At 42.7% G+C, this 126,687-nt stretch overlaps 3 protein-coding genes across 9 annotated transcripts; 1 reads left to right on the top strand and 2 right to left on the bottom strand.

Annotated features, from left to right (window-relative positions):
- Positions 1 to 12,427: 12,427 nt before the first annotated feature.
- On the bottom strand, positions 12,428 to 107,642 carry LOC134659652 (leucine-rich repeat serine/threonine-protein kinase 1). The gene is made up of 83 exons (XM_063515328.1): positions 107,520 to 107,642; positions 105,598 to 105,757; positions 104,891 to 105,061; positions 104,738 to 104,816; positions 104,422 to 104,565; positions 104,106 to 104,249; positions 103,463 to 103,578; positions 101,966 to 102,125; positions 98,518 to 98,628; positions 95,485 to 95,643; positions 92,856 to 92,958; positions 92,302 to 92,465; positions 90,695 to 90,855; positions 90,295 to 90,441; positions 90,136 to 90,261; positions 89,501 to 89,645; positions 88,501 to 88,725; positions 88,214 to 88,309; positions 88,045 to 88,140; positions 87,876 to 87,971; positions 87,707 to 87,802; positions 87,370 to 87,459; positions 86,785 to 86,933; positions 85,364 to 85,543; positions 84,562 to 84,652; positions 81,177 to 81,347; positions 79,932 to 80,030; positions 78,796 to 78,937; positions 77,823 to 78,025; positions 76,153 to 76,227; positions 75,214 to 75,359; positions 73,690 to 73,797; positions 72,442 to 72,511; positions 70,576 to 70,692; positions 69,764 to 69,842; positions 68,250 to 68,374; positions 67,986 to 68,073; positions 67,367 to 67,489; positions 58,152 to 58,798; positions 57,916 to 57,999; positions 57,562 to 57,645; positions 57,326 to 57,409; positions 57,090 to 57,173; positions 56,854 to 56,937; positions 55,552 to 55,722; positions 54,513 to 54,609; positions 53,967 to 54,077; positions 53,446 to 53,564; positions 49,945 to 50,062; positions 48,299 to 48,531; positions 48,021 to 48,143; positions 47,743 to 47,865; positions 47,465 to 47,587; positions 47,187 to 47,309; positions 46,909 to 47,031; positions 44,740 to 44,918; positions 43,399 to 43,528; positions 43,067 to 43,361; positions 42,792 to 43,000; positions 42,404 to 42,682; positions 42,072 to 42,366; positions 41,644 to 42,005; positions 41,399 to 41,560; positions 39,894 to 39,993; positions 38,817 to 38,932; positions 38,011 to 38,107; positions 36,814 to 36,983; positions 34,981 to 35,175; positions 33,527 to 33,694; positions 32,134 to 32,274; positions 30,760 to 30,862; positions 27,483 to 27,592; positions 26,569 to 26,691; positions 24,690 to 24,876; positions 22,896 to 23,009; positions 21,722 to 21,812; positions 20,334 to 20,462; positions 17,822 to 17,950; positions 16,875 to 17,026; positions 16,194 to 16,327; positions 14,697 to 14,816; positions 13,537 to 13,644; positions 12,428 to 12,536 (listed from the first exon to the last, which is right to left on the bottom strand). Exons 1-83 carry the CDS (start codon positions 107,632 to 107,634, stop codon positions 12,462 to 12,464), a joined length of 11,874 nt encoding a protein of 3,957 aa, XP_063371398.1. The 5' UTR covers positions 107,635 to 107,642; the 3' UTR covers positions 12,428 to 12,461.
- LOC134659595 (uncharacterized) lies at positions 53,347 to 55,826 on the bottom strand. Of its 7 annotated transcripts, none has more exons than XR_010097819.1 (3): positions 54,513 to 55,792; positions 53,967 to 54,048; positions 53,405 to 53,564 (listed from the first exon to the last, which is right to left on the bottom strand). XR_010097819.1 is itself a non-coding variant. In XM_063515268.1 (3 exons), exons 1-3 carry the CDS (start codon positions 55,771 to 55,773, stop codon positions 54,038 to 54,040), a joined length of 330 nt encoding a protein of 109 aa, XP_063371338.1. In that variant the 5' UTR covers positions 55,774 to 55,791; the 3' UTR covers positions 53,406 to 54,037. The 7 variants fall into 7 exon arrangements, 6 of the variants coding, with proteins under 6 accessions (XP_063371333.1, XP_063371336.1, XP_063371334.1 ...); XM_063515268.1 differs by having other exon boundaries at positions 53,406 to 54,048; positions 54,513 to 54,609; positions 55,552 to 55,791; XM_063515263.1 differs by having other exon boundaries at positions 53,347 to 53,564; positions 53,967 to 55,795.
- Positions 59,941 to 65,139, top strand: LOC134659850 (uncharacterized). Its single transcript, XM_063515558.1, has one exon. It carries the CDS (start codon positions 59,959 to 59,961, stop codon positions 65,137 to 65,139), a length of 5,181 nt encoding a protein of 1,726 aa, XP_063371628.1. The 5' UTR covers positions 59,941 to 59,958.
- Positions 107,643 to 126,687: the final 19,045 nt, after the last annotated feature.

Raw genomic sequence — 126,687 nt, forward strand, 5'->3', positions numbered from 1 at the left:
ATTTTTTTACACTAGTGCTAAAAAGTAATCTGATTGATACATTTTAAATAAATGAGTATTATGCGAGACCCGCTTATAAATGACCCACCTGAACAACGCGCGATTGGGCATAAAGGAGTATTATTCGAGACCCAATAGTATTACTTGAACAACGCGCGACAGAATGAAGCTGACGTTCGTACAATACACTTTATACACTTAATATAAATGTAATTAATTAGATATATATCAATATAATGAAATAACAAAAGATTCATGTTTTTTTACATATAGCTGGTCAACCAAATCTTGTCAGTAAAATAAAGGCGCGAAATTCAAATTTTCTATGGGACGATATCCTTTCGCGCCTACATTTTTCAAATTTGCCGCCTTTTTCTACTGTCAAGATCTGGTTGACCATTATTATGTTCTGAAAATTAATTTTATTAATTTTAATAATACAATTTCTCTTCAATTGGCATAATGCTGACAACAGTGACAACAGAATCCACATTGAAAAAAATGGCAATTAAAAGTAAAACTTTTTTTATTCCCTTCCCGCCTTTTTTATTCAACATTTAAAGTGATTTATGTTTGTAAGTAATTGCCAAGAAAGCATAAGTTATTAAATAAAAATGAGTGATTCAGACGATTTTGGAGTTAATTTAACGCCACCAGATATCAAAGCAAAGGCATCCGTTGTAAGTGACAGGGCTATAACCGCGAAAATCGAATTTTGCAAATTGCGGGCATTTTTCTCTGTCACTCTAATTACGCCTGCATTGGAGTAATAGAGAAAGATCCCCGCAATTTGCGAATTTCGGTTTTGGCGGTAGCCCCTCAGTATATTTCCGGAAAAATCGAAAGCTCGGTACTCGTGCAAAATGACATACTTCTCGCACTTATATCGAAAACTACTATTTTTTGCCATTTTTTATATTGTGATCTTTTTTGCCACTTTTGTGTTATTTGTACTCAAATTCACGAGCTCTTTCGATCCTAATGAGATAAAATACCTCAATTCATGCTCAATTCACTCTTATCGTGCCTTCTAAAAATTTACGATACAAGTTGCATTGCAATAACTATAAAAAAGCGGCCAAGTGCGAGTCGGACTCGCCCATGAAGGGTTCCGTATTTAGGCGATTTAAGACGTATAAAAAAAAACTACTTACTAGATCTCGTTCAAACTAATTTTCGGTGGAAGTTTACATGGTAATGTACATCATATATTTTTTTTAGTTTTATCATTCTCTTATTTTAGAAGTTACAGGGGGGGGGACACACATTTTACCACTTTGGAAGTGTCTCTCGCGCAAACTATTCAGTTTAGAAAAAAGCGGCCAAGTGCGAGTCGGACTCGCCCATGAAGGGTTCCGTATTTAGGCGATTTATGACGTATTAAAAAAAAACTACTTGCTAGATCTGGTTCAAACCAATTTTTGGTGGAAGTTTACATGGTAATGTACATCATATATTTTTTTTAGTTTTATCATTCTCTTATTTTAGAAGTGACAGGGGGGGGACACACATTTTACCACTTTGGAAGTGTCTCTCGCGCAAACTATTCAGTTTAGAAAAAAATGATATTAGAAACCTCAATATCATTTTTGAAGACCTATCCATAGATACCCCACACGTATGGGTTTGATGAAAAAAAAAATTTTGAGTTTCAGTTCGAAGTATGGGGAACCCCAAAAATTTATTGTTTTTTTTTCTATTTTTGTGTGAAAATCTTAATGCGGTTCACAGAATACATCTACTTACCAAGTTTCAACAGTATAGTTCTTATAGTTTCGGAGAAAAGTGGCTGTGACATACGGACGGACAGACAGACGGACAGACAGACAGACAGACATGACGAATCTATAAGGGTTCCGTTTTTTGCCATTTGGCTACGGAACCCTAAAAAATGATATTAGAAACCTCAATATCATTTTTGAAGACCTATCCATAGATACCCCACACGTATGGGTTTGATAAAAAAAAAATTTTTGAGTTTCAGTTCGAAGTATGGGGAACCCCAAAAATTTATTGTTTTTTTTCTATTTTTGTGTGAAAATCTTAATGCGGTTCACATAATACATCTACTTACCAAGTTTCAACAGTATAGTTCTTATAGTTTCGGAGAAAAGTGGCTGTGACATACGGACGGACAGACAGACGGACAGACGGACAGACGGACAGACGGACAGACGGACAGACAGACAGACATGACGAATCTATAAGGGTTCCGTTTTTTGCCATTTGGCTACGGAACCCTAAAAAAAGTAACTGATTTGACTAGTACGAAAATACCCTATTGTAACAATACGATGCGACGTTGTCGAGTTAAACTGGACTCGCTTCGCAGTAACTCATAGCAGTTTGGCAACGTCGCGTCGTGCTTTTATTTTTAAGCAACAGATTTGTACATGATTTGTACGATCTTAGTACCTATACATACACAGATATGTTTTCATAACGTTCCTTTTCAACTTCTCCCATGGCAAAACCCGTACCTATCAAACCTGAAATTATTATACAAAAGCATTTAATGTTTGTTTTAATAAACTTTTTCTGTTATAATTAGAATAAATCTATCTAATTTTGCGTATATTGACCAGGCAGGTGTTTGTATCACTAATTATGTGACCTATAAGTATAGACAGACAACAGCGTGCACAGAAACGTCAAAAACGGCATCAAGTAATGATTATTGCTATTTTAAAATTAGTCCCCTACTTCAGGGTAATGTTATACGCCTGTTCCTTAAAAAAGCTGAGGGCCTACCGCGAACCACGTTCGACGTGTTGCCTCCCTGTCACACTTACGTACGAATTTACAAGTGCGACAGAGAGGCAACACGTCGAACGTGGTTCGCGGTAGGCCCTCAGAAATGGACACTGAGGCATAATTATCATTATTTTGGAATTTAAGTACTATATAATATTATTTGTAGTCTTTTGGAATATCATATTTTATTTGAACTAATAATATTGTATAATAATAAATCATAAAAGCTCTATTTAGGGACAAGAAAGAACTTTCAACGGCAACACTAAAAATAAACTGTCAAATAGTCAAGTCGCCACAAAGCGGCACCGCTTTGCTTTGTTTCTGTTTATACAAACTTATTAATTTCATATTATAGCTTCATTTGAACTATAGTACAAGTACGTGAATAGAATACCTAGACGTGTCTTGCTTGGTGCAGTTGCGTAGGTATGCTAAAAGGAAAGTTGGAAGACCGATGTGGCGCTTTAAAGACTGTGCTAAGCGTGACATGTGCCCAAAATGTGGGAGGTCGTGCCGCTCACGCATCGGCCTCCACAATCACCAAACCCGTTGTCTAAACAGCAATGCATAAATCGTCTGCAATAGACGAAAAGACCTGTGATGATGACGTGAATTGCCGATGTAGTAACGGAACACTACTAATGGTAAAACCTACATATTAATCTGACAGTGTCTACTGTTTGCCAATAAATGATAAAATTGATAAAAAATTAACACTTCAGGTAAGTTTGTTTTGAATACAAAGGTTAATTAAATAATTTATCACCACACCAACTGGTAAAGGCCCCCTTGATTGTTCAAATACTAATGAGAAAATTGCATTTATGATTTATCCCACATGTGGGGCAAAGTAATCAGATCTAAATTTTGAGTTTCCTTATGTTAGCTGGTAGAATTTACTTTTAAATGATGATTTTGAATTATAAATTCTTTATAATGTTCATGTGGATTTGATTTTTTTGGTATTTTATAGTTGGTATTTTCCCTGCATTGGCATGGTGATAAATTCTGTGTTTCATTAGGTGGCAATGTTTGTTTAACCCTCGTGCCTTGAATTCTCACAACGCTCAAGATTCCACTTCTCGAACCACTCGCTACGCTCATAGTTCAAATCTTCTGCTTGCCCTGGAATCAACATTAGCATGAGCGGTTAAACAACTGCTTTGCCCCCTTGCCCACTAATAACTATTGTCAAGTTTTATTTTAACCCCCCATGCTAATATTGATACCCGAGCAAGCAAAAGATTCCAAAGTATTTAGAGTTAGAGCAAGAAAGAAGAAAGGTACGTCATAATTTCAAAGATGTTTGACATTTAAAATAACACATGTACTGCGCAGGCGATCAATATCGCTGCATACTTTTCTTGGTCTAAATCTATACAATGGTTAGTGTTTGCAAACAGACTCCAATGTGAAGGCAATGTGTATTAAACTTTATTGTGATATTATTACATTTTATATATAAAAAATATGTTTCTGATTTCAGGACCCAGCCTCTAGCCACTAGAAGTTACAATGTATGCAACAAGAGAGTGAAGATGAAATAGTCAATGCATCTCTGTACAGTCGCCATCAGATATATCGGAACGGCCAAGGTGTTCACAATATCTGAACACGCACTCTAACGCCCTGACAATAGAGGCGTGTTCAGATATTTGTGAGCGCCTTGGCCGCTCCGATATATCTGATGGCGACTGTACCACAAGTAAAATATTTTGAGTGGAAGATGGTTGAGATTGATTCCTGTTTCAACGGACAGACACATGCTATGAAGATTCTCTTAAAAATAATAAAATACAATTAATAAATTCAATGTTTAACATGATAGTGACTTTATTTTGTCTACCCACTAACAACCAATTTGTTCAATGCTGGCGGGCAATGGCGGTAAACTTAAATATTTGATGTGGTATGAAGCTAAATGTTTTGAACATAATAGCAAGCCACTAAAAAGTTTTAATCCTAGATTAGCCATTAAACTGTGGCTACCAGTCTGATTTGTTAATTGTTATATAAGTACAGTCAGCGTCATATAGTAGGTAGCATCCAAAGTATTCAAATAGTTCGGTACACCATATTATTTGTATGGCGTACTGAACTATTTGAATACTTTGGATGCGACCTACTATACGACGCTGACTGTACTTAATTTAAATATATATAAATTGTATATTATTTCTACGGCCTCCTAGCTAGTCAGTAGTGACAGTGACCCTGCTCTGCTATGTGCTATGAAGTAGGAGGTCCTGGGTTCAAATCCTCATAGGACATTTATTTGTTTTTTAAATTAAATTAAAATTAAATTAAATTAAATTTATTTAAGACCAACAAAGGATCAATTTCGTTAGTGACACATTTAATCTTACAACTAATGTTAGTAGGTACACACACACAAACTTATTAACTAACTACATTAATCATTATATTTACATATTTATTTATTTATTTATGCACATATGGAGTGCACCACAGTGGTTCAGGTAGGCCCCATCAAACCTGCCTGCATACATGGCTAGGATGCTGTTGGTGCTGTTCCTCACCCTGCATAACAATGAAGTGGCTCTTTTGCGCATAATGGCAGCAAAACTATCTACGCGCGCCTCCGCAAACATTGTTGACGCGCTGCAGTAGCGAGGAAGCCCCATCAGCACCCTAAATGCATTATTGTACTGTACACGCAGGGCACTGTACTGCCTTTGCGTGTAGTTCACCCACAGGCTGCTTTAATTGTGTGTGTATATATTAATGGTCTATATCTATTCCCATCTGTCCACACCTCTTGTATGGCGGCGGGGACAAATGGGCCACCACCATGGGACACCATATTAATACACTTTTAGGGGGATCCGAACCTAGGACTTCCAGCTTTGATATGATCATAAAATATAAGATATGTATGTATTTACATTTACATATTGTATTATTGCTCTCATACATATAGGGATATTTTTTTAAATGTCGGATGTCTCTTCTCTTTTGAGCATGAATAGAAGCAGGGGATAACTGACAGAACGGGATAGTCTTATGTATCTTTCAGTAGGAGTAGCAGCGAAAGCGCTATTATTGTTTGTCCTTGTCACAGTCTCACATCTTGTTTTATTCCCCACCGTAAATTGACCACCGTGATTGGTCGAATTCATTTGTTGCCCACCATAACAAATAAATTCGACCAATCATAGCGGCGCAATGCGACGCTATGATTGGTCGAATTTACATGTTTTGTCCCTCACGGAGGCACGCGTACACCACTTCTATAGGATGCTACCTTCTATGCTTTTGAGCAAGTTTTTGTCACCTGCCCTGCTATTCAAACTACTCAAGAATTTACAATGTTTTGTTACCAAGTAGGTCGATTAGTGTAAGACTGTCCTAAAATATATGTATAGCTATATGAGGACAATTTTGTAATGCGTAAGGTTAAGTAAATTAATATACAAACAGCAACACTCCTAACTGTACATCGGTACAGTTAACACTTAACAGTGTGGCTGATGATACCATGTAGGTTTAATATATTTTAATTATTATCACGTTTCTAAGAAAAATAGTACATTATTGTCGAGGTTCGGAAGTAGCTACTTGCAAGCTGAGGATTCGTTTTAAACGGACGACCTTGGGAGTCCGTTTAATTGAATCCGAAGCCAGCAAGTAGCCTTCCAGCCGAGTCATATATAGTGCTTTTCTCAAAAATGGTGCAAGAGATATTTTACAGAAGCAACGTTCTAATTTTCACAGAGAAAAGTAAAACCATTAAAAAGATTTGCTTGCCGCCTTTAAAAAAAATAGAAGTGTATTTTTCTGCTGAAAATACGCCAACGTATTTGAGACACCTAAATAGTCGCGGTACCAACATTATATTAATAATAAGTGCTGATCATCTGTTCGGCTGTTTAATGGACCTATGCCTTCATTTGATATGGCCATTTAAAGTTTTAAAAAGTTTGGAACTCGTTTAATAATGGAATTTGTATGCAACATTGCAGTCCCGAAATCGATACAGCAATGTTTTTAACTTTTTAATTTTTAGAATGACCATAAACTACACACTTCGCGACCTATTTTTTAACCGGCAACGTCGACTTTGCCGTCCATTTTTGAGAAAAATTATATTATTTATTACTTAATAATGTTGATATGTTGTCTGTGATATGATCATAAAGTATGAGGATTTACTACAGTGACATCTATTGATAGTCTTTCTCAAACAATCGAGCTATTTAGTGTGTTACAACGGCAAGAAACTAACTGTTTAGTAATGCGATAGATGGCGCTTAGAATAGTTCATGCCATTATTTATTTATTTTTTTCTGCGTCGATTTACTATGTGTAAATGGATGTTTTAAAAGGTTTTTGTTGTAATATGCTAAATAAATTAGAACTATACATGTTAATTTAAAAATTGGCAAGATTTGAAATAACACTAATATATATTTAGGCCCAATGGTGCTCTGAGTGACATCTCTTGGATTTTTGTGGAACTAAGCGAGGCTTGTATGGGCCGATTACTCTATACTATACTTACTTTATGGTTCAGACTATTAATTTCAGTGTCTACATCTAGCATCAAGTAGCGGAACTATCAGTACTGCTACTTGTCAATAGATGTAGCACCGACCGGAAAGTCTTATCTCAACAGTATAAGACTTTCCGGTCGGTGCTACATCTATTGTCAAGTAGCAGTACTGAGAGTTCCGCTACTCGATGCTAGATGCTAATAGTCTTTTTGGTACTACAACTGATGTATGGAGTGAGCACTCTATGTATTTTTTTCTCTATGCCAGTGGTAACTACTGAGAATTTATTTCCCACCTTTTACCGATTTTTTTTCCCAGTAGTTACCAAGTGGTAAAGTTTATTAAAAAAATATAAATGTCAAGATCGCTTACCTTCTTTCTAATGCTAAAAAACGAAATATATAAATATGGTTCACTATGGGCTATGGCTATGAACTTGTGGTGGTAATTAGTGAGTTTTGCTTGACACCTGACGATATATGCAAAGTATGTATGTATAAACTCTTTATTGTACAAAAACACAAATTTATGGCACAGGATGGCAAAGTTTTTGTATACTAGGATTAAGTAACTAGTACAAAGAGTATAGATAGAGTAATAAACATATAAATATAGTAAAGCAAAGGTGTATTATTTATTGTAAATAGAAATATATACTGGAACACACCCATTCGGGCCTTTGTCAGTAGAAAAAGGCGCGAAATTCAATTACCTATGTACTTAATTTTGACTTCATCATCTAACGATCCTTAATGTCTTAACAATATCAATATATCTAAATAAAAATGATATTCCGCAAATAGCAAATTAAAAACGAAATATATTATTTGCTAATCCGTCGAGTGGACGAAGACTAGAACATGGACGGAATCTAGCGTACCTAATTGACCCTATATAAGTCTCACGCTCATACATTTTGTAAAGTGACCCTTAACCTTTTGGACGCCAATGACCGATATATCCGCACCGTAGGTTCAACGCCAAAGACCGATTAATCGGTCACAGACCACAGAGCAACATAGACCTACGTGCATAATTATGTATACAGTTCAACTTCAGTTTTGACACTTCGATGACGTGGCGTCAGCGTGACAGCTTTTGTGTTTGACACGGCGTCGAAAAGGTTAATAAGACAAGGGGCACTTAAGCTTTGGATTCCTCCGAAAACGGTGCCGTCATATGACGGCCGTCATATAGCGGCCGCAAAAGACGGCCGTCTTTACGGTGGCGACATGTGGAAAGTACCACGGCGTCATAACACACCGTCATCCACCAAGGTCAAAGCGGCAAATTTGAAAAATGTAGGCGCGATGGGATAACGCCCATAGAAAATTTTAATTTCGCGCCTTATCCTACTGACAAGATTTGCTTGATCATCTATAATTTACTTGGAGGATAAAATATCATCAGAAGAGGAAAATAATCGTAGTACGGAATCATTTATTCAAATCTCGTGTCATTTATTCAAAATGGCGTCACCGCTATCTAATAAAACGTTCACGAAACTATCGACAAGGTCATGACGGCCGTCATCTCGTTACGTTGACAATCAACGTAACGTAACGCCGTCTAGGAAACCGCGCCATCTTGTTTACATAGACAACGTTCTAGTGACGTTAGTCAACGCTATATAGCGGCCGTAATATGACGGCACCGTTTTCGGAGGAATCCAAAGCTTTATCACCACGATTTATATACTTTCAATTATGCGTAATTTTTGACTTGTAAACATAAGTACAGTCAAAGAATTTTATTTCCAACCCACTTCGTAGTAGTTGGTATGTACCTTGTCACAGTGACAATCAATATTTATTTATTTATTTCACATTTTAAATCGGGCAACAAGGCCCATATTATATTACAAATACCTTACAGACTAACATATATAGGTATATGCATAAAAACTAAAAAGTAAAAGTAAATTCTTTATTTGCATTAAATGTGATTAACAGTAGGTCTTATTGTAATTATAAGTATGACACATTTAGCCGTATATAGCATGCAAAAATATGTACAAATACATCTTAATTAAATCTATTTACATTTCATGCAATCTTTTAATCAGTCAACAACAGTGATAACAAATAAAATGATAAAATAATAATAATAAAATGAAAATGTCATTTTAGCTAGTGTGGAAGTCAAAATATTCTTTAATATTGTAAAAATTATTATCTAGTAGCCAGTTAAACAATGTACTTTTAGCTACCTGTAGCAAAGCGACAATATCGCGGAGTGAGCCACGCCTGGTTAGACCAAGAAAACTTTGCAACGATTTTGATAAACTATAATTTCATAGAAGTCATTTACGTTTAAAATAACACTTGTACTGCGTGTACTATCAAAATCGTTGCATTATCTTGGTTAGACCAATAATATATGTGAATTGGGAGTTTTCAATAAAATTCAAGTTAATTTCAAATATTTATTAGTGTCTTTGGTATTTCATAATCATATAATATCTTAACGCGTGGACAATAATTTACAATTAATTACTTAACATCTAAGCAGTCAAAAATATCAGGCAAATGCATTTCACAAATAAATTAAAATATAAACACCTTTTATATTAATCACAAAAATAAAACACAACTCGTGTGAAAATCACAAATAAAAATATATCATAAGATTTATAAGACATAATCGTCGCATGGGGCATAGCCCTATGGCTATCTAGTATTTGAGTAAGTAAACACAGCAAAAACCGGCCAAGTGCGAGTCGGACTCGCGGACGAAAAAAATGCAAAAAGATCAAGTTTGTTGTATGGGAGCCCCACTTAAATATTTATTTTATTCTGCTTTTAGTATTTGTTGTTATAGCGGCAACAGTAATACATCATCTGTGAAAATTTCAACTGTTCTAGCTATCACGGTTCATGAGATACAGCCTGGTGACAGACAGAGGGACAGTTTGTGGCTTGGTAATAGGGTCCCATTTTAATTCTTCGGGTACGGAACCCTAAAGGCCTAAAAAGAACATAATTGTGTAGGTACCAAGGCGAACTTATCCCTAAGAGGGATCTCTTCCAGTTATCCCATACCTAACGGAATAATAACTCCACTGGGGTTGTTTGCTAATAATTGTACTCATACATAATGACAGAAGGTAGACCCAGAAATTTAAGAGCCAACAGGAGCTAAGATTAAAATATTTTAGGTAAATATACCCGTCTCGCTAACGGAAGCGGCTCCTAAAACTAGTGCGATAAGGACAAGGCGAAAAATCCTGCGTAAAAATATCAAAAATCGAGGTTTCTGTTTCCTCCTCCAAAACTTAACCAATCGTAACCAAATTTGGAAATCTAAATGATTATGACATTATCTGTGTCGGACCGTTTTGCTTTTTTGACTAATTGATGTCAGTTTTGAATAGCACGCCTCTCATTGCGGCATAGTCAATTAGGCCATTTTGGCCATTTTTGAAGGGCTCTAGCGCCATAAAAAACAAAAATATCAAAAAAAGCAAAACGGTCCGACACAGATATTGACAATATTAATCTGTGTTGAAAAAATCATTGCTCTAGCTTCAAAACCCACGGAGGAAACAGTCGAGTACGTTTGTATGGAGAAATGACCACTCCTGTTGGCTCTTAAGAAAGCTCTGTAACAATATTACAACCTCTACGCAAATATACACCGTGTTTTTTTTTTATTTCCGTTAATTTCAAGGGTGCATTCCTGAGCTGAAATCAAGTAACTTTCTCAAAGACACCGATATTGCAATTAACTCCATTTCGGAAATAATCAATAATTTATTTTTTTCCTATAAGGCCTCTATAAGCGTGTACACTTGCCTTAGGGCCGGTTTACATACTGATTAGTGTTTAGAATGAGTTCATACATTTGCTACTAAACTTAAGTGCAATCTCGGTCGATGTTCGAAATGACATTGATATGTCACAGATTTCAATTGTTTGGTTGAGATAAATGTAATGCCCGTGTTACAACAACGCTATAAGCTACATTTCAAAACTTCAAACTTTAAAAAAAAATGCAAAAAAAAATTTTTTTCTTTGAAAATTAACTATGCCATTTAGTTCTCTTAAACGTACTTAACCATACCCCGAAGTTAACGGAATTCAATAAAAACACGGTGTATAGAGTAAAAGTCCACAATAATTAATTATAACACGGAAAATCCTTAAAGTCACTAATGAGATTTGTAAAATAGGTTTGTTCTAATAAAACGTTTGAATAACGTCACATTTACGCATTTAATGCTTCAAGGCATTCATCAATTCATTCAACAATTTGCAATAATTTTCTAAACGACATAATAAGTTGACGGAATTTATCATTAACCCCTTTGAACGCCAATAGTATTATCATACAGAACGGCCACGCACCGCCCCGCCCCGACTCGCATTACCTCGCCCCGCGACATGAATCTGACGGACTTCTGGCGTGCCCTCAGTAAAGCGACTTACCCACACATACACAATGACGCGTGTACAGACAGACGTGCCGCGCACACATATAAACGCAAATGATGTTTTACGTATGGCGTGTCCGCCCTGTGATATTGGGCTGGAGCCGCGGGTTAGTAAGATCGTCGATCATCATCGAAGGATCATCACTTAAATACCAGTACATTCATAGATTCAACTTAAAATAAGTAAAGGTCATGTTAAGAACTTTAATAGCGAACTATAATGTGTGTATTTTCTATCGCTGATGGAAATTTGATAACAATGTGTATTTTCTGTCGCTAATGGAAATTTCTTAGTTGACGTATTTCGCGGTCAAACGGTTAACCATTAACCCTTTGACCGCCAAAGACGTCTACAGACGGACAACGTAAGGTCATAGGGCGGACACGCCATACATCAAAAATCATTTGCGTTTATATGTGTGCGCGGCACGTCTGTATGTACACGCGTCATTGTGTATGTGTGTGTAAGTCGCTGTACTGAGAGCACGCCAGAAGTTCGCCAGATTCATGTCGCGAAGCGAGCACGGGGCGAGGTAATTTAGATAGAGTGATTCAAGAGGAAGGTTTATGTATAATTTGTTAATCCGTGCGAAGCCGGGGCGGGTCGCTAGTTGTATATAATAGCCGTAGCGTTTAAAGGGTTAATATTATTTTAGACTCATTTACATTTAACACTAACCCATCAACGTAACAGCGTACCTACATCCATTGCCCGCCATATGGTGTGCGAGTTAGCCGTGTATACACGTCGGACGTGTTTAGTCGGGCAGCCAGTGGCCGGCGCGCCAGAGGAGGCAGTGCGGCCCGCTGTACGAGGTACTCGATGTGTTAGGCTGACAAAAAATATATATAGATCATACAATATACAATAATGTGAAGCGCTGGTGGCCTAGCGGTAAGAGCGTGCGACTTTCAATCCGGAGGTCGCGGGTTCAAACCCCGGCTCGTACCAATACCAATGAGTTTTTCGGAACTTATGTACGAAATATATACATGGAATTTCTCACAGGGATATTTTATATATTAAAGATAAAGCTACAAAGCCCACCAGTGGTCAAGGCCGGATGTATTTAGCAATCCGGGCTAACCCCTTGAACCCCTTGGCCACCGCGCCACGGCGGAACCCGTCCCAATTTCTCGACCATATGCAATCTTACTAAGACTAGCCCGAAAAAGAAGAACAACCGGCCAAGTGCGAGTCGGACTCGCGTTCCAAAGGTTCCGTGCATTAAGTTCGACTGCACGTTTCTAATAGGTTTTCCTGTCATCTATAGGTAAATAACTATTTTGTGTATTTTTTTCAAAATTTTAGACCCAGTAGTTTTGGAGATAAGGGGGGGGATTGTCATTTTTTGCCTATTTTCTTGAATAACTGCTAAATTATTTATCCTAAAATTATAAAAAAATATACTTGAGATTCTTACAATGACCTCTTTCATTTGATATAGTTTGAAAAACTTAATTTTTTGATTTTCTCATTTACCCCCCAAAAATGGCCTCCATATTTAAAATTCATTTATTTACGTTACACGTCCATCTTTGGGTCACAAACTTACATATGTGTGCCAAATTTCATCTTAATTGGTCCAGTAATTTCGGAGAAAATAGGCTGTGACAGACGGACAGACAGGCAGAAACACGAGTGATCCTATAAGGTTTCAGTTTTTTCCTTTTGAGGTACGGAACCCTAAAAAAGAAGGCGTTAGCCCGGATTGCTAAAGACGCCGGTTCGAATCCGGATTTCACAGCTCGCTCACCTTTCAGTCTGTAAAAATAAATCAGATAAAGTGGGCCCCTATTTCCTGGGCCCCATGTTCTAGTATGTTTAGTTACCTGTTGCGGCGCATAGCGGTGCAGCAGGGGCCGGTAGCCCGCGCCCAGCGTGGCCAGCATGGCGGCCTGCGAGCCGCGGCCCGGGTACAGCGGCACTATCGACGTCACCTGCCAACACACACATGTCACGATGGAAACTTTACAACAAGTCACACGCACAACTTCTATTCATATTCATTTCTTTTGGTCACGTTTTCTTTAGTGTATGTATCTTAATTCAGTTTTTTGATGGAAACTTTACTAATTTTGTATAGAAAATTTTGCTTTATAAAGCAGAAAAGTAAAAAACTCGGACAAGTGCGAGTCGGACTCGCCCACCGAGGGTTCCGTAGTTTTTCGTATGTGTTGTTATAGCGGCGACAGAAATACATCACCTGTGAAAATTTCAACTATCTATAGCTATCACGGTTCATGAGATACTGAACGTGACATTATTATTAAGGGAATAAGAGCGTGTCAAGGTAATTTTGAACACCTCGCCCGCTTAGCAACTTCTGCTGCTGACTGTATGAGCCGTTATCTTTTTGTACGCCACGCCTATAGTGCGCAGCGCGGCGTGTCATTGTGAACCTTATCGGAATGCTGGAAGGTTGACGTTGGTCTGTAGCCGCGCGCGTCTGTGGTGGTGGAAGGGTTAACAAACACGTACCACAAAACAGATACAATACAGAAATCAATCTACATACAAAGTGCGCTCGAGCAACGCACACATAGACACTGCTCACGGACACGATATCTCGGACCGGTTGGGACCAGTGCGAGCGCGAGTGTCAACCGCTTGAGACACGCGTCTGTGAACTTTTTTGTGCAATAATGGAGAAACAAAAAAAGTTATTATAACTGTTCAGTGGACGGTTGTTTAAATTCAACATTAAACAGTGTATTGTCGTTTTTTTAAGCTACCAGTGGTTTCAGAGAGGTAAATAGGTATCTGCTTGTATTTCGATGGTTCGTTTTAAGGTTTAACGTTAAAGAGAACAGTTAGGTAGGTAGGTATGCACCCCGCCCCGGCCACTACTAGATACGAGTGCCACTATCACGATAGTTTTTTGTGCATAAATCATAGTTGACAACCCTAGAGCGACCGCCGAGCGTAGGTATGAAAAGTGAAGTACATACATGTGATTGACTTCTGTACTGTATCTATTTTGTGCACGTACGCTTTCCTCGTAGGGCCGGAACACGGCGAGCGGGCGCAGGCTGGCGCACGCGCACACGATCAGGACGCCCCACGCCGTGCCCACGTACAGGGAGCCTCCCAGCGCCGTCAGCGCCGTCACCTGACACACAAGCACCATCACAGACGGTTGATGTAAGTATATCATTTATTATACAGGGTGTTGCCTGTAACACGAGCAAATAATTAAAACATGTGTTATACTCCTCAAACTATAAAACTTTTGTTAAACAACTTTTAAATATTATGATTCCTTTAGACTTCCTCTTTTTCATACAAAATAAATATTGCCTTCAATGTACGCTGACATCAGTGTTTGACGACATCACGCTTTAAACATGACAAAATTTGCAATGCATTGCGTCTTAGAATTAACTTTAAACTGTAATAAAAATCTACTGAAATAAAGTTACTGAACAAATGTTGGTCAGTTTGAGGAGTACAGCCTACAGATTAATTTATTGTTCTTGTTACAGGAAACACCCTGTATAATAAGTGACACGACATAGTGATACTGAAATATTTATTTAACATCTTGTAACTTACCTATGTTGAACAAATAAATCTTTGAATCTTTGTTAAAATATGAACTGAATACAACTGAAACTAATTACAATTAAAATAAACTAAAGCTAAAAATTAAAAATACCTATCAAAATTTTGTCCAATTGGTAGGGTGCCCATCACGCAGGCAGCGTCCGCGACGAGTCACAACACGCACCGCGCTAGTTGTGTGCATGTACATTGGGGTATGTGCTTCGGCGGAAATATTGCGAATGGCGACTCCCTTCCCGGTGTTCCCCGAAGCTTTAGGGCTGATTTAGACGGCGCGCTAACTCGCGTGCGAGTTTAGTTACATTGCGGACTGTTGGTCCAATTCAACCGACCGATCAAAACCCGCAATGTAATGAAACTCGCATCGTCTAAATCAGGGGTCTCCAACCTTTTTTACCTGAGGGCCATATTGGTTGCTGCTGTTAGGGCTGAACATCTGGAGCCTGGCTCCCGTGGGCCGGATTGGAACGCTTCGCGGGCTGGATTTGACCCCCGCGGGCCGGGGTTTGGAGAGCCCTGGTCTAAATGAGCCGTAAAGGCTTGGCCAAACACACAGCGCGACGCAGCGCCGCGTGATGCCGACGCGATGCCTGTTCAAACAGGGCGAGCGCGGTTGCGCTCTCAACACGCCCTCATCGCGCGCGCGAACGCGGCGCGGCCGCGCGCCACCGCTCGCTGCCTAACGTCCGATCCGACTGATGTGACCCAGCGCGACGCGGCGGGCCGCCGCGTCCGCGCGGCGCGGGGCGCGACAGAAGCGGGGCGTGATACCGGCGGGACGCAGTCTGTTTGACGTCGGTAACCTGTTAGCATGTGCCGCGGTCGCGCGGCGCGGATGCGGCGCTGCGTCGCGCTGTGTGTTTGGCCAAGCCTTTAATCAACCAAGCTTCGAGCAAACCGGCACATGGTAATGAGGAGGACTCACCCGGCCGAGTTCCTCGCCAGGCCGCGAGTCCAGCGCGAGCGACTGCAAGCTCTCGCTGCACGGCACGAGCTTGCTGCAGTCCAGCCGGGCGGTCTGCTGCCGGCTGCGGACCGACCACTGGTACACGCACACTCCTGAAATGTACATGCATTTGTACCCGGATCCCTTTTATTAGAGGAGAAAACACCATACATCATTAAATAAAGGATTAAAACATGGAAAACAGGCATAGCTTAGGTAAATCACACTCCTACGCCGTAATGGCGGTCGATCCACACTGACAGTCAGGGCCGCGCCAATCGTAGTCTTCCCATCGACACCGACCGTATAGGGCTGCACTCGAGCAAACCACATAATCGGTTATCACTTTGTTTTACATACTTGTTGAAAATGTAACTTTTCAGGATTTTCGTAAGGTTATCCTATAGATAGGTTAGGTTAGGTTTGTGATATGGACGGCCGCTGGCGAGGTTGCAGAAGAGTACTACGGCGTTCCTGACGCCGTATAGCAGCGAGGCAAAGTCAAAAAAGTCAAAGTCAAAAATATCTTTATTCATGTAGGCCTAGCAACAAGCACTTATGATTACTTAGGCGGCAACAGAGGGGTTTTAGTGGGTAAACATTTATTTCAGGACAAGTCCCATATTATAATAAGGGTTATTGAATATTGTTGGTACTCACCCGGCTCCGAATAGAGGGCAACATAGGGCTCCTCGGGGCTGGCGGCCAGGAGCGCCACGCGCGGGGTCGCCGGCAGGGGCTCGGCGCCGCACACACCGGAAGCGGACACCGCGTATGTATACAGACCGGACCCGCCCGCCCAGATCTCGAACCTGTACACATTACGTTATACTGATAATGTACAGTCACCTGCAACAGTATGTTAAACAACGAAGGCTGCAAAAATATCTGACACGATCTTAATTAATTTTACTTTTTAACAAGTTCGCACGTTCGCAGTCCCATCCTCGTCGCCAATTATGTATTATATATTGAAATAAAGAGTCTAAATAAATTAATTAGCTTTCATTCAACATACTTGTTGAAGTGAAAACTTCTTTAGCGGCGCTGGGCACTTTTTGAGGTGGGGAAAAAATGATAAACTCGAGACAGCGTAAGGCGATCACGTGACCGTAAGGGGCGTAAGGTTTGGATGACCACTCATAATTTAAATGGCATTTAAATCAATAAAGAAAAACTCAATGTTATTTGACATTTATGTTGCGGACTCCTTTTCAAGACTCTTTACCTATGTTCAAAATAAACATGTCAATGAAAAAGTGTGATCTTATTTGAGAATGATAATAATATATACTAAATAAATAGAATACCTCCGCTAAACGTATGTATCGTGTCACCGGGCGTCGGTAACATAGTGAGGTGAGTTTTCACTTCTATCGGCACTCCCGGAGTGCAACCGTTGTTGCTTGTTTTTACAGTTAGGTTACAATGACAGTCGGCGTAGTCTATGTCACAGAGCAATAGGACGTTCTGTTCCTCGCAGTTTCTGCGTGTTAAAAATTAAATTTAGTATGGGCAGTGAGCACGAACCCGCCCTCCGCCTCCGCCCCCGCCCCCGCCACCCCCCGCTCCGAGCGAGGAACCTGCAAGTGTTATACTACACTCACCCTTGTGGTGAGGGCACGGCGGCCAGACAGCACAACTCACTAGCGGTGCCCAACTCAGTGAGCACGAACCCGCCCTCCGCCTCCGCCCCCGCCCCCGCCACCTCCCGCTCCGAGCGGACGAGGAATAACCTGCAATTCCACCAGTATCAGCGTCGCTGCTAAACTTTCGTAGTTCTAGATATTCAAGGACTAATAAAAATTTCAATGACTAATTTTTTGTTCTCATCTTGTACCATACGTATTCTGGCAAATAAAGAAATTCTATTCTATTCTAAAATATAAGAAGCCTTTCAGGTTTATACATAACATACATACATACATAACATACATATTGCATACTGTGCAAGTGGATCGCTAGCTTTTTGTCCGGCAGACGCATACGAGCTGTAGTAGACGGAAGCTGCTCCGATAGCATGGGCATTAACGCTGGCGTCCCGCAAGGTTCTGTGCTATCCCCAACGCTGTTCTTGCTGCACATCAATGACATGTTGTCTATCGACGACATTCATTGCTATGCGGACGACAGTACTGGGGATGCCTTTTACACAGGCCGTGCCAACATCCCTCGTTCTGTGGTGCTTGAGAGTCGTGAAAAGCTTGTGTCGGACACTGAGAACACTCTATCCAGAGTTTCGGTGTGGGGTCGGGACAATTTAGTCCGATTCAACCCCACCAAGACACAAGTTTGCGCCTTCACCGCTAAGAAAACCCCATTTACTGTGGTCCCACAGTTCCAAGGCACAGCCCTTACCATGTCAGGGAGTATTGGGATCCTTGGTGTCGACATCTCCAGTGACGTCCAATTCCGTAGCCACCTGGAAGGTAAGGCTAAGCTGGCATCGAAAAAACTCGGTGTGCTCAATAAAGCGAGGCGATCCTTTACTCCGGGGCAAAGACTGCTGCTTTATAAATCGCAAGTCAGACCCCATATGGAGTACTGCTGTCACCTTTGGGCAGGAGCACCTGGATGCCAGCTTGGACCCTTCGACTCAATCCAAAGGCGCGCTGTACGAATCGTCGATGATCCCAAACTCACAAGCGGTATTGAACCTTTAAGTCTGAGGAGAGACCTTGCCTCCTTATGTGTGTTCTACCGCTTGTACAATGGGCTGTGCTCTGAAGAATTGTTTGACATGATGCCAACGGCAGCTTTCTATCACCGCACCGCTCGCCATCGGCAGGGTGCTCATCCACACACCCTAGAACCTAAATGGTCGCGTACTGTGCGGTTTAAGAGGAATTTCCTCCCGCGGACGCTCCGGCTGTGGAATGAGCTCCCTTCCGAGGTTTTCCCGAGGGTCTACGATATGAGGTTCTTCAAAAAAGGAGTGTACAGGTTTTTAAAAAAAAGGTCGGCAACGCGCATGTAACACCTCTGGAGTTGCAGGCGTCCATAGGCTACGGTGACTGCTTACCATCAGGCGGCCCGTATGCTTGTTTGCCACCTATGTGGTATAAAAAAAAAAAAAAAAATAAATAGAAATAACTCGTTAGTGTCCATATTTGCTATTTGCGACACGTACGACGAGTCTGGCCCAGTGGGTAGTGACACTGCATGTGAAGCCGATGGTCCCGGTCCTGGGTTCAAATCCCGGTAAGGGCATTTATTTGTGTGATGAGCACAGATATTTGTTCCCGACTCCGAGTCTTGGATGTTTTCTATGTATTTCTATATCATATTTATCGTTGTCTGATCTGAGTACACAAGCCTTCTTGACCTTACCGTGAGATTTAGTAAAATTTTGTAAGAATGTCCCTATAATATGTAGTTATTTATTTATTACTCTCAATTTCACGTTGCCATAGAGAAAAAAATACATAGAGTGCTCACTCCATACATCAGTTTTAGTACCAAAAAGACTATTAGCATCTAGCATCGAATAGCGGAACTATCAGTACTGCTACTTGACAATAGATGTAGCACCGACCGGAAAGTCTTATGCTGTTGAGATAAGACTTTCCGGTCGGTGCTACATCTATTGTCAAGTAGCAGTACTGATAGTTCCGCTACTCGATGCTAGATGTAGACACTGAAATTAATAGTCTGAACTGATGTATGGAGTGAGCACTCTTGTCTTACTTATTTCTCTATGACGTTACAGAGATATATATTTTCTTGTATAAATATACAACAAAACCGCTCTTAACTAAATAGTATAAGCAGTCTTGAATGAGAATAAATCAATTGCGGCATAGAGAAATATAGTAAGACAAGAGTGCTCACTCCATACATCAGTTTTGGTACCAAAAAGACTATTATTTTCAATGTCGACATCTAGCATCGAGTAGCGGAATTGTCAGTACCGCTACATCTATTGTCAAGTAGCAGTAGTGATAATTCCGCTACTCGATGCTAGATGTCGACACTGTGGAGTGGAGTGAGCACTCTATGTATTTTTTTCTCTATGATTACGGGTAATTTCATGTGGTGGTTGCAAATCTACCTATATGTAGACACCCATCAAGTAGGTGATCTCCTATAAACGAGTGTTAGCGGAGGCTGTGTGTGTACCTGCCGCACTGCAGCGCCAGCGCCACCCGCCGCAGCTGCGGCAGCGGCTGCAGCGCGGTCACGGCGCTCGGCCCGCCGCCCACAGACTCCTGCACCTTGCCCGTCCACAGGAGAGAGCACGTAGATGACCTGACACACGAGATCACGTCAAATAGGTAAATCAACTTTTTCTTGGCACTCGTTGCCATGGTTACGTTCTCCTGGGTCACTCTTTAAAACCTGATTTTTAGGCATTTAAATTCACCAAACACGCTTTTTTGTGATATTCATAAACCCTTTCCATTGAGGGTCGTCTACCAAGCGTGTCAGAAGAAGGTGGTGTATATGTCTTCTAACAAACTATGCTACTATTGTCTCTTGGCTGACCGGACAGAATAACAACAAGAAATAGTTGATTCACCCAAATGGAATAGGGAGTATTACTGCAATGTTTCGCCGCCAGAGTGCAGCACTAGCGCCTTCCGTAAAACATAGACGACTGGTCTGGCCTAGTGGATAGTGACCCTGCCTGTGAAAAGTCGCGGTCCTGGGTTCGAATCCCGGTAAGGGCATTTATTTGTGTGATGAGCACATATATTTATTTGTTCCTGAGTCTTGGGTATTTTCTATGTAATTTTGTATTTATATATTATATACATCGTTCTCTGAGTACCCACAACACAAGCCTTCTTGAGCTTACTGTGGGACTTGGTCAATCTGTGTAAGAATGTATTTATTTATAGAGTAACTGTTTTTGACAAGTTTTCACAGATAATAAAATATGACATTGAGATATCAAGGCGGTTTGTTTACAAAGGGCCTACCGGAAAACGCGAAATCGAAACTCAGCTATCTGCCTCTTTATCGCTCGAATATGCAAGAGTGACAGAGAGAAGTGAGGGGTGCGTGCATGAACTATAGGGGGCAGCACAAGAGCCGTTACTTATATTTTTATCTCGAGGCGTAAATGTGGAATGTATGCTTCCGATGTAGCCCACAAGATGGCAGAACCTCCTATGCACAAGAAAACGTACGAGCACGCTAGATGGCAGCACTTGTTTTGGCAATGTACATGTTTATGCCACTAGATGGCAGACCCTCACCGCGCACGGTCCCTATACCATAGAGAAATATAATAAGACAAGAGTGCTCACTCCATACTACACTATACACTATACACTATAGACTATTCATTTCAGTGTCTACATCTAGCATCGAGTAGCGGAACTATCAGTACTGCTACTTGACAATAGATGTAGCACCGACCGGAAAGTCTTATGCTGTTGAGGTAAGACTTTCCGGTCGGTGCTACATCTATTGTCAAGTAGCAGTACTAATAGTCTTTTTGGTTCTAAAACTATGTATGGAGTGAGCACTCTATGTATTTTTTTCTCTATGCCTATACTCACGAGTAGACGGAGACCCGGCCGGTGCTGTCCCCGGCCCACACGGCGGCGCCGACGCGGCACAGCGCAGTCACCGTCACCGGGACATCGCCGTCTGTTAACCATTCAAATCATTTATGCAAATACTTGTAAAAAATTAGGAACGCAAGTTTCCGTTTCGGTTTTAGTTTCGGCATAGAGAAAAAAATACATAGAGTGCTCACTCCATACATCAGTTTTAGTACCAGAAAGACTATTAGCATCTAGTATCGAGTAGCGGAACTATCAGTACTGCTACTTGACAATAGATGTAGCACCGACCGGAAAGTCTTATGCTGTTGAGATAAGACGTAGACACTGAAATTAATAGTCTGAACTAATGTATGGAGTGAGCACTCTTGTCTTACTTATTTCTCTATGGTTTCGGAAAGTTTGGCGCCAAAACTGAAACTCAACCGGACTCCGATTTTGGCCGAAACTCTGCCGAAAACGAAACCAAATGTTTGGTCGGCCACTAGTCATCTGAGAGTGAGATATATTAACAAGTTTCCATAGGCTACCGTGACGCTTACCATCAGGCGGGCGTATGCTTGTTTGCCACCAACGTGGTATAAAAAAAGATTTTATTACATAACCGGACTTTTACCTACTTTTTTTAAAATTTATTTACTCAATAAAAATTACACAGCAATATTCATTACACATATTTTTTCGCCAAACTGCATGACAGTTTGTTGTGCGTATGGTTGCTTCACTGGATTAACCGAAAATTGACCTAAATGAAGGTCTCTATTGTTTTCCAAATCGTTTTAAGTCATAATGTATTGTTTGTCCACATTTTTGTTAGTCATAATTCATTTGGTTCAGAAACGCGTCACTTTTCAGGATTGCCATAAAACAAACCTAACTTAACCCATCTTATAGGATAACCTGACGAAAATCCTGAAAAGGGGCTGTTCATAAATTACATCATCTATTTTTGACCCCCCCCTAATATCATCCAAAAATCATGCTTCGAATGCCCCCGTTTCCTCCTACGTCATGCTACCATCATCCGATGTCCAGACCTCCCCCCCCCCAATTTGAAATGATCTAATTTATGAATAGTTTCAGTTTTATGACTAATGATAATATGACAAACAATACATTATGACTTAAAACTTCATGGGTATCAAAGGGGGGCACCTAATTGACTAACCTGGCGGAACTCGAATAGCGTGTTGTTGCGTGATGTGGTGCTCCGTGCAGAGCAGAGTGTGTAACCGCTCGGGCTCCCCGCCGCACCACACCTCCCACCCGGGGGCACCCTCGTCTGCAACAGGGATGTAACGGATGTGGTTTTATCGGAACCGAAAGCGGAACCAGATGTTTTAAATTTAGTTTACCGGAACCAGAAACGGAATCGGAACCAGAACCGGAGCCTGACTAATGTGAGTCAGTACCTACTGTCAGTAGGTACACATTACACAACACAACATACGAATAGGTACTTTAAATTCAACAACACGAATAAATCAAAACATCTAATTACTGCAGCACGTGGCAAGCGGGGCTATGAGTGAATGACCGGTTTGTTTGTTTGTTTTTGATGTACGCCGCTCATGTCCCGCTGCCGCGCCAAGCATTGACATCCGATATAACATCCGTTTCAAAAGTAACGGAACCGGAACAGAAACGGATGTGTACCGAATACCAAACGGAAGTTCCGACTTAACGGAAACGGAAACGGAGCTCCGTAACATCCCTGGTCTGCAACATATCCACTTGTTAAAACACGCCTGCTGTGTGTATTATCACTTTGATGGATAACGAATAGGGAGTATTACTTCAATGTTCTGCCGCCAGAGTGCAGCACTAGCGCCTTTCGTAAACCATAGAGTAACTTATATATTGTACCTTAAACTGTTTTTGACAAGTTTTCACAGACAACAAAATATGACATTAATACATTAAGGCGGTTTGTTTATTTACGACTTTTTCGACTGAAAGTCACCGAGGGTCGAGCAAGCCGCGAAAGCGTAGGTGTTCCGAAGGGTCGCAAATTCAAAATTTGGAATGCCAAATTTTGAACCATCTAATGAGATGGTCGTCAATTACAAAATAAATCATAAATCATTTATTTTTCGTGATAAACTAGTTAAACATACAAAAGTAACATGATAAAGGTTATAAATTCATAATTACATATTGTTTACCACGAAATGGGATCGCCTCAGCATAATGCTGACCCGAGAGTCGGCGCTGATCTTTCGGCGAGTCCATTTATTGTGGGCCACGATCGCAATTACCAATGTTCTTTATTAGAGAATTAGCTAAATTGGACATTCCATGGCGTAAGAATTGAACAACCAATTTAGCTAGGACCCTAAGGGTCAGACGCACCAAACTGTTAATCATCATTAAGGTGTCCGCTAAATTTTATTGTATGGAAAGTTTCATAGTAAACCGCCGCGGCGCCCCGGGTGACGTTGATCAATCTGTCAAGTGCGGATGGTGCAACTGGCACTAAATGGGTTAACAATCACGTAGCGTGACTGAGGGGCTACCGCGAAAACCGAATATTGCAAATTGCGGGGATCTTTCTCTTTTACTCCAATGAAGGCGTAATTAGAGTCATCATTTTCCTCGCGTTGTCCCGGCATTTTTGCCACGGCTCATGGGAGCCTGGGGTCCGCGCTTGGCAACTAATCCCAGTTATTGGCGTAGGCACTAGTTTTTACGAAAGCGACTGCCATCTGACCTTCCAACCCAGAGGGTAAACTAGGCCCGTATCGGGATTAGTCCGGTTTCCTCACGATGTTTTCCTTCACCGAAAAGCGACTGGTAAATATCAAATGATATTTCGTACATAAGTTCCGAAAAAACTCATCGGTACGAGCCGGGGTTCGAACCCGCGACCTCCGGATTGCAAGTCGCACGCTCTTACCGCTAGGCCACCAGCGCTTTTTTGTGAAATTCGGTTTTCGCGGTAGCGCGACTGTACTGTAGTCACCTGTGACATGTCGCAGGGCCACCGCGGTGGCGGCTCGCGAGGCGCGAGCGGCGGCGGCGTCGAGCAAAGCGGTGAACTCGGGCGCCGCCGCGGCCGACACCAGCGCGGCGGCGGACGGCCGCAGCTCGGGCGCGCCGCGCCAGCAGCGACGCATCGTCTCCAGAATGTTGCACGGATACTGTAGGTCCTGATCGATGAAATAAGGTCATCAATAACACAATGAATGAAATTATTTCAGTACAAGTCCCGTATTATGTTAGTAACGAGTTAGGTACATGGGTAGATCAACTATTTCTTGTTGTTATTCTGTCCGGTCAGCCAAGAGACAATAGTAGCATAATTTGTTAGAAGACATTGTACACGACCTTCTTCTGACACGCTTGGTAGACGACCCTCAATGGAAAGGGTTTATAAGTATCGCAAAAAAGCGTGTTTGGTGAATTTAAATGCCTAAAGATCTGGTGTTAAAGAGTGACCCAGGAGAACGTAACCGTGGCAACGAGTGACAAGAAAAAGTTGATTCACCCACATACTTAAATTTTATTTTAGTGCAAAGCAACATAAATAAAATATAACAAATACACCTACAATGTCGAAATGTATATCCTACTAGTACCTATTCTTCGATCATACATATATTTAAAAATAAATAAGTCACTTTTACAATTTGGTGCCGTGACCAGGATACATTTACGGCGTTATTCAACGCCTGCTAAGTTAATCAGCTGTTGATCGTCGTTTGTCCCTCTCTATGGCATAACGACAGATAGGGACAAACGACGATCATCAACTGATTAAGTTTGCAGCCGTTTATGGATAACGTCATTAGTTATTATCAGTTACAAGTGACATCAGATTAAAAATGAAAATAAAAATCACAGCATTAACATATTGTCGATGTCGTTAACAGGCTGTTCTTCTTTTTCTTAACATTACCAACTGTATTTTTTATAAGAATCGTTTACGTCTAATGTATGTTAAAATATTAAGATGTTCTGTTTAAAATTGAGCTCAACTACAACTTATATTATTCTAATTAGATTTTTCTACTCATTAACTCTAAGGTTAGCTGGAAGAAATCCCTTATAGGGATAAGTTCGCCTTTGTACCTAAATTTATGTGAATTTCACGTGAACCTGTTTTTTACAATAAAGTGAATAACTACTACTAGCTACTATAGGGTATTTGACTACTAGTCAGTTTCTTTTTTCGAACTGTCAAAACGATTTTGCTACTATGGGATTTATATGAAACACTAGCATGTGACGTCACAATCAAATTACCTACAGTTTATAGTTTGATACGGGTTTTAAAATAGAAATTGTGTCGAAAAATAACTGCTGTCTACGTTTCTCTATTAATCTTCTGGTGCTTTATTTCATGCATGGTGTAAAATAATTTTCACCTCAGCAGCTCGAACAAGGGTACTAAAAACAGTGAGCATAATCGCATTTTGCTCACTTAGTGAGACAAAATGAGCAAAATGTGATTTTGCTCACTGTTTTTAAGTAGCAAAGTACTTGTTCAAGCTGCTGAGGTGAAAACTTAATTGTTGGTATATCTTAAGAAAACATGAGTGAATAGAGGTAAGATGATGAAGAAGGAATACATTTTTCGGCTTCTCTAATATGTTCTCACTGCTGAGGTGAAAAGTTTTGTGAACTACACGAGATCAAAGTTATTTACATCTCGTGCGCTTTTGAGTCCCTTACTACGCTCAAGATTCTAAATTAGATTCACTCGCTACGCTCGTGAATCTAGTATAGAATCTTTCGCTTGCACGGGACTCAAAATAAGCACTCGAAGAAATATCAAACTTTGATCTCTTGTTGTACAAATAACTATTGTTTTGAATACAGTAAAATATCGTATTACTTACCCTCGGCGTGAGCGAGGGCCGCGCGCCGTCTAGGATAGCTTCCTTGACGGCTTCGTGACCCTCGAACGGCTGCCGCAGCGTCACGATCTCGTACAGGAGCATGCCGAACGAGAAACAATCCACCTAAGTACACAGAAAACACTTCGTTTTACAGTGTTTGTGAAAATTGAACTGTTTGAACGACAACGCTTTCACTCACTTAAATTTTTAGTCGCTATTGGCGATATGTTTCGGGCCCGTTGTCGTCTAAACAGTTTAAAATATGTCTCATGAAAGTTGAATTTCTGTTTGTGAAAATTCCTCATACATATTATGAATGTCAAAACGATAGAGTGCTTGGTACACACACAGTTTGATTAAAAAAGGTATCGTTGGTTGTGTGACGGATTCATCATTCTATATTCTACGTTACAAAGAAAAATTACATAATGTATAACCCTCATACCCTAAACTCAATCCATAAAAAATACCTGAAATCCTAAATAAATATGTTTAATAATTGTGATTTAACAATAATTGATGAAGTTCGCGAGTGGCTTGTACAGTCATGCTCCGTGATTGTTACGCCATTTATACTTCGTATTTTTAGGATTAGAAATAAGGTAAACAATCTTGATGTGTCTTTTAATTGAAAAACACATTTTAAAAATAAGTTACGGTAAATATATAACAATTATGAATCTAATACGATCTTTTATAGTCTTCTGCTTTCATAAATAATAGTTATTGATTTTTAAAAAGTGTTTTTCAATTAAAAGACATGTCAAAATCGCTTACCTTCTTTCAAGTTTTTTCTAATGCTAAAAAAACGAACTATAGGGTTCTAGCTAAACTGGATATTCCGTAGCGTAAGTATGGAACATCCAATTGAGTTAGGCCCCTAAATGGCGTAACATTCCTGTGGTGGTGTGTACCTTCTCGTTGTATTCTTGTTCGCCGTTGTAGCGCATGATCTCGGGCGCCATGAACCCCTCCGTGCCGCCGAAGCCCTTCGTGCCAGACGGCGGCGCGAGCCGGCTTATGCCTGCACCACAAACAATACGGATGATGACACATGTTGAATTTTATAACAAAATCTAGTAAAATAGATAGCAAACGAGCAATTTACCACAATAATGTGGATATCAAAATAAAATATTGAAAAATTACAAAAATACAGGACCTGAAAGTTTCAAAATTTAAGTTTTTTTTTAACTTCCAAAAACGATAAAAGTAAGGGTACCATTCGATTCCTTACATTTCATCCAAAAATATATTGTATAGCAACTATATATATAAACGCAATATTTCACCGACAAAAACGCAATTTTCTTGTTTTGTCCCAGTGAACGCATATACCTAACCTATGGCATAGAGAAAAAAATACATAGAGTGCTCACTCCATACATCAGTTTTAGTATGAAAAAGACTATTAGAATCTAGCATCGAGTAGCGGAACTATCAGTACTGCTACTTGACAATAGATGTAGCACCGACCGGAAAGTCTTATGCTGTTGAGATAAGACTTTCCGGTCGGTGCGACATCTATTGTCAAGTAGCAGTACTGATAGTTCCGCTACTCGATGCTAGATGTAGACACTGAAATTAATAGTCTGAACTGATGTATGGAGTGAGCACTCTTGTCTTACTATATTTCTCTATACCTATGGAAACCGCCTTTGGGAACATTACCGTCCAAATTCACGGGCCAAATTAGCACACATACACAATTACGCCTACATTTAAATAAGACGATACGTTTACAGAGCCTGTAATCGAAGCTGGTAAACGAAATAATAGTCATCTCTATTATACTAATGTACACAGCTAAGTGTAGATGAAATGCATATAATGTCAATAACTACCAATCAGCGACATTAATCCGCTAATAACCTTATTGCTGTACGTACTGGCAGCTTAGGGTCCGCGGTTCATATTTGATTAGAATATGACATGGGCAGGGATAGGTTTATGCAATACATTGAAGAACCAGTAAAATAATCCACGTATAATAATTTTGTGTAGATTAAAAGATAACTAGGTGGTTCGTTCTACCGTTTCGTGCCGATTTGCCACTTTTTTGGAGATTTTTTTTATTATGAAGTTACAGTGTAGATTTTGATATTGTGAATGTGTATACGTATTGTGTATATTATTTTAAGAAAGGCACCTATATACTAGTTAATACTCTTGGAAAACAAATAAGGAATGTAATGAAGGCACAGATGGAAATGAAAAACCAAGGGAAGGTAATGAAACACGAATAGAAGGAAATGAAATTAGATTAAATATAAATTAACTTTATTGGTCAAAATCAAACCTGAGGGTGATGAGAGGGTGGATTCAAATGATGAACATTTTCAGATTATGTGTGTATTTGTTAAATTAATTCAGTGAAAGCGCGATAGAAAAAAAATGTATCTACATACTTATAGGAGACCGGGTATGATTATCTCACGGGTTATCTCATGAATAGAACATACTCTAGATATCTTGCCAGGCATCCACTCAATTTCATGTCTCTAATTGGACAGCTTTTTTCCATAGTTCTCTGCGAATAGCATCTTGTGGGAATCTGAATGGAAAGTAATGTAAAATGACAAAACCAAATTAGATTATTAATTTGAAATAACTAGGTAGTTTTTTTATAGCTCCATCTCATGAAATAAAAAAGGAAAATACAAATCTGTAAGAAGGAATTTATTACTAGGTACATTTATAATTATATAGAAAATACCTAAACCAAACATAAGTTAATAAAATAGTCTATTTCATTTGGCATAAAACCATCCCTATTATCCTCGCAATTTAAAAAGTCATATGTTGTTATGAAAGTCGTATGCAGTTGTTACGTTTTAGCTTAGCACGGTAGTATTGAAAAAATGTCGTCATGTTTATTCCAAATTTTACTAAAGTTATCTGTTTACTACAAGTGAAAAGTGATTCCACTGTCCTTGATATTAACTAAAATAACTTCTGCACCACTTCACTACACATGAAGACATGTTTAATTACAAAAAAACGTTGTTTTTATAAACCAATTTAGCCATCGGTCACTGACTGTCATCTCGGTCGAACTGAAGTTGCCAATCGAACAGTCTGTAAGCACCGCCTACAATCGAATAGTTTACGTTGGGTCATAATTGAGCGAACAGAATACTTCCATAGGTTATATGCGTTCACTGTTTTGTCCATACTACAAGATGGGCTCCCAGAGACCTTGACGTCACGTTCCCTTATCGTTTTGTTTAGGGCGTTTCGCGAGTGAAGTGCGACTGTCGGCCTTTGACTACAATTTCTGACTTTTGTGTTACTTTAATGCAATGGGTCCCATATAGACATTTGATCCTAAAAACAAACCAGATCGATTGATACCATAAATGAAAATTAGTCATGTAGCCTATACGGCGTTATTCATAAACGTCTGCTAAGTTAATCAGCTGATGATCGTCGTTTGTCCCTCTCTATGGCATAACGACAGATAGGGATGAGAAGTATGAAACTTTGAAGTGTTTTTTTTTTGGTAAAATATGAGTTTGCGCCGAAATAACAAAACACGTGTCCATTATTTTTTCATGTTCTCTAACATATATTCAAACCAGTAATTAACTAGAAATTTGCTTGAGCAAAACTCTCTACAGAAGTTAGAGCGTTTTGTCACTTTTCAATACTTTGGAGGCCAATTTCTCCCCGGAAGTTGAGTACAGCTAAAAAAAATACGTGTCCGTTATTTTAGACTACTCTATAACATATTTAAAAATAAATCAAATCGGAGCTGACCAGTTGGGTACCCTTCCTTGTAAAGAAAATTCCTTTTTAGAAATAAAATTTCGATTCCCTTACAAAAATGTGAGAAGTTTCCGAAAGTTCCATTTTCGCAATTTTGAAAACTTTCCGAATGCACATCGGTAGCCATATTGAGGGGCTCCTTAGATCACATTACCTAACCAATGTGCTTTCCGACAAGGTTTAAGATGACGCGCCGCACACGATAGGCTTGGCGTTCAAAGGGTTAACCTTTTCGACGCCGTGTCAAACACAAAAGCTGTCACGCTGACGCCACGTCACCGAAGTGTCAAAACTGAAATTGAACTTTATGCATATGCACGTAGGTCTATGTTGCTCTGTGGTCTGTGACCGATTAATCGGTCTTTGGCGTTGAACCTACGGTGCGGATATATCGGTCATTGGCGTCCAAAAGGTTAAACTCACCATAATCTCCCAGTTTGACGTGAACGGGAATGGGTGCGGGGCTAAGCTCGGCAGCCACTGCCGTCGCCACGCTCGGCATCTCCCACACTAACACGTTCTCAGACTGGACACACAAAATATTGTCGTAATGTACTGTCACTAGCGACTAGGGTTGCCAGATGGTCGGGATTTGGCGGGATTCTCCCGATTTTTAGCATGTTTTCCCAATTCCCGACAAAGTGGAAATTGTCCCGAAAAACAGCTGCACGTTATAAAACAATAATTTCAAGTTCCGAACTGTAGTCGAGCGAGCGAGCGACCCGCGTCGAGCGCGTCAGCGTTATAATAACGTCTATGGACAGATCAGCTGACGTAGTGCCAATAATGTAAAATATTGCTGTTTTTAATACAATTACTTTAATTTGAATGTATTTTTTTTCCGACTTAAGTCTCAAAATCCCGATAAATTGATATTTTTTCCCGATAATAGCGCCTGTCGATCTGGCAACCCTACTAGCGACCTGGCTTCGTACGGGTTACACAAAACTTTAACAAATTATATACCTAAACCTTCCTTAACCCGTCAGTTCCTTAATCACTCTATCGATAGGTAAAAACCGCATGAAAATCCGTTCAGTACTTCTCGAGTTTACCGCGAACAAACATACCCACAAACAGACAGACGCGGCGGGGGACTTTGTTTTATAAAGTGTATGGATATGTTATGGGATCACGACAATTTCTGACGTAGAGTAGAGGCGAGATGAAGCATGTGTTGCACAATAAAGACGGAGACCAAAAAATCTGTTAGTAAGACATTCTTCCAAGGCCTCATTTAGTCGCTATTTCTAGACAGAATGACTATAAGAGAGAAGAAATCTAGAATGTATAAAAGTAGTTTGTGTTACAAGGGATCAAAATGATATATTTCCGTCAAGGGCGTACATTGAATCCTGAATGAAGCGATGGATTCTATTGTAGAAAGGATTCTACTTTAGAATCCCTCATTACGCCCAGGAAAGCGTAATGTGGGATTCAAGTCATTCAAGTGTTAACGCCCAAGACGAAATAATTTTGATACCGTGTGACACATATTGCTTTTCACATCAACTATGAGGAAAATAAAAAAATCTTAGTGTTGACACAATCTGATGCTTAAACAGATTATTTAAGCTAAAAAAATAATGTGCAAAAAAATGTAAAAATAGTGCGCTAGAACAGAAAAGTGTCACTTTGATCCCTCCTAGCAGGGAGGAAAAGTGCCACTTTGATCCCTCCTAGCAGGGAAGAAAAAGCTCTTTTCCGAATAGGTGGTGTGAAAAATGATTTTGCCAATGTAATGATACTTCTTGTTAAGTACGTATTAAATGGCTGTTTTTCTATAATGTGACATACCTTGAGGTCTCTATACAGCACGCGCTGCGCGTGTAAGTATTCTAGAGCGCGGGCCAGCTGCAGCGCGAGCGCGCGAGCGGCGCGCGCGCCGACCCGCGCGCCCATGCCGCCGTACGCGCGCAGGATGTTGTCGAGCGCACCCTGACAACAAAAAAAATAAGGTCAAGTGCGAGTCGGACTCGCGTTCCGTACATTAAGTCCGACAAACGCTTGACTGCACATTTCTAATAGGTTTTCCTGTCATGTATAGGTAAAGAACTATTTTGTGTATTTTTCTCAAAATTGTAGACTTGGTAGTTTCGGAGATAAAGAGGGGGGGGGGGATGGTAATTTTTTGCCTATTTTTTGAATAATTGCTAAACTATAAATCCTAAAATTATTAAAAAAATATATTTGAGATTCTTACAATGAGCTCTTTCATTTGATATGTAACACGAAACGATATGTGTTTGTGAAACTTTATTTTTTAATTTTCTCATTATCCCCCTAAAAATAGCCTCCGTATTAAAAATACATTTATTTACGTTACACGCCCGTCTTTGGGTCACAAACTTACATATGTGTGCCAAATTTCAACTGAATTGGTCCAGTAGTTTCGGAGAAAATAGGCTGTGACAGACGGACAGACAGACGCACGAGTGATCCTATAAAGGTATTTTTCCTTTTGAGGTACGGAACCCTAAAAAAGGGAATAAGAAATATAACACGAATATTCTAGCAAACCCACCCTGTCAGTAGTTTTTTTAGTGTGTCGTTTGCGTATGTGTCGCCTCACAGTTTTCAGTCAGGTCCCAACTGAAAACCAGCGCCACGGATTGCCGCGGCATTATACTGAGTCCTATTTTAGCATCCAATGTTTTTTTATGCCTGTATGTCTTTTCTATATGTAATATGTTGTGGCGTTAAATAAATGTATTTTTTTTCTTTCTTCAGTAGAAAAATGCGTGAAATTACTGCCATCTTTCGACAGAAGATTAAAACTGTTAGAACGCCGTTTGACTTTGATCCTTATTCTTTCACTGATATGTGTCAATTTGATAAATATTAAAAAATAACGGCATCAACTTGACAGTAGGCCAAAATATGGCGCCATTGCTTGAAAAGATACTATTTGGTAATAAAACTGATGTATGGAGTGAGCACTCTATGTCTTCTTAAGGGGCCCAATGATTAATCTGTCAGCTCCCACGGCTCATATATGAGCCAGAACGCTTATGGTGACGTCATATCGTGGGATTCGACAGGTTAAGAGTCCGCCGGACGGTATCGGCCTGTCAGTTAGAACAAAAAGTTGACAGTTCCGACTGTCAATCAGTGGGCCCCTTTTAATTTTCTTTGTTTCGGCTGTTCCAATTGTTTTTGGCTGGGCCCCTGTAACGGTGGGTAAGGTTACCTGTGGCGCCCTCTCGAGCAGCAGCGCGAGCGGCGCGGCGCACACGGCGCGCAGGCGCAGCACGTGCGGGTGGCGCAGCACGCGCAGCACGCCCAGCTCCTGCCGCAGCCCGCAGTACGCGCGGCACGCGCCCGCTGTCGGCGAACGCTCCCATCTGGCTAGCGCCACCTGTCACCAAAGTGTTAAGCCTTGTTTAAAACTTTGGGACACCTCCCCCGTTTAGCAACTTCTGCTGCTAACTGTACCAGCGATTCCACAGACCTGTTGTATGATATGATATGATATGATTTATTTATCTCACAATATACAATTTCACTTAAAATTACACATGGTAGATTGTCAGGGATTTATATTGTGATTGTCAGTTTTTTTACATTACGAAATAATTGAATAAGTATGAAGAATAACAGTCACAATCAAAATTTCATTCAAAATTTAGGTATTAAATTACAAATCGTATGTCAATAGAATCACAATAAATTAAAAACAAATATTTAAAAAATAATTAAAGTCACAATGAGAGGATCGTCATTAAAGTAGGTCTTGCAAGTCGGGCGTGTCCAAAGTACTCAAGACCCGTATAAAATGTATGCAATGACGATTCTTACCTTGTTAGCATGATGATGTTGCGCTCTCGGCGGTGGGACAGTGGGCTTTGACCGCCTCTTGTCTCCACACGGCGCCCATGACCGAAAGCTTCGCGTCCGGCGACTGACTCTCTGAGTATGTGCTTCACATACACTAGAGTGAGGCATCATAAGACATGACAGTATGTATTTTTATTTTGTTTATTTTTATTTGCATGGTAATTTGTCTGTTTTCGATGTATTTAGTGATAGGTTTCTTTCATTGCATTTGCAACACCTATTGACATATGTAAATTTATTAATTTCCGCTACCCAAAGGTTGTCTGGAAGAGATCGCTTTTTAGCGATAAGACCGCCTGTTGTTTACCTCTGTTTTATTTGTATTGTCTTCTTTTATTGAGGTGTGCAATAAAGAGTATTTGTATTGTATGAACACACACCTTGTAAGCGTGATGATGTTGCGCTCTCGGCGGTGGGACCGGCTGCAGCGCTTTGACCGCCTCTTGTCTCCACACGACGCCCATGACCGAAAGCTCCGCGACGGGGCGACTGACTCTCTGAGTACTGCGTGCTTCACATACACTATAGTTCGTTTTTTTTAGCATTAGAAAGAAGATAAGCGATCTCGAGATGTCTTTTAATTGAAAAACGCTTTTTAAAAATCAGTAACTTATACTTATGAAAGCGGAAGAACATACTCGTAAATGATCGTATTAGATTCATAATTGTTACATATTTGCCGTGACTTCTTTTTAAAACATGTTTTCCAATTAAAAACACACATCAAGATTGTTTACCTTTTTTCTAATGCTAAAAAAACGAACTATAGAGTGAGGCATCATAAGACATGACGGTGTGAACACACACCTTGTAAGCATGATGATGTTGCGCTCTCGGCGGCGGCACGGGCTGTAGCGCCTTAACAGCGACTTTTCTAGCCTGCAGCCCCGGGGGCCTCCACACGGCCGCCATGACGGTGCCGAAGGCGCCGCGGCCGGCCACAGACTCCAGCACGATGTGCTCCCAGCGCGCGCGCTGCCCTTCCTCCACGTCGAGGAGCAGCTGACAGAAAAAAAAAATTAAAAAAGCGGCCAAGTGCGAGTCCGACTCGCCCATGAAGGGTTCCGTATTTAGGCGATTTATGACGTATTAAAAAAAACTACTTACTAGATCTCGTTCAAACCAATTTTCGGTGGAAGTTTACATGGTAATGTACATCATATATTTTTTTTAGTTTTATCATTCTCTTATTTTAGAAGTTACAGGGGGGGGGGACACACACACACACATTTTACCACTTTGAAAGTGTCTCTCGCGCAAACTATTCAGTTTAGAAAAAAAATGATATTAAAGAAAGAAAGAAAGAAAGAAAAAGCATTTATTAGCACAATAACAAACTTAAAAACTAACAAAAGAGAACACAAAATGAGAGGTTGCGCTAAATGGTAATGGTTGGTATTAGAAACCTCAATATCATTTTTGAAGACCTATCCATAGATAGATACCCCACACGTATGGGTTTGATGAAAAAAAAATTTTTTGAGTTTCAGTTCGAAGTATGGGAAACCCCAAAAATTTTTTGTTTTTTTTCTATTTTTGTGTGAAAATCTTAATGCGGTTCACAGAATACATCTACTTACCAAGTTTCAACAGTATAGTTCTTATAGTTTCGGAGAAAAGTGGCTGTGACATACGGACGGACGGACAGACGGACAGACAGACAGACAGACATGACGAATCTATAAGGGTTCCGTTTTTTGCCATTTGGCTACGGAACCCTAAAAATTAATAAAATTACACACAAAATCGAACTCGAGGTCGCGGCAAACCTCGACGGCGTTGGCGAGATGATCTCGACGCCTTTGACAGGAGCTGGTGGGAGACGGGTCAAGACCGGGATACGTGGAGAGGGAGGAGGGAGGCCTTTGCCCAGCAGTGGGACACTCTAGGCACATATAAATAAATAATAAATAAAATAAAAATAAAATTAACCACCTAATATAAGGCCCAGCCATACAAGTAAACGAAACGTCGAACGTTTGCCACTGAAATTTGAACCTAAACTGTACGAAATAGAGTAGATTTTGCGTTGTTTCAAAATTGAACGAAACAAAGCAAAAGCGACTCTGTTCCAATTGAACATGGTTTGAATGTAGTAAACGTAAGCACTTTAGATATAACGCGCGGCTGCGCCCGCGCCTAATTAGTCAATAAATAGCTGTCACACTATCCATACGTGTGTTTGACTCAGTCCTCCCGATTTACCGTTATAACAAAATTACATCCAACTGAATAGGTACTATAGGTAGGACTTTGGGCCCTAGGAGGTTAAAACCCGAAACAGGCAGGAGCCATTAGATTCTATCCTTAACACTAGGGGACTACAGGCAGAGGCAGGCAAATGACTCATTCTGTGGCGAGTGGCGGGAGCATGCACATAGCCGTGACGAGTGGCGGAAGACATGGGAGGCCTTTGCCCAGCAGTGGGACTCAATCCTCCTTGCTTCGTTCTCCTCAGGGCTGAGGTTCGTGACCTACGTGGAGCAAATGATTCCGGATCGCAGCTTTCCAGCCTATCCGAGCCCTTGCGACTTCTAGGGCATCACGGATTTGCTAACCTGATCGGACCATCGCGTTGGACTGCGGCCCCTTCTCTTTCCTTCCATCTCATGAGTTGTCTCTGTCACACACGTCTCTTACCGCGTCGGGCGCTACTCGCTGCAGCGGTACGCCCCCGTGTGTGGGGCACACGAGGCTATGTGCAGTGCACGCCGCCAGCAGGCACTGCTCCACGGTCCAGCCGTGGACCTCGGAGACGGTCTCCTCGCGGGCGCTGAGCGTGCCTTCCACTGAACCGATGCGAGATGACGCTAATAAAATAAAATAAAAATAAGAATTAAAACAATCCCTATTGTGTTAGTTAAAGTTCTGATAATAAGTGTATTGTTAAATTTTGAATGAGAATAAAATGAGCTTTAATCTTATTTGGCAGATAATGTACATTGTACATGGATGGTGGACTGGCGGTACATTATGAAGTTACCAACAATACATAGCACAATGCCATCAAATTTTTCTATCAAGTTCAGATACACTCTGGATAATTTTTAGGGTTCCGTACCTCAAAAGGAAAAAACGGAACCCTAATAGGATCACTCGTGCGTCTGTCTGTCCGTCCGTCTGTCACAGCCTATTATCTCCGAAACTACTGGACCAATTAAGTTGAAATTTGACACACATATGTAAGTTTGTGACCCAAAGATGGACGTGTAACGTAAATAAATGAATTTTAAATATGGAAGCAATTTTTGGGGGGTAAATAAGAAAATTTAAAAATAAAGTGTTTCAAACTATATCGTGTTACAAATCAAATGAAAGAGCTCATTGTAAGAATCTCAAATATATTTTTTAAATAATTTTAGCATTAATAGTTTAGCAGTTATTCAAGAAAATAGGGAAAAAATGACCATCCCCCCCCCTTATCTCCGAAACTACTGGGTCTAAAATTTTGAAAAAAATACACAAAATAGTTCTTTACCTACAGATGTCAGGAAAAACCTATTAGAAAAGTGCAGTCAAGCGCGAGTCGGACTTAATAACCGACAGAACTTAGTAACCGACTAGGTTCTAACCGAATTTGATTAATAATGTATACTAACACATATGGGTCTTGCCTGAAATAAATTTTAATTTAATTTAATGTATCTTAGAACGCGAGTCCGACTCGCACTTGGCCGGTTTTTTCTTACATTTTACTATAGTTATCCACAATCAACAACTCTTCGGTTTGAGTGATTTAATCTTTGCTCTGAAATTGGAAACGGAGTCGTAATAGTTGGAATTGTTTGAGTGTCAGAGTGTAGGGTAGTTAGTTACATCAAGTTAGTCGTTAGTTACCGGCGGAGTCTGCGCCGACGCCGCTGTCCCGGTCGGAGGCGCGCGAGTCCCGCGAGCCGCGCCCCCGCCCCTCCCCCAACCCCGCCCGCTGCAGCGCCTGCCGACCAATCAAACCATAAGTGTAAGGCCTGAGTGGACGCTCGGAGCGGAGCGTTCGGCGGGGCGTGCAGCGTGGCGTCCGCGTGATGTGAGCAGCGTGCACTAAGGCCGCTCCTATACGTTTGCATTTGTTTAACATGCACGCCGCACGCCCCGCCCCGCTGCACGCCCAACTCGAGCGTCCACTCAGGCCTTACACTCAGGGCTCATTTAGACGGTGCGTGAACTCGCATGCGAGTTTCATTACATTGCGTCATTTGATCGGTCAGCTCTTAGGGGTTATAATCAAACGGAGAAAACATTAACAGGCGTTCCCCTCTGTCGAAAATAGGCGGCCAATGGTCTTACACAATGTATGGACTGACGTTTATCTGACATGGCTATTTTGACGTTACGGATACATTTGACGTGCCCCCGCAAAAATCGGCAGACTGTTTTGTACAGAAAATTACAGACAAGGCGTCTCCGTTTGGTTATATCCTCTAAGGGTCGGCTGAATTAATGTAACCTCAAATGGTCCGCAAATGTAACTAAAACCGTATACGAGTTACGTGTCATTTTGTTGGTCATCAGGAACTGAAATCATTAAGAAACTAACACATGGCAAATAGTAGATTGAATAAATAACTAGAGCTCACTTTGTTTAGCTCGAGTGAAGCGAAGACCGATACATATAGTATAGTATAGTTAGCTGTAGTAATAGTTACCTGCGCTAAATGTTCGGGTCGGTCAGCTTCGTCCTCCCAGGCCGCGAGGCATTGTGCGCACGGCACTACGCGCGTTATAAGGCATCGCCCCTCCGAGGTGTGCACGAAACGAGTACCTGCACGAAGTGAGAATTAATTCAATATCCATCCGTCATCGCCGTTTACAAGCAATCAAACAAATTTTAAGTGTTGTAGGAAAAATACTACGTTTGTGTTTACTGTGTGATGCGCTGTTTAAATTTAAAATATGTTGTCGTGTGTAATTTAATTCTATAATGTGACTGATGATTGATAATGTAACTCATGAAACATTGACCCATTTCTGTGGGAGAGGCAGGCGCGTCTCTATTGTTTCCCATAAAGTTTTAAGTCATAATGTATTGTTTGTCCGCATTTTCGTTAGTCATCATTTGGTTTTTCTCAGAAACGCGTAACTTTTCAGGATTGCCATAAAACAAACCTAACCTAACCTATCTATAGGATAACTTTAGGAAATTCCTGAAAAGTTAACGGTTTCAGAATTATGACTAATCATAATCTGACAATCATTACATTATGACTTTCAATCATTATGTCAATGGGATCAAGTCAAGTCAAGTCAAAATATACTTTATTCATGTAGGCCTAGCAACAAGCACTTATGAATCGTAAGATACTTATAAATTATCTTAAGCTAATTATCAGAGCAATTTATTGATGTTATTATTCCATAATAATATTGGATTATTATACAAATCAAATTTAACACAAATTTAAGAATTTCATAAAAGGATCGTCAAACATGAAAAAAAATTGATCCGGAAGCAGGCGGCCGACCGGCGTATGGAGATATTTTGTCATTAAACAAACAGATGACTTTGAATCCCGTCGACTTATGGAACTAGATATCAGACGCGATGAGCTGAAAGCCCGACCACCGGCGGGTATTAGGTATAACTATAGCAATGGTGTCCTTACCTGCCCGTCGTGTGCACGGGCCTTTGCTAATAAGATCGGCTACGCGAGCCACACGCGCCGTCGTGGTCAAAACCGGTAACACAAAATACTGTCGAATTTGTCAATTGTAAGTAAACTCACCAAGCGAGGGATACCAGTCTTCTAACAGTAGATCTACGTGGTCCGACAGCACGGCCAGCAGCCGCGCCAGCGCCTCCATGTTAGGTTCCAGGCTTATGCTCTGAAAATAAAAACGGTTTCATAAATACAAAGGGACCCCGGGTTCGAGTCCCACTGTAGCATGGAGTGACTCACACACAGCTGATGCCACCCACCGCGAATCGATTTAATAAATTAATTGTTCATTTTCGAATGTAATATGATACCATGTAATCCGATATTGCAAACATTAAAATAATACTACATTTCCTTCAACCTTGTACTTTAAAAAAAAATAAAATAAAATAAAAAGTCATTTATTGTCGCTAAACACAGTAACAAAATAAAACAAAAGGAAAAAGAAAAAAGAAACAATAAGCACATAATTTTAAGTCCAATAGGGTTGCTGACTGTATAAATATATATATATATGTTTAATTATAACTATGTAGACCTCGTGCAGAGAACAAAGGAAATGCTTTCCAATATAAGCACGCACATTTTATTACAAAATACAATTGATGTCCAACCGTTGCGTGTATCACTCATAAACCACCCTCTCTCCTAAACCGATCCCACTTCACCACGTTGACTACAGTTGACCATAGTTGATTTTTCTATTGTGATTGACATCTGTATGACACCGTAATATTGTGAAACCGTTAGTTTACAATCGAACGTTAGGTTATACGTATAGGTTAGTTTATAATCTCCCTACCGTCAGTTTATAATTTAACTGGCGAGATTATAAACTGGACGAGTGTTAATAATTTTACGGTGACAACACAACACCACAATACAATTTAATACGGTAACAATACAATTTATAATAGGATTGATAAGGACCTTCAAATATAAAGGAATGAACTAAGATCAGTAGAAAAAAATGTTGTCAAGGGATTTTTTTACAAATTCGTTTTTGGTTCGTATTTTTTAGGGTTCCGTACCCAAAGGGTAAAAACGGGACCTATTAATAAGGTTTCGCTGTCCGTCTGTCTGTCACCAAGCTGTATCTTATGAACCGTGATAGCTAGGCAGTTGAAATTTTTACAGATGATGTACTTCTGTTGCCGCTATTACAACAAAAACTAAAAACAGCATATAATAAATATTGAAGCATCAAACGTGATTTTTGCCGTTTTTGCGTAATGGTACGGAATCCTTCGTGCGTGAGTCCGACTCGCACGTGGCCGTTTTTTTAAACAATGTGTTTTTTGTTGCATTAGATAACCCAACAGTAGCGGCCATTAATCCGCTACCCATTGTTTGAAAACAGTGATTTGTAATAATGAATTGGTATTTTAAGTGAACTGGCGATTTTTATGGTTTTTATTATAATTTTTAGACAAGGTTAGTGGGTCTGTGAGCTGTTGGTCTCGGGAGCCCCCGCCAGCCCTGCCCAGCCCTGCCCTGCCCTGCCCAGCCCTGCCCTGCCCTACCCTGCCCAGCCCTGCCCAGCCCGGTCCAGCCCCACACGCCCCGCTCACCTGGTACCCGGCCAGGGGCAGGCCGTCAGTGCGGCGCGCCACGCACACTCGCGCCGGCAACGTGACCTCTATGCTGGGCGAGCGCGCCACCTCCAGGGTACACCTCGCGCCTTCCTGTTGGTCTCGCGAGCCCCCGCCAGCCCTGCCCAGCCCTGCCCAGCCCTGCCCAGCCCGGCCCAGCCCCACACGCCCCGCTCACCTGGTACCCGGCCAGGGGCAGGCCGTCAGTGCGGCGCGCCACGCACACTCGCGCCGGCAACGTGACCTCTATGCTGGGCGAGCGCGCCACCTCCAGGGTACACCTCGCGCCTTCCTGTTGGTCTCGCGAGCCCCCGCCAGCCCTGCCCAGCCCTGCCCAGCCCTGCCCAGCCCGGCCCAGCCCCACACGCCCCGCTCACCTGGTACCCGGCCAGGGGCAGGCCGTCAGTGCGGCGCGCCACGCACACTCGCGCCGGCAACGTGACCTCTATGCTGGGCGAGCGCGCCACCTCCAGGGTACACCTCGCGCCTTCCTGTTGGTCTCGCGAGCCCCCGCCAGCCCTGCCCAGCCCTGCCCAGCCCTGCCCAGCCCTGCCCAGCCCGGCCCAGCCCCACACGCCCCGCTCACCTGGTACCCGGCCAGGGGCAGGCCGTCAGTGCGGCGCGCCACGCACACTCGCGCCGGCAACGTGACCTCTATGCTGGGCGAGCGCGCCACCTCCAGGGTACACCTCGCGCCTTCCTGTTGGTCTCGCGAGCCCCCGCCAGCCCTGCCCAGCCCTGCCCAGCCCTGCCCAGCCCGGCCCAGCCCCACACGCCCCGCTCACCTGGTACCCGGCCAGGGGCAGGCCGTCAGTGCGGCGCGCCACGCACACTCGCGCCGGCAACGTGACCTCTATGCTGGGCGAGCGCGCCACCTCCAGGGTACACCTCGCGCCTTCCTGTTGGTCTCGCGAGCCCCCGCCAGCCCTGCCCAGCCCTGCCCAGCCCTGCCCAGCCCGGCCCAGCCCCACACGCCCCGCTCACCTGGTACCCGGCCAGGGGCAGGCCGTCAGTGCGGCGCGCCACGCACACTCGCGCCGGCAACGTGACCTCTATGCTGGGCGAGCGCGCCACCTCCAGGGTACACCTCGCGCCTTCCTGTTGGTCTCGCGAGCCCCCGCCAGCCCTGCCCAGCCCTGCCCAGCCCGGCCCAGCCCCACACGCCCCGCTCACCTGGTACCCGGCCAGGGGCAGGCCGTCAGTGCGGCGCGCCACGCACACTCGCGCCGGCAACGTGACCTCTATGCTGGGCGAGCGCGCCACCTCCAGGGTACACCTCGCGCCTTCCTGTTGGTCTCGCGAGCCCCCGCCAGCCCTGCCCAGCCCTGCCCAGCCCTGCCCAGCCCGGCCCAGCCCCACACGCCCCGCTCACCTGGTACCCGGCCAGGGGCAGGCCGTCAGTGCGGCGCGCCACGCACACTCGCGCCGGCAACGTGACCTCTATGCTGGGCGAGCGCGCCACCTCCAGGGTACACCTCGCGCCTTCCTGTTGGTCTCGCGAGCCCCCGCCAGCCCTGCCCAGCCCTGCCCAGCCCTGCCCAGCCCTGCCCAGCCCGGCCCAGCCCCACACGCCCCGCTCACCTGGTACCCGGCCAGGGGCAGGCCGTCAGTGCGGCGCGCCACGCACACTCGCGCCGGCAACGTGACCTCTATGCTGGGCGAGCGCGCCACCTCCAGGGTACACCTCGCGCCTTCCTGTTGGTCTCGCGAGCCCCCGCCAGCCCTGCCCAGCCCTGCCCAGCCCTGCCCAGCCCGGCCCAGCCCCACACGCCCCGCTCACCTGGTACCCGGCCAGGGGCAGGCCGTCAGTGCGGCGCGCCACGCACACTCGCGCCGGCAACGTGACCTCTATGCTGGGCGAGCGCGCCACCTCCAGGGTACACCTCGCGCCTTCCTGTTGGTCTCGCGAGCCCCCGCCAGCCCTGCCCAGCCCTGCCCAGCCCTGCCCAGCCCGGCCCAGCCCCACACGCCCCGCTCACCTGGTACCCGGCCAGGGGCAGGCCGTCAGTGCGGCGCGCCACGCACACTCGCGCCGGCAACGTGACCTCTATGCTGGGCGAGCGCGCAACCTCCAGGGAACACCACGCACCTTCCTGTTTCACCCTGAACCTGCGTATAATGAATATTGTCTAAACAAGAACGCGTGACACAATAAGGGCTCATTTAGACGGCGCGCGAACTCGTATACGATTTTAGTTACATTGCGGACCATTGAGGTTACATCAATTCAGCCGACCGATCAAACGACGCAATTTAATCAAACTCGCATGCGAGTTCTCGCACCGTCTAAATGAGCCCTAAAACTGAGGCACGAATCAAATTATTTCATAAAAAATGACATCTAAATATTATTGCTAAAAACTAAAAATTTATTAGGGAGTTGGAAGGGGCGGACTTTCTCTGATCAGATCGGGGAAATCCTGAAGAAAGGCCAGGTCAAGAGCACCCTAAACCGGCGAGCGTGTATGAGGAATGTTATGAAAGTAACGGAAGCGAAAGAGGTATGTCAGGATCGTAGCAAGTGGAAATCCGTGGTCTCTGCCTCCGGGAAATAGTCGTGATTATATGTATGTATGTAAAAATGTATACGTATTAGAACAAATTAACCTTTTGAACGCCAAACGGCGCATCAATTTGCCGTGCCAATGACGCCACGGGGGTAAAATTTAGTTTTGAATAAATAATGCCAACCTAAAAGTGGGGTGTTTTTCAGTAGATTTTCATCAAAAAAACCATCGACGGCAAATGCCGTCTTTGGCGTCGTTGTCACGATTTTGCGTTGACGTCAATTGCCGTCTGTGGCGTTCAAAAGGTTAAATCATTTTCAGATAATATTTTAATTTGTTTTTATTTCAAGTCGTAGGTAGTTGTAGTACTTCTAGTAGGCACTGGAGGCCTGGGTCACTTTTTCTTAGTATATCACATTTATTTCATTTACTAAAAATTTACATCCACAGCTAATACAACCAAGGAAGCTGCAGTCCAGCTCAGTATCAAGCCCAGTATTCTCTACTATTGGGCCATACTGACATAGATATCTAGGGACTGGCGTTACGGGCAATAATAATGAGGCATGACAGGGGCCAGTACAGGTGTGAAACCGCTACAACGCGATTGGTTAATGAGTTCACATCACGCGCGCGATTGGTTGACGAGTTCGCATTACGCGCGCTATTGGTCGCAACTAGTCGCGTTAGACTGCACGATTGGCTGGAATTCGTGAGTAGCACCGCTGAACTAGTACCATTTTTAGTGGCCCATTAGCCCATCCTTAGATATTATACGTCAATGTATTGGTCAGTCTGTATGGACGTACGTACCTCAGGTCCCTCCCACTGTCGCTCTCAGGATGGTCTCCCAGCAGCGGGTCGTGTCTCGCCTCTCGCTCTCGCACCTCCAGAGCGACCAGAGACCCCCAGGAAAGCTGGAGACCTGACCGCCAAAGTTTCCACGCCCAGTTCGGCTCTAACGCCTTTGTGGTTGTCGCATCCACTTCCATCTAAAAAAAAAAGGTTTGATAAGGTAAGATAAAAACACGTAATATTTTGGTTTTTAAATAATAAAGGATTTTAATATTGCAGCAAATGGGGTTTACAAAGTCGCTTCCCGCTGTCTGTCTGTATGTATGTATGCTTAGATCTTTAAAACTACGCAACGGATTTTGTTGCGGTTTTTTTTAATAGATAGAGTGATTCAAGAGGAAGGTTTGTGCATAATTTGTTAACCCGTGCGAAGCCGGGGCGGGTCGCTAGTAAATCATACATATTTAATTTTGCCATAGAGAAATATAGTAAGACAAGAGTGCTCACTCCATACATCAGTTCAGACTATTAATTTCAGTGTCTACCACTGACTTAATATAAAAGAAATAGACACACAAAGCAGAACAAAAACGTCAAGAAATGTGGATCCCATTGACGTTTCGCACCATTTGCATTGATGATAAAAACGCTTACGTAAATTTTGAGTCAAGATAAATGTTTCGTACAGAAAAGAGCTTAATGTCGTAAGCATTAAGTGTCAAATTTGCAAACATAAGTACCAACACTGTTAAAAAATTTAGTCCGATGGCACTAAACGTAACGTATTTACGTCAAACAACGTCAAACGAGAATAATGAACGAATGGAGTCACTTTGGTACACTTTAATATGTATTACTGTACAGGAAAACCAATTGAAGTAATAAATAAAACAAATTTAATTTAATCGGGAGCACAAATAAAATTAATTCGTGGTTCAAATTCAAACAAATTTAATTTTTAATTCGTAAGTATACGTCTTTAAATACTAATTTCCTTGAAATAAATTCTACTTATTAAATAACTGTGTATTTAAGATCTACATTTACTCATAGCACGGGTGCACGGGGAAATTTAGATACTGATTGGATTTTTTTTATAAAGTCTACCTATACTTTATAAAAAAAATCCTGTGGTTGTCACTGTGTTCCGACAGGTTTAGCATTTACAGTTAGTCGATATAAGCCCTTATTGGTGGTGTATATGTCGGAAACAGGGAAATGGGCCAAACACACAAGTGCCGTTTTGCCTTGTTTAAAACTGTATCACCCCTATCTCTTGCTATAATTAAATAGCAGTCCACTTTGCACGTCGCATAGGTTTTCTTGGAAATCTTCAATTTAAACATAATATTATTTCTTATGAATTCCATATAAAAATAAAAAAAAATATTGACCTCACATCGACTCATTAGAATTTTGTTCCTTGACATCCCTTCTTTGGTACTAACAAATTAATTTATTCAAAACCATAAAATTACCACCAGATTACATAAATTATGTAATGCTATCCAAAGAACTAACCGAAAGAAATACATTCCATCCTTTTTCCTTGCTTTATCATTGTTATTTTTACATATTTTAACGGCACATTTCGTAATTGTTGACAACTTCACATTTGAGCGTTTCAAACAAGACTAAACGAAAAAGTAATGCATGATCTGTTTTGACATCACCTTTGTGGGGCCATTTTTGGCGGCTGATTGGGTATCCAGTTCTTTATACTATATCAATGGTGTCTACATCTAACATCGAATAGCGGAACTATCAGTACTGCTACTTGACAATAGATGTAGCACCGACCGGAAAGTCTTATCTCAACAGCATAAGACTTTCCGGTCGGTGCTACATCTATTGGCAAGTAGCAGTACTGATAGTTCCGCTACTCGATGCTAGATGCTAATAGTCTTTTTGGTACTAAAACTGATGTATGGAGTGAGCACTCTATGTATTTTTTTCTCTATGATTTTGCTTAAAACATAATACAATAGGTGGCCAACAATTATAAGTGAAGCACGCATTTCACCAGTAGTTGGCATGCAAAATTTAATTTAATCAGCAAAGTCATAACGAAAACAATAATAATAATTAATGCAAGCAGGAAATCACATGAAAATAATATAATACGCCCACAGCCCGCACGGGATGTACGACAGCAGCACCATGGCTACACGCTACAGCATGACTCACGTCCGCGGGTAGTTTGTACAGCATCTGCGCGGCGGCGGCCACGGCCGGGTCGGCCAGCACGCGCGCGCACAGCCGCGCCCACAGCCCGCACGGGATGTACGACAGCAGCACCATGGCTACACGCTACAGCATGACTCACGTCCGCGGGTAGTTTGTACAGCATCTGCGCGGCGGCGGCCACGGCCGGGTCGGCCAGCACGCGCGCGCACAGCCGCGCCCACAGCCCGCACGGGATGTACGACAGCAGCACCATGGCTACACGCTACAGCATGACTCACGTCCGCGGGTAGTTTGTACAGCATCTGCGCGGCGGCGGCCACGGCCGGGTCGGCCAGCACGCGCGCGCACAGCCGCGCCCACAGCCCGCACGGGATGTACGACAGCAGCACCATGGCTACACGCTACAGCATGACTCACGTCCGCGGGTAGTTTGTACAGCATCTGCGCGGCGGCGGCCACGGCCGGGTCGGCCAGCACGCGCGCGCACAGCCGCGCCCACAGCCCGCACGGGATGTACGACAGCAGCACCATGGCTACACGCTACAGCATGACTCACGTCCGCGGGTAGTTTGTACAGCATCTGCGCGGCGGCGGCCACGGCCGGGTCGGCCAGCACGCGCGCGCACAGCCGCGCCCACAGCCCGCACGGGATGTACGACAGCAGCACCATGGCTACACGCTACAGCATGACTCACGTCCGCGGGTAGTTTGTACAGCATCTGCGCGGCGGCGGCCACGGCCGGGTCGGCCAGCACGCGCGCGCACAGCCGCGCCCACAGCCCGCACGGGATGTACGACAGCAGCACCATGGCTACACGCTACAGCATGACTCACGTCCGCGGGTAGTTTGTACAGCATCTGCGCGGCGGCGGCCACGGCCGGGTCGGCCAGCACGCGCGCGCACAGCCGCGCCCACAGCCCGCACGGGATGTACGACAGCAGCACCATGGCTACACGCTACAGCATGACTCACGTCCGCGGGTAGTTTGTACAGCATCTGCGCGGCGGCGGCCACGGCCGGGTCGGCCAGCACGCGCGCGCACAGCCGCGCCCACAGCCCGCACGGGATGTACGACAGCAGCACCATGGCTACACGCTACAGCATGACTCACGTCCGCGGGTAGTTTGTACAGCATCTGCGCGGCGGCGGCCACGGCCGGGTCGGCCAGCACGCGCGCGCACAGCCGCGCCCACAGCCCGCACGGGATGTACGACAGCAGCACCATGGCTACACGCTACAGCATGACTCACGTCCGCGGGTAGTTTGTACAGCATCTGCGCGGCGGCGGCCACGGCCGGGTCGGCCAGCACGCGCGCGCACAGCCGCGCCCACAGCCCGCACGGGATGTACGACAGCAGCACCATGGCTACACGCTACAGCATGACTCACGTCCGCGGGTAGTTTGTACAGCATCTGCGCGGCGGCGGCCACGGCCGGGTCGGCCAGCACGCGCGCGCACAGCCGCGCCCACAGCCCGCACGGGATGTACGACAGCAGCAGCATGCGGCGCAGCGCCCGCCCGGTGGAGCGGCCCTCCACGCTGATGCTGCCGGGACTCTCCTCTGTAATAATAACAATCATTGAGAGGGGTTTTCTTAAGCAATAATAAAAAGGTTGGACGTCTTAACAATTAACTTACTTCGTAACCGACACTGAAACGAGCTTTCAGTGTTGCGCTTCGTTCTTGTTGCGTGAGCAACAAGAGCGTATCTCCCTTCCCCTGCTCCGGCTTCAGTCATTTAGAGGCAGTTTTCGCTATGCTGCGTCTAAATGCTGGAACAATTTGCCGCCACCATCAGTAGCTAACAGTAAGTCCCTGGCGGTTTTCAAACTACGTTGCAAGGCTTATTTACTGGACCTCCAAAAGGAATTAGCGTACACTTTTGGTTGAGTGACGTCTATAGATATTTAATTTTAATTAAGTTAGCACTTTTTTATCCACTGCGCATTGTTCGGTTTTGCTATCCTGTCCTATGTGTAATAGTGTAAATGTTTCTACTGTCCTTAGCTAGATATAAATACGGCGGTGGCAGAATAACAGCGTCCGTTGCTGGAAGTCTTTAGGGCCTCTGTGCCCCGTAGTCTTTTGGCACTGACATTAGCTGAGCCACCTTCCCTTTCAATTAGTTTGTAAGCATTATTATGTACTTTTAATAATAAAAGTACATAATAATGCTTACAAACTAACACTATAGGTACATAAGTACCTATGTTAAAACTCTTTGAATAAACGTCTTTTATTATTATTTATTTGTGTCTCCTTCGATATCACGGGCCTATAATCACGGTTTTTTGATAGGCTTGCATGGGGACACAGATCCAATACGTAGAGGCCCCTTGGAGAGCTTTTATGTCATGTAGAACGCCTGCTGGAACCCGTTCACAGGTGCAACAATAGACACCTATTCCAGAGCTCGGAATTTTCGCGGCAAAACAAAAGGCTGTCGCAATCTTGCTAGAGTTTAAAACACGGTCCACCGAAATATTTTATAAGAAAATGTACGTGAGGTTTGTACAAAATTATGTAGAAACGCTAGCGAGTCTTTTGTTTTGCCGCGGAAATTCCGGGCTCTGCCCATCACTAACATACCTACATACTGTGTTGACATATAAACTATGTCAAAAAGGGGCTCGATCGATCATAATGTTGTCACGGGGAGGGCCCCGACGCAATCCCAATCTTTTAATTTTAAGGTTTATCGACAAGCGGCAGTCTCAATTTATAGCATTTCGGGACGAAACAATTAATAAGTAAATTATGGCAAAAAAATGGAAATGACTTCCCGCTTTGGCAAGTTCGCCGTCATTACTCTAATCACTACAGAAGTGTAGTGTATAAGTGTAAAGCCTGAGTGGACGCTCGAGTTGGGCGTGTAGCGGGGCGGGGCGTGCGGCGTGCATGTTAAACAAATGCAAGCGTATAGGAGCGGCCTTAGTGCACGCTGCTCAAATCCCTTGAGAGCTCGACGCCACGCTGCACGCCCCGCCGAACGCTCCGCTTCGAGCGTCCACTCAGGCCTTACACTAACACTTACGTATCAGTGAGGGCGAGTCGGCCCGCGCGGGCGCAGCGGCCAGCGCGGGCGCGGCGCGGCGCGGCGTGCCGGCGCCGGCGCCCGCCCACACGCGCGTCTTCAGAGGCAGCTGCGGTGTCTGGGAGAAGTTTGTTCATCATAATTAGGTTCGCACTTGTTCCTGTTTCTAAATAAAACCGGCCGGCCAAGGCTTGGCCAAGTGCGAGTCGGACTCTCTTGAGGAAGGTTCAAGTGTATAATTTGTAAAGGTTTTGTGTAAATTACTTGAACTACCCGCGCGAAGCCGGGGCGGGTCGTCTGCTCGTTTACTATTACATAGTGGAGAATACAAAATGCGCTTTTATGTTTTAAGTAACTTTTATTGAAGTTTTGAATTAAATAAAAATACAGTGATCGCGGGACGTGCCGGTTAGTTCGGATCGAGAAGGAAGAGAGAGAGTTGCCATATAAATTTTTAAGGCAACTACAAATGTGTTGCTATATACTAAAAATACTTAAGCTAAGTTTACACTCTATATGTTTTGTATTAAACATAGTTGGGGCCAGGCAATATTACATACAGGTAAAGAGTGGACCCGCCAATAGAAACCTAAACATAAGACAAGTTATTAATACTACATTACAGGTAAAGGACATAATTTAGTTATGGCTCTACGAAATATCTTATTATTAATCTTAACATCAGCTACCCTTACTAATCCGTCCCTACCAGGGAACGTTTTTACTATACGAGCCATTGGCCAATTTAATGGAGAGGTGTTCATATTCTTTACAATTACCAAATCACCTTCCTTTAAATTAGTTTGCTGGTATTTCCATTTGGGGCGGCTTTGTAGCTGGGTCAAATAACTTTGAGACCAAGTTTTCCAAAAGTCTTGCTTAAGCTTAGTGCACATTTTCCAAAATGGAACCCGATTTACTGAGGTTTCAGTGAGATCTATTTCAGGATAAGCAGTCAAGGCTGCGCCACAAATGAAGTGTCCAGGAGTTATATAATCACAATCATTAGAAATAGCAGATAGTATAGGTCTACTGTTCAAAATGCCTTCAATCTCTATGATTACAGTGTTTAGTTGTTCGTAGGTCAAACATAGATTGCCTACTATTCTTTTAAAGTGGTGTTTTACACTTTTAACGCCACTTTCCCAAATTCCTCCAAACGTTGGAGAATAACTCGGTATCCAATTAAATGTTATATAGTTATTTGAGCAATATTTGTTGACAGAGTCTCTACAATCTTTGGAGGAAAATAGGTCATACAAGTCTTTTAATGTATTAGAAGCACCTTTGAAGGTTTTTGCATTGTCACAAAATATGTTTGTGGGCATGCCACGCCGAGAAATAAATCGTTTAAGACATGCTAAGAAAGTTTCAGTCGTGAGATCAGAAACAAGTTCTAAGTGTATCGCTTTTACAGCAAAGCAAACAAAAAGCGCGATGTAGCCTTTTGTAATAATAGGTTTTCTAATGCGAGAAACCTTTACGTTAAACGGACCGCAGAAATCAATTCCTACATGCTGAAAGGGCCTGCTCTGAGTGATTCTTTCTTTAGGAAGATCTCCCATCAACTGCTTTGCTGCTTCAGCTTTCATACGTATACATTTTATACATTTATGCACCACCTTTTTTACCTCTCGTATACCATTCACAAGATGATGTCTCTGAGATAGAGAGCCTAATACTAGCCTAGCGCCTGCATGCATAAGTCTTAAGTGCTCTCGTTCTATAATGAGATCGGTAATAAAGGAGTTTTTTGGAAGTATAGTCGGATGCCGCTTGTCATAAGACAGGTTCTCTGCATTTTGCAGTCTCCCCACGGCTCTAATTACACCGTTTTTATCTAGAAATGCTAATTGATCACTAATTGTCACAGGCTTATTTTTTGAGAGCAGGACTAATTCTTTACTAAAATGCTCTGCCTGTGTACAACGTACTATCTTCAACATAGAGTCACGCAATTCCCTAGAAGTTAAATTTCTACTTGTTATTTTGTTGTCTTTGTTCAAGCAGTTATTGTAAAATCTATAAATAAAGCCTATTACTCTTTGAAGTTTATTCAAGTTAGAATAATTTTTTAATAAATCTAGAGGCTCTACATTTGTGGTATGGCACAAAATTCCCTCTACATCGTTAGAAGACGCATTCAATGAAGCACCATGCGAGTCTACATGTGTCATGATATCGTCATAATTAAATTCTTCTAAGTTTGTATGTGTATAATTTACATCACAAAGACTTGGCGAACCATGCCACCATAAATCACACTCCTGCAGCTTATGTGGTTCGACTCCCCTTGATAATAAGTCAGCAGGATTATCTTTTGACCTAACATACAGCCATTGTGAGTTTTCAGTAAGCTCTACTATTTGTTTGACTCTATTTTTTACATATATAGTACTTTTTACTGCCTCTGTTTTGATCCACCACAATACGATTTGGGAATCACTATAAAGATACATTTTATGAGGAACTCTATCTTTTAAAATCTTACTGACTCTACTTGCCAATTGCGCTAAAAGTAGAGCAGCAGAAAGCTCCAATTGAGGTATGGTGTGAGATTTAGAAAGTGGGGACACACGGGATTTGGAACACAACAAGTTCACTTGAACCGAGCCATCAGTCATAAAAACTCTTAGATAGAGACAGCTCCCGAAAGCTTTAAGAGATGCATCGGCATACCCTATTAGCTCTACATGTGATACTAATTTAAAATTTACACATCTATCTATTTTAATTTGACCCATTTGTTTTAAATTATTTAAAAAGTTTGACCAGTATAGGAACTTTTCATTTGGGATTGTAGAGTCCCAATCTTTACGCATAGAGCTATGGAGTTCTTGCATGAATAGTTTGGCCACCACAATTACGGGGCCAATTAAACCAAGTGGGTCAAACATTTTCCCTATATAGCTGAGAATTTTTCTTTTTGTATTCAGTATTGTTGCCTCATCAAGTGCAGGACAAGAGAAACTCAATTTATCTGAGTTTATTTCGAGTGTGAGACCTAATGTCTTCACGGTGTCGTTTTGACCTATCTCTACACTATCAATTTGTCTGTGCTCAACTGGTATATCGCTTAAAATTGGAGCGTGGTTCGAGCACCATTTATGTAACGAGAAACTACCTAACTCCAGAAGCTCTACAATTTGCCTTTTCAGCTCTTGAAGTGTCTCTACATCATCAGCGCCAGTCAACACATCATCAACAAATGTATTTTTATAAATAGCCTGAGCGGCCAAAGGAAATTGATCCTTATGCATATTTGCTAGCTCATTTAGAGCTCTTGTAGCTAAAAATGTACTCGATTTTAAACCGTACGTAACAGTTTGAAGCTGCAAGCAGTTGATAGGGTCTTTGGGCGATTCGCGCCATAATATGTTTTGAAGTCCGCGTTGATGTTCATTAATAAAAACATTGCGAAACATTTTTTTTAATGTCACAAGTTAAAATAAAGGGATAAGTCCTGAATAAAATAAGGATATCAAAGAGCTCACTCTGTACAACAGGTCCGTTCAGCATGACTTGATTCAGCGATGTCCCATTTCTAGATCTCATTGATCCATCAAAGACCACACGATGAGGTGAGGTTCGACTGGAAGGATTGAACACGCAGTGGTGTCCTAGAAAAAACACAGGACCATTTAAATCATAACCCTCAATATCAACTATCTTTGCATGTCCTAATTCCAGATATAGGTCAATAAATTTTTTATATTGTTCAAATAACAAAGGATCTTTTTGTAACCTTTTTTCTAACATTATGAATCTATTATAGGCAACAGAAAATGAGTCACCTAGGCCTAACTCTTCCATGGGGAAAGCTAATGGCATATCAACATAAAATATATTGTCTTTTAGTGATACAGAGTCCTGAAATATTTTTTCAGCTTGAATAAACTCATCATTTGTAGATTTTTCCACTTCAGGAAGCTTTTCAGAGAGCCAAAATTGCTCCATTACATTTTCCAATTTTTCACCATCAGATATATTAATTAAATTTGTTACAATATTACATGTAGTACCTTGCTCGGGGATACTTCCTCCGACAACATATCCTAACATGGTATTCTGAAATACCGGTCCATTTTCAGTTTTAATGCAGCCCTGCAACAATATAGCAAAATAGATGTTTGCTGCAAGCAACAGAGGGATATCATTTGTAATGTAAAATGTGTCATCAGCTAAAGTTATATTTTTTGGGATATGATATTTAGATACATCTAATGTTCTTTGAGGCAGTTTGGAAGTAATTTCATCACTAATATGACATTTTAATATTATTTTAACATTATTTTTACAAGACTGAAGAGTCAAAATTACATACTCATTCACTTTACATAGTTGTTTACGGAAACCAATAATATTGTTTGGTTCCATCATCGGTTTTAAGCCAAGCCTGCTTACTAAATCTGAACGTATAAAACTGCCTTGAGATGCAGTATCCAGTAATGCCTTGCATGTCACCTCTTCATTATTTTTAGTTATTAATTTGACCTTTATGGTTGGCAGCAAAACACCACTATCGGACACACAATTTAAAATAGTATTAACAGCAATGTCAAACTCACCAGCATCGGATGATAGTGGCTGCTGACTGTCATCATTATTTGTCCTGGGCTTGTCCACATTCACATTGCGCTCCTGATGCAGCAATGTGTTGTGGCCCTGTTTACACATTTTACATTTAAAAGTAAATTTACATTTACCATCATGGTTATTAAGGCATACATTACACATGTGCTTTTCATTTACATAAGATTGCCTCTGAGCGATAGGCAAAATTTTAAATATAGGACAGTTATATATCTGATGGTCTTTATTATCACAATACCTACAGGGCGGCAACGACTTCGATACCACATTTGTAACCTTAGGTATTGATTTGTGAGTACCTTCATAGCAAGTACTTTTATTATTAACATGTTTGTTAGCACCATCATAGTAGGTACTATGTTTATTTTGATGACTATCTTCGAGCGCTATAGCACGCTTTTCTAAATATTCAATGAAACCAGCCATCGTAGGCATGGTGTCTGAGTCCCGGTCTAATTGGTATGCCCGGTTTGTGAATTGATCTAACTTTCGAGTCAAAATTGATATCAAAAGCATGTCCCATTTATCAACGGGTTCATCTAGATTTTTTAATGCATGCATCTGTTGATTTATTTGTGAAACAAATGTTCGTATGGAAGCCGCTGTGCCCTTTTGTATATTAGAAATATCTAACAATATTCCTATATGATTTGCAACTAATCTAGCCTTGTTGTCAAATCTCTTTTTTAATAATTGTATTGCTTCTTTATATGACTCATTTACCAACGGCAAATTCAGAATAACCGCCAACGCATCGTCCTGTAGGTACTTTCTCAAATAAAAAAGCTTTTGCACATCAGACAGCGAGGTATTCCGATCAATGACAGCAGTAAATAAGTCGAAAAAGGGTTTAAATTTAGTGAAATCCTTTCCGTCGTAAAAGGGTATTTCAATTGTGGGTAACTTACATGTGGATGCGTTGTGGCACTCCGAAGTCACTTTTGAGTTTAACATTTTAAGAGAACTATTTATTTTTGCTAATATGGAATAGTATTTCTCTTCAATATCTCCCACCTGTTCACCGTCGCCTTCATCAATGCTTAGGATGTCCATTTGCACCTTTTCGTAATCTTTTAAGGTGGAAATAAGCTTCTCTTTACGCGCCTCTAATATATCGGCGCTGGCGGCTGCCAAAGCTACGGGATCCTTGACAAAACTGTCGATTCTTGTAATGGTTCCTTTGCACTGTGAGCGTATAACACGTAACTTTTTTAATTTCTCCATTTCGGTAGACATATTAACCTGTATTTATGACAAACGAAGGCACAAACACTTTTAAACGAAGGCACAGAGACACGATTGCAGTTTGTTTTGATTTTTATTTGAACGTCAATGTCAAATGTGACATGAACGTGACAGATGACACAAAATGTCAAAAACCGCTGCGAAGTTCCGCAAGATGGCTGCGTTCCGCGCCAACTTCACTTTATATTGAAAAATGAGGAATGCCGGTGGTCGAAAAATTCGACATAAACCGAATTACTTGCGATTTTTGATGATGCTCTTTTCTCCAATCCGTGTATGATTTTCGTTCTATTATAGATAGAACGAAGTTGCAGGCCAGCAGCGCCAGCCTAGGCACTGCCACGACGAGATACTAGCCGGTATAGACGGCCAGCCAGCTCGCGCACACACTTGCCGCGAACACTATTTCGACGAAACATCGTACACTGATACTTTTCCTTAGAAGGACCACTTGCGCATGGAGAATACAAAATGCGCTTTTATGTTTAATTAACTTTTATTGAAGTTTTGAATTAAATAAATTTACAAAGTGATCGCGGGACGTGCCGGTTAGTTCGGATCGAGAAGGAAGAGAGAGAGTTGCCATATAAATTTTTAAGGCAACTACAAATGTGTTGCTATATACTAAAAATACTTAAGCTAAGTTTACACTCTATATGTTTTGTATTAAACACATAGAAAACCGACCAAGTGCGAGTCGCACTCGCGTTCCAAGGGTTCCGTACGTTAAGCCCGACTCACGCTTGGCTGCACCTTTCTAATAGGTATTGCTGTCATCCTGTGGTAAATAACTATTTATTATTTATTAAGGAAAAAAAGTGTTTTTTTTTTAAATGTTGGACCCAGTAGTTTCGGAGATAAAGGGGATGATCCTATATCCACGAGTGATCCTATAAGGGTTCCGTTTTTTTCCTTTTGAGGTACGGAACCCTAAAAAGCAGTTGAGCAGACTGCCTATTGTTGGGTACTAGTGCGCGGAGAGGCACCGGCAGCGTCCTGCTGACCCAGCAGAGGACCAGCTCGACTAGTTGAGCAGGCTAGTGACCCGTGTGGGGTACAAGAGAGACTCACGGCGGGCTCGGAGGCGGGCAGGAGAGGAGGCACCAGCAGCGTCCTGCTGTCCCAGCAGAGGGCCAGCTCGACTAGTTGAGCAGGCTAGTGACCCGTGTGGGGTACAAGAGAGACTCACGGCGGGCTCGGAGGCGGGCAGGAGAGGAGGCACCAGCAGCGTCCTGCTGTCCCAGCAGAGGGCCAGCTCGACTAGTTGAGCAGGCTAGTGACCCGTGTGGGGTACAAGAGAGACTCACGGCGGGCTCGGAGGCGGGCAGGAGAGGAGGCACCAGCAGCGTCCTGCTGTCCCAGCAGAGGGCCAGCTCGACTAGTTGAGCAGGCTAGTGACCCGTGTGGGGTACAAGAGAGACTCACGGCGGGCTCGGAGGCGGGCAGGAGTGGAGGCACCAGCAGCGTCCTGCTGACCCAGCAGAGGACCAGCTCGACTAGTTGAGCAGGCTAGTGACCCGTGTGGGGTACAAGAGAGACTCACGGCGGGCTCGGAGGCGGGCAGGAGAGGAGGCACCAGCAGCGTCCTGCTGTCCCAGCAGAGGGCCAGCTCGACTAGTTGAGCAGGCTAGTGACCCGTGTGGGGTACAAGAGAGACTCACGGCGGGCTCGGAGGCGGGCAGGAGAGGAGGCACCAGCAGCGTCCTGCTGTCCCAGCAGAGGGCCAGCTCGACTAGTTGAGCAGGCTAGTGACCCGTGTGGGGTACAAGAGAGACTCACGGCGGGCTCGGAGGCGGGCAGGAGAGGAGGCACCAGCAGCGTCCTGCTGTCCCAGCAGAGGGCCAGCTCGACTAGTTGAGCAGGCTAGTGACCCGTGTGGGGTACAAGAGAGACTCACGGCGGGCTCGGAGGCGGGCAGGAGTGGAGGCACCGGCAGCGTCCTGCTGTCCCAGCAGAGGGCCAGCTCGACTAGTTGAGCAGGCTAGTGACCCGTGTGGGGTACAAGAGAGACTCACGGCGGGCTCGGAGGCGGGCAGGAGTGGAGGCACCAGCAGCGTCCTGCTGTCCCAGCAGAGGGCCAGCTCGACTAGTTGAGCAGGCTAGTGACCCGTGTGGGGTACAAGAGAGACTCACGGCGGGCTCGGAGGCGGGCAGGAGAGGAGGCACCAGCAGCGTCCTGCTGTCCCAGCAGAGGGCCAGCTCGACTAGTTGAGCAGGCTAGTGACCCGTGTGGGGTACAAGAGAGACTCACGGCGGGCTCGGAGGCGGGCAGGAGTGGAGACACCGGCAGCGTCCTGCTGTCCCAGCAGAGGGCCAGCTCGACTAGTTGAGCAGGCTAGTGACCCGTGTGGGGTACAAGAGAGACTCACGGCGGGCTCGGAGGCGGGCAGGAGTGGAGGCACCAGCAGCGTCCTGCTGTCCCAGCAGAGGGCCAGCTCGAACTTGTTGAGCAGGCTAGTGACCCGTGTGGGGTACAAGAGAGACTCACGGCGGGCTCGGAGGCGGGCAGGAGTGGAGGCACCAGCAGCGTCCTGCTGTCCCAGCAGAGGGCCAGCTGGACTAGTTGAGCAGGCTAGTGACCCGTGTGGGGTACAAGAGAGACTCACGGCGGGCTCGGAGGCGGGCAGGAGTGGAGGCACCAGCAGCGTCCTGCTGTCCCAGCAGAGGGCCAGCTCGAACTTGTTGAGCAGGCTAGTGACCCGTGTGGGGTACAAGAGAGACTCACGGCGGGCTCGGAGGCGGGCAGGAGTGGAGGCACCAGCAGCGTCCTGCTGTCCCAGCAGAGGGCCAGCTCGACTAGTTGAGCAGGCTAGTGACCCGTGTGGGGTACAAGAGAGACTCACGGCGGGCTCGGAGGCGGGCAGGAGTGGAGGCACCAGCAGCGTCCTGCTGTCCCAGCAGAGGGCCAGCTCGAACTTGTTGAGCAGGCTGACCCCCAGCGAGGAGGCCTCGTCCCCCCGCGCCAGGAGGGGGGAGGCCTTGAACACGTGCGCGAGGTCCTCGATCTTCATTATGCCTGGGGATTAAACTGTGGTCACTTCATCGATATAAGTAAGTTTTTGGAAAAAAAAAAACGTTTTTGGTACAAGCTTCTATCGCTAACTGTACTTTTCTTTCTACAGACAAAGACACTCATCGAAACAATTCTAAAAACCCCAAACACAATAAGGTTGCGTTGTTTTATCTAAGAGTTCCTATGGCCACCTCCTGTCTCCATCATCAGATCAGCTCCATAGTACCATAATATTGCATTGTCACCCGACTTACACACGTTGCAAATTTTCAGCTCATCGTAAACCGGGAATTGGATCAAATTTAACTTGCAACATTTGACCCGTACATACTAAGTACTAAGTGACATACATAGGTAGAGCGTTACCGTTGTTAGCAAATGGATTGATTTCCCCACGAATTAATAAACTATTAATTCGTGGATTTCCCTAACGGTGACCACGTGGGCCAGCACGTCGCACAGCCACTGCGGCCGGAGGGAGTACAGTTGTAGAACGTTACCGTTGTTGGCAAATGGATTGATTTCCCTAACGGTGACCACGTGGGCCAGCACGTCGCACAGCCACTGCGGCCGGAGGGAGTACAGTTGTAGAACGTTACCGTTGTTGGCAAATGGATTGATTTCCCTAACGGTGACCACGTGGGCCAGCACGTCGCACAGCCACTGCGGCCGGAGGGAGTACAGTTGTAGAACGTTACCGTTGTTGGCAAATGGATTGATTTCCCTAACGGTGACCACGTGGGCCAGCACGTCGCACAGCCACTGCGGCCGGAGGGAGTACAGTTGTTAACGCGCACACAAATACCTATCACAATACCTAGAGACAGCATTATACATGCATTTCTTATTTAGTCGCATTACAAAAATCATAGCAAGAGGACGTGTTTTAATTTCCCACTCAATAATGAACCTTACTGCATTCATCATATGGTCCAAACGATCCGGATAAGGAAAAAGTGCATCGAGTGCCCGCCGTCGGACACCTGGCCGCGAGAACAAAAGAATGTGATAAACAAGCCGATAGAAACAAGTTAATAGATACGATTTCAATGCAATTTAGTTTCAACTTAAACAATTTACTTCGAAACATTGTGTTTACTTCTGTGTTTACTTCTAATTTTACTTCTGTTTTTACGTAAAAGTGAAGATTGAAATTACGAAAAATGGCTACGGTGGATCAATTGATGACTGTTTTGCAAGATACGGCAAGTTTACTTCAGAAAACACAAGTGAATTTAAAGAAATGCTCTAAGGCACGATTAACAAGAGGTTATGTTGAGGCGAGATTAAGTTGCATACAAGAGTACTGGGCGACGTTCAAACGAACACATCAAGAACTTATAAAGGTTATGCCACGCGAACAACGGGCTGTTACGCAATATTTTATTAATGAAGAATACTTTATTTACGAAGATCTATACCTGAACATTGAAGGCGATCTTAAGGACTTATTGAACAGCAACACAAAACAAATCAACCCCAATATAAGTAACTCGGATAACCAAGTGGGAAAATTACCTCGAATTCAACTTCCAAGTTTTAGTGGTGGTTATGAACAATGGCCCACTTTTAAAGATTTGTTTTTGTCAATTGTGCATAACAATGCGTCGCTTAGTAATGTACAAAAATTGCATTATTTGAAGACCAGTGTATCCGGCGAGGCAGAGGCGATTTTAAAGCACGTTCAAATCACCGAAAGTAATTATACACAAGCGTGGGACATTCTACAAAAGCGTTATGGAAACAAAAAGTTAATAGTGAATTCTATATTGAAGCGGTTATTTCTGCAAAAGAAATTAAATACTCAGTCGGCCACTCAACTCAAATCATTATTGGATACTACAACTGAATGCTTAAATAGTTTACAAAATTTGAACATGGCCACCGATTCCTGGGATCCTTTAATTATTTTTCTGGTAGTGCAGAAATTGGACCCGGAGTCACACAAGGATTGGGAGGAGTATGCTCACAAGGACGATTCCGAGGAATTACCCAAGTGGACAGACTTCGTCAAATTTCTAGAAGCTAAATTCCGAACGCTAGAGCTCATCACCGCTTCTTCATCAACTCCGCGCGAAAGAAATGTAGTCAAAGAACGCACGTTCCACGCCACAGAATCACAAGCAGAGAAGAGTTGTGTCATGTGTAAAGGTAATCACACACTCGCTCATTGCAAAGAATTTACAAAAATGCAGCCTAATGAGAGATGTGAATATACAAAAAACAATAGGCTATGTTACAATTGTCTAGCACCAGGACATGCGGTTTTCAAGTGTCGATTGCCCATGTCATGCCGTATATGTCGCAAGCGCCATCATTCACTCGTCCATGTGACCAAGAGCCCGGAAACAGCAGAACAAGATACTAAGACCCAGCCGACGCTCCCCAAGGTCAACGAGACTGAAACAGAAATTCAAGCTACCATGGCAATTGCATCACACCACACAGCTAGACATAGTGATGGCTTGTTAGCAACTGCGATTGTAAACGTGAAGAGTGAGCAAGGTCACACCATTGCACTGAGAGCTCTTATCGACCCGTGCTCACAGGCATCTTTCATTAGTGAGAAAGCGACCCAATTACTTAAACTTAAAAGAGAGACAACAAGAGCAAGCATAACGGGATTGGGGCCTATAAAGGCGAACGCAAATCAAGTGGTTCAATTAGAGGTTTCGTCGCAATATCAAACGTCGTATTCTATACAGCTTCGAGCCTATGTGATTTCCAAGCAATTGACCACTCAAATGCCCATGAAAACCATGAATACAAGCAACTGGTCTCACATACAAAATCTACACCTGGCCGATCCAAGTTATAACACACCAGGTCCAGTAGATCTTCTTCTTGGAGTTAAAGTATATGCGCAGATCATTCAAGAAGATACACCAATAATCAAGGGTCCACCGGGTACACCATGTGCTCAGAAAACATACTTGGGATGGATCCTGTTTGGAGATAATGGAGAGACGGATACAAGTATACAAGAAAAATGTTTCATTACGATGCATCATCAAGTCGATGTTGATGATCTATTGAAGACTATATGGGAGGTAGAACCAGATACAAAGAGAACATTAACTGAAGAAGAACAAACATGTGAAAGAATTTACGAAAGTACCTACAAAAGAAATGAAGAAGGAAGATACATCGTCAAATTACCTTTAAAAACAGAAGTACCAAGAGCATGTGAAGGAAATACAAGAGAAATAGCACAGAACAGATTAATACAACTAGAGAGAAGATTTCTAAAAATGCCAAAGCTCAAAGAAGAATATGTAAAGGTGATTGATGATTATATTGAACAGAAGCACATGGAAAAGGTACCAACCGAAGAAATACATACAAAGAAGAGTGTATACTTAGCCCACCATGCAATTATTCGAGAAGAGAAGGAAACTACAAAGACGCGCGTCGTGTATGACGCGTCGTGTAAGGGCACCAATGGTTTCTCATTAAACGACGACCTCCTGGTTGGGCCAGTTTTACAAGAAGATTTGAGAAGTTTGATAATGAGATGGCGAATGCACGCTATATGTTTCGTCTCAGATATTCACAAGATGTATCGGATGGTGCTGACAACTAAAGAAGATTCCGACTATCAAAGAATTTTATGGAGAAGTAGCAGTGACAAGCAAATAGAGGATTACCGTCTCCTGACAGTAACTTTTGGAACAGCTTCAGCTCCATATCTGGCAGTTAAGACGTTGCAACAGCTGGCTATAGATGAAGGAGACGAGTTTCCTGCTGCATCAAAGATGATCAAAGAAGACTTCTACGTCGACGACCTGATGTCGGGATGTGACACCATCGAACAAGCCATAGAAGCCAACAATCAATTGCAAGAAGTTATGCGAAAAGGTGGATTTCAGCTTAAAAAATGGTCATCCAATAGTGTTGAGTTCATGCGCAGTTTGAAGCCCGAAGACAGATCAGCTAATGCGCATCTTGATTTAAACATGGACGGCACGATCAAGGCACTTGGTGTTCAGTGGAACATGGGAACAGACCAGTTCGAGTACAACCTTAACCTCCCAGAGGTAAACAATCACATCAGTAAACGAACAATTTTGTCTGATATCCAGAAACTGTTTGACCCTCTGGGCTGGATCTCGCCGTGCGTCCTGATGGCTAAAATACTGATACAGAAGTTGTGGCTGGCGAAGGTAAATTGGGACGAGGAAGTGAGTCAACCCTTAAAAGATGAATGGCTTCAATTAAGAGCAGACTTGAGACATGTCAATGAGATCCGTGTTGATAGATGGCTGGACACTTTGAGCACTGAAGGAACAAATATTCAGATACACGGATTCAGTGACGCCTCTATCTCTGCCTACGGTGCAGCCGTTTACATTAGAGTCGAAAAGGCGGATGGCACAGTCAAAACAAGGTTGATTGCTTCGAGAACAAGAGTATCTCCCGTGAAGACTGTTTCCTTACCCAGATTGGAATTGTGTGGAGCTGTTGTGTTGGCAAAATTGTTAGGACAAGTCAGCCATGCTATGAGAATACCGGCTTCACAAATATTTGCATGGACAGACTCTTCCATTGTCATTTCATTGATTTTCGGCGAACCACAGAGATGGAAAACGTTTGTGGCAAACAGAGTTGTTGAAATAACAAACAATGTTAGTCAAAACCAATGGCATCATGTCACTTCAGAGGATAACCCCGCCGACATTGCTTCCAGAGGAATGTACTTGTCAGAATTGAAGGCTTCTAAGCTATGGTGGGAAGGGCCAGAATGGCTAACTAGAAAAGAAATAGAATACAGAAGACCAAATGTCGTTTCCACCGACATAGAAAGGAAGAATGTGATACAGACAAATTTAAACGTGTATGGAAGCGAGATGGAAAGAAATTTGACAGACCAATTTAAAGAATTTGATAATTTACAAGAATTAATAAAAACAATCACATATTGCCGCAAATTTCTGAACATGAAGAAACTGAAAATAGACAATTTCAATCTAACAACTCATGACTTGGACCACACATTGCAAATATGTGTACAACTTGTACAAAAAGAAGAATTTGGCGAAGAAATAGATAGATTAACGACAAACAAACAAGTACACAAACGAAGCAATATAAAATCTTTAAATCCCTATTTGGAAGAAGGTCTACTAAGAGTAGGAGGAAGGCTCAGACTTGCAAACATAAATAATGAAGAAAAGCATCCCTTAATATTGGGCAACAGAAACAACTTAACTCCTCTTATAATAGCAGATGCACACTTGAAGACCTTGCATGGTGGAATAACACTCACGATGAGTTATTTACGTTCCAGATTTTGGATTATAAAGTCAAAAAATTTAGTAAGGGCTCACGTCAATAAATGCCTTGTATGCGTCAGACAAAACGCTGCTCCTAAACCACAGCTGATGGGAGACCTGCCAAGAGAACGAGTCACACCTGCCAGGCCGTTTTTACATAGTGGCGTCGACTTTGCAGGACCTTTCACTACCCTAATGTCTAAGGGTAGAGGAGCAAAGACCACGAAGACGTATGTGGCTATATTTATATGCCTATCAGTTAAATGCATACATCTAGAACTAGTCAGTGATCTGACTTCTGAAGCCTTTATAGCCGGCTTCAAGAGATTTGTAGCCAGGAGAGGAAGATGCAACCATTTGTGGAGCGACCAAGGAAGAAACTTTGTTGGCGCCAATAAGGAATTAATTAATGCATGGAAAGAGGCACAGCTAGAGTTTACTGGAGAAATTTCCGATTCCTTGGCTAAAGATGGTACGCAGTGGCATTTCATCCCCGCCTATAGTCCGAATTTTGGTGGTTTATGGGAGGCTGGTGTAAAATCCCTGAAACATCACTTAAAAAGAATCATCACCTCTCACCTTACCTTCGAGGAATTTGACACGGTCCTTTGCGAAATTGAGGCATGCTTAAATTCAAGGCCGTTATGTCCAATTGATAACGACGATACAGACAGCATAGAACCTCTTACACCCGGGCACTTTCTGATCGGCGAAGCACCCATAAATGTCCCATCGCCCGACTTGAAGGATGTTAGAATGAGCTCACTGTCACGATGGCAGCACACACAGAAATTGGTCAGAGATCTTTGGTGCAGATGGCAGCAAGAGTACCTGTCACGTTTGCAACAGCGACCAAAGTGGTTGAAAAGAGTAGAAGAGTTCAAAGAAGGACAGATTGTTCTCATTAAAACCGACAATCTTCCACCTGGAAAATGGGCTCTCGGCCGAATAGTCGCTAAACATCCAGGTCCAGACCATATTACGCGAGTGTATAGTGTTAAAAGTGGTGATAGTGTGACGAAAAGACCAGTTACAAAACTATGCTTGTTACCAATAGAGATTAATGATTAATGTACTAATTTATTTTGCATGCTTTCAATTTATGTATTAAAATGTATAATTGTTTTAAAGGACTTAGTAGTCCTTTGGCCGGCGGTATGTTAACGCGCACACAAATACCTATCACAATACCTAGTGACAGCATTATACATGCATTTCTTATTTAGTCGCATTACAAAAATCATAGCAAGAGGACGTGTTTTAATTTCCCACTCAATAATGAACCTTACTGCATTCATCAACAGTTGTAGAACGTTACCGTTGTTGGCAAATGGATTGATTTCCCTAACGGTGACCACGTGGGCCAGCACGTCGCACAGCCACTGCGGCCGGAGGGAGTACAGTTGTAGAACGTTACCGTTGTTGGCAAATGGATTGATTTCCCTAACGGTGACCACGTGGGCCAGCACGTCGCACAGCCACTGCGGCCGGAGGGAGTACAGTTGTAGAACGTTACCGTTGTTGGCAAATGGATTGATTTCCCTAACGGTGACCACGTGGGCCAGCACGTCGCACAGCCACTGCGGCCGGAGGGAGTACAGTTGTAGAATGTTACCGTTGTTGGCAAATGGATTGATTTCCCTAACGGTGACCACGTGGGCCAGCACGTCGCACAGCCACTGCGGCCGGAGGGAGTACAGTTGTAGAACGTTACCGTTGTTGGCAAATGGATTGATTTCCCTAACGGTGACCACGTGGGCCAGCACGTCGCACAGCCACTGCGGCCGGAGGGAGTACAGTTGTAGAACGTTACCGTTGTTGGCAAATGGATTGATTTCCCTAACGGTGACCACGTGGGCCAGCACGTCGCACAGCCACTGCGGCCGGAGGGAGTACAGTTGTAGAACGTTACCGTTGTTAGCAAATGGATTGATTTCCCTAACGGTGACCACGTGGGCCAGCACGTGGCACAGCCACTGCGGCCGGAGGGAGTACAGTTGTAGAACGTTACCGTTGTTAGCAAATGGATTGATTTCCCTAACGGTGACCACGTGGGCCAGCACGTCGCACAGCCACTGCGGCCGGAGGGAGTACAGTTGTAGAATGTTACCGTTGTTGGCAAATGGATTGATTTCCCTAACGGTGACCACGTGGGCCAGCACGTCGCACAGCCACTGCGGCCGGAGGGAGTACAGTTGTAGAACGTTACCGTTGTTGGCAAATGGATTGATTTCCCTAACGGTGACCACGTGGGCCAGCACGTCGCACAGCCACTGCGGCCGGAGGGAGTACAGTTGTAGAACGTTACCGTTGTTGGCAAATGGATTGATTTCCCTAACGGTGACCACGTGGGCCAGCACGTCGCACAGCCACTGCGGCCGGAGGGAGTACAGTTGTAGAACGTTACCGTTGTTGGCAAATGGATTGATTTCCCTAACGGTGACCACGTGGGCCAGCACGTCGCACAGCCACTGCGGCCGGAGGGAGTACAGTTGTAGAACGTTACCGTTGTTGGCAAATGGATTGATTTCCCTAACGGTGACCACGTGGGCCAGCACGTCGCACAGCCACTGCGGCCGGAGGGAGTACAGTTGTAGAATGTTACCGTTGTTGGCAAATGGATTGATTTCCCTAACGGTGACCACGTGGGCCAGCACGTCGCACAGCCACTGCGGCCGGAGGGAGTACAGTTGTAGAACGTTACCGTTGTTGGCAAATGGATTGATTTCCCTAACGGTGACCACGTGGGCCAGCACGTCGCACAGCCACTGCGGCCGGAGGGAGTACAGTTGTAGAACGTTACCGTTGTTGGCAAATGGATTGATTTCCCTAACGGTGACCACGTGGGCCAGCACGTCGCACAGCCACTGCGGCCGGAGGGAGTACAGTTGTAGAACGTTACCGTTGTTGGCAAATGGATTGATTTCCCTAACGGTGACCACGTGGGCCAGCACGTCGCACAGCCACTGCGGCCGGAGGGAGTACAGTTGTAGAACGTTACCGTTGTTAGCAAATGGATTGATTTCCCTAACGGTGACCACGTGGGCCAGCACGTGGCACAGCCACTGCGGCCGGAGGGAGTACAGTTGTAGAACGTTACCGTTGTTGGCAAATGGATTGATTTCCCTAACGGTGACCACGTGGGCCAGCACGTCGCACAGCCACTGCGGCCGGAGGGAGTACAGTTGTAGAACGTTACCGTTGTTGGCAAATGGATTGATTTCCCTAACGGTGACCACGTGGGCCAGCACGTCGCACAGCCACTGCGGCCGGAGGGAGTACAGTTGTAGAACGTTACCGTTGTTGGCAAATGGATTGATTTCCCTAACGGTGACCACGTGGGCCAGCACGTCGCACAGCCACTGCGGACGGAGGAAGTACAGTTGTTTCAGCGCTGCATCGTCATAGTGCACCAACACGCCTGCAACACAATCAAACTGCAATTATATAATACTATTGTTAGGTAAAAGTACAGTCACGCTCCGTGATTGTTACGCCAATTAGGGTTCTCGCTAAATCCAAAATTCCGTAGCGTAAGTATGGAACAACCAATTTAGCTAGGACCCTGTTGAGGCCTAGGCTCCTTTCTAGATAGTGCAGGGATGCCTAAGTGGATCTTCAATGAAGACTTGTTATTTTAAACTTGTGTACAAAGATTTATTTGTTAATTAAAATTAATGCAGTACAACTAGAGTTTGTCGTTCAATATGTTTTGGAAGATTGCCGTTGGCTGCGGATCTTCGAATTTCGGACGTAATCGGCCGTCCGTGACGCCACACAGGATGCGTTCTGAACAGACCCTAAATGGCGTAACCAATGCGGAGTGTGACAGTACATTATTATAATAGCATCGGCCTGTGAACTATTAATGACAATATTTTAGAAGTGAACTAATAACACAATATGTTTGATAATACCGTTCTCGTGCAGGAACATGGTGGCCTGGTGCAGCTCGGCCGCGTCCCGGAACGTGCGGTGCCCCTTCGACTGCATGTACTGCGTCACCTGACACACACCAATATATTTGAAATAAAGGAACAAATATATTTATTTATTTATTTATTTATATATTTGTCGGAGAATGACTGAATTAATTAATATTTATTTATTTTTTATTTAGAGTGGGTAAGCAAAAAACGGTTGCTACTAAGTATTTCGTTTTATCGTATTTAATGAGTCACCAGTCGTTTATATTCGTCGTGGTTGAGCACGGGTTCTCGCAGCTCGGCCGCCAGTGACGTCACGCACTCCTCCAGCGCCAGGTACGTGGCAGGAATGCGCTGCTCCAACAGTGGCTCCTTGCTGCCTGAAATTATACTTTATTATTATATCCGTAAGGTACTATTTAGGAGAGTGCTGTGCAAGCGTACAGATGTAGCGTCGTCCCGCTCGCCCACCGGAGAAGCGTGCGGATCCGCAATTAATGTGAATCCCGCTTTAATGTTCACCCTGATAAGTGTGAACTAGTAGTAAACTACCAGGGGCCCGTTTCTCAAAAGCTTGTAACTTGGAATACAAGCGGACGTCACTTTTTGATACCTTTTGTTAGAAAGGGACTTCCACTTGTATTAGAAGTTACAAGATTTTCACGCAGTTTTCAGCTATGAATAGAGTGATCTTTGAGGAAGGTGAAACCTGGTTAATTGACACCTGGATAAATGCAAACCCTCAATAATTGCAACCAAAGGTCCGGTCCCGGTCCCTTGAGACCAAAAGGCCTCTATAATTGAAATTTTTGAACCTCTATAATTGAAATTTAGATTTTAGTGCTCTTCGTAATTTTACCTCTGTAATTGACCACATCGCAACTAAGACCTCTATAATTGACACTGTGCAAAAAAACCGTTATTTTAGCTATTCTTATTACCTCTATAATTGACACGACTCTATAAGTAAGACCTCTGTAATTGAAATAATGTAGACTTGAAGAGAGCAGAAACAATATTTTAATAGCAATGATAATTTTATTTTGAATCTTCACCCAGAATTCAATTTATTAATTGCGTATCTATCACAGACTAGTAGGTGAAATAATTTTGATTAAATCAAAAACATAATATGGTTTTTACATTCCAATAAAACTTTCTTCTACAATTCAAGGGATTATTAAAAAAAACTCAAATGATTATAAGCAGTAACTAATGTAGTTAAGTGTATTGTGCAAGTTATATAATATACAGACCAGAAACCCAGAATCTACTTTCAATGGTTATTTGAACCTTCATAAAAGCAATTTCTCAGAACGCAACCTCTATTAATGAGAACCTCTATAATTGCAACAACGATTTTTGAACCTCGTTAATTGGCACGACCTGCTTAAATGAAAAACCTGGTTAATTGACAAAAAATTGCCGGTACCTTGAGATTGCAATTATCCAGGTTTTACTGTAATTTGTAAATGTTTTGTGTAAATTACTTGAACTACCCGCGTGAAGCGGCGGCGGGTATTCAGTGAAGTTACAAAAAAGACATGGGATTCTTCAAGAAGCGGGTATTTAGGGTTCTCAAGGGCCGACAACGCTTGAGTGGCTCCTGTAATGTATGTCCATGGGCGTCGATGACCGCCTCCCATCAGGCGGCTCATCTGCTCGTTTACTGTACGAATGGTCGGACAGACATACAGACGCACGAGTGATCCTATAAGGGTTCCGTTTTTTCCTTTTGAGGTACGGAACCCTAACAATAAGAAAGTTACCAGGTGGCTTCACGCTGTAGGCGACCGAGTAGATCACGTCGGCGAGCAGACGGATGTTGTGTTTCGTGCTGCACGACACCTGCCACACAACATACTTACATGAACATCATATACAAATACATACTAATATTATAAATGAGAAAAAATTACGACAAATCACGAGAGTAGCGATTATTTCCCGAAAATCTAATTTTTCTGGAAGCAATATTTCCATTTGCAAAATTTACCAATTTAATCTTATTCACTAGCTTCCTTTCCCGGAAGCATTTTTAACCAATTCGCATATTTTCCTATTATAATTATATTTCAATAGTTTATTTTCCTGATACGTTTTCCAACCATTCGAATAGTTTGGATAACTTTTCTTATTATCTGCAATGTAAATCATATTGTTCAATAAAATATGTTGGTTCTGGGGCACTGTTTTGATCGCAGTTCACCTAACACACTCCTCCTCGCTTCGCTCGTCGTCGTACCTAACTAGGTTCTGTCTAATGACACTCTTTAGTGATTGTAAACAAATGAAATATAGCGGGAAATTATGCGAATGGTTAGAAATCCTGTTAGGGAAATAATCTATCGAAAAATAAATAGGTATATAGGAAAATATGAGAATTGGTTAGATATGCTATCGGGAAAGGAACCTATTGAGAAATTAAAAAGTGGTGAAATTTGCGAATGGCAGAAAGGGGAGGGTCAAAAAGTACCCGAAAACACCTCGCGTGATTTGTGCACAACCTCCAAGTGGCGTAGAAGAGACGCCCTTGCTGGCGATAAAGGGTCTGATATGATGATGATGATGAGTATGTCACCTCGACGGAGTCGCAGACTCGCGGTAGGCCCTTCTTGTCGGCGTCGGGCGCCTGCAGCAGCGCCGCGCGGACCAGCCGCTGCAGCGCCGCGGGACTCTCGCTCTCAGCCAACGTGCTCTGTATACAGATTATACAGAATACAGATTTTGGTAAAATACTAGTTTTTCTACTCCCGTTCTTTTATTTGTCATTTAAAGGGTCGTGCACACACCTTTAAAACCCTACCTTATAGTTGTCAAGACAAGTCTTTAGTCTATTCCCCAAAAAAGAATTTGTGCATACACGCAGTATCTTTTTGGCGATTTTACGATACTTCGTGTAATGACCACTTAAAAAATATTGAATGAAATACAGTGTTGCCAACCTTATTTTAAATGTCATCTCTGACAAATAAGTGAACCATAGACATGTTTTTTTTTTAATTTCTTTCACTCGTTCATTCTTTTCCCGCCCGTACCCTCCATTTTGCTACTTCTTGAATTAAAAATATTTGTTAAATTTACAATTTTATTTCAAAGTAAGTGCTTGGTCGTAGAAAAAGTATTGTATGCAACGTTGTTTAACTGAGTCAAAAAATACTCGTGGCGTCTTTATTAACAATTTTCGGCTTCGCCTCAAATTGTTACTCACGCCACTCGCCTTTTTTGACCTCTCTTAAACAACGGTTGCATAAAATACTATTATGTGACTGCTACATAATGACAGGCATTAAAACACGAGTGTGGGTTTAAGAAACGAACGTTAGTGAGTTTCTTAAAAGGATCACACGAGTGTTTTAATGCCTAATTATGTACAGTTACATACACTACTTTATCTAAACACATACTTAAAACTAACTAAAAGATAAACTGTACGTCAAATGGCGGCGAATGAAAACTTTTTTCACGCATGTCACACATCCGTAGTTTTTTTAAATTCCTAAACAAAAGAATGAAGTCCCTATTCTCATGTCAATCGAGATCAAATATCGTGCGGTTTTAATTTAAAAAACATACTAAATTGACGTTTCGTATCGATAACTGTTTTAATATCTATGGATACTAGAATAGAGACCCACTTGAGTTTTGACTGCTGTTCCAAATTTAAACTCATAACCTTACAAAAATCTATAACGTTACGTATGTACTCGTACATTAAAGTACAAATTTTCCTACTACCACAGATAAGAAAGTTCTCATAGTAAAATTGGTTGTAATAAAGCTTGTCATTTCCTACGGTTTCTGAACACATTATAGAGCACTAATGACATGTGTGTAGATAAACAAATTTTACAGGTCACATTTTACATTTTCAAACAATATATTTTAATAGGTACATATGTTCGTTAAATAAACTAATTATTTTTATAACGTTTTGTACAAAAACATTTAGTTTCTGTGGAAACATTCTTACCAAAACATGTTATATAGATTTGAACCTTAAAGCTACCGCGATACAGCCGCATTTTAAAGGACATTGTTGCTTCGGCGTGCGCTCTACACGGAAGCCCACCGCTCGCACAAAAGAAACAATTCGTTATTCGCTAAAATACCTACAATACAAAACAATCCATACAAATATTATAAATGCGAATGTGTGTCTGTTTGTTACCTCTTCACGCTTAAACCGCTGAACCGATTTAGTTGAAATTTGGTATAGAGATAGTTTGCATCCCGGGAAAGGACATAGCACATTTTTATGTCGGAAGTCATCCCTAAAGAGGGTGAAAAGGGGGGTGGAAATGAGAAAATTGAAGGGGGTGAAATGAATTGCCTGTTCATTGGTGTAAACTTGGTGACCATTCTGAGGGAGATCTAATGTCACTCTATAGGAATTGTATAATTCGAAATTTTAAACGACACATGGACTTTGTATTATCATACTTACGTTAGCGATCTGATCGTGGTGCGTTGCGACGAGAATGACGGGCGATCCCGGGGCGCGCGCTTGTATAGACCTACATGCAAGTTTATCATATATCAATACGTGTAATAAAAATCAAATAAACGATAAAATTTTACAAGCCCAAATTTAAGTTGCTAAGTTATACAAATAAGTGACACTTGCACTATTCCACTAACCCGGGGTTAACCGGTTAAACCTGGAGTTACCATGGTGATGGTGAACAGTACAATGTGACACTAGGTTAACGGTTTAACCGCGTAACTCCGGGTTAGTGGGATGTGTTGGATGTTATTGTGTTGTTAAATTGAGTCGCCTAACTTCAACCTCGGGTAAATCCACTCTACCCTCTTAAGAAATATCTACTCTATTACCTTTAGTAGGTAACAAAACGTGACAGTTGAATTTATCCGAGTTTGAAGTTAAGCAACTCAATTATCACTACATAAGTATAAAATAATAGTATAAAAAGTCGCTTCCCGCTGTCTGTCCTTATGTATGCTTAGATCTTTAAAACTACTCAACGGATTTTATGCGGTTTTCTAAATAGAGTGATTCAAGACGAAGGTTTATGTATAATTTGTTTACCCGTGCGAAGCAGGAGCGGGTCGCTAGTTAATATTAAATGTCCCAATACAATACAAGGTTACATCTGACCCAAAGATACATCGATTGAGTAAGATGCGTAAAATGTAAGACAGTTTCGCGCTTCGACGACGAGATGGCGCTGTACAGCTCCATACATTTTGCGGTAACTCTGACTGTCAAAAGTAGACGTTTGACAATTCAGTGACCGCAAAACATATGGCGCAATACAGCGCCATATGTTTTGGATGTCAAACTAAGGGGCACGTTGTGCACTTTTTGTGATGGGGAAAAAATGTTAAACTCGTAACAGGTGTCACGTGACCGTAAGACGTAAGACGGTCACGTGACCTGATCGAAAAACTGTTACTTCAATGTCATTTGACTTTTTCTTTATTGATTTAAATGTCTAGTGACTTTCCATCTAACTGGTATTAATATAACTCGAGTACTAACAGTGATGTGCTTAGGGGTTTCAAGTAATGCGACGAAATAAGGCTAGATGGCGTTAACCTTAATTATATATAGTGCTGCAGACATTTTGCAATAGTGATTGAGTTTTCACTTCTGCCGGCACTCCCTGAGTGCAACCCGTTGTTTTTTCTTAGACTTTACCTCTCTATGACAATCAATTCTCTTTGATCTGACCTGAGCCATCCAATGGCATCCGCCAGCCCCTTCCTCCCGTCAGTGAGTCTCCACACCACGAGGTACAGCGACCGGCGGGAGAGGAAATATTGGTGCGTTGCGTAGTACCTAATCAATTACAAAAATACATATATTGATTTAAACTAACACGATTCTCAGGCCATAAATAAACCCTAGAATCCTAGTTCAGGCATTTGTAAACCACGTCTTTATAAATTCTTATTGTTTATTGTTTATTGTTTATTGTTTATTGTTTATTTATTAGGATCACCAACAGAAGATACAATTTACATACGAGTATACGTTACAAACTAAGAGGGCACATTTATTATTGATCCCCCACTTAAAGGCAATCACAGCATGCATAGTAGTCTTAGTCTTTAAGAGCAACCACTGTACTATACTTTTCTCAATAAATTATTTGTATTTGTATTTGAAACGCGATTAAGTCTCGTGGTAGTTATAAAAGTGAGTGGGTTAAATAACAAAAACTTAAGAAATACGCGGTGTCCCTAGCCATTGGACCAAGCCGAAATGTACATATGCATTAGGGTATTTAGAACCAGTATACAATACAATGTATCATAACAACCGGTGTAGTGGATACGAAGAAATTAACAAATTACGAAATTTTACTTTGGAGCAGTCTGTTGTGTTAGTAGCTCCTGAGATAATTAATAGTATGAAACCTTAGAGTTAGTGCTTCTGGGCATTTTCCGCAAATCGACAACCATTGTGCCTATTTTGCGTGAAACGAGGTAGCGCTACTCTAACCGCACCAGCTCTTCCATGAAGCCTAGCAATGTTTTAGGTTGCTAAATGCCTCTTTTAGTGTGCACGGAGTCCCTAGGTATTTGCTCCTGTATACTTCTACCCGTTTGCAGTCTAGGAGAATGTGTCTTGTTGTTTCCTCCATGCACGCTCTGCACATGGGGCTGTCTGTTTTACCCGTACTGTGTAGGTGTTTGTTTAGTATATCAGTGAAATAATAAGGATGAGTCAAATGGCGTTCTAACAGTTTAATCTTCCGTCGTAAAGATGGCAGTAATATTTACTATGGCTACATAAAGTACATAATTTCCTTTGAGAATCCGTCACGCACCAAATCATAAAAGCTATGTAAAGCGCACAGATAAATGGCCGGGTCTATACTTCGTTTTTTTTAGCATTAGAAATTTGGTAAACAATCTTGATGTGTCTTTTAATTGAAAAACACATTTTAAAAATAAGTTACGGTAAATATGTAGAATCTAATACGATCTTTTATAGTCTTCTGCTTTCATAAGTAATAGTTATTGATTTTTAAAAAGTGTTTTTCAATTAAAAGACATGTCAAAATCGCTTACCTTCTTTCAAGTTCTTTCTGATGCTAAAAAAAACGAACTATAGTAATTTAGTGCTTTTGTGTTTGAAGTTGGTCTTTCGGCCCGTCTGGTCTGGTTATAATTAGTTTATGTAGAAGACGCCTTGCTGGGTTACTGGTGGGTTTTTACTAGTTGGGGGGGGGGGGGGGGGGACACTTACTCGCGCTGTCCGCCGAAGTCCCACGTGCGGAACGTGACCGGGCCGCGGGAGGCACGTGGCGGCTCGTAGCTCCACGTGCCGATGTCCACGCCGACGGTGGACATGTTGCGGCCCGACGCCTTGTTGCCCATGCGCAGCGCCCAGTGCTGGAAGTGAGGCCATCTTGAAACTACTTCCACTATAGGGTATTTGACCACTAGTCAAATCAGTTCCTTTTTAGGGTTCCGTACCCAAAGGGTAAAAACGGGACCCTATTACTAAGACTCCGCTGTCCGTCCGTCCGTCTGTCACCAGGCTGTATCTCACGAACCGTGATAGCTAGACAGTTGAAATTTTCACAGATGATGTATTTCTGTTGCCGCTATAACAACAAATACTAAAAACAGAATAAAATAAAGATTTAAGTGGGGCTCCCATACAACAAACGTGATTTATGACCGAAGTTAAGCAACGTCGGGCGGGGTCAGTACTTGGATGGGTGACCGCTTTTTTGCTTGTTTTGCTCTATTTTTTGTTGATGGTGCGGAACCCTCCGTGCGCGAGTCCGACTCGCACTTGGCCGGTTTTTTCGAACTGTCAAAACGATTTTTATTAACGATTATGGAATTTATATGAAACACTAGTATGTGACGTCACAATCAAATAACCTACTCTTTATAGTTTTATACAGGTTTTAAAATAGAAATCGTGTCTAAAAATAACTGTTGTACGTTTCTCTATTAATTTTCTGGTGCTTTATTTCATGCATCGTGTAAAACTTATTTTAAATACAGTCAAATACCCTATTGAAGATGATAATTATTGTTCACAGTATTCGTGTATTAAATATGTGCCAACTACGCAGCGACAAAGTGTGAAGTGCCACTATAAACACTATTGTTTCATACGAATTGTCCACACTATAGCTTGCCAGGTCAGTGCAATAATCTTTAAACTTACATCGGTCCCTTTTCTTCTATACTGTAATGGAGACTCTTGCCTCAAGCACTCCAGTAAGCTTGTTTTGCCGATACCCTGAAATAAACACTTTGGTTACCAGGTGGAGTAATTTTATAAAGCTTATAAGTTTATATAACCGAAGGCAGGGCCGGATCTAGGGTAGAGCGAGTGGAGCGGCCGCTCTAGGCGCCAACTGGTAGGGGGGCGCCAAAATGGCAAATACTGGGAAAACAAACATCTAGAAAAAACGGACGGGGAACTACGGAACCTAATACTGAGCATGGAGCGCCAAAACTTAATCTCGCTCTACCCTGATCGAGTACTCGGGCCGGCGCTGACCAACGGTAAAAACAACAACGTAAACAATTTTGTGTAATTTGATAAAATACACAAAATAGTTCTTTACCTATAGATGACAGAAAAACTATTGGAAATGTGCAGTCAAGCGTGAGTCGGACTTAATTACGTAGTTTTTGATCTGACCCCTACGGGGTTTTACAAAGACATTTCATTCACATTCCACATAAAAAATACATTGTTAAAAATTGAGTAATGTACAGAACCCTTGGAAAGCGAGTCCAACTCTCTCTCACTCACTCACTCTCCGATAAAAACGAAGAAGAAAGAAGGAGAGCGTTTTCGAAGTTATGTATTGCTCAGACTACGAGTACATCGACCGTTTTCTAAAAATCCCACGGCATGAGGAACGAGAGTAGCCTTTTTATTATGTGTACCTCTTTTGCGACATACAAATGTAAGAATACATTTGTGTATCTAGATGTATTGCATTGTCTAATTGCAATAAAATCATGACACGTGTTAAAATAAGATAAAGATAAAAGATAGTTTATTCAAGTAGGTATAATTACAATGCGCTTATGAACGTCAAATAAAGCTAGGAAGACCGGCTCTAACCCTACACCTCTGCCCCGAGAAGATTTAAATCCCCCCTCAATTGGAGGAGGGTATCCCAGCAACAAACTCGGCGGGACACATCTTTTCAAAAAGAAAAATATACATCTTATAATTAACATGCATTACGAGAAAATAAGGAAAAAAAGGAAAATGTTAATCTTCACGGAGCGCGGAGTGATTCTGTATCGTCATTACCTGCAGCCCCACCAGCATCAGCTTCATGTTGGCGTACGGCCGCGCCTCCTGCAGCACGGACTTGAGGTACCCCACGACGTCCATGCTCTTGTAGCGGCCGCAAGCCAGCACGGACCCTAGAGGTCATGGCGAGATGTTACCTGCAGCCCCACCAGCATCAGCTTCATGTTGGCGTACGGCCGCGCCTCCTGCAGCACGGACTTGAGGTACCCCACGACGTCCATGCTCTTGTAGCGGCCGCAGGCCAGCACGGACCCTAGAGGTCATGGCGAGATGTTACCTGCAGCCCCACCAGCATCAGCTTCATGTTGGTGTACGGCCGCGCCTCCTGCAGCACGGACTTGAGGTACCCCACGACGTCCATGCTCTTGTAGCGGCCGCAGGCCAGCACGGACCCTAGAGGTCATGGCGAGATGTTACCTGCAGCCCCACCAGCATCAGCTTCATGTTGGTGTACGGCCGCGCCTCCTGCAGCACGGACTTGAGGTACCCCACGACGTCCATGCTCTTGTAGCGGCCGCAGGCCAGCACGGACCCTAGAGGTCATGGCGAGATGTTACCTGCAGCCCCACCAGCATCAGCTTCATGTTGGTGTACGGCCGCGCCTCCTGCAGCACGGACTTGAGGTACCCCACGATGTCCATGCTCTTGTAGCGGCCGCAGGCCAGCATGGACCCTAGTGGCTCGTGGAGCGAGCAGCCGGCCGTGTTCAGGTTCCACAGGCGGGAGAGGAGGCCCATTTGTGGCGGTAGGTCCGTTATTTCTGGAAGGAAGTTAGGACCTTAAACATAGATAGAATACTCCCTATTGGCACACCTCAGTAAAAGATACAGCTTACAGAAAACAATTGATTAAGGATAGAGGTAGACAACAGGCGGTCTTATTGCTGAAGAGCGATGTCTTCCAGACAACCTTTGGGTAGCGGAAACAAATCATTTAGTCAAAAACAACATGTAGGATGTTTTTAAAAGTCATTTTTATTTCGAATGGAAAATAATAATGTAAAAAGCGGTAAGACACGCAGCGTAGCTGCTTGTAATAGCTAGCAATCTATAAAATAATGTAAAGTTTCTGAGATCCTCACAGATATTTCGTGAAACATGTAGTATCCTGGTCACGGCACCAAATGTAAAAAAACCCGAGATCATGACGCTATCTATTTATGTATTTCGGGAGAGATAACATAAACCGTCCTGGTTTTGACATCATCTTATATGGCTAATCTAAGTTACCTAAGGCAGTGGGGAGACACTCCTGACTTCCGTTAAACTCGGCTCCGTTCGGCTCAGCATTGCTCCGAGCAATTATTAGGGTTGACACAACTTGACGTCCCTTTGCGTGCACGACCACAGATAAGATAATGACTTGAATTTTGACAACCCTAAATAGCCGAAAGGGATAGTGCCATAAGTTAGAAAGGATATCATGATTTGACCCTGATTCGCTGTCAAACTTCGGTTTTGTAGGAAGTGTCCTTTCTGTACGGTAGTACTATTACTTATTCTGTGCCTAAGGTAATATAATGTTATGTACCTTTGTTCCCGCTAATGTTGAGCACGGACAGGTTGGTCAGGGCGTGTATGAGCGGCGGCACCGAGCGCAGCATGTTGCACGACACGTCCAACATGGAGAGGAGCGGGAACACCAGCCGCGACCGCAGACCCGCCATCGAGTTCTGGCCACAACAAAAATACAATACAATACAATAGTTAATTTAATTTTTTACAAGCAGAAACGTCTGCGACCGATGCTATTAAGCTTAGAATAAATTTAAAAGTGGAAAAATTACTGTCTTGGGGGAGACTTGAACTCCAGAGGCCGTGAGTTCAAGTCTCACCCGAGACAGTAATTTTTCCACTTTTAAATATATTCTAAGCTTAATACAATATAGTTATTTACGATACAAGTGCGGAAAAGAGCAAATTCGAAACGAGTGGCGACAGTTGGCGATAAATTAAAACACGACCGAAGGGAGAATGTTTTAAAACGACACGAGTTGCGAATTACCTATTCGCACGTTTATCGTACAACGTTTTACAGTATATATGGCACTTTAAACTTTCGACATACGCACGGAAAGTGCTATTTCCCGCACTAGTTCGGGAAAGTAGCACCATATGTACTGTAAATCCTCTTTATTGCACAACCTCAGAATAAATGTACATGGAAACCCAAATAAAACATGAAGACAGAGGTAAACAACAGGCGGGCAACAGGGGGTAAAATACACAAAATGTAAAATACTTTATTTTGTGTCGACCGAAAACGACAGCCAATGTATTTTAAACAAAACCTCTTGTCAAATTTTCTGTTACTGTTTTCATTCATCTAACAGACATTTTCATTCTGAAGTAAACTCTACCTATCAAACATCATACTACTTTAACACATTCAGTGCCAGCGTGAGCTACGCGCTACGAGCGTAGCCGATAACATGGTAAAAACCATATGTAGCGAAAAGTGCCTAAGAAGGTCGTTGGCAGTGAATATGTTTAAAAGCCTGACGTCTTATAGCCCGATTAAGTTCATTGGGATAGGCTATTTCATGTCGATTTTCATACTTTTACGAAAACAACATTAATAAACTTAACTAGAAACAAAACACCCGAAATTTCTATGTAAGTAAACTTTATTGCACCACAATGAAACCCAATCCAACCAAAACGTACCCACTCATCGTCCTCGTCAATGTCCCCGTCCCGGTCCGGTACGTTTCCGTCGTCGTCCGTCGTCAGCTGGATGCGCTCGAGCATGTTGTTCGCCAGGATCTACGCAACACACCTTACTTCATTATTATGTACGGTGCGACTGCCAAGCTATACTAAATTTAAAAGCATTGAAATAATATTTTGTGATACTTACCTGCAAGCTTTTATAATTAACTGTATTTTTTACAAGCTTTTACTTAACTTACATTGTATGTATCTATGTGCCTATGTAAAATCTTGCAAGTTAAATTTGACCCAGTTCTCGGTTTCCGATGAAGCTGAAAATTTGCATACGTGTGTAAGTCGGGTGACAATGCTAGAGTCTGGCTACTGAAATATTAACAAATGTTTGGCGGGAAATTCAAAAAATCTTGGGCTGGTCACACTTTGTGTAGTAGGAATTATAGTTATGATACTAGAAAATATTTTTGATTTTCTGTGCACACGTAAGGTACCTAAGAATATAAGTTAAATATACGTTGATGTGCACTCAAAGTCAGCTCACATAATTTCTACCAATATGTAAAGTACACACAACGATAAACACATGTTAACACTTTCTCACCATATACCATTGTAACAATGCGAAAAATGAAATGTAGTGTAAATAAGACCTAGCTCGATAATACCGTAATATAAATCCATCACCAAAAAAATGACATAAGTACTATGCCAAATATGCTAAATGCTAAGTATCAAAATATTTATAGAGCACCAACCTCATAATTTGTTTTCATTTGTGTAGGACTTGTAAACATTGCAGTTTTTCGCATTGTTTTTCGTTAAGCAATGCTACACGTCGACTTCACACATTGTCGTAATTATTTACGAGCTTAAATAATAGTTTGCGGACCTCACTCAGTATAGACATTATTAAAATTATTTAAAATAAACCCCTTATAAACCGCAAACAATTTGAATGAATGACATACATTGACAACTGACTTTTAGCTTTTTTTTTAAATCATAGACAATTAGTGATACAACAACGAAATATCCGTCAACAATTTTTGGTTAGCCAGACTCTATATTATGGTACCATCTACTCGTAACGCCGGCGCTCTTGAGACGCTAGTGTGTGGTGGCTCTAATTGTCACTGCTATTTCACAATTAAATTAAATTAGACTCCAATCTGACATCTTGACATTAACTAAAAGCTTGTAATACATCCATTTGGCGTGGAGTGGAATAAAGGTATCGCTTACCAAAGTCCGGAGCGAGTCGAGTCTCAAATGGCTCCTAGCTGCGCAAGCGCAGTGCAAGAGCTGCGCGCGCACGCCGCCCGAGCGGGGCCGCGAGGACGGCCGAGCGCGCGCCGCGCCGCCGCGACAGTAGCATGCTAGCGGGTCGCCGACTGATGAGCCGAAGTTTTCCACCTATAATAGGCTACATGACTAATTTTTTTTATGGTATCAATCTATCTGGTTTGTTTTTAGGATCAAATGTCTATATGGGACCCATTGCATTAAAGTAACACAAAAGTCAGAAATTGTGGTCAAAGTCCGACAGTCGCGCTTCACTCGCGAAACGCCCTATACAAAAGGGCCAGAGGCCGTGACGTCATCGCCCACGTTGTAGTATGGACAAAACAAGAAAATTGCGTTTTTGTCGGTGAAATATTGCGTTTATGTATATAGTTGCTATACAATATTTTATTGCATGAAATGTAAGGAATCGAATGGTACCCTTACTTTTATCGTTTTTGGAAGTGAAAAAAAACTTAAATTTTGAAACTTTCAGGTCCCGTAATTTTGTAATTTTTCAATATTTTATTTTAATATCCACATTATTGTGATAAATTGCTCGTTTGCTATCTATTTTACTAGATTTTGTTATAAAATTCAACATGTGTCATCATCCCTATTATAATAATAATGTGAGCCTAAGTATATATGCTGGGCACAGGCCTCCTCTCATGCGCGAGAGGGATTGGGCTATAGTCCCCACGCTAGCCCAATGCGGATTGGGGACTTCACATACACCTTTGAATTTCTTCGCAGATGTATGCAGGTTTCCTCACGATGTTTTCCTTCACCGAAAAGCTAGTGGTAAATATCAAATGATATTTCGTACATAAGTTCCGAAAAACTCATTGGTACGAGCCAGGATTTGAACCCGCGACCTCCGGATTGAAAGTCGGACGTCATATCCACTCGGCCACCACCGCTAATAAAAATCGAAGTTCGCAAATTGCGGGCATTTTTCTCAGTCACTCTAATTACGCCTTCATTGGAGTAATTAGAGACCTTAGAAAAAAAAGAAAACCAAAAAAAAAAGGGAGAAAGATTGTTTGTCCTTTGTCACAGTCTCACATGTTTTTATATTCCCCACCGTAAATTTAGTATGTATTATGGTGGGCAACAAATAAATTCGTCCAATCATGGTGTCGCATTGCCTATGTTTTGTCCCTCACGGAGGCACGCGTATACCACTTCTATAGGATCCTACCTTCTATAGGCAAATTGGGCAATAGACAGTAGTAGTAAAAAAAGAAACATAAAAAATGAAAAAACACACATCATTTGTACAAAGGCGAACTTATCCCTTTCAGGGATCTGTTTCAGTTAACTTTTGAGTTATTGAGAGAGAATTGGCGAATGGTAGACATGAAATAGATTCTTTATTCTTTATTATATTGCAGTCATGTTCATGTTACATTAGGTGTTACGATTTGAGAATGGTAGGTACATGACACCCTGTAAGGGCACTCAATATTTCTTAAGTCTAGGTAAGTATATGCATGCATCTTATATCAATAGCAATAAAATCTATTCATAATTTTGTACTTTATCGACCTTTATGTAGTATTCAATGTCACTCCTTTTATGAGAATAGTAAGAAATTATGAATTATCATGCTAATTAATATTAAATATAGATGTCCAGGTTAATATATAAATAAATTCAAACAATAAGCAATATGGTCACATTAATTAGTTATTATGTCGTTTTTAGAGTGCATAAATGTCGATAAATGTTTACAATAATATTTTAATAGAACTTAATTAGTTTAATATGGGTAAGTACATAGCATAGCATTATTACAATGTTTGGTCATTTAAAAATTCGTCTATTGTATAGTATGATTTTTCTAGAAGAAGCTTTTTAAGCGTATTTTTAAACTTTTTGTCGCACGGTTCCTGTTTTATACTGTTGGGGAGTTTATTTGTAATTATAATACATTGGTACAAGGGCCCCTTTCTGCACATAGTTAATTTGGTATTTGGTATGGCTAGCTGATTTTTAGACCTACTATTAGTTTTACATACTTCTCCTTTGGTTTTAAACAATTCCGAGTGGTTTCTAACAAAAAGTGCAGACTCAAGTATATATATACACGGTAACGTAAGTAATCTGTGTTTTACGAAATGCGGACGACTGCTGTTTGGTATACGTGTGTTTGTCATAATACGGACGCACTTCTTTTGCATTATAAACAAATCATTGGCGTCAGTGCTTGGGTACCACAAGACCACACCATATCGGAGCCACGCATACGCATATGCAAAATATGCTGTAAGCGCAGTTTCAAAATTTGTGTTTCTTTTTAAAATACTTAGCGCATAGACAAATCGTGATAGTTTAGTTTTTACATTTTGAATATGGCTTTTCCAGTTAACGCTACTATCTACAGTTATCCCTAATAATTTAAATTCACTAACTTCTTCAATAGTCTGTCCGTTAATTTCTAGTTTGATATCCAAGGGTTGCTTCTGAATTGGTTTAAATTGAATAATTTTAGTTTTTTTGAGATTTATCTGTAAATTGTGGTCTGTTAGCCAATCAGTGACGTCTCCAAGAGTTTTCCGTAGGCGGTCGGTACATTCCGTGCTATCTGTAGTCTTTAAAAGTAGTGACACATCATCAGCGAACATAATACATGTTGTATCTATTGTTTTTGGTAGGTCATTGATATATGCGATAAATAGCAGACAAGAGATTACTGACCCTTGAGGGACAGAACAGGTAGCTAGGCGCATTTCCGATTTTACTATTCTAATTTCGTTCGATTCTCTATGGTAGTGTTCGATCTGCACTTGCTGGTACCGGTTTTGCAAGTACGATTTTATCCACTGGTATGCTAAACCCCTGATTCCCATAGCGTATAATTTATTTAGTAGGATGGAGTGGGACACCCTATCGTATGCCTTGGACATATCCAATAGTAGCCCTACTGCGTATTGTTTTTTGTCTATTAGATTTAAAGCTGATTGTATAAATGTGTACACTGCCAAAACCGTAGAACGTTTCTTTCTGAATCCGTATTGATTGGTGTCTAATAAATCATATTTTTCAAAGAAAGAATAAATACGATTTGACATTGTTTTTTCATATATTTTCGATAGGGCGGGAAGCAAAGATATAGGTCTGTATTGACTTACATCATACTTATCGCCACTTGGTTTCAAGACTGGGTTTATTATAGATACTTTGAGAGCGTCCGGAAATGTTCCTTCATCATAAGATTGGTTTACTAGCCAAGCTATCGGAGTGCTTAGTTCTGAGGCGCAGAGTTTAATTAATGTCGGCGGGATTTCATCTATAAACGTCGATCGTATAGATCGATATATAAACGTCACGGCATGCTTACCTGAGGCAGACTCGGCCAGCACGTGATCTCGTTGTGGCTCAGATCCAGCTGGCGCAGGTTGGTGGGGTATGACGTCACATACGACATAGACCTGACAACACAGGAACTGTGTTATAGTTGGTCAAACCAATTTGTCAGTCAGTAAGAACCAGGAAAACTATACTCATCCTTTTCTCTTAGGTACTAGTACTAGTGTAAGATAAAAATAGTATGATTCTCTCTGTCTATGTTTGAAATGAGACAATCCTTTGACAAACTATAGTTACTAGGACCAAAGATTAAAGAAAGTGCAGTTTTAAACTACATCAATATCCTGGTCACGGCACCGTTTGAAGTTTTTCTATTGTGCCCATACTTCTTAGTAGGTAGTAGTATATGTAAAGATGTTGTAGGTAAAAAATGACCTGAATAAAGCCCTTTATTGCATAAATACATGTCTACTGTATGCGTCATAATATGCTGTCGCCTTGGAGAATATAACCAAACGGAGACGCCTTGTCTGTCTGTTCTGTACAAAACAGTCTGCCGATTTTTGCGGGGGAGGGGCACGTCAAATGTATATGTAACGTAAAAATAGCCATGTCTGATACGCGTCAGCCCATACATTTTGTATGACCATTGGCCGTCTATTTTCGACAGAGGGGAACGCCTGTTAACGGCTACTCCGTTTGGTTATATCCTCTAACGCTGTCGCGTCATTGGAAAACCAATTCGAATTTAGATTTTTTTGCGCGGTATAGAGTACTCCAATACAATAGCTGTTACGGCCAGTATCAAGTTTAGGGCGGGAGGTGGACAGTACCGGAGCGAGTTGTAGGCCATGTTGAGCGAGGTGAGCCTGGACGCGAGGCAGGCAAGCCCGGCGGGCACGCACGTGAACTGGTTGTGCGCGAGGTTGAGCGAGGCGAGCGCGCAGGGCCCCGCGCCGGGCTCCGGTCGCGGCTCGGCGCGCCAAGGGTGCGCGCGCACCGCCTCCGAACATCTGCAACACAAATCATATCAAACAATTCTTGAGAATAAAAAAAAAGTAAACTTAAATTAGCCGTATGTAAATCTGACATAGTTATTTTCGATACAAGTGCGAAAAAGATGAAATTCGAAACGAGTGGCGATAAATTAAAACACGACCGAAGAGAGTGTTTTAAATCGTCACGAGTTGCGAATTACCTATTCGCACGTGTATCGAACAACGTTTTACAGTACATATGACACTTTAAAGTTTCGACATACGCACGAAAAGTGCTATTTTACGCACTGTAAAAGCTACAATACATATGGGGCTACTTTTCCGCACTAGTGTCGATTTAAAACACTCCCTTCGGTCGTGTCATAGAGAAAAAAATACATAGAGTGCTCACTCCATACATCAGTTTTAGTACCAAAAAGACTATTAGCATCTAGCATCGAGTAGCGGAACTATCAGTACTGCTACTTGACAATAGATGTAGCACCGACCGGAAAGTCTTATGCTGTTGAGATAAGACTTTAGTCTGTAATAGTCTGAACTGATGTATGGAGTGAGCACTCTTGTCTTACTTATTTCTCTATGGTCGTGTTTTAATTTATCGCCACTCGTTTCGAATTTCCTCTTTTTCGCACTTGTATCGAAAATAACTATTTTTAACTCGAATCGAAACCATAAAAATCGGCAAGAACTACAGCCGATTTAAACATTTTGTAACGGTAGAGGTGTTCATTGAACAACTATTCGTCATTTGAACGTCTTTCAGCAAAAAAACTATGAAACCCATACTATAAAAATTTGCGAACATTTTAACGGTGGTAAACCGACGACCGACCATATCTTGTTTAGTTTAAATCGAAAGGGCATGCCATGCTAGAAGTATTATGCTACGTTTTTTATTTCAATGCTCAAATACTTCAAAACTTTTCCAAAAAAAGGCTCGATTTGGAACCTCATGCTAACTTCTCCGCAGTTCTTTCTAATGCTACAAAAAGCGATATATAAGCAGCACTCAGGTTTTAGTACCAGCACGGACTGGTGACTCGACACAGACTGCCGACTCGACACGGACTGGTCACACTACACTACTGTACTCACACGGCGTTTCCGCTGCGGTCCCCAAGCATAGGCGGCGTGTTGTCATCGGCGCTGTCCACCGACGCGCGGCTCGACACAGATTGTTGGCTCAGCACGGACTGGTGACTCGACACAGACTGCCGACTCGACACGGACAGGTCACACTACACTACTGTACTCACACGGCGTGTCCGCTGCGGTCCCCAAGCACAGGCGTCGTGTCGTCATCGGCGCTGTCGACCGACGCGCGGCTCGACACAGACTGCTGGCTCAGCACGGACTGGTGGCTCGACACAGACTGCCGACTCGACACGGACTGCCGGCGGAACCACTTAGTCACAAACACATGGTTCGACAATCAGAAGTTAGAATTAGGAAGATACAGATTAAATGTAATAGGATTATACACAGATTAGAAACAAAACAAAGTAGTGTGATAAAAAAGTGTGACACACTCTATTATTGATGACAATGATGAGATATGATGATAAGTACATCTTTTCGGTTGCATGATAAGGCAAAACACACTTTAAGCTGAGTAAAAGTGTGTAAAAAAAATTTTCGAAAGTTTCTACTCAAAAACATTGTCATGAGAAGTGATGACGGTAAAACACTAAGGGCCACTTGCACCATTTACTAACCCGGGGTTAACCGGTTAAACCTATAATTACCATGGTTAACAGTACAATTTGACACTGGGTTAGGGGTTTAGCCGCTTAACCCCGGGTTAGTGGAATGGTGCAAGTGGCCCTAAGTAAGATACTTACCGACTGTGCGAAGTTGAATGAAGACTGTGAGACCGAGGGTGACGCGGTCAGCGCCGGGGAGGACTCGGCCGGAGACTGCGGCGCGTCGCTCTGTGCCAACAAGACAGAAAGGTCACCTAGCTATCAGCATAGAGAAATATAGTAAGACAAGAGTGCTCACTCCATACATCAGTTTTGGTACCAAAAAGACTATTATTTTCACAGTCTACATCTAGCATCGAGTAGCGGAATTATCAGTACTGCTACTCGACAATAGATGTAGCACCGACCGGAAAGTCTAATGCTCAACAACATAAGACTTTCCGGTCGGTGCTTACCGTCTTACCGACTTACTTACCGTGTCTCTAGCAGGCAGATCTCTAAGAAGGTTGAGCGCGGCGTTGAGGTCCCGCAGCGCGGGCGCGTCCCACACCCGGGACGGCAGCGTTCGAAGCTAGTTGTTACTAACATCTAACATTATCAGAACAGGGTAAACTCTGGGGGTAGATGGAACTATGACCACTTACCGTGTCTCTAGCGGGGAGATCTCTAAGAAGGTTGAGCGCGGCGTTGAGGTCCCGCAGCGCGGGCGCGTCCCACACCCGGGACGGCAGCGTTCGAAGCTAGTTGTTACTAACATCTAACATTATCAGAACAGGGTAAACTCTGGGGGTAGATGGAACTATGACCACTTACCGTGTCTCTAGCGGGGAGATCTCTAAGAAGGTTGAGCGCGGCGTTGAGGTCCCGCAGCGCGGGCGCGTCCCACACCCGGGACGGCAGCGTTCGAAGCTAGTTGTTACTAACATCTAACATTATCAGAACAGGGTAAACTCTGGGGGTAGATGGAACTATGACCACTTACCGTGTCTCTAGCGGGGAGATCTCTAAGAAGGTTGAGCGCGGCGTTGAGGTCCCGCAGCGCGGGCGCGTCCCACACCCGGGACGGCAGCGTTCGAAGCTAGTTGTTACTAACATCTAACATTATCAGAACAGGGTAAACTCTGGGGGTAGATGGAACTATGACCACTTACCGTGTCTCTAGCGGGGAGATCTCTAAGAAGGTTGAGCGCGGCGTTGAGGTCCCGCAGCGCGGGCGCGTCCCACACCCGGGACGGCAGCGTTCGAAGCTAGTTGTTACTAACATCTAACATTATCAGAACAGGGTAAACTCTGGGGGTAGATGGAACTATGACCACTTACCGTGTCTCTAGCGGGGAGATCTCTAAGAAGGTTGAGCGCGGCGTTGAGGTCCCGCAGCGCGGGCGCGTCCCACACCCGGGACGGCAGCGTTCGAAGCTTGTTGTTACTGACGTCCAGGGTAGTCAGAGCGGGCAGGGAGAACAACTCTGGTGGAAGATGTTCTAGGCGATTATCCTGGTGAAAAATAAAACGAAATTTAGGTACTTAAATAGTAAATTACTGTCAATTTTCTTAAAAGACGAATTGGATGTCGTTTTTAGGGTTTTCAGGGATTCAGATTTCATTCTTCTAATTCGAATTGCTAAACCGCCGCAATAATTAAAGCAGCGCGTTATGGCGAGATAACATCTAAATTAGAATTATCACTGAATTATCATTTTTTGAAGACTGCAGCGGAACTAAACGCGCGGTCCGAGGCGTTTTAGCTTCGTAAGGCCCAATGTACACTCTGTTTTAATTTAATTAGAACCCCACAAAAAGAGATTGAGGTGTGCAAGATTTGTCTTCGGCGTGTATCATTTTCTATGTATTTGTGTCGTCATTAGTAATTACAGATTGGATTTTATATACATATAGGCAGTCAGTTTTTGTTTTTTTGAGTGTCGTTGGCATATGTGTCGTCTCATAGTTTTAAGTCCCCACTGAAAACCAGTGCCACAGATTGCCGCGGCATTATGCTGAGTGGGGGTCCTATTTTAGCGTCCAATTTTTTTTATGCCTGTATGTTTTCATTTCTATATGTAATATGTTGTGGCGTTAAATAAATGTATTTTCTTTCTTTCTTTCTTCTTCACTGAGAAGTGCGAAGGCAAACGAGCAGACGGATCACCTGATGGTAAGCGATTACCGCCGCCCAAGGACACCCGCAACACCAATGTGTTGCTCGGAGAGTTACGACATCTAAACTCCAAATAAAAGTAATGATGAATATTTCTGTACAGGTGCATACTTGCAAATAAAGCTCCTGCAACACCGGCGCGCTGTACACGGGCGCTGCAGAAGTAGATGGCGTCCGGCGTCGAGGCTCCTCTTCTTCTATAGGATCGGTGCCCAGCGGCAGTCTCTCCAGCTTGTTGGCTGCCACGTTAAGGTACCTGCATACATATTACAAACAAAACAATTCTAAAAACTATTATGGCAAAAGGACTAATTTGAGTTTGGTGCTAAAATTGTATAACGAAATTAACTGCCTAAGGGAAGAAAATAAATGTAGTATGGCTAAATTTAAAAAAGAGTTAAAAAAAGTGGAAAAAGAGTTTTTAAAAATTGGATGCGTAAAAAATATAGAATATAGCATAATTGTATGTTTAAAATGTAAAAATGAGCGCTATATCTCGCCAACAAACCGCAATCGCAGTTTGGCGAGATTAACATTGTTAAAAATTGCTTTGTACTGTATTATGATAAATAAATTAAAAAAAACTGAGCCAATACAATACATAGATCACTAGATAAGTTTGACCATAGACAAATGTGAAACAAAACGAATCACATTTTTTTGTAACTATCTCGTGTCGTCTGCTCGACACGTGCGGGTTCACTCGCTCCCTCCTGTATAGAGCGAGACAGAAGCCCGTGACTTACCTAAGGCTGAGCAGAGAGAATAGAGCAGCGGGCAGGGATTGTAGCTCGTTCTGCGCGAGTTCTAGCCGCGTGACGGCGTGCAGGGCCAGCGCGGCGCTCGACACGTGCGGGTTCACTCGCTCCCTCCTGTATAGAGCGAGACAGAAGCCCGTGACTTACCTAAGGCTGAGCAGAGAGAATAGAGCAGCGGGCAGGGATTGTAGCTCGTTCTGCGCGAGTTCTAGCCGCGTGACGGCGTGCAGGGCCAGCGCGGCGCTCGACACGTGCGGGTTCACGCGCAACGCTGCCGCGCTCAGCCACGACATTCTGAAAAAAAATTATGTCACGAAAAATCTTCGTCCAAACAATGTGGAAATAATAAAAAACAAGCCAAGTGCGAGTCGGACTCGCCCACCGAGGGTTACGTACTTTTTAGTATTTTTTGTTACAGCTTAAACTTTCAACTGTCTAGTTATCAAGGTTCATGAGATACAGCCTAGTGACAGACGGCCAGAGGAGTGTTAGTAATAGGGTCCCGTTTTTACCCTTTGGGTACGGAGCCCTATAAATGGGCACTGACCGAATAGTGTCCTGCATGGTGTGCAGCGCCCGCCAGTGCACCATGACGGCCGTTTTGGGCACTAGCGCGTTGTGCGTCAGCGACGAGTCGCGCGCCGCCGCGCCCAGCACGAGCGCCGACACCGCCGCTTTGTTCATTTTGTACTCTGGGTCGGGGTACGCCTATAAAAAAAATATATACTTATACTTGACAATTAATTGCGCATTCATTGCGTCCCAGTCTCGCTTTTACTAAACATATAATTATTTTTTGGTTCGAATACTACTTCAGAGCTCCTACAATTCGGAAAACTTATAAAGTACAGCTACATGATATTTGTATCCTGGTCACGGCACCAATTATAACATTAGTACATTATTGTCGAGGCTCGGAAGTAGCTACTTGCTGGCTGAGGATTCGTTTTAAACGGACGACCTTGGGAGTAAACACCCATAGTAAACACCGGCGTGTGTGACCCTCATAGTAAACACCGGCTTACGTAAACTGGTAAAGCCAGTTCATTTGTTTTATAAGCGGAAGCCCGGAAACCACAACTTCCTATAGTTCGTTTTTTTAGCATTAGAAAAAGACCACGCGATCTTGACGTGTCTTTTGTTTTAAAAACGCTTTTTAAATTTTTTAACTATTACTTATGAAAGCAAAAGTATGTAAATAATCGTATATGGTTCATAGTTGTTACATAATGCTAACTGATATCCCAGAAAAATGTCAAAACAGAGATTTGTGCAACTACCCGACGAAAAGTGTATGAAAACGTCGGTAAATAAAGGTATGTGAATAAATTTCGCGTTAGACCCGTCTATAAATGTGGGTTAATATCGACGCTAAAATTGCGGGGACCTGTGCGAGTAGATGATACTTGTGGCACTCTGGTAATTCGAGTCCGTGTTAATCATAATCAACAGCACCCGCTCGGAGGAGCATGTCTGCTGCTTATAGAGAAAACCCTACTCCTGCGAAATATGCAATAACAGCTTACCGTAGAGGCTAAAATAGCGGCAACCAGTGCCACTAGACGGTGCTTGTGGCACTCCCGTAGCGCCAGCCCGTGGGGGTCATCAGCGCCCGCTCGGAGGAACATGTCTCGTGCTTGTAGAGAAAACCCTACTCCTGCGAAACATGCAATAACAGCTTACCCTAGAGGCTAAAATAGCGGCAAGTAGCGCCACTAGACGGTGCTTGTGGCACTCCCGCAGCGCCAGCCCGTGGGGGTCATCAGCGCCCGCTCGGAGGAACATGTCTCGTGCTTGTAGAGAAAACCCTACTCCTGCGAAACATGCAATAACAGCTTACCCTAGAGGCTAAAATAGCGGCAAGTAGCGCCACTAGACGGTGCTTGTGGCACTCCCGCAGCGCCAGCCCATGGGGGTCATTAGCGCCCGCTCGGAGGAGCATGTCTCGTGCTTGTAGAGAAAACCCTACTCCTGCGAAACATGCAATAACAGCTTACCCTAGAGGCTAAAAAAGCGGCCAGCAGCGCCACTAGACGGTGCTTGTGGCACTCCCGCAGCGCCAGCCCGTGGGGGTCATCAGCGCCCGCTCGGAGGAACATGTCTCGTGCTTGTAGAGAAAACCCTACTCCTGCGAAACATGCAATAACAGCTTACCCTAGAGGCTAAAATAGCGGCCAGCAGCGCCACTAGACGGTGCTTGTGGCACTCCCGCAGCGCCAGCCCGTGGGGGTCATCAGCGCCCGCTCGGAGAAGCATGTCTGCTACTTGTACATGTTTGTTCCTGACCGCTACCGCGAGCGCTGTCCATGGCACGTCGCCTGCAAAAACATTGTAAAGTAGATTTTTTTTTAATTTAACAGTATTGTCGTGATTTTTGCATATTACAAAATTATCATGCATGTAACTTTACACTTTTCTTGATGGCATTTTTATTACTTTATTTGTACTTTTTTTGTCGGTTAAAGTGTATTTTTAGATTTTTATTTTTGACATGTCCCGCTGTTATTTTATAATCTTATACCTTTAAACGAGCAATCCTTGTATATTTATTTATATATCTTTTTTGGAGATCTCGGAAACCGCTCTAACGATATCGATGACAGAATACTCTAAATTGAATTGTAAGCTGAAGTATTTTACAACACGTGTTTCATTTAAATAGATTTTGAAGGAACAAGTACATGTTTATAGCCAGATTGAGTACTCACGGTCGGCGCTGGCCCGGGTGAGCGAGGGAGACGGCGACACGGAGCCGACGGCGGACGCGCTGCGCGAGCGCCGGCGCGAGTCGCGCGTGCCCGTGCTCTCGTTCTGTCGACACACACATAATTATGTACAGTCACCACAAGGGATTGTTACGCCATTTAGGGTCCTAGCTAGATTGGTTGTTCCATACTTACGCTATGATGTGTCCAATTTAGCTAGAACCCTAAATTGCATAATAATCGCGGAGCGTGATGGTCACAGACAAGACATCCTCCAGACTGAGTATAGTAGCGCTACCCCCCGCAAATATACGGTAGTTTTACTCCATTTTCGAGTCAAAGTGTCTTTGTGTGACGTCCGTGTCTTTGAACGGACCAATCACGGCACGGGACTCGCTCACCTCGTCCCCCGCACCCCAGTATTTTTGGCAGCATCGGTTTCATGAAATAATTGCTCTAAACTCCGTCTAGAGGATTCCTAGTCTATGGTGATGGTACATCCAAAGATACAGTGATTGAGTAAGATGCGTAAAATCTAAGACTTCGTGCTTCGAAATTGACAGCTAAACGAGATGGCGCTGTTCGGCTTCATTTTGCGATGACTCTTAATTGTCAAAAAGAAAAAAAGGTGACGTTTTTTTCTTAGACTTTTATTTACTTCTCTATTACAGACGATTCTCTTTGATACATCGACATCGTATATCATCGGTATTGTATTTTGAGTTGTCGTTATCATATTCAAATTTTATAATTTTGCTCAGTAAAATATTTATAACCAAAGATCAGTATTAGGGGATCAGTGATCGAACGCGTGGATGAGGCAAGAAACCTGGGGCATAGAGAAAAAAATACATAGAGTGCTCACTCCATACATCAGTTTTAGTACCAAAAAGACTATTAGCATCTAGCATCGAGTAGCGGAACTATCAGTACTGCTACTTGACAATAGATGTAGCACCGACCGGAAAGTCTTATCTCAACAGCATAAGACTTTCCGGTCGGTGCTACATCTATTGTCAAGTAGCAGTACTGATAGTTCCGCTACTCGACGCTAGATGTAGACACTGAAATTAATAGTCTGAACTGATGTATGAAGTGAGCACTCTTGTCTTACTATATTTCTCTATGCCCCAGGTTAGTGATGGACATCAGCCAGCTAAGGTTTGAGAAGCATATAGGGGAATTGGTGAAGTCGTGTTTTTATCGCTTGAAGGTTTTGTACCAAATTCGAAACCTTCTAAGCGAGGGAATACTCTCTAAGTTGAACTACGCAGATATTGTGTATGGACCACGACTATTGGAAAAAACTCTCCGTCTTATCCAAAGAGTCCAAAATGCCTCCTTCCGTTTTTGTTGTTCAATCCTGCCGAGATCACACATTACACCTTACTTAAACAAAGCGTCCATATTAAATATGTCCTCTGGTAGACACCTACATCTTGCGAGTCTGCTATTTGGCGTTATAAATGACAAAAAGCCCGAATACCTGTTTAACAAAATACGTATATCCTCTTTCCATAAACGACACGGTACTCGTTCAACTGACGATGTCTCCTGGAAGTGCATCCTCACAAAACCGCTGCCTTTACAGGCTGCTTTCGGTATCTCGCAACCAGGTGTTGGAACAATATTCCTCCACCTATTCGTGTTATGAAAACTAAGCGTAGTTTCAAATTTCATTTCAAAAATACCTTTTAGAGGAGCAGAGTTTGGGAATCCCTCACGGATACCTGGTTGCTGATTACCGGATTTAGCCCAAGTAATCCTGCTTAAAAAATAAAGATTTTCTCTAAATCACATTTGGACACTACTTACATGCTCACCACACTGACACTTCTATGTCACAACTATGTGCACACATTGAAATGTCACTATAGTTTAAATTGTGTCACTATTTAAGTTACTTATTGGTAATTAGGTAAGTACCAATCTTTCACTATTTCATCTTTCCCACTGATTTTTGTTGACGTGATCTCGGTCCTGGCAGAATACCAGTGCTTCTCCATTCCAACGGGTGAAGCGTAATACTGAGCCGGAACCCTTTTGTTTTGCTGCGATGCACACAGCATTTATTTGTATGAAAAGTGTTTTATGTACGTTTTCTTTTTCTATTTTGTAAACATCTGTGTGACTATTATCTGTCTTTGTAATTTTCCATTTTTCTCTGGATCGTTTTTTGTATGTCGTCGTTGTACTTTGAATATCTCGTGTGTATCGTGGCAAACAAATAAATGGACTATCTATCTATATTTTACCGAGCGTATCGAAGTTCTACGTTTCGGCCGGGGCAAAAATGCTTTCCTACGTTTGTCTGGGTCGTTCTCCTCAACAGGTGGCGTTTCTCGACCGATTCTTGTAATGATAGATAGATAGATAAACCATTTATTAGCTTGCCACAATACACACATTGACAGAAAAAACAGAAACAATATATAACAATATCAAACTAAAACTAAAATCAGGAACAAGATGTATCAATAAATGTGCTGTGTGCGTTGCAGCAAAACAAAAGGGTTCTGGCTCAGTAATACGCTCCACTCTTTCGGGTGAAGCACTGATAATTCTGCTAGAACCCAGATCACGGAGAGATTATCGAGTAAAAATTAATAATACAAAAATATTATGATGTTACCTCGGGCGGCGCGGCGGCGGCGGCGGCGGCGGCCCCGGCCTGCAGCAGGCGGCGCACGGTGCGCGCGTGTCCGGCGCGCGCGGCGCACGCCACGCACGAGTCCACGCCCCGCCCTATGTCCACTCGCACGGGGTGCACTCGCTTCTCCTCTATTCCATCCTGCGAAATGCACAATTTTTATTCGCTGCTGTGATTTTTTTGACCTTTAAAGTATACCGTACCCTTTTCCGAGCCGCAACAGACTAGAAGGTCTTCTTAGTATATGACATTTTTTTCAGTTTATAGACTAGAAGGTTTTCCCAAAACGTTCAAATAGTACGGTTTCGGACATTAATTTGAAGATGAGCCACGTTTCCCGAAGGTACAATCTAATTTGAACCTTCAATCGGAATGTTAAAGTTATCATTCTATTGGCACGTATGTGATCGGCTACTACCTATGCCTGGACAAAGGGTATGAATAGGGTTGCCATAATTAGTCGGAACTGATAAGGGACAGTGGTATTCTAGAGCGCTATTAATAAATCAATAAATATTATAGGACATTTTTACACAAACTGACTAAGTGGGGCTTAGGGGTAAGCTCAAGAAAGCTTGTGTTATGGGTACTCAGACAACGATATATATAATATATAAATACTTAAATAGGTACATAGAAAACAACCATGACTCAGGAACAAATATCTGTATCACCATACAAATAAATGCCCTTACCAGGATTCGAACCCGGGACCATCGGTTTCATACTCTTCATAGGCAGGGTCACTACCCACTAGGCCAGACTGGTCGACAAAATACGGGAAATTAATATACGGGACAAAAACGGGACCAGTAAAAATACAGGACGTGATACTTAAATACGGTGACAGTCCCGTATATACGGGACGTATGGTAACCCTAGTTATGAATCACAATAGATGCTCACGTGGGTGCCGGAGCCGGTGAGCCTGCTGACGATGGCCTGTATGCCGCGCGAGACCCCGCGCTGCGGGCTCAGCGCCGCGGACAAAGGTTATGAGTCACAATAGATGCTCACGTGGGGGCCGGAGCCGGTGAGCCTGCTGACGATGGCCTGTATGCCGCGCGAGACCCCGCGCTGCGGGCTCAGCGCCGCGGACAAAGGTTATGAGTCACAATAGATGCTCACGTGGGGGCCGGAGCCGGTGAGCCTGCTGACGATGGCCTGTATGCCGCGCGAGACCCCGCGCTGCGGGCTCAGCGCCGCGGACAAAGGTTATGAGTCACAATAGATGCTCACGTGGGGGCCGGAGCCGGTGAGCCTGCTGACGATGGCCTGTATGCCGCGCGAGACCCCGCGCTGCGGGCTCAGCGCCGCGGACAAAGGTTATGAGTCACAATAGATGCTCACGTGGGGGCCGGAGCCGGTGAGCCTGCTGACGATGGCCTGTATGCCGCGCGAGACCCCGCGCTGCGGGCTCAGCGCCGCGGACAAAGGTTATGAGTCACAATAGATGCTCACGTGGGGGCCGGAGCCGGTGAGCCTGCTGACGATGGCCTGTATGCCGCGCGAGACCCCGCGCTGCGGGCTCAGCGCCGCGGACAAAGGTTATGAGTCACAATAGATGCTCACGTGGGGGCCGGAGCCGGTGAGCCTGCTGACGATGGCCTGTATGCCGCGCGAGACCCCGCGCTGCGGGCTCAGCGCCGCGGACAAAGGTTATGAGTCACAATAGATGCTCACGTAGGGGCCGGAGCCGGTGAGCCTGCTGACGATGGCCTGTATGCCGCGCGAGACCCCGCGCTGCGGGCTCAGCGCCGCGGACAAAGGTTATGAGTCACAATAGATGCTCACGTGGGGGCCGGAGCCGGTGAGCCTGCTGACGATGGCCTGTATGCCGCGCGAGACCCCGCGCTGCGGGCTCAGCGCCGCGGACAAAGGTTATGAGTCACAATAGATGCTCACGTGGGTGCCGGAGCCGGTGAGCCTGCTGACGATGGCCTGTATGCCGCGCGAGACCCCGCGCTGCGGGCTCAGCGCCGCGGACAAAGGTTATGAGTCACAATAGATGCTCACGTGGGGGCCGGAGCCGGTGAGCCTGCTGACGATGGCCTGTATGCCGCGCGAGACCCCGCGCTGCGGGCTCAGCGCCGCGGACAAAGGTTATGAGTCACAATAGATGCTCACGTGGGGGCCGGAGCCGGTGAGCCTGCTGACGATGGCCTGTATGCCGCGCGAGACCCCGCGCTGCGGGCTCAGCGCCGCGGACAAAGGTTATGAGTCACAATAGATGCTCACGTGGGTGCCGGAGCCGGTGAGCCTGCTGACGATGGCCTGTATGCCGCGCGAGACCCCGCGCTGCGGGCTCAGCGCCGCGGACAAAGGTTATGAGTCACAATAGATGCTCACGTGGGGGCCGGAGCCGGTGAGCCTGCTGACGATGGCCTGTATGCCGCGCGAGACCCCGCGCTGCGGGCTCAGCGCCGCGGACAAAGGTTATGAGTCACAATAGATGCTCACGTGGGTGCCGGAGTCGGTGAGCCTGCTGACGATGGCCTGTATGCCGCGCGAGACCCCGCGCTGCGGGCTCAGCGCCGCGGACAAAGGTTATGAGTCACAATAGATGCTCACGTGGGGGCCGGAGCCGGTGAGCCTGCTGACGATGGCCTGTATGCCGCGCGAGACCCCGCGCTGCGGGCTCAGCGCCGCGGACAAAGGTTATGAGTCACAATAGATGCTCACGTGGGTGCCGGAGCCGGTGAGCCTGCTGACGATGGCCTGTATGCCGCGCGAGACCCCGCGCTGCGGGCTCAGCGCCGCGGACAAAGGTTATGAGTCACAATAGATGCTCACGTGGGTGCCGGAGCCGGTGAGCCTGCTGACGATGGCCTGTATGCCGCGCGAGACCCCGCGCTGCGGGCTCAGCGCCGCGGACAAAGGTTATGATGCACAATAGATGCTCACGTGGGTGCCGGAGCCGGTGAGCCTGCTGACGATGGCCTGTATGCCGCGCGAGACCCCGCGCTGCGGGCTCAGCGCCGCGGACAAAGGTTATGATGCACAATAGATGCTCACGTGGGGGCCGGAGCCGGTGAGCCTGCTGACGATGGCCTGTATGCCGCGCGAGACCCCGCGCTGCGGGCTCAGCGCCGCGGGCCGCGCCGCCAGCGCCTCTGGCTCCTCCGGCTGATTATAAAATACATCAAATACCGATTAAATGTTCAAAAAGTACTCATTTAAAGTAATCACTCATTAAAAAAACTAAATATTTATGACCTATTTGAATTGTTTTTTTTTTCTAACTATTATTTACCTCAAAAACCTGCCTTTACCTTTTTGAGGGTGGCCAGATATAGCACTAAATAGAGACGAGTGGAAAAGAGGGGGGAGGCCTTTGGGACACAATGGGCTCTGAATATATAATAGTAAGAAATATTTACCTAAGGAATTAAGGTGGTTCGACTAGGTTACTCAAAGCTTAACCCTCGCTAGATGGTGCCACTTTCGCAAAATTTCATGTTTAATTTTTTTATGGAATGGTCTTGGTATTTGTATACTTAAAAGTATGTTTAGCGAACTCTTTAAGTAAATATTGAACTATTAAAATAAACATTGAATACTTCATTATGCAAAAACCAGCCTTTAAAGTCGACGGAGTGTTGCTGTCATGCTTTTTCCTACTATAACTCACACATGCAAACAGTGTTTCCGTGATGCTTATAGTAGACAATTTCACACAACGTAAGTATACTGCAATAGCGTTACGGTATGTTCGTGGAAATACGTGCAAGAGGATTGGGGTTCAAGACTGGTGCGAGTAGGTAATTTCTTTTTGTTTATTTTTGTCCTTTTTGTGTTATCTTACCTTTAAACGAGCAATTATTATATATATATTTATTTATATATTTGGATGATGTCAGAAACGGCTCTAACGATTTCGATGAAATTTGCTATAAGGGGTTTGATCTCTTAGCTAGGTCTGATTTGTGAGAAAACGCGCATTTTTGGGTTTTTATATGTTTTCTGAGCTTTGGTCGGTCTCCCAGATATTCAATCTCTTCTTCCTCGCGTGGGGTCCGCTTGGCAACTAATCCCAGAATTGGCATGGGCACTAGTTTTTACGAAAGCGACTGCCCTGACCTTCCAACCCAGAGAGTAAACTTATTGGGATTAGTCCGGTTTCCTCACATTGGTTTCTTTCACCGAAAAATAGGTATCGGTATATAAATAGGTTCCGGTAAATAGGTATCAAATGATATTTCGTACAAAAGTTCCGAAAAACCATTGGTACGACGGTACGAGCAGGGGTTAGAACCCGCGACCTCCGGATTGCAAGTCGCACGCTCTTTCCGCTAGGCCACCAGCGCTTCCCCCAGATATTCAGTATCATCATCATCACTATTACTACATAGTATAAAACAAAGTCGCTTTTCTGTCTGTCTGTCTGTATGCTTAGATCTTTAAAACTACGCAACGGATTTTGATGCGGTTTTTTTTAATAGATAGAGTGATTCAAGAGGGAGGTTTATGTATAATTTGTTAACCCGTGCGAAGCCGGGGCGGGTAGCTATTATCAATAAATTACATTATCAACGTTTTCAAAAAAAAATCAATACCAGATTTTCACAGATTATGATCTTTTTGGGTTCTTCCAACTCAGAATCACTAGCATATTCTTATTGAATCCTGAAGCTAATATAAAAACTATGTCCCAAATATTTGTATAGAAGTTTTAGTTTCCGCTACGTCACGCAGGCTGGGAAACATTTTTGATACTAAAACCTGACGTGATGACCGACATTTTAGGATATCTTTTTATGCTAGGATGGAGAATACCTACTGACGATTCTTAAGGCTTGGCCAGACTCAGAGCGCGACGCAGCGCCGCGTCCGCGCCGCGCGACCGCGGCACATGCTAACAGGTTACCGACGTCAAACAGACTGCGTCCCGCCGGTATCACGCCCCGCTTCTGTCGCGCCCCGCGCCGCGCGGCCCCTTGCGTCCGCGCAGCGCTGCGCCGCGCGGACGCGGCGGGCCGCCGCGTCGCGCTGGGTCACATCAGTCGGATCGGACGTTAGGCAGCGAGCGGTGGCGCGCGGCTGCGCCGCGTTCCCGCGCGGCCGCGCCGCGTTCGCGCGCGCGATGAGGGCGTGTTGAGAGCGCGGTCCGCGCGCGCCCTGTTTGAACAGTCATCGCGTCGGCATCACGCGGCGCTGCGTCGCGCTCTGTGTCTGGCCAAGCCTTTAGTAGAATAAGCCCAAGGAAGTCCAGTTTGTAAGTGTCAGGTATCAGTTTTTTTTTAAAGCGCTAATAGTTTGTTCTACAAGTAAAGCAATCCCTTACTGCCCAGCCTCTAATAAAGTAGTAGGTAATTGTAAAATAAAATAAAAGGAAACCATTTCTTTTTTTTATTCAAGTACCTACAGTACATTTTTTTATATTTGTTATCCGTAGTAATCCCTGTACCTGAAAGAAATATAATATCATGAATCATGATAGAAAAAAATATCTAATGTAATAGGAAGAAAGATGATGCAACAATATGGATTCTAATAAAGTTATAATCAAGTTATAATTTACATACCTGGTAGTAACTAGTAATAATTCTGTTTTTCATTCATAGACAAAATTCCATTATTTTCAACCACAGGAAATTTTATACATTTCTTTTTTATTGCTGTGAGGATGTCCTGATTGTAAAAATCAAAGAGATTAGGTAGAGTATAATTTCTAATTATCTTTGTAAAAATTAAACGAATACGCTTAGCCCATACTTAATCCATCGATTTTTGAAAATAAGAAAAATTAAATAAAAATAAAAAACACAACACGAAATTTAGGTGTAAAAAAAAAATACAAAAAGTTATGTCCCAGCATACAATGACTGGGGTTTGAACCGGGGACCTTCCGTTTGTAAGCAAAAAAGCGACTGTTTACAAAACGCGCCATGATACTTCTTAGCTAAGCTGACGAACTTCGGGTACTTATTCAACAAAATCGGGTAGGTCAACAAAATTGCGCTAAACATCACGGCACTTCAAATTCACGCCGTGGTCAGCCCGGCAACGTCGGAAATGGTATGGCAACGTCGCAAATGTATCCGTACACGACATTTGTGACGCACACATACGTAAAATTTATGAAAAGTTAACTATGATTTTTGCATGATTTCTGTATGAAACATTGTTTTCCTATTCATTTAGCGAAAATGAATATTCGAAAGAAGATAAATGCGGAAATATTTATGTAGTAATAGTGTGTAGTTACTTAATGAAAGTCGATTGAATTTTGTATGAAAATCGAACCACCTTAATGCTGTAACTCTTGAATCAAGTTTTGGAACGCCATAATGAAGGTACATTTGAGATTCCAGTTTATTATCTCACACTCGAATTGACCACTTTTTTTTTTATCTGGGCCATGGCACGCAGTAGACAGTGACTATGTACTCAGTTATTGCAAGATTGTCAAAATGAAGATGCGAGAGAATTCTTGATTTTTTTTGACTATTGTACCACTTACCTGTTCTTTGACAGGGCGACAAGGCACAGAGTATGACAACAGCGCGTCCACTACAGCGCTGCAGCCGAGCGTGCTGGCCACGTACAGCGCGCTCTGCCCGCGAGCGTCCACCGCGTTCACGTCGAACGCTGCTTCGTACTGCCACTTGCCGGTGACATCCCTAAAAATATAGCTCATGTAGGGATACTAATAATGTCATTCTATGGAACTTGCTAACTATGTAAACAAACCGCCATATTGGAATTGTCTCTGAATGACGAATTTACGACTTTTGTTTACATAGTTAGCAAGTTCCATAGAATGACACTTTAGACTTATATCGACCGGGATATGATGAAACGTGATTACCTTTTGTATTGTGCTTGGATAGACCAACGAGTGTGAACGCGTCCGTTGAAAGCGAACGCAGCCGCCGCGCAGACCGAGGGTAGACCGAGCGCGGTCTACACAACTTTGACAGATACACGCTATCTTCAGTTACCCGTGATCAAGATGCATATGTAACTGCGTCGAAATATCGGGAGCTCGAAAACAATACAAAAGGTAATCACGTTCCATATCCCGGTCGATATAAGTCCAGTGAAACTAACCGTGAATCATTCGAAACTGTTACCAAGGAATAGTCTAGACTGTTGAAGTTAAGACCTTGTAATCTAAAACCAACATTCTTTAACCTTTTGACGCGCGCGGTTACAGCCCAATATCAACCTTCGTGCTTTCCGATAAGGTTGCACGAAGCAAGGCTACTTGTTATAGTCGGTAGAGTTGAACCTGGCCCCGAATGGCTCATCCTTTGTCTATTGCTAAGTAAATCAGCACGTGCCACTCCCTGCATAAAAAAATGGTTCAGTCACTTTAACTGGTTCTTGAATTACAACTCCTATGGAAATTGCAATAAGATTCAAAATGTACAAATGGAAAAATAATTTGCAATTTCTTGTGTGGCAAGGACCCAAGAACTACGGATACTGAGTGCCGGCGAGTCGAACGCTACAGAACCAGTCTAAAATGTGTCATCGAGATGCGTGACAAAGGCGCGTTATCGGAGAGCGCGCCTACACTGGTTTTTTGGGCGTTGGACTAACCCGCGCTCAGGTGCCAATTAGAGTTACACGACCCTTTTTTCGCAGGTAGCGGCACGTGCAGTTATACTTAACACAATAGACAAAGGATTAGCCGTTCGGAGCCAGCTACGAATCTAACAACTATACATAGGTAAGTTCGTATGTAGATTTACAAACTTACGTGCAGGGCCGTCTTAATCTATGCTGGGGCCTCGGGCACTCAAGGATTTGGGGCCCTTTTGGAAAGTAAAAATATCCTCAAAGTCAATGTTTTGTAGGATTTCACTTTCTATGCATATAACCCGGTTGCTCACTGTTACTGTCTGTCCTTCGGGCCCCTGAGGATAGGGGCCCCTGAGGATGGGGGCCCCTGAGGATGGGGGCCCTGGGCACGGACCCCGTGTGCCCTTATGGTAAAGACGGTACTGCTTACGTGTAGGTGCTGAGCAGCGAGGACGGGTACGGGTGCTCCAGTAGCAGCGCCACTAGGCCGGCGTGGCCGCCGATGCAGGCCGCGTGTAGCGGCAGCCATTTCTCCACCGTTTCTTGCTGAAACAATGTTATTTAGGTTGACTCTCTCTTGCTCAGGCTTTGAAATTATTTCAGATAGTTAACAAATGGTAAATATAGTTTAGTAAAGTGAGTTCTTCTCATCAAAACTGACCCGACTGAACTGATGAACATTTCAATCCTATAGAAACCTCTAAATTTGTACTAAGTAGGTATATATGTATATTAATAATTTTAAATCTAAACATTTATTCTTCATCGATTTAAGAGGGATGACAAAAGGTACTTTTTTCATACAATCACCATTGCGGTAGAAAACGGTTTCGGCTAACTAAATCTTAACATATCACTTTGATTTTGATGTCGATCGTTTCAGCATAATATATTCTACGTTTATAGGTTTCGCTTTAAAAAAAAAGGTTTTTATGTATTTCAAATTTAGAAAAAAGGAAAACCTACAAACCTAGTTTTTCATTGTGTCATTAACATACAAAAAAATCAAAAGTGGAAATCCATAACTTCTGCCGAATTTTGCGAAAGGTTCTGAGGGATAATAGTCCTCTCACCTGCACAGCTTCAGGGAAGTGGTGCAGCAACAGAGGCACCAGCTCCCGGTGCCCGTGGTAGCACGCGATGTAGAGGGGGCTGTACTTGGTGACGGGGTGGGCTCGGCCGTCTAGTAACGCCTTGGCTACGGCCGTGTGGCCTGCCTCTGTCACAATACCTGCACAGCTTCAGGGAAGTGCTGCAGCAGCAGAGGCACCAGCTCCCGGTGCCCGTGGTAGCACGCGATGTAGAGGGGGCTGTACTTGGTGACGGGGTGGGCTCGGCCGTCTAGTAACGCCTTGGCTACGGCCGTGTGGCCTGCCTCTGTCACAATACCTGCACAGCTTCAGGGAAGTGCTGCAGCAGCAGAGGCACCAGCTCCCGGTGCCCGTGGTAGCACGCGATGTAGAGGGGGCTGTACTTGGTGACGGGGTGGGCTCGGCCGTCTAGTAACGCCTTGGCTACGGCCGTGTGGCCTGCCTCTGTCACAATACCTGCACAGCTTCAGGGAAGTGCTGCAGCAGCAGAGGCACCAGCTCCCGGTGCCCGTGGTAGCACGCGATGTAGAGGGGGCTGTACTTGGTGACGGGGTGGGCTCGGCCGTCTAGTAACGCCTTGGCTACGGCCGTGTGGCCTGCCTCTGTCACAATACCTGCACAGCTTCAGGGAAGTGCTGCAGCAGCAGAGGCACCAGCTCCCGGTGCCCGTGGTAGCACGCGATGTAGAGGGGGCTGTACTTGGTGACGGGGTGGGCTCGGCCGTCTAGTAACGCCTTGGCTACGGCCGTGTGGCCTGCCTCTGTCACAATACCTGCACAGCTTCAGGGAAGTGCTGCAGCAGCAGAGGCACCAGCTCCCGGTGCCCGTGGTAGCACGCGATGTAGAGGGGGCTGTATTTGGTGACGGGGTGGGCTCGGCCGTCAGCGCCCGCGTCTAGTAACGCCTTGGCTACGGCCGTGTGGCCTGCTTCCACCGCCCTGGAATCAACGGTCTGATTAACCTGACCTGATAGCCTGTAGCATGTATCAGGCGGGTGTTGTGCCTGGGGACCGAAGTGCGATAAGAGTTGTTTAGGAGTGGTTTTTATAGCAACTGACATTCGAAACTCCGTACGCCCGATGTAGGATATGTATGGCGATTCATAAAAGGTCTCTTTGACCATTCAAAGTGGCTCAATTAACGCCACCTTTGAACCTTTTGGACGCCAATGACGGATATATCCGCGCTGTAACGGACGCCAAAGACGGATTAATCAGTCACAGATCACAGACCAACATCGACCTACGTGCATATACATAAAGTTCAACTTCAGGTTCATGGTTCGGTTCGGTTTTCGTATAAGTAGTTTTCATTCTGATATGTAACTCCCGATTCCATAAATAACGATCCTTTTACGTCAATTTTTTAGGAAAAGCTACCTCAAAAAAAGCTTTCCTCGAAATGAAAAATACAGTGTTAATTCGGGTGACAGCAGTATAGTCTATTCCTGTGTAATGTCTCGACGTTTACTTACACATATAGCAGCGTGTTGGCGCCCTGCGGCGTCAGGTTGACGCAGAGCGGCGCATTACTCCCGAGGGCGGTAAGCTTGGCTTTAAGCCCAGCCGCGTCGCCGCGCAGCACCAGCTCACGCAGAGCCGCGTGCTGCGATAGTCTCTCTCGCTCCAGGGCATCTGAAAACAAATTACTTTATTTAGAGAACATGCCTAGTAGTATAATAATAATAATTTGAGCCTATATACGTCCCACTGCTGGGCACAGGCCTCCTCTCATGCGCGAGAGGGCTTGGGCTATAGTCCCCACGCTAGCCCAATGCGGATTGGGGACTAATAGTATTAAGTGTATGAGACAAAAAATATCCTGTGGACATCATAAAATAGAGAATAAATATTTTGATTTGTGTTATTTTAAGTAGACACTTTAGCAACTGTTCTCAGAGTTTTCTCCTTACATCTACCCTCAATAGCCCAGTGGTTACAGAGTCTGCCGTGAATGCAGAGGATGCTGGTTCGATCCCGATCCTGGGCACTAAGAGCCTTCGTCACTTTTTAGGTTTCCGTACCGCCAAAGGAAAAAAAGGGAACCCTTATAGGATCACTCGTCTGACCGACCATTCACCCCCCCCCCCCCCCCACCCTTTATCTCCGAACCTACCGGTTCTAAAATTTTGAAAAAAATACACAAAATAGTTCTTTACCTATACATGTCAGGAAAACCTAGAGTCTGTGCGGAAAAAGAAGAGTCGTGAAATGTGTTGGGCCCCATACATTCCACGACTCTTCTCTTTCCGTACAGACTCTATTAGAAATGTGCAGTCAAGCGTGAGTCGGACTTGATTACTTAATTTTTGATCCGACCCCTACGGGTTTTTTTAAAGACATTTCATTCACGTTCCACATAAAAAAATACATTAAATATATGTATTAAAAACGGGTCACTTTTAATATATTTAATATGTCTTTGACTCACGGAAGTTTTGTTATTAAAAAATACATTATTAAAAATTAGGTAATGCACGAAACATTTGGAACGCGAGTCCGACTCGTACTTGACCGGTTTTTCATTGAATCTGGTTTTCCCTCTCCTTCACCTTAACACACTCACCCTTAAAGCAACACGGAAGGGAGACGGCATTCGCACTATTTCCCCTCTGCCTAGGTACTAGATCAACTGATCTAGCGCGGGTAATAAAACTAGTTGCGCTCGGATTTTTAACTAGACCGAGTCCAGACGCGCGAGTGAACACAGCAGCAGAAAAAATGCCTAATTGATCTGTTTTTTGTTGTAAAAAGAGGTCGGGGACATCAAATTTACAAATAGAAGGTGTTACATTTCACATGTAATATTTTTTTTACATGTCATACGTTTAATTACAGTTAAACACAATTATTATATTTTAGTCTCATGTAATTGCTGGATTTATCGATTTTGCTCGCCCAGCCAGCCTATTATGGATAGCTTTATCCATCTTTATCCACGTGATAAAATAACTGTCACTGTTTAACACCGTGGGAAAGAAAGTGACGGACACCGTTTTATCACGCTGTCACGTAGACAAGAACGACCATCATATCCGTACAGTACAAATTGCGGATCGGTCGAGCGACAAATCCGACTTCTCATCTCTCAGAAAACAATAAAATTCTTTGACGAAAATGTGTTAGTGTGCGTGTTGTGACACTTGTGATTCGTCCGTACACAAAAACAGATCGAGGTGTGCAAGATTTGTCTGTGTAGGGTGTCATTTTCTATGTATTTGTGTCGTCATTACAGATTGGATTTTGTATGTAAGTGTGTGAGAAGTGCGACTGTGTGCACGCTTCCCCCCGCGAAAAATGGCAGAATGATTTGAATGTCAAGATATCGCTTATACACGTCGGAAGGGATAGGCCCCCTTCAGACGTGTCGGAAGCCCGTGTTGATCGAAGCACTCACCTCTTTCCCGCCATGGGTCCAGTACATCATCAATAAAATAATGGCTGACGTCAAACGCGACCTCCGGCTCCGCTTCTGTCTCTCTCGACCGACTCTTGCGCAGTCCACGAAGCATTTTACCTTTCAGTCCGTTCTAACTTTTCACTACACTTCACCTTTATGTCCATGGTTGGTGTCTTTTCAAACTAATATTAGGAATATTTTTTTCACATCACCAATAGGGAATATTACGCGAAAGTCTGCGTAGGGGGCGCCACTTCCACAATAAGTCACAATCTAAGGGTCTACCGCTAACGAGAGAGTCCAAAGTTTGTTATATAACCTCTCTATCACTCTTGTATTCGAGCGATAAAGAGGCAGATAGCCGAGTTTCGATTTCGCGTTTCCCGGCCCTTTGTAAACAAACTGCCTTGATGTATCAATGTCATATTTTAATGTCTGTGAAAATTTGTCAAAAAACAGTTTAAGGTACAGTCAGCAGCAGAAGTTGCTAAGCGTGCGAGGTGTTCTACATTACCTTGACACGCTCTTATACTCTTAGTAATAAAGTCGGGTCAAGATCATTATTATGAACACCTCGCCCGCTTAGCAACTTCTGCTGCTGACTGTACAGTATGTATCAGTTACTCTATGGTTTACTAAAGGCGCTAGCGCTGCACTCTGGCGGCAAAACATTGCAGTAATACTTCCTATTACTTACATATTAAAGTTTCCATTGACGTTTTCTGTACACGACTGTCACTTGGTTATGGCAGACATTTGTCCAAAATGGCGTCGATCGCGATTAGCGACGCAACTAATGCGATTAGTTGCCGTATCGTCTTACCGGCGAAACGACTCACGACCGTCCAGACACACGCGACTGCACAACACATGTTACTCAATGTGCAAATTGGGGTTAAAAAAAATAAAAAAAGTTTATTAGGTTAAACATTATGCCTACAATTTTAAAACAATTGGATTTGAGTCCTCCTTGTAAGTATATGTATAGGTACCTAGACTAGACGGATGGCAAGTTGACGTGGAGTTCCTACAAATGTTACAGCTGTATAATTTCGACGTTAAAGTGCATGTTCAGATATTTTTGACCACCTTGACCGCTTCGATATATCTGATGGGGACTGTAGTTCAGTTTCCCCGTGTCTTTATAATACCTACTCACTCTTATGTGGACGTATTGCGTAAGTCGCGTTTAACACAATTTTGCGGAAAGGCGCACGAGAAACCTTACTACGGGATTATAGCAAAAGTCATCATTTTCACTTTATCACATTGTTCATTCTACATACGTATAATCGAAGACTCGCCTCGTAAGATCTCTCTCCTTCCCAGTGTTGCTGTACGGAGTGTACGGTGCTGGAATGTGGACAGTAAGAGAGAGTGAACGGAAATGCATTGATGCTTTGGAAATGTGGTGCTGGAGAAGGATGCTGCGGATATCGTGGACTCAGCGTCGCACTAATATATCCATTCTCCAGGAGCTCAAGGTCACACAAAGACTTTCGGCAATCGTTCACTCTCGTATCCTTAGCTACTTCGGTCACGTTACGCGCAAGGAAGGCGACATGGAGAGGCTTGTTGTTCAGCCAGCCTATTATGTGTTAGCATTTCATAGTCATAATTAATTATTAAAATATGTAATCTAAATTTCTATATATTTTGATAAACAGTGTTAGACTGTTTATCAAAATACATTAATTAATATGTAACGGAAGTAAGCATTTGACATCTCGAGCTGGCTCCCGATTGGTCGCGCCGTCTTAAATCGTAAAGCTTCCGGTGAGGCAAGATGGCGGCAACTGGCACTACGGTTGGGAGGCAGAACGAGTGAGGCAACGAATGAGTGAAGATCGGATTGTCATATTGTAATAACTAAACGTTGTGATTTGATGTAAAATTAATTGGTCGTGTCGGAGAATACGTGAATACACATCTTGCTGGATCATCGGATTGTTTTATTGAACTGTCGTTTCACAGTTCAGAAGGCGGGATTAGTCGAGGTTCTCGTATAAAAACTTCGGTGAAAAAACTTACGCCCTTGAAGGTATGTAATCTAATCGCAAATTATTGGCCTTTCTAATTTGATACATTTGGACATATTTCTTTTTTTTTTTTCTTTTCTCATCTTTTTGTTTGGTGATTATTTGAAGTTATTTCACTATCACAAGTTTGATATGAAACGAAAACGGTTTTTATTAAGTGCTTCGACCGAAAGAATTATTTTTTTTAGAGGGTAGCCTATTTACATTATTTTTATCTTATCTTGATTACATGTAGTCGCTATAATAAATGAGTATAGACAATAAATAAAGAAAAATTAGATTAAGGCACGCATGACGTTATAACAGTTGTTTACATGAGTCAACAGTTGTTTAAAAAGAGTTTACAAAAACTTACAAATTTACAAATGCTCTTAATTATCAAATTGTGTTAGTGTGCGATAATTGCAGTGTCTTATGGTAGTTTACTATAGTTTACAATGAGTTTACAAAAGTTTACAAATTTACAAATGTTCTGAAAGTCCCAAATTGTGTCAAATTATGTTAAATACAACGTTTCACAGTAGTTTACAATAGTTTCCAATGAGTTTACAAAAGGTTACAGATTTACAAATGTTCCGAAAGTCCCAAATTGTGTCACATTATGTTAAATACAATGTTTTACAGTAGTTTCCAATAGTTTCCAATGAGTTTACAAAAGTTTACAAATTTACAAATGTTCCGAAAGTCTTAAATTGCATTAGGGTAAGTTAAATATAGTGTTTACAGTAGTTTACAATGAGTTTACAAAAGTTTACTAAAGTTTACAAATTTACAAATGTCGGAAATCTATGAAATATTTATTTAGTAGAGTTTCTACTTGGATATCTCGTATTTTACACAAGTTTACAAAAGTTTACAAATTTACAAATGTTCTGAAAATGTCAAATATCCATAGTATGTGCCAGATTAAGTGTCTTACAGTACTTTACAAAATTTTACAGTGAGTTTACAAATTTTACAAAAGTTTTAAATTTAAATAGGCTTTAATATAAATAGTGATTTATTGTTGTTTATATCAGTTAGCATCATTTGTAAGAGTTTATAAATTTACAAATGTCGAAGAAAGTTGAAATTTTCAATAAGTAAGGTTGTGTATGGTGTTTATGCGTTTACAAAGAATACTAACATATTAGTAATAGCTTACATAAGGTTTACAAGTTATATTCTGAATTAGAACCATAATCGACTCAGTTATTGTTATTATATTTTTAGAACATTCACTTTTGGTGGACTTTTGCAGTTACAATCATGGCAAGTGGAGAAGAGTCGAGTCCAGGACCTTCTCGTAGACGAAAAAGAGACGAATCGTATGAAGAGGATGACAGCTGTACCCCAGAGCGCCAAAGACGTCGGCACTCGGGGCACCGCAGCAGCCGTAGCCGGCATAGAAAGAGCAGGAAGGTGAGGAGTTCGAGATCTCGTCGGCGGAGGACACCCAGTTCTGCGCGCCGCCAGCGCGGGCACGAGCTGAGCCGATTACAACCAGGTGAACCCCAATCAGTCGTACCACCTAACCCTAGCCAGATGATTCCGACAGGTGCAGATGCAGATACAATTTCACCGGATGTGTCTAATTCAGCTGTTAGTAATAAGGAAATGGCAGATTTTGCTACACAATTTAAAGAACTCATTCAGACTATGAAAGCGGGAGGCAGTAATGAAAGATTTCCGACTATGAATGTTATACCTGAATATGACCCTGCTAAACGGACGCAGACGATTAGTACGTGGTTGTTGAAGGTTAACGAATGCGCGCAAATTTATGGCTGGACAGAACGACAAACAATCCATTATGCCTTACCGAAGTTAGTAGGCCTTGCACAGCAATGGTATCAAGGATTACCAAGTCTCCTGTTTTCATGGTCTGAGTGGCAGGAGAAACTGAAATCAGCTTTTCCAAGTGAAGAGAATTATGGGCGACTTTTGACGGAAATGTTGGCCTGTAAAGCGCGATTTGGTGAATCGTTAGAGGAATACTATTACAGAAAAATTATCTTATTGAATCGCTGTAATATATCGGGTAAGAACGCAATAGACTGTCTGTTGTTTGGTATTGAGGATAGGTCAGTAAGGACAAGCGCAGAGGCTGCTCAATTCACAGAGCCTGATAAATTGTTAGTATATTTAAGAAACGTTAAAATTACCAAACCCAGCGAAAGGACCAACACATCTTTTCAGGCCAGCACTTCCGACAATAGGCGTCCTAGGTTTAATAAATCTGTGTCCAGTAATAATGAGCCTAAAGGCAACACAAAATGTTACAATTGTGGCGAAGAGGGTCACCCATATTTTAAATGTAAACTTCCAATCAAAAGGTGCAACTTATGTAATAAAGTTGGGCATATTGCCAGTGATTGTCCATCAAAGAAAGATAATACTGAGAAAAAGACCGTTTTACGCATATCGCTTAAACAGGGTAATGATACTAAATATTTCAAGTCCGCGACAGTTAATGGTACAGATTTAGAATGTTATGTAGATTTCGGCAGTGAATGCACTGTAGTGAGGGAATCGGACGCTCGCAAATTATCAGATGATTGGATTCTAACAGACTTACCGGTGCTTATAGGATTCGGTGAAGGACTAGTTAACTCCATAGGAAAGGTTAATGTCACTCTAAAAATAGACTCAGCTCAAGCGGGTTTGGAAGCGTTGGTTGTCCCAGATCATCTTTTGAAAGTTCCTCTGTTGGTAGGGCAAACATTTACCGAACAAGAACACGTTGTTGTTTATAAAACTAGCAAGACGCTTAAAATATCAACAAACGCATTGCAGGTTAAAGAAAATATACCATTGTATGTTCGTGAGTCAGTAAATGTTAAGGGCTATACGGTTGTAGACGTGTATTCGAAACCAACGTATAATGGGGATTTGTTTATTGAGCCAAGTATGTGTTTACAGCCAAGAAAAGAATACGACAGTATACAAAGTGTGATTAAAATGGTAGATGGCTGTGGTCAGGTTGTGATCAAAGGTCTAGTTGCAGAGGGCTTTAGTTTAGATAAAGAAGTATTGTTAATCCGTGCGATACCTTTAAAGGAAGTTTCTATGCCTGCAGAAACATTCAACGTCAATAGGGTCGAACGTAAAAATGGTAATCAAGGCAGCGATTCTTTGATTGATGAAACGATGATAAATGTAGATAAAAATATAAAGGATGATGACCGGCATAAATTAGTTAATTTGCTCAATGAGTACAGGGATTGCTTCGCGTTTTCGATCAAGGAGCTAGGTTGTGTTACCAACACGGAAATGAGTATTAAACTTAATGATTCTACACCTGTGGTATATAGACCATATCGGTTACCCGTTTCAGAGCGAGAGGTAGTTAGGGATATAGTTCAGGAACTAGAAGAATCAGGTATCGTGCAACAGTCTTCTTCAGAATACGCATCACCGATTTTGTTAGTTAAAAAGAAAACAGGCGATTACCGCCTCTGTGTGGACTTTAGGACTCTAAACAAACGTACAATCAAGGAACATTATCCTCTCCCGAGGATAGATGACCAATTAGATAATCTTTCTGGACATAAATTTTATACAACTTTGGATTTGGTTTCTGGATATTATCAGATCCCCATGTCTGAATCCTCGAGACACCTGACTGCGTTCATAACGCCGGACGGGCATTATGAATTCACAAGAATGCCCTTTGGGTTAGTTAATGCACCGTCCACTTTTCAAAGGGCAATCAATAATATTTTAGGTAACGCTAGATTCAAAGACGCTCTAGCATACATGGATGATGTGAACATTCCGTCGAAGACTGTTGATGAAGGACTTACTAAATTGAAGGAGGTATTAGAGCTGTTTCGCAATTCAGGGTTGACATTAAATCTTAAAAAGTGTCACTTTTTGATGCAATCGATTAATTATCTCGGGTTTGAAATTAGCGAAGAAGGTATACGGCCGGGTGTGAGCAAGATAGAAGCGGTAGAGAAATTTCCCAGACCCACCGATCAGCATAAGGTAAGACAATTTGTTGGTTTGGCGAGTTTCTTTCGCCGGTTTGTCAAAGGGTTTTCGGCACTTGCAAAACCCTTAACTCAACTGTTGAAGAAGGATGCCCGTTGGCTATGGGGAGAAGCTGAAGAAAACGCATTTATTACGTTGAAAAATGAGTTAATTAAACGACCGATACTGTCCTTTTACGACCCGTCATATGAAACGCAGGTCCACACAGATGCTTCGAAACATGGGATAGCGGGCATACTTCTTCAAAGACGAGACAAAGACTCTCCATTCACTGCGGTCGCATATTTTAGTAGGCAGACTTCGCCGGAAGAAGCAAAATTCACTTCTTATGACCTAGAAACTCTTGCCGTGGTATGTTCAGTGCAGCGTTTTCGAGTGTACTTATTAGGTATTTCCTTCACCATTGTCACTGATTGTAACTCGCTTCGAGCCACCTTTGATAAGAAAGACATGTTGCCGAGGGTGGCGCGCTGGTGGAGCACACTCCAAGAATACGATTTTAATATTGTGTACAAGCCCGGCTTAACCATGTCCCATGTTGATGCGTTGAGTCGTAATCCCCCAGACCTAAAATCCACCCCTGTTTTAAGTATTCAAAATATTAGTTCCAATTGGATAACTACGGTACAGAACAGCGATCCCGAACTTCAGAGGATAGTAAACATACTTAATGACCCAGAAAGCAATAATGTTGTAGAAATTAAAAATAACTACTTGGTCAAGAGGGGGTTGTTGTTTAGGAAGACTGAAGACGGTGATCGCTGGGTTGTACCAAAAGGCGTTAGATGGCAGGTGCTTAAGGCTAGTCATGACGATATTGGCCATTTTGGTTTCGACAAAACCTATGAGAAAATTAAGAGCAATTATTGGTTTGCCAAAATGAGACGATTCATTAAGAAATACGTCGATTCGTGCTTAGAGTGTGCGCATGCGAAGGTACCATCTGGAAGAAAGGCTGGCGAATTACATTCCATTGAAAAAGTTGACCAGCCATTCCATACTATTCATATAGACCACTTGGGTCCCTTCGTACGCAGCAAAAGAAAAAACGCCTACTTACTTATAATAATAGATGCGTTCACGAAGTATATCACGTTAACTCCAGTGAAAAGTACAAAAACGGTTCATTCGATTAGGGCTATTAAACATTACTTCCACACTTTTGACGTACCAAAACGGCTAATATCCGATAGAGGAACATCGTTCACGGCTAAAAATTTCAAAAAGTATTTACACTCTCGAGGGGTCAAACATATCCTCAACGCAACCGCGACACCACGTGCCAACGGGCAGGTTGAGAGGTACAACCGAACGGTTTTATCTTCTCTTACTGCTGCTACCCATGGTAAATCGGAATCGTCATGGGATGAATATGTTGACGAAGTTCAATGGGGTTTAAATAATACCCTTAACAAGGGCACGGGTAAGACACCTTCACAAGCACTTTTTGGTTTTAGACTATCTGGAATGTCTGACTCAGTGTTACAATCACACATTGAAAATGACGAAACAGTGACACAGAGTGACGATAGCCAAAATAAGAGTACGGTAGGTGCTAATCAGTCGATAGAAGATATTCGTAGTGACATTTCTGAACATATCCGGTTAAATCAAGAAAAGCAAAAAGAAGCGTTTGATAAGGGTAGAAAACAACTCACTTTTCAGGTTGGAGATCTAGTAAGGTTAGAAAGGGACATACCATCGAGTGGCCAAAGTAGAAAGCTAGTGTCTAAACTTCGGGGCCCTTATCGCGTTGTTAAAGTACTTGACAATGATAGGTACGTTGTTGAGGACACGCCACTCTCTCGAAAGGGTAATAGACCATTTAGTGGAATTTTCTCAGTTGATAAAATGCATCGGTGGATGGTATTCAATAGGAGTAATGATATTGATTCTAGCAGTGAAAGTGATGAGTCGTAACTTTTGATTGGCAAGGAAGTGTAATGTAGGATTGCTCGCACCTGGGCGAATGAAGTATTATGTACAATTAACAATGATATGAGTAGATGAGTAAAATGTATAATCGGTTATGTGTTATGATAGAAAAACAATTATACTTCGAGCTTCAACCGAAGACGATTTAAAGTTTACAAGGCAGCAGTACACGGAATGATGCTGTCTCAGTCACACATTTAGAGCCCACAACAAAAACTAGATTTTTTATCTCACTCGCACACTCCTGGTGGTAGTGGGAACCGGGGCTCGCGCCATTACGCGTTTTTGTGCGGTCGAAGTCACACGTATCTTAAGCAAATTAATTTATCGTATTCCTTCGATTCGAATAAGCACAAAAAGATTTACGCCATGGGAAAAAGGTCGCGTTCTAGGGACGACGAATACGACAGTATATTAAGAAAAATTAAGAAACTCGAACAACGGTTAAAAAATCGTCGACGAAGTAGTTCGCGCTCGCCGTCTACAGAACAGGAAAAGATAGACGTGCATCAATCGGAAATGCAGTCGTCTTTGCGGGATATGGAATTTACCAAACCAGGTAGGTCGTGTTTACCGTTTAGTGACCTACCTACCGCTAAAAACAACAGTGTCGCAGTTAAGTGAAAATAGCTTCGCATCCGACTGTGATCCTTAATGTATTGGATTAAGGTTTCTTGCCTCCTAAGTGCATATGATTACGAAGTTTAGTAATAATTTATTTTTTAAACTTCGCGGTACGTATTGACTCACGTATATCGTGTGGTTAAATACAAGTTAACTTCCTATATGGAATGTTAAATCTCCACTTATAGTGTCGAGTAATTGACCTAACATCCTATATGGATTGTTATTTGAGTATTTTCCGCGTACTTATACCTATATCGCGTTGAGAATATAGGTGCATTTATGGCCTAGATTTAACTGGTGATCGCAAAAATATGCGTACTGTAACTTCCTACCTGCTTGTACGCTATAAGCGTGCACCCACTACCCAGTATTTCTGCTTGCTACAAATGCATGTCAGCGCTTTGTTTTTTGCATTGCAGATAATAATGAAAAGGTATACGAATATCATTTGAAGTCGTCTAAGGCAATTGAGAAATCGGGATTAGAATTAAAACCCGTTTACACGCCGCGGGTGCAATCCAAAGTAGTTCCAGCCACTCAACCTCAACGAGGGGCTTTAAACTCACGGGGGGCGTCGCGGACAGCAGCCTCCGAGATGCGCCCGTATGCCGCTGCCCGGAGACCACCAGCGACTGCTCCGACGACCAGGGATCGCCGTCACGAATCGCCTACGAGCCGCTCGAGCTACCATCGTCAGCGAGGGAGGAGACGCTGAGCACCGCGTTGCAGATACCAGACCACGACATTCCAGTAGCTGGGAGATTAAAATATTTTTATAAAAACTGGTGTGAGTTAACACACGATCCCATGATTTTATCTTGGATCAGGGGCTATTCCATACCTTTTAAGCATAAGCCTTTTCAGTCTTCGGTACCTAACGATCGTTGTTATACTAGTAATGAAATTGAGTTAATCAATGCGTGTATAACTGATATGTTGGCAAAAGGAATTATTTCATCCTGCGAACCGTGTGGAGGTCAATTTATCTCACCGATTTTTACGGTTCCGAAACCAGATGGCACATGTAGATTTATTTTAAACTTAAAAAACTTGAATAAATGTATACAAGTCGAACATTTTAAAATGGAAGACCACCGTACTGTTTTAAAATTGTTAAACTGTTATGACTTTATGGCAACTATTGATCTTAAAGATGCATATTTTTTGGTTTCTATTGACGAAAACGATAAAAAATATTTACGATTCCGTTGGAATTCCAAATTATATCAATTTGACGTTTTACCATTCGGTTTATGCACGGCCCCTTACATGTTTACTAAATTATTAAAACCTGTTATACAACACTTACGAAATTTAGGTTATGTATCGGTTCAATACCTAGACGACTTTCTTTGTATAGGAAGGTCTTACTGGGACTGTTTCAATAATGTTCAAACAACAAGAACATTTTTAGAATCCTTAGGTTTCATTATTAATACTAAAAAAAGTGTGATGAGTCCTAATACTTCGTGTATTTTCTTAGGCTTTTTATTTAATACCGAAAACATGACAATTAATTTGACCGATGAAAAAAAGAAAAAAGTAAAAGACAAAGCTATTAAATTTTCTAAATTGAATAAATGTTTTATTAGACAATTTGCCGAATTTATTGGTTTATTAACTTCAGCTTGCCCAGCTGTAAGATACGGCTGGCTATACACAAAATTATTCGAAAGAGAAAAGTTTTTAGCCTTAGATTATACTGAAAATTACAATAAAATAATGAAGTTACAATCGTACCTAAAGAAAGATTTTAAATGGTGGATTGATAATATTGATGATTCTTATTGTCCTTTATATAGTAATAATTACGATCTTGTAATTTTTACAGATGCCTGCCCTACTGGCTGGGGCGCTGCCTGTGATAACCAATCTGCAGGAGGGCATTGGGACAAGTCGAAATCAGATTGGCATATAAACGCTTTAGAATTAAAGGCCGCTTTCTATGGGTTAAAAATGTTTGCTCGTCATCGTAACAATTGTCAAATTTTATTAAGGATTGATAACACCACTGCCATATGCTATATCAACAGAATGGGGGGTATTCAACATACCCATCTGAATGATATAGCCCGAGAAATCTGGCAGTGGTGTGAAATTCGACACATACATATTTTTGCTTCTTATATAAAATCTGAGGATAATACAATTGCAGACCGTGAATCACGTCAAATAAAGATAGACACAGAATGGGAACTTTCGGATTATGCGTTTAAACGAATCATAACATCTTTTGGCAAACCTGATTTTGACTTGTTTGCAAGCTCACAAAATAATAAATGTAGAAGGTTTGCTTCTTGGAAACTTGACCCTCACTCTGAGGTTATAGATGCGTTCACTTTTAGTTGGAAAAACATATTTTTTTATGCTTTTCCGCCCTTTTGCCTAATCTTAAAGGTCTTACACAAGATTATTGCCGATAAAGCGGAAGGGATATTAGTAGTACCCAATTGGCCATCACAGCCATGGTACCCGCTGTGGTCACAATTAATAGTATCGAATAGACTAATATTTAATCCTGACAAATATCTTTTGCATTCTCCTTTCAGAGACCGCCACCCGCTGCATGCAAGCCTTTCCCTGGTGGCAGCGAGGTTATCGGGCAATCGTTTGCGAAATTAGTCATACACCTCATAGTTCTCTAAACATTATCAGGGCCTAATTTTCTAATAATACTAATTGCTAAGTACAGTTCATCATTAAGATCATGGTGGGCATTTTGACAAAATAATGATTATGATTTTTACGAAGCTACACCTTCTCAAAGTTTATCTTTCTTGACAGAGGCATTTGAGAATGGTGGCAGCTATAGTAAACTAAATACATACAATCAACTACTCCAATAATGAGTTGTTAATGCAGTTATTGCTATACATACAAGCTATAAATCAATTAAAGTATTTATGTATACGAAATTTAAATCAATCAATATTGAGTTAGACTCAATAAAATTAATTGATTATTTAAATATGTAGTTTTGTTTATTTTTTTTGTACATACAGTAACTCTAAACATCTGCCTTGTAAACTTTAAATCGTCTTCGGTTGAAGCTCGAAGTATAATTAGGAATTAAAGGAACTTACCTTGTGAAGTTCAATTCCAATTATGCGAGAGCTTCAACCGAAGACGATTACACTCCCACCCATAACCCAAGTAATTACCCAAAAAAAAAAAAAAAAAACCTCATAAAGCCTCTAAAAAGTAATGGCGCGAGCCCCGGTTCCCACTACCACCAGGAGTGTGCGAGTGAGATAAAAAATCTAGTTTTTGTTGTGGGCTCTAAATGTGTGACTGAGACAGCATCATTCCGTGTACTGCTGCCTTGTAAACTTTAAATCGTCTTCGGTTGAAGCTCTCGCATAATTGGAATTGAACTTCACAAGGTAAGTTCCTTTAATTCCTAATTAAAGCTATGCTTGATAAATGTGTTTTATCATTAGAGATTTGCTGCTTAAATTCAAATTTAATGTTATAGACAGTATGGGAGACACGAAGGGGCTCCTATACTATAATTAGATCATATGAGGTAGTATTGAAAACATAAAGGGGCTCCGGTACAGTGATTAATGTGTATGAAGTAATATTGGAGACATGTAGGGGCTTCAGTATTATGTTTAGTTATATGAGGCAGTATTGGAGACATGAAGGGGGCTCCAGTACTGTGATTAGTTATATGAGGCAGTATTGGAGACATGAAGGGGCTCCAGTATTGTGATTAGTTATGAGGCAGTATTGGAGACATGAAGGGGCTCCAGTACTGTAATTAATTTACATGAGGCAATATTGGAGACATGAAGGGGCTCCAGTATTGTGATTAGTTATATAAGGCGGTATTGGAGACATGAAGGGGCTCCAGTACTGTGATTAGTTTATATGAGGCAATATTGGAGACATGAAGGGGCTCCATATTGCGGTTCTGACTAGATTAGATGTGTTTTGAAAACGTCCAGTATTAATATTTAAAGTGATCGCATTATTATTGTTAACTTAGTGTTAATGATAGATAAATATGTTACAAATATAACATAGGAGAATAAGTATAAAAAGCAAATCCATTCTGATTTATGAATATGTTAAAGTATTAAAAAAATTAAACTAACTGTTAAGATTGAGTAATAGTATGTATATTACTTATTACTGGCATTTTATCGAGACGATAAAAAGTCAGGAAAGGCCGACTGTTAGCATTTCATAGTCATAATTAATTATTAAAATATGTAATCTAAATTTCTATATATTTTGATAAACAGTGTTAGACTGTTTATCAAAATACATTAATTAATATGTAACGGAAGTAAGCATTTGACATCTCGAGCTGGCTCCCGATTGGTCGCGCCGTCTTAAATCGTAAAGCTTCCGGTGAGGCAAGATGGCGGCAACTGGCACTACGGTTGGGAGGCAGAACGAGTGAGGCAACGAATGAGTGAAGATCGGATTGTCATATTGTAATAACTAAACGTTGTGATTTGATGTAAAATTAATTGGTCGTGTCGGAGAATACGTGAATACACATCTTGCTGGATCATCGGATTGTTTTATTGAACTGTCGTTTCACATATGGATAGCTTTATCCATCTTTATCCACGTGATAAAATAACTGTCACTGTTTAACACCGTGGGAAAGAAAGTGACGGACACCGTTTTATCACGCTGTCACGTAGACAAGAACGACCATCATATCCGTACTGGGCAGAGTGGGTGGCACAAGACCCAGATTACGGCCCTCAATGCGATGGACCGACCAAGTTAAAAATTTCACCGGATCGCCTTTAAATCTGTCCATGCGGAATGCAGGAAATAGAGAAGCATGGCGGGAAATAACGAAAAAGGTCGTACAACGACCCCAATGACCACGACTGCTCTGACAAAAGTATCCGACTGAGAATATAGGTACGTATAGTCACGTAAGGTTAAACCACTAGTTTAGGTTACGTCAAACATATAATATAAAACAGTAAATAACTCCAATAGTCTGCCTTACTTAACTTTTCGTCGACCCGATTAGAACAAAGTGAGGACATGTCATTATAAAGCTCATACTTCCATGTAAATATGACATTAACGATGACATTGCCGCGCAGAGTTGACTTGGTCCAACTGTAGATATTAACTATTTGTTAAAAATATCAAAGGCATTCTAAGATTGCTTGTTGCCTTATAGGTATTTATAGCATGCTAGCAAGCAGACACGTTTAGTAAATAAAATACTCGCCACTTGACTAAATTGATGTAGTCCTAGCCTTTCATTTTCTACTCACTTGTAACTCGCTCGTATGTAATGCGAACGATTTTTAGTCAGTTACCATCAGTTTGGCACTGACATAAACGCCATCGAGAACGTAATTTACTTTCTATACATCTCGCTCGTACTCGCATATTAGTGCAAACGAGATGTATAGAAAATAAATTACGTTCTCGATGGCGTTTATGTCAGTGACAAACTGATGGTAGCCGTACAGTTGACCGATTTTAGTCAACGTAAATACTCGCACTCGCCACTCGACTAATGTCGTCCGAACTAGGTTAGTAACTTCACATCGGCACCAAAATTCGAATGGTAGGCGCCATCAGATATATCCGAGCGGCTAAGGTGTTCACAAATATCTGAACGAAGGAGCAGAGATGTGCATAAGTAAACCACCTTCTGAATGAATTCTATAAATTGGGTAATATGCAGTTTTGCTTCTGTGTGTACATCATTGAATGTACTGTATTGCCCATTGGATCAATCAATTAATTGACTGAGCCCGCTCGCCACAGTCGCCGCACACCGGATGGTCCGCTCAACATTTGACCCTCTTAAGGACTGACTTTCGACCCCACGACCTAATATGTCAACTGATTTGATACTTCATGTCAGAGCTGGCCAATCAAAAACAGTTACATTTTATCCAATATGTACATATGCTAAAAATAGTTATTTACGATACACGTGCGGAAAAGAGTATCCGCACGTGTATCGTACAACGTTTTACAGTACATATGGCCCTTTAAATTTTCGAAATACACACGGAAAGTGCTAATTGACTCACTAGTGCGGGAAAGTAGCACCATATGTACTGTAAAACACTTTTTCTCAAAAATGGACGGTAAAGTCGACGTTGCCGGTTAAAAAATAGGTCGCGAAGTGCGTAGTTTATGGTCATTCAAAAAATTAAAAAGTTAAAAACATTGCAGTCTCGATTTCGGGACTGCAATGTCGCATACAAATTCCATTATTTAACGAGTTCCAAACTTTTTAAAACTTTAAATGGCCATATCAAATGAAGGCATAGGTCCCTTAAACAGCCAAACAGATGATCAGCACTTATTATTATAAAGCCTATAACAGACTATCGCACCGCACCGCGACCTTGGAGCGTCGCACCCATAAGTGAGAGCGAGAAACAGATATCTCTTTCTCGCTCTCACTTATGGGTGCGACGCTCCAAGGTCGCGGTGCGGTGCGATAGTCTGTTACAGGCTTAATGTTGGTACCGCGACTATTTAGGTGTCTCAAATAGGTTGGCGTATTTTCAGCAGAAAAATACACTTCTTTTTTTTTTTTAAAGGCGGCAAGCAAATTTTTTTAATGGTTGTATTTGTTTCTGTGAAAATTAGAACGTTGCTTCTGTAAGTTCTGTAAAATATTTCTATTTCTTGCACCATTTTTGAGAAAAGCACTATATATGACTCGGCTGGAAGGCTACTTGCTGGCTTCGGATTCAATTAAACGGACTCCCAAGGTCGTCCGTTTAAAACGAATCCTCAGCCTGCAAGTAGCTACTTCCGAACCTCGACAATAATGTACTATTATAGTACATATGGTTTCCCAGACGAGGGGTCGACCCAGCCTCCAGCTTTTAGCCAATTGGCTGTGACAGATACACCTTTTACAAATAACTTGAATTTGGAATGCAGTGTGCTATGTTGTTCGCCTTATCTAACGCCGCGGACTTGCCTCTCAAACGTGTTTTCAAACAGACAGATAACACAAGTATACAAACAAGCATGATACAACACATTTGAAGGTTATTGTCTTTACTAGATTTGGTTTAAATATTCGATATTTAGGTTATTATAGTCAGTTTCACCTAGATTACCTAGAACAAGAAAGATGAAGCAATCTAATGTGACTAATGCGAGATATAGGTTGGATCAGTGAGGGTTCTTTTTGGGTCAGTGAGGGCAGCTACCAGATCCCGTGCTGCTACGAGAAAACGGTCGATTTGTGGCTTTTCTAGCCGGATTTTTTTTTTGGTTCCATACAAGGGACTCTCAATAGGAATGGGATCGATTGGCATCAAAAAAAAAGTTTGACAAAAATGACCTTTCTCTCGCACCCTGTATGCTTTTTCCAAAATCTGTAAAAGCCAATCTGCATCAATTTGAAATCGCGGGAAGGTCTTCTAAGAGCGTTTTCTCGTATCAGCATGGGATCTGGTAGCTGCCCTCACTGACCCAAAAAGAAAATCCACCCTGTACATATGTATATAATATGTCCTACTTAAAATGCACAACACTATCAGTATTATTTATAAATTAAAATGCATAATATCAACTTGCACCTACATACACACCTTCCGGGACAAAGGGATAACATTAGACATTTTTTTACTATGAATTAATCTAGCCAGTTAATGAATATGACCCTAAGGCTGGTAATTCCTGATTCAAAGATTGTAAAAAGTACAATTCTGTCAGCGACGTTCATATACCAATATTTACTGTCTCATGTTATCCCTCTGTACCCAGTTACCCCACTTGACGGTAGTTGTATTTCAAAACTTAAATGTAAAAGTATACTTATTTCATTTTTTTTTGTGATATACGGAGCCAAACGATAAGCTAAAAAAAACATCCAATACTCAGGGTCATATATTCCACAGGCACTCATCCTCATCACCATAATACGGGTAAATTCTTAATGGGCGAAAAACATATTCCTAAATAATTATAGATGAATACCGCGAAATACGAAAGTCAGCAAGCGTAATACCTACGCGACGCGCTCGCGATAAAGTTAGTAGACAACTGAATTAGTGGTCAGTACACAGACGGCGACTAAAACGTATCGTGCATAACATAGTACCATCGCCCATACTGTTAACTGTACATCGGTGGACCTTATGCCTTTTGTAATAAGATCGACCTATGTACAGTTAGGAGCGTTGCTGTTTGTACTGTCCACACCACAAGTGCCTTTTACACAAGGTAAAATCAGTAGGGAATCTTTTGTGCAATAAATATGAAAATTTAAATAAATATTACTCGTAGGCACATTTGATAGGGTGTTTTTTTAGTCATTTAGTCATTTATTCAATATTGCATTGTCATGTACATAATAAGGTGTTACAATTTAAGAGGCCAGTTCATGACACCCTGTAAGGGCACACTGTTTAGCCACACGGATATATATGATGCGTTGTGATTATTTTCATTAAACTTTATAAAACATTTGTCGAAACTGGAAGAGGCTTACGCTGGACATTTTAAATAGCTATTAATTTTGTTGTTCCTTATTGTGCTATCTCCCAGTTGTACTTGCTTGACCATCGCAGATATTTACCACATATCAACGTTATCTCAACCAAAATAAGTTTTTGCCGTTTTTGGGCTTTAAAAAAACTCCCAAATTTCAGCTATTTCTATTTTCTCAAAACTTCGGCTTTAAACTTTTGCACTACCTACTATACGCGACTTAGGGGATGTTCATAATTACGTCGACGATTTTGACGATTTTTGATATCCCCCTAATATCCCCCCCCCCCCCCCCTAATATCATCCAAAAATCATGCTTCGAATGACCCCGTTTCCTCCTACGTCATGCTACCATCATGATCGGATGATGGAAATCGGTCCAGACCCCACCCCCCACCCCCAATTTGAAATGAAGTAATTTATGAATAGCCCCTTAGGCGCATGGTACGCTGCATGTGTGAGCGGGATACGCGCATAGTTGTCTCGATCAAACATCGGAGCGACGTGCGAATCGGATGCAGTATGCAATACGCCGTAAAATGTTATTCTATGGAACTTGCTAACTATGTAAACAAAAGTCACTAGTAAATTCATCATTCAGAGACAATTTCAATATGGCGGTTTGTTTACATAGTTAGCAAGTTCCATAGAATGACACTTTAGTGATAGTTTGTCTGTGCTCTAACTTGAGCACTTCTGTCAGCAACTGTACATGGCTGCGGTTTCGGAGCCCGAGCTCCACATAAACATATGCAAATCCACGCTCTTACGAAACCGTATTAGTTATTTTATTACTACTATTACCACGACAGGTGGGTATCATTCTTAGTTAACCTTCTTTAACAGCACTTTTTGCCTCTTAACACGGAACCCTAAAACCATACTAATCCATACTAATATTATAAATGCGAAAGTGTGTCTGTCTGTCTGTCTGTTACCTCTTCACGATTAAACGGATTTTGTTTAAATTTGGCATAGAGATAGTCCCGGGGAAGGACATAGGCTAGTTTTTATGTCGGAAGTCATCCCTAAAGAGGGTGGAAATGAGAGAATTAATGAATTGCCTGTTAATTGGTGTAAGCAATGCTCAAATTAAAGGATTGCTACTACATCTTATCCAGGCGCTATTCTTACTCTAGCTGATGTTACTGATTCCACGCAGACAAGTCGCGGGCAAAATAGTTAGGGAGGCGAATAGGGGAATTTTCGGCAATACTCGAGCGTGGCAGTTTAAGATATGAGAGATACCTTAGACCTAATAGAACAACCTTGTAAAGTATTTAGCTCTATATGTAGTGACGCGCGCCTAGGATAGACGATCAGATTAGTAAAAAAAAATGGATAGTCTGAAATACTCGAGCGCGTCAGATTAAGATATTGGGGGTTGATTTTAGTGTTTAAAGACTAAATTTAACTAATCTGACGATAAGTCCTTGACGCCGCCGAGTTATAGGGTCGCGAACTTGTAAAAAAAAAACGTTAATTCGGCATTCTCGAGCGCGATTTTTTATTTTTTTATTTTGAAGAATATAATCTAAAACTTACTAAAAATACAAAATCTGCCGGTTTCCGCATGACCGGAAGTGTGGAGGAGCCATTTCGTCTTCCTAAGAACGCGTTGCGGCATATAAGTCGCGAACGATACATTTTACAAAAAAAAAGTTTAAATAAACAAAAAAGGTAATTTTATTTTACACAAAAAGGTCTCTTTACATTTTTGTTCAAAGTTAAAACTTTTTGACTTGAAGCATCATAAAAACTCAAACTCCCGGTCAGATTAAGAGAACCCACCAACATTTTTGTCAGATTAAAAAAATATGCTTTCAGGATACCGAGATAAACCTCCCCTATGAAAATCTGACGCGCTCGAGTATTTCAAAAAAACTTTTTTTTTGTGCATTTTCAAAAATTCATCGTAACTTATCGTCACGCCGAAATCGTCAGTTTTTTTAAAGGAAGCTTCCTTGGGGCCTACTTAACACCCCTTCCGAAAATCTGACGCGCTCGAGTAAATTTTTTTTTTTTGCATTTTTGACTACTTTATATGCCTACCCCCACCACGCAAACCGGCAGATTAGTATACCGTTGTTATCAGAGGCACTCGGGGCATACGTAGTATGAATATCTGA

Source organism: Cydia amplana, chromosome 25 (genome assembly GCF_948474715.1).
Source record: "Cydia amplana chromosome 25, ilCydAmpl1.1, whole genome shotgun sequence".
Lineage (NCBI taxonomy): Eukaryota > Metazoa > Arthropoda > Insecta > Lepidoptera > Tortricidae > Cydia > Cydia amplana.

Coding starts and splice junctions, on each gene's coding strand:
- LOC134659652 (XM_063515328.1), bottom strand. CDS start 107,634: ATGCTTCGTGGACTGCGCAAGAGTCGGTCGAGAGAGACAGAAGCGGAG. Junction 88,141..88,213: donor ATCTCCCCGCTAGAGACACG/GTAAGTGGTCAT, acceptor AGTAACAACTAG/CTTCGAACGCTGCCGTCCCG. Junction 50,063..53,445: donor TCATGCTGAACGGACCTGTT/GTACAGAGTGAG, acceptor AACTTCTCCCAG/ACACCGCAGCTGCCTCTGAA.
- LOC134659850 (XM_063515558.1), top strand. CDS start 59,959: ATGGCTACGGTGGATCAATTGATGACTGTTTTGCAAGATACGGCAAGT.
- LOC134659595 (XM_063515263.1), bottom strand. CDS start 55,773: ATGTCTACCGAAATGGAGAAATTAAAAAAGTTACGTGTTATACGCTCA. Junction 53,565..53,966: donor AGGAAGTATCCCCGAGCAAG/GTACTACATGTA, acceptor TGTTTTTTCTAG/GACACCACTGCGTGTTCAAT.